The 128,455-nt window shown below is 39.5% G+C and overlaps 1 protein-coding gene across 3 annotated transcripts; it reads left to right on the top strand.

Moving 5' to 3' along the window:
- Positions 1-22,097: 22,097 nt before the first annotated feature.
- AEBP2 (AE binding protein 2) lies at positions 22,098-79,751 on the top strand. 3 transcript variants are annotated; one of them, XM_084518266.1, is made up of 9 exons: positions 22,098-22,886; positions 41,138-41,345; positions 44,494-44,601; positions 52,685-52,871; positions 65,843-65,967; positions 72,076-72,143; positions 75,923-76,036; positions 76,295-76,361; positions 77,646-79,751. In XM_084518266.1, the coding sequence occupies exons 1-8, from the start codon at positions 22,168-22,170 to the stop codon at positions 76,347-76,349; spliced, it is 1,584 nt and encodes a 527-aa protein (XP_084374392.1). In that variant the 5' UTR covers positions 22,098-22,167; the 3' UTR covers positions 76,350-76,361; positions 77,646-79,751. The 3 variants fall into 3 exon arrangements, with proteins under 3 accessions (XP_084374392.1, XP_084374394.1, XP_084374393.1); XM_084518268.1 differs by lacking the exon at positions 75,923-76,036; XM_084518267.1 differs by lacking the exon at positions 76,295-76,361.
- The last annotated feature ends 48,704 nt before the right edge of the window (positions 79,752-128,455 follow it).

Genomic DNA, 128,455 nt, shown 5'->3' with positions numbered 1-128,455 from the left:
GCTTTCTGAAGTTGACGTGCACAACTTGTTACCCAGTTGTTCCAGATGTATCAGTATTCAAATGTTACTTGTGGAGTTAAGTTTTTGGTAGTTTTGGGAGATGTTTCTCCATTCTGCCCTATGCCAAATAAAGTGTTCTTAAGGTCTGCCTCAGACATTAGGTAGCTGCTGTTGTGAAACTGCAACTCTTAATTGTAGCTATGGGTAAGTAACATCACAATGTTTGCTAATTGGTTCATGGCACAGTCTTGCTATGGATGTGTTTATAAACAGTGTTTAGACTGGGTTAGTCTCTGTTGAGGATAAAAGAAAAAGCTATAGGCAAATGGTGCTGTTTCCAGTGGACTGCTATAGAGTATAACAGGACAAAAACAGATGTGATCTCATTAACGTCCTTATTGCCGAAACCAAACCTAAAATAAGGAATTAATTTTTTGTCAAATTCTATCCAGACCCCTGTTCTATGAAACGGGAATACTTCAAAGAATTTCAGACTAAAAATGGAAACACCCTCTTCCTCTTTTGAAGGTGAAATTAGTGTAGTTTAAAAGGGGAAAAAAAAATCCAGACCCTGCGTGTTTAACTTATTAAGTAGAAGAAGAAAAATTTATCTCTGACCTAGAGATTTGGTTGCTGAAAACTTCCAAAAAATACCTGTTCCTCATCTTTCACCTGGTGGTTTTCATAAACTGCAGGGAATTGATTGCAGAACTCTGTTCTGCAATTTTAAATGTACTCCTTCAGGCCAGTGTGTAAAATCTGCTTTTCTCATGCTGAAAAAATGCCTTATCCATACAACAGTTGTCCCTACAGAAGCATAGGGACAACTGAATCCAGCTCACCAGTTTCTTGCTTGAAACTGATAAAAAGTTCAGGTAGTTAATATCTTGAAGACTCAAAACATTATCATGTGAGGCATCCAGTACTTCCAAGTAACTTGCATATGAATATCCCGTTTTCAGGCAATAAAGCCTATTTAGAAGAGAAGATTTTTTCAAAGTACTAGTACCATTACTAGAAATCAAATAGTTAGTAGGTACAAATATATAAGAATTTACTAAAAAAACAAAACAAACAAAAAAAAAACCAACACTGCCATTAGTTGACAAACGTACATTTTAAAGTGATTGCAAATAAATAAAACGTAGAATTCAGCAACTCTCAGCTCATGTCACCTTGTCATGACACAAATTTCTGCTCAGTCTTGACACTTACTGCATGTGTAATGGACTGTCCTGTGTATCGTGCAACTTCCTTCTCAGTAAAATCCAAATTAGCAAGAACAAGGAGGCTGTTTCAGATGTTTTAGCTTTAAAGATAAATTATTGTTTTTTAATATTTTCATGCTTATCAACCTGTTTTAGAAAGAGCCACTAGCGGCTATTGCATTTTCTCAATTTAAGTGCTGTAATGGTCATATCTAGATGGGAAGGAAAAAATAAAAGCTGAACTTTCCAATTAACTTTTTCTGGTGTTTGTGACTTTTGATATTTCATGTTTCATTTCTTGCCTGGAGGCTGTTCCAGAGACTTTACACATGCAGGCACTGGTAACTGCACTAAAGCAAACTTGTGTATTAGTGGGGACTAGCTAAAGTTGTCATTTCTTGAGCTAGGAAATTGCTGGGAAACCTCTGGAACTGTTTGATCTAAAAGCACCTTTAAAAAAAAAAAAAAAAAAAAAAAAGTGTGTTTGCTTAGCCTGTATCAACACTACTATTTTGTAACTATTGTTTCTTGTGCATTATGCTGCAAATAGTAAGTGTTGTAATAAAGACAAAATGTCTGTGTTACATATGAGATACTGATCGTTATTTACAAGACAGGAGTTAATAGAGAATCAGCCTCTCAACCATTTAGCGCACAGTGTTAGATAAGAGGAATCAATTGATTTTCAAATCGCAACATTGGGAAAATTATACTCAGACATATAATTTGGAACTTTTGGCATATGGGGGGATAATGACTGTGAACTCACAACATTTTATTTAGTACTTTTCATCCATGGTCTGAAGGCTGTTCCATTCTGTGTAATCAGCAAAATACAACATAGCTAAGCTTCATTTCATTAACTACACAGAATTTAGGACAAGGGGGAACTGAAGTCGTGACATTTTGGTCATTTTTAACTCATTAAAATCTTGTAGCCCCCATGAAACACAGTAAGGTCATGTTTGTAAAAGGTTTAAAGCTTTGCTTTGAGCCATGCCTGTTTCGGACATCCATTTCAGAGAAGTGCTCTGCATGAATTACCATACATCTTTCCCAGTATGCCTGGTTGCAGGCTAGAATACTTAAGTTATTTCACCTTTGCACAGAATCCTTGCACCATTTTCAAGCAACTAGTTATAGGTAATCTGAGAAGTCTTGGATCTCTTTACAGCTGATAGCTCTAAACTGTTAGGAGGATGGCTATATACATGAGCAAATCCCAGATAAAATAGTAGCAAAAGGAGTAGCAAATCCCAGAGTGCTTAGGAATGCTCCACGCTTTTGGGACAATTCCAAAGCCCTCAAATGCTCTAACTGCATCTTTGTCTTTTTTGCAGCAAACTGACTTTCTAGTCAGTTAATCAGATGGCTGCCTCCAGCAAGAGTAGGGGTATATGCTGGTGGTTTTAAAGGTGCCCAGCAAGCTGGATTTTTGCTTAGAAAAGTGTTGCTAACAATCACTATTACTGCAATAAGAGTCTTTCCCTCTTTTTCCTCCCACACCATCTTCCCTTTTTCTTGCAGTTTTCAGTAGGGAAAGCATCACTGGCTTGTGCCATAAAATTGGTATGACTACCTGCTGGCATTGACTCTAAAGTGGTTGCTGTGAGCTCGTATCCAGTACCTGCGATGGGAAGTGAAGCTGTGCTGCCAGGGGAAGCAGGGGCAGGAAAGCAATGCACACCATCAGCCCGAGGTGGAGAGCACACCTGGAAGGACCCCGCACGATGAACTTAGCCCAGCTGCTGCTGCTGCTGCTTGCCTCTTTTCCCTCTCTGCTCCAGCTTTTGTCCTCATGGCGTGGTTGCCATTGTATGGAAGTTTTAAGGGATGAAAGCAAATGATTGGTGATGGGTGACATGATAGCACTTTAAATGGGAATGCAGATTGGCTCCAATAGTAAGCAATATAGTAACCCCAACAAAGGCAGCGGAGGGTGCACAATAGGCTTAGAAAGATTGCCACAAGCAGAAATGAGTGACAAAAGAAACTGCGACACACGAATACCAACATGTGCTGAAAAGAGTTCTGATGCTAAAATGCCCAGAACTGTCACGAGTCTTGTGTGCTGGGAAACTGGATGACTTGCAAGCTGTCCAGACACAGCGCAGAGTGCAGCGGACCTGCCACCCTGGTGACATGGGGTGTCCCCATCCCTTCGGGATCATTTTCGGGGAATCTGGGTGCGGTGCATGCACAGGAAATCTGGGATTACAAACTTGTCTGAACTTTTCACCGCCAGACATTAACATGCGTACGCCGCAGCCCGTATGTAAATGATGTTATCTGAGCTGTTTTATGCATGTGTTTCCAGGATAAGAAAGGAGATTATTTCATTGTGTGAACTAATAACCTGTGAAGAAAAAATTAGAGCCTTTTTAATGGTAATGCAAGGCTGTATTTTTATTAACCTCCATACTCAATGATCCAGTGTTGTGTGTTTATTGTGTATTTTCAAATATTAAGGGCTTGATACTTTAAACTACATGAAAGAAGTTCCCAATGTGACTCTGCATAAACAGGTTTCTCTGCAGGGCTGTAGCCACATCTCAGAGCCTTTTCTTTTGCCCCATAAAATAGGGTTGCTTTACCAACCATAAAGATGAAGTGGCTTTTAAATGTTATGGTATTGCTGCTGCTTTATCATACACAGTAACCATTAGGAACTGGATAGTCATATTAAACTGGAACTACAGAAAAACAGAAAATATGTTCTCGTCTGAATCTGGAGTCTCATACAATCAAGGCAACAGAGTTCATGTTCATACAGCAGACCTGAGCCCTAAGGGGAGCAGCCCCTTGGTTTCAGGTGGACAGCTTTTATGATTAAAAGTTAAATATACACATACTGCAGACATTATGACGGGAGATCTTCTGTGCAAGAGCCCAACCTCTTGTGGTTACTGCATCTCAGTCGAAATTCAGCGTGTTGCTCATTAATACTATAATTAGGTAAGGGAGGAGGGGAGTAACTCAAATATTTCATGATTTAATATATGCATATCTTTTAAACCAATGTTTCTTTTTATCATAGTTTAAGCATGATATAAACTGTGTTGTTTAGATTTACATATATATTATACTACAGAGCATAAGTTGATAATAATAAGTTGTATGTAACGGAATGTGCATGCAATATGCCAAAGCAAGTTACTGCAGTCGAGTGGAGGTGATGGACTGAGATCATCCAGAGCAATAAAAGAAACTCTCCTTATCTGACTGTAGTAGTATGAAAAAGATCTCCAAGACGTACAAATATAACAAAATTGAAAGACAAGTGGCTTGTGGCTGTTGGTCCAGCAATTAATCCACATGAAACCACATGAAAATAAATTAGGGGGGGTGGGGATTCCTCTGTAAAGTCCCATTTTAAACTGGCTGCTTTGCTGCCTCTTTACACGTAACTTGTGGCTGTGAGGGAAATTGGAAAGTAAATATGGCTGAGGAACATTTGTGTAAGATTAGGAAGTGGGGGCTCAAAGTAGCAAGGAGCAGAGAAACTGTGACTTGAAGTGGGGACAAAAGGATTTTCCTTGGAAGAAACAAGGCAGAAGTAGGTCATCGCTCTCTACAGAGCTGCTACTGTAACACCTTTCAGTGCCTGAGTTACACTTATTATAGAATATATGCCTCTTCATTGTGCCTCTCACACACTAGCACAACCTAAATCAAATAGTTTTCTCAACTTGTCATTCCCAGTTTTATGTGAAAGACATGTCTGTAGACATGAATTGTCATAAGATGCACTACATTTAAAATTAGATCTTTTTCACCTTGCTCTGAAGTGCATTATAATAAAAAATGCCTCCTGTGTTCTCCAGGCTTTAAATAACTGAATCTACTTTTCACCAAGATGAAACAAGTACTTAGCGTTGCCAAACCCATCTAGAAATTCAACTTTGAAGTTAATGGTTCTGATAAATTATCTTGTTGAATGTAATATGAAGCAAAACCACTGCCATTTGTCCTGATACTCCAAGCAAGAAGCAGATTGCTAAGAATTTATAGTGCCACATTTTTGTACCTTATCTTAAGTAGTATAGTAGATTGTTTGGAGTCACTGAACTGCCTAGGAAAAGTAGTGCTGGAAGGTATTTATTTCTTGAATACAATTTAAATGTGGCAATAGGCAAAAATTATTAAGGACACAATGAACATTCATCTCTGAAACAATATTTTTTCAAAGATTCAATACCATCAAGCAATATGTGATTAAAAACTTGTAGCAGGCACTCCATGTATAAGTATACGTTTCACAATAGCTTTCAGTGGAGGGCTTCAGAGACAGACTACTAGAGCTCAGAGAAATCCTGTGAAAGAGAGTCTATTTAGCCCACCCTAACCATGCTTAAATTGCTGCAGGACAAACTAATAAAATGGTTTGTGGAGTCCTATATAATCTACCGCTTTGGTGAGTATGTGAGCAACTGAGCTGGGAACAGACTTCAGGAGAGGGAATCGCTGCCTTTGCTTATTAGAAGACACGTAGCACATCTGCAGGGCAGGTCATTGGGGCATTAAGCTAATTTAGGCTTTAGGTCTCCTGATCCTGCAGCATGTTCCAAGCTTCCTGAGAGAGGGACCCTCTGAACTATTTAAATTCTGAATTACGGGAGGGTCACAGTAAAACTTAGGGTCTCCCCTGTGATACATAGAGTTCCCCACCTGCCTGCAGCCATTCACCATAGGCCGACAATATCAGGATTTGCTATGTGTTTCTCAAAACTGCTCAGTTCCCCAGCTCTTGGGCTTTTTGACATCCTGGCCCAGCTGAGGTCAACAGGAATTTTGCCGTCAGTCCCAGGGAGGCCAGATTTTAGACATGGCTTGTAGGGTTCATCTGAGAGCACACATCTCTGATATTTAAATTAGGTTGCTAGTTCCACAACAGGAAGTGTCAAAGCTAAATTTCTGTTCCATTAGTGATAATCAGCATGAGCATAATGCAAGTTTCCAAATGTTCATGTTTATATTTCCTAGTGCTTCAAATAAACAGTATTGGAACTCAATCAACCTGTGCATAGTCAAAAAAGCCTTACTTTGCCCTTCCTGGTCTACATCATGAAGACCTCAGCCATGCAGTGATCATTTTCAGTCACTTTGGTAAAATAAAAGGTTCACAGTGAATGGAATAGTCTCACAGGTCCCCAAAAGCTGGTGCCTGTGGCAATTACCCAGCAGGGTTCCTAACTGCAGCATGAAAGACATTTCATTTACGTGCAATGGAATTGCCAGAATTGACCAGATAGGATCCCACTGTTGTCAGAGTATGACTCCAAGCAGCTGATAGTGCCACAGAAATCCTCTCAGACTCTTGCCCCAAGGCTTCTGTGCAAACATCAAGGCATAAGGCACACTGGCCTTTAACACCTGAGGTAACAGTAGTGACACTTGTTACACTGACGGCCTTGGATCACAGAATGTGCTGGTCCTTGGATAGGTTTTCTGCAGGTTACTGCTGCTGTCTCCAAGGCATTTTTGTTGCCAGAAAGAGGCAACAGGGAATATGGGAAGGCTAGGTGCTGCCCTGTTATACGAGATAGGTTAATTCGAGGGAAGGGGCAGGGGTACTGAAGGGGAAAGAGGTGTGCAGGAGAATTCCAGTTTTTAATAGATTGCAAGTATTTTCATCTTCAAAAGGCAAGAGTGGGAAAGTTTGCAAAGTCAAATGAGGGGTATTTGACAAGCAGGCACTCCCCTGGCTCTGTTGTCATCATTGCAGACAGGCAATGTGGTTCCTCTGGCACAGAATCGCTGTAGTGAGCTGATGAAGATCTTTTCAATCCCTGGGTTTCCCAGTGCTGTCATGACAACAGCTACTTTCTCGGGCCTGCTGAAACCCCTTTTCACATGCAGTGAATGCCATGCACAGAAAAGTAGGTTGTTCTCATCAATCTCCCTCTCTCTCTGAGATTTGTTTGATTGAGAGTAAGGAGGGACACTGTACTTCTATGGACTTGGCTAATGTTCCATGAACATGACAGAGAGATCATTGATCTTACAGGAGAGGTTTGAAGAGTTATGAACTGGAAACATAACCCTGATAGCTCAGAAGAGAAATACACTAGCTATAATAAATATTTGTCCTTAGTGGCAAATGACAATAAAATTATATTGTAATTGTTACATTAGTTTCAATGACTTTGAGCATAATGTCTGCTGTTGAGTGAATACTGAAGTAACGGAAAAGCTAGCTTTTGGATGTAGATCTGAACTTTTCTGAAATTCAGGTACTCGATTGCTCATGCTCAAACCTACCAAATAACAGCTTCTATATATATACACTAATGTTGTCTGTCTCTAGCTGTTTGACAAACATTCCATGACTTGATTTTTTCTTGTAACATTAGCAGAGTAGGGGGGAGAGAAGAGGACTAGTCCAGCTGCTAAGGCTTTGGGAAATCTAGAGTTTGACACCCTGATCCATGGCAGCATCTTGCCTGAGGCTGATCAGCCTGTGTGATCAGCTCCTCTTAAGGATAACCTCTCTGCCTTAACTTTCTAGCATGCCAAGATCTGGAAATCATGAAACATATGTATTCTCAGTTGCTGGTCACTTTTAATCTCACAGAATTTAGCAGGACCCTGAATTTGTTATACATGTGTCGTGGTTTAACCCGACTGGCAGCTAAACACCACGCAGCCGTTCGCTCACCCTCCCCCCTCCCTCTCTGGGACGGGGGAGAGAAATGGAAAGTGAAGCCCGTGAGTTGAGATAAAGACAGTTTAATAAGACAGGAAAAAAAAAAAATAACAAAATAATAATAACAATAATAATAATGATGATACAATGGTGATAATACGAAAGTAATAATAGTATGTACAAACAAGTGATGCACAATGCAATTGCTCACCACCCGCTGACCGATGCCCAGCCTAACCCCGAGCAGTCCGGCCCCCTCCCCCCGGCTAGCCACCCCTATATATTGTTTAGCATGACGTCAGATGGTATGGAATACCCCTTTGGCTAGTTTGGGTCACCTGTCCTGGGTCTGTCCCCTCCCAGCTCTTACTGCACCCCCCAGCCTGCCCGTTGGCAGGACAGAGCAAAGGCTGAGATGTCCTTGGCTTAGTATAAGCACTGCTCTGCAACAATTAAAGCATCGGGGTGTTATCAGCACTCTTCTCATTCTAAGCCAAAACACAGCATTCCACCAGCTACTAGGAAGAAAATTAATTCTGTGCTAACTGAAACCAGGACATCTAACCACCCCTTATTCCATACCATTTATGTCATGCTCAGGTTACACTCTTTTCCATACATTCTAATTAGTCACCTATAGTAATCATGGTAGTGATAACATACAGTATAATATACTATTTAACATGGTGCAATTCAGTTCATGGGCTATTCTCACCCAGTATTAAATCTCCTTGAGGTACACACCGGACCTCTCCGTTCTTTTGCATCACCCACCAAGTATATCCAGGTCCCTGAGCGAAAACAATTCCACGAATAGGTTTGCCTTTTCCTGAGGCAGGAGTAGCCCAGACTGTTTTACCCAGCATATTTTTTACATGCACTACAGGAACTTTATCCCCATCTACAGTACGTAACAGGTTTGATTGGGCAGGTCCAGCTCGGTTGGTAGATCCCCTAGTATTGACTAACCAGGTGGCCTTTGCCAAATGCGTATCCCAGTTTTTGAACGTCCCAGCGCCCATTGCTTTCAAGGTAGTCTTTAACAGGCCATTGTATCGTTCAACTTTCCCGGAGGCTGGTGCATGATAGGGGATGTGATACACCCATTCAATACCATGTTCTTTGGCCCAAGTGTCTATAAGGTTGTTTCGGAAGTGAGTCCCATTGTCTGATTCTATTCTTTCTGGGGTGCCATGTCGCCATAGGACTTGCTTTTCAAGGCCCAGGATGGTGTTCCGGGCGGTAGCATGAGGCACAGGATATGTTTCCAGCCATCCGGTGGTTGCTTCCACCATTGTAAGTACGTGGCGCTTGCCATTGCGAGTTTGAGGGAGTGTGATGTAATCAATCTGCCAGGCCTCTCCATACTTATATTTCAGCCATCGTCCTCCATACCAAAGAGGCTTTGACCGTTTGGCTTGCTTGATTGCAGCACATGTTTCACAGTCATGAATAACCTGTGCTATAGCGTCCATGGTCAAGTCCACCCCTCGATCACGAGCCCATCTGTATGTTGCATCTCTACCTTGATGGCCTGAGGTGTCATGGGCCCATCGGGCTATAAATAATTCACCTTTATGCTGCCAATCCAGGTCCACCTGAGCCACTTCAATCTTAGCAGCCTGATCCACCTGCTGGTTGTTTTGATGTTCTTCAGTAGCCCGATTCTTGGGCACATGAGCATCTACGTGGCGTACTTTCACAGCCAGGTTCTCTACCCGAGCAGCAATATCTTGCCACAATGCAGCAGCCCAGATAGGTTTGCCCCTACGCTGCCAGTTGTTTTGCTTCCATTGCTGTAACCATCCCCACAGGGCATTTGCTACCATCCATGAATCGGTGTAGAGATAGAGAACTGGCCATTTTTCTCGTTCAGCAATGTCTAAAGCCAGCCGAATGGCTTTCACTTCTGCAAACTGACTCGATTCACCTTCTCCCTCAGCAGCTTCTGCAACTCGTCGCGTAGGACTCCATACAGCAGCCTTCCATCTCCGATGCTTCCCCACAATACGACAGGACCCATCAGTGAACAGGGCATATTTCTTTTCATTCTCTGGCAACTGGTTGTACAGTGGGGCTTCTTCAGCACGACCCACCTCCTCCTCTGATGATATCCCAAAGTATTTGCCTTCTGGCCAGTCCATGATCACTTCCAATATTCCTGGGCGACTGGGGTTTCCTATTCGAGCCCGCTGAGTAATCAGTGCAACCCACTTGCTCCATGTAGCATCAGTTGCATGATGCGTAGAGGGGACCCTTCCCTTGAACATCCAGCCTAGTACCGGTAATCGGGGTGCTAGGAGGAGCTGCGCTTCAGTACCGACCACCTCCGAAGCAGATCGAACTCCTTCATATGCTGCCAATATCTCCTTTTCAGTTGGAGTATAGCGGGCCTCAGATCCTCTGTATCCCCGACTCCAAAACCCCAGAGGCCGACCTCGAGTTTCCCCAGGTTCTTTCTGCCAGAGGCTCCAGGTGGGGCCGTTCTCCCCGGCTGCAGTGTAGAGCACATTCTTTACATCTGGTCCTGTTCGAACTGGCCCAAGGGCTACTGCATGGACTATTTCCTGCTTGATTTGTTCAAAGGCTTGTCGTTGTTCAGGGCCCCATTCAAACTCATTCTTCTTACGAGTTACTTGGTAGAGTGGGTTTACAATCAGACTGTAATTTGGGATGTGCATTCTCCAAAACCCCACAACACCTAGGAAAGTCTGTGTTTCTTTTTTGTTAGTTGGTGGAGACATAGCTGTTATTTTGTTGATCACATCCATTGGGATTTGACGACGTCCATCTTGCCATTTTATTCCTAAAAACTGGATCTCCCGTGCAGGTCCTTTGACTTTATTTTGTTTTATGGCAAAACCGGCTTTCAGAAGGATTTGGACTATTTTCTTCCCTTTCTCGAAAACTTCCTCTGCTGTGTCACCCCACACAATAATGTCATCGATGTACTGCAGGTGTTCAGGAGCTTCCCCCTGCTCTAGTGCAGACTGGATCAGCCCATGGCAAATGGTAGGGCTGTGTTTCCACCCCTGGGGCAGCCTATTCCAAGTATATTGGACTCCCCTCCAAGTGAAGGCAAATTGTGGCCTGCACTCTGCTGCTAGAGGGATGGAGAAAAATGCATTAGCGATATCAATTGTGGCGTACCACTTGGCTGCCTTCGATTCAAGTTCATACTGAAGTTCCAGCATGTCCGGCACTGCAGCACTCAGTGGTGGCGTGACTTCGTTCAGGCCGCGATAGTCCACTGTTAGTCTCCACTCGCCATTAGACTTTCGCACTGGCCATATGGGACTATTGAAAGGTGAATGAGTCTTGCTGATCACTCCTTGGCTCTCCAATTGACGAATTAGCTTATGGATGGGAATCAGGGAGTCTCGGTTGGTGCGATATTGCCGCCGGTGCACAGTTGTGGTAGCAATTGGCACTTGCTGTTCTTCGACCCTCAGCAACCCCACAACAGAGGGGTCCTCTGAGAGACCAGGCAAGGTAGATAATTGTTTAATGCCCTCTGTCTCTAAGGCAGCAATACCAAAAGCCCACCGGAACCCTTTTGGGTCCTTGCAGTATCCTCTTCTAAGATAGTCTATGCCAAGGATACATGGAGCATCCGGACCAGTCACAATGCGGTGCTTTTCCCACTCATTCCCAGTCAGACTCACTTCAGCCTCCAATACAGTCAACTGCTGAGATCCCCCTGTCACTCCACAAATATAGATGGGCTCTGGTCCTTTATAGCTCGATGGCATTATAGTACATTGTGCACCGGTGTCTACTAAAGCCTTATACTTCTGTGCGCGTGATGTGCCAGGCCATCGAATCCACACAGTCCAATAAACTCGATTGTCCCTTTCCTCCCCCTGGCTGGAGGCAGGGCCCCCCTAATCCTGGTCAGAATCTTCCTCGTTTCTGTGTTTGAAGGACTGTCTGCTGGAAGTTGGAGCAGCAAACTTTTCGGAGAATCCCTTTTTCCTGATTGTTTTCTTTTGCAACTCACGTACCCGTGCCTCTAGGATCGCGGTAGATTTTCCATCCCACTTTCTCATGTCCTCTCCATGGTCTCGTAAGTAAAACCACAGGGTGGCACGGGGTGAGTACCCACCATATCGTCTTCCTTGTGTGGGTGAACGCCTACCCCTGACAGCTGAGACACTGCTTTGTACAGGTGCGAATGAGAATAATCTCTCTTCAAGTTGGTGAACCTTTTCAGAAAGTTTCTCCCAAGTGTTCTCCTTTGGTCGGTGGGCACTGGTTGGTTCAGGTGGGGAGGACAATAGATTCTCTTCAAGTTGGTGAACCTTTTCAGAAAGTTTCTCCACAGCTGAGACGCAGGCCTGTAAGGAAGAGGAGAGACTTTCTTCGTACTGCCGGAGTTGTTTAGCCGCTTCACCCACTGTGGGTTCCTCATCCTCTTTCCAGGCCATTATTGCCAATGAGCTGGCATATGATGATGGTGCACTCCGTACAAACTTCCGCCACGTGGGTCGTGTACACTTGACTTCATCTGGATCTGTGGATGTTTGTTTGAGGTCTGGATCCTCATAAATCACTTCCCGTACGGCTAATTCCCTCAGGTACTGGATTCCCTTCTCCATAGTGGTCCACTTGCCTGGTAGACATAAAATATCTTCCTTGAAGGGATACCTTTCCCTCACAGCTGAGAGGAGACGCCTCCAGAGGCTGGTGGGTCGTGCTCCATCTGCAATTGCTTTGTCAATGCCGGCGTCTCGAGCAAGGGATCCCAGCCGCTTGGCTTCCCTGCCGTCTAATTCCACACAATTGGCTCCAGAGTCCCAGCACCGGAGCAGCCAGGTGACAAGCTGCTCACCTATACAGCGACCAAAATCTTTTCGCACATCTCGTAGCTCGTGCTCGTTTAGGCTTCGGGTAGTTACTGTTGCTCTTTCGAAATCCTCATCTTCCTCCTCCTGAATCCTTGACGGCCCAGCGTCGTCATCATCTTCGTCATCTCTATACTTAGTTTTGGCAGAAGCCTTACCTGGATTGGCAGAAGACTCTCTGCGTTCTAAACGACTTGAATTTCTATACCATATTTTCACCTTCTCTACAGGGGCAGCTTGCACTGCTACTGCTCGTTTCTCTGACTTTGTTACAGGGTCTGCCACAGGGGTTGGAATGCCCTCTGCAGGGTCAACTTGCACTGCTACAGCTCGTTTCTCTGACACGGCCACAGGAGCTGGAGCGGCTACAGGAGCTGGAGTTGGAGCTGGAGCAGTTGCAGGAGCTGGGACTGGAGCAGCAGTAGGAGCTGGAGCTGGAGCGGCTTCAGGAGCTGGAGCTGGAGCGGCTTCAGGAACTGGGACTGGAGCAGCTGCAGGAGCTGGAGCTGGAGCAGCTTCAGGAGCTGGGACTGGAGCAGTTGCAGGAGCTGGAGCTGGAGCGGCTGCAGGAGCTGGGACTGGAGCGGCTGCAGGAGCTGGGACTGGAGCGGCTGCAGAATCCACCGTAGGGGTCACAGTGGCCGTTGGATCTGTCACAGGGTTTGGAGTGGCCGCAGGGTCTGTCACTAAGTTGACAGCAGTATCAATGGCAGCTCGATAGGCATGAGCCAGGCCCCAGCACGTTACAATGATTTGTGTTACTTTGGAACTGCCAGAATCATTACACCTTTTTTTCAAGCATTCTGCCAGTTTTTGAGGATTTTGCCATTGTTCTGGGGTGAATTTCCAACACACTGGGGGTGCCAACTGCTCTAGATGCCTGCCCATATCCACCCATACTCCCTGCCACCCACAACTATACTGCCTCCGGGCAGATCTCCGGATGAGCTTCATAAGTAGTTGTTTAACTTTAAGCAGAATCTGAAGTGCATTCATGAGGCAGAACAACAAGACTATGGTATTCTGAGTATTCCAGAAATATTCAATATCTTGGAGAGCTATTGTGACAAGCTCAGGGGATAAGAGGGTGATGAAGGAGGAAGGCAGAGTGACCCAGGAGGATACAGGGGTGGTGAAGGAGAAAGGGAAAGTAAGCAAGTAAGGAAAAATATCCTCCCCTTTCCCCTCCACAGATTGACTCTCTAATGGAGAAAAACAATAGGTATAATTGCTAATAGTTCCCAAGATGCTGTTTCCAAAGTACAGAGTCCACGATGTTACTGAGTATAAATACCAAGTTAGAGTCATGACCAGATATTTTATCGTCTCATAAGCCATTGCTATAACACTTAGTACCATAATGGTCTGAAACCAGGGCCCGGAGAGGAGAAACAACACTACAGAGAGCAAATACGGAAAATAATGTACTATAATACTCAATTTGGAAAACAGGCGCAGCAGAGTTGTGATTAAAGCAATCAGCATCATGACAAGTGACTATTAAGCAGGTCTAATCCTTACACCAATTTTAGTTTAACACACTCTGATCAGATCTGCCGTTATCTCAACCTTTCGGGCCCCACGTTGGGCGCCAAAAAGACTGTCGTGGTTTAACCCGACTGGCAGCTAAACACCACGCAGCCGTTCGCTCACCCTCCCCCCTCCCTCTCTGGGACGGGGGAGAGAAATGGAAAGTGAAGCCCGTGAGTTGAGATAAAGACAGTTTAATAAGACAGGAAAAAAAAAAATAACAAAATAATAATAACAATAATAATAATGATGATACAATGGTGATAATACGAAAGTAATAATAGTATGTACAAACAAGTGATGCACAATGCAATTGCTCACCACCCGCTGACCGATGCCCAGCCTAACCCCGAGCAGTCCGGCCCCCTCCCCCCGGCTAGCCACCCCTATATATTGTTTAGCATGACGTCAGATGGTATGGAATACCCCTTTGGCTAGTTTGGGTCACCTGTCCTGGGTCTGTCCCCTCCCAGCTCTTACTGCACCCCCCAGCCTGCCCGTTGGCAGGACAGAGCAAAGGCTGAGATGTCCTTGGCTTAGTATAAGCACTGCTCTGCAACAATTAAAGCATCGGGGTGTTATCAGCACTCTTCTCATTCTAAGCCAAAACACAGCATTCCACCAGCTACTAGGAAGAAAATTAATTCTGTGCTAACTGAAACCAGGACACGGGAATTCTGAATTCACTTATTAGTCTCTTAGGCTGCATCTAAATCTACCTGCAGAGGCTCACTACTTGGTCCCTGTCATGAACTGAGGTTCAGCCTCTGTAGCTGCCAACTGGGCCTCCCTTCTGCTCTTCAGAAATCCCAGTGCAAAGGATGACTGCTGTGAACATGGTTTTCAACCCTGCAGGGACATGGGACAAAGCTGGGATACATGTTTATGTCTGGGAACACAGAAAAATATTTACTGGTTTTGCAGATTTGATGATGGCTGTGTTTTTGTGTAACTTAGGGATAAAATCTCACTAATACTGAATCACAAAATAGTTGAGGCAGGAAAGCACCTCTAGGGGTCATCTAGTCCAAACCCCCTGCTCAAAGCAGTATCAGCCAGAACAGGTTGCCCAAGACCATGTCCAGAAGTGTTTTGGTTATCTTCAGGAATGGAGATTCCAAAACCTCTCTGGGCAATCTCTCCTCTGTTTGACAATGCTCACAGTGAGAAGTTTTTTTGTTTTGTTTTGTTTTGTTTTATGTTTGAATAGAATTTTCTGTATTTCATTTTATGTCATTGCCTCTTGCCCATCACCACTGAGACTGGCTCTGTCTTCTTTACTTTCCTCATCAGGTATTTATACAACTTGATAAGATCTCCCTCAGCCTTCACTTCTTGGGCTGAACAATCCCAGCTGTCTCAGCCTCTCCTCATTTGACAGATACTCCAGATCCTTAAGCATCTCCAGGACCCCTCGCCTGTCCCACTGCAGTGTGTTCTGGGAAGCCCAGAACTGTGGTCAGAAAGACACGTTTTCATAAGAGTTTGATCTTGAAAAATCATGAGATTCTTTCAGGAAAACAAAACAAAACAAATCAAAACAAAAAAAAAAAAAAAGAGGAAAAAACACTATAACTAGATTTCTGCAAGGGAGTTTTCATTTAAATGTTGTAAACTATGAATGTAAAAAAAAAAAATAAGATCGGTCTATGAAGAACGTATATTGTTGATAGGACCACAAACTGAAGAATGGTAGTTTAAAGTAATCCTAGAAGAACATGGAAAATCTGCTGCATATTTGTACTCCTTCCAAGCTGTGATTTGTATTTAATTAGCATTCAATTCATTATTCATTTCTGTTTGGTTGTAATGGTTACACACCAGTTTTGCAACATGCAAGATCTTGATTATCTTTCTGGTTTTGAAAACAATCTCCATGTGTGCAAAGAAAGACTTGCTCTTGACATCACATCTACATTTTTAGAAAAAAAAATAAATTAAAAAAAAGCTGTTATTTACTGGCCAGCGTGCTTGGGCAGAATCATCCCCTCTGTTGCAACAACCCATCCCTGCTTTTGCTGTAATGATCTGTAGTAACTGACCTACAGAAAATAAATGGAGACAGTGGTGGCAACCCTGTATTTGTGGTTGGGTGCACACCTTCATTTAATGCTGGAACCCAGCTCTGTTTTGCATAAGAATGTAGAAAACACACATTCCCCAAATTAACAGCATGTAAAGACTCTTTAATCTGGAAGCAAATATGTTAATTATCTCTGGTTAAAACTAATCTACATTGCAGCCTTTCGGAATGTTGGTTCTTCTGAGATGCAAGCATTTTGGCTGCCTTTTATTGAAAAAGAAAAAAAAAGTCAAGTAAAAAATGTACAGAAAGAGGTATAGGGTATTTTGGGAGGATAAAGAAATGTCTCTGATAATTTATAGAACCACATTTTTTGAATCATAATGCAAAAATATTGACAATAGTCATGACAAAAAAAATAATCTCTGTTTTCTGTTACAGTATTGCATATATATATATATATTTAATCTCTTCTATGATGTATTTTATTAGCTATGTAAATTTTGGAATGTGGAAAACTTTCTGAATAGTTTCAAAGGAAAGCAACACACATTTTTAGCAAATACTTAAGCAAGTCCCTGGAACTCACAAAAGTTTAGAGACAGGGTGACAGGATTAATACTCAGTTAGGTATACCAGTACAGAAGTATTGCAAGTTACTGTTCCTTTTAAAGCAAATTCTGAATTGGTTCTCAATTCTATCTAAATATGAGTTTACCTTACCTACACAGAATCTATTAAATTATGTGCTTATTTTTTAGTTCTTGCGACAAGCTAAATTTATGTCCATTACACTTCTGTAACAGACATAAATGAACCACATTATGAGGCCTTCTAATTCCTTGAACCCAAAGTTTTAAGGTTTTTCAGTTATAAGAAATATTCCTGCTTTCTTGTTTTGCTTCTTGTTTTCTTTCAGTATTATTTGACAGCAAATTTAATGTCAATTAGCATGTGTTTTAAAGAAGAGATTTAATTAATTTGTAAAATATTTTATTCCTTTCAATTGTATCAGCATACCTATAGAACTTGGGCTTCCTCTTACAGTTTGTGCCTATACACAGCTTAACACACAGATGCTCTGATCTTGCAAGTTGTTACAATAATTCAAATGCAAATATACTTAAGGTTAAGATGTGCTTTTGGATACATTCCAGAATGATAGACTGGGGTTTTCCATTCCTGAACAAACTGTTGGTTCTTTGTATGGCCTTATTTTAATGTACACAGTTTCATTCAACTGAGCTCTCTGGAGCTTTCTGAAGTTTCCTGACTCAACATCCACAGAATGACTTTTTTTTTTTTTTTTTTTTTTTCCCTTCTATTACCACTAAAATCAGTTCCTTGGTCTAGCTCATGGCATGAATGTCACAGGCAGCTGTGCTGGCAGAACAGAAGGGGCAGTGTGTCACCATGACAGCTGCAACAAAACAGGGGCAGGGAAGAGAGGGAAGAGAGGGAAGGGGGACCCTAGCAATACCTAGAATCCAAATTCTAGATATTCAGTTGCCAAAAAAGTGTTGTGCAACACCAGTGTATGTCCCTAGAGAGGCTTCACAGCCCACTGGGAACAAAAGAGGGCCTCCAGCCCAACATACATTCCTGGCTGCTTTCCTTAGGCTGAACCAACCTAAACAGGGCTTGAATTTTCCTATGGTCATGTCCCTGGTTTCAAGCAAACAATATGGGGAAAGATTAAAGGTGGCTTTAAAAAGAAAAGAGTGTGGAAGCTGAGTTTAAAGGGAGAATTAACTGGGTACTGCAGGAGAGGGTGGGGTCAGGATTGCAGAATGAGGCAGTTTCAGTCTGGTCTGAAGGGAAGGGTGAGAAATGCGGGCTGGATGCTTATTTGAAGCAATGGTAGATTGCAGCCTCTTCCTCAGACCTTGAATTTGGATGAAGAAGGGTGGGGCAGAAAGAAGGGAAGGGTGCAGTTTCCAGAAGCTGCTGAGCAGGCAGAATATTGTGAGCAAGGTGAGTCATGAGGTGCAAGCAGCAGGAATTTCCTGCAGAGTGTTTAAGACATGCATGTGGAGGCTGGAGCAGGAGAAGAGAGCTCAGTGACCAAATGCCTTCTACAGAATTTCCCGTGGCACCCTAGCAGGTGCATATCGTTTGTTTTTTTTTTTTTTTTTTTTTTTTTTTTTTTGTATCTTGGGCCTATGGTATTTTTTTTTTCTCCTCTCCTTAAAGGCCTTTCTCGCTATTTTGAAGTGGTCTGATTTGCTTGCATCCCATATCATAGTATTATGAAGCTGATCAACGTTAGGAAAAAAAACTTGAAAAACCTACACTATATGGACCAAATCTTCTGATGATCTCATCTAACTGTCCTTTAAAAAGAATGGCAGAATTGTTGTGACTCAAGAAAAGAAGAAACTACTTTGGAGCGTGCTCGTTATTGATTCTGCTGTCAGTGTGAATTCCCTGCACTCATTTGATCCTGAGGTAAGAGAATAAAATGTGCACTCTTCATTTCTTCTGCCTGCTCTGCTGTGTCTGCAAAGCAATATGAGTCCCTTCCAGAGGTTTGTGTAGGCTGTTTGTTCTAGTGGAGAATGGTTCTATGGTTCTACTTCAACTCTTCGACCATGAACAGTTTAACAGTTTTGCTAGCTTACTGTTTTGTTTTTGTTTTTTTTTTTTTTTTTTTCCCTGTTGTACTTTGTTGCTAGGTACTTCCAAGTACCACAGATTAATATTTCTCAGCAGAACTATCTCTGCTTTAAAGTACTGTCCCGGTTGTATTGATCATGCCAAGTTAGACCGAGCATACCAGAAACCCTTTGTGTGAATGACAGAATAACATTCACACTTGAAGTGAAACTGGACGTATAAGTTACTTTTTCTAAAGGATTTCCTAACACGATGTCTCCTGCTTTAGTCTTTTACCAGACTATTCAAACACAATTCATCTTGACATTTTTTAAGTTCTAGACTCACCTGTTCTGAGACTGACCTCTTCTTTCAAGTCGAGTCAGGGTATGAAAAAGTCAAAAACCTTGAAGAAAAAGGAGATTTGCCTTTATTAAGCTGGATAAATCGTTACAAAGGAATCTCACTAACAAGAGATTTAAGTCATCACTCCTCCTTGTGCTTGATTAAGTCTTTATTACAGTGTTTGAGGACCAAGCCTGGACGCAGAATTTTGTGGTTTTGAAAAACTGAGAGCGGGGCACCAAAGATCATCAGAGTCCTTGATGACTGACCTCTTCGGTGCTGATCTCTTGCTAAGTGATATCCATTAGGCAGGTTCGTACCGTCCTTCCTATTCATTTGTGTCTCGAGGTTTCATTCCCTGACCCTCCTTGAATACACAAATTACCTAATGAGCTGGCGTCTCTACCGCTCTACTTAGGGAAATGGAAAGTGGGCGGTCTGAATCACCCTGTCAGCTTTCGGTACACGAACACAAGGAGCCGTGCGTGCACACATGACCTCAGGGAACCTAGCGAGACTTGAAAAAAGCTTACGGTGACAGGCTTGTGAGCACACGGTGAGATGGAGCTGGACAACGTACGTTAGGGTACACGGAGCTCTTTGAGAGACATTTTTCCTCCTTCCCTTTTTGCTCATATTCTCAAGTTATGAAAGCTGCCTTTTACCTAGCTCCATTTTATCTTTTTGGATTCTCATGATCTGACAGCTCTCCAATTCTGCCCCTTGCTACAGCTGGCACTCAGAGAACTCCAGCACGGGTCAATGGCATAGGAATGACTTCAGTTACTGCTATCTGCTGACTGAATTAAAGGGTTTCATTTGTTTTTTAAACCTTGCTTTTTGTTTGATGAGATTAGTGACAATACCACCCACAGGAGTGCCACACCTTTACAAGCAAAGAGGGAAGTATAGAGCACTTTTTTTTTTTTTTTTTTTTTGGGGGGGGGGGGTGGGTACTGAGAGGCAAAGAGGATGTAGAAGCTCAGGGTTTTGTTTGGTGTCTATTTTGATAGAGCTAGAATAGTGATGCATATACTACATAGATGAAACAGCATTTCATTTTTTTTTTTTAACGCATTCTTACCAATTGCCATTTTCTAGCTGAGGCTTGTTTCTAGAAATCTGGAAAGCGAGCATGACTTTTTTTACTGTTGTTGGTTTCATAAATTTGTGTATGCTTCTCTGCAGGTTAAAAACGTTATTCGTTTGTTTTTGAAAGATTAATTCAATATCGTGTCCCTTTGCTCCAGCGCTGTGGTGTTATTTCACCACTGTGGCATTATATTTTTGGTATTGCTACACTGTGTGTTGCTGATGTTGCTACCAACTACATATGTTGATGGGCTAGGAGCCATCCCCATTTAAGCTACTGCAGGTTTTAGGAGCACCCTTTCCAGATTTGAATCCTATGTGGTTAACTCTTCCTTGAATCTAGGATCTCTGCGGATATGCCAGGTATACCTGCTGTAACTTGAATCAGTGATATTCTTCCTATTACACAGAATGAACAATGTTTTTCTGGAACGAGTTGTGGTTCTGTTTTGTCATTTGTTTTTAAATGAAACTACAACCACTTCGTGATTTTTTTTTTTCTTAAATGTAGCCAACTCTGTAAGCATTGGTTAAAAGTTGACAAATCTATATGTGATATTTTAAATCCACGCAGAATACTGTTTTCTGCTTTCAATTATTTTCGTCATCCCTCCAAAAATGTCGAATTACCTAACTTCATCTCTGTGCTCAGCTTCTACCCACCTTCCTGTTTCACTGAAAATCCCCATCCCATAAACTTTTGCTAATCGCTTCCACGTGACAATTTATCAAATCCTCTCTTGATGTCTATGTAGACAAGACACTTGGAAAGCAGCAATGCCTGGCGTGACCTACGTTTAACGAACTTTGTTCCATTTTATATTAAATGTCTTCATTTTTCAATTTTTTTGTTTTTCCGCCCCGATAGTCTTGTATAGGATTGGCAACCATTCTGTTCATTTATCACTCACTTTACACGTACATAGCTATTTTTTCCTTCAGAGGGCACAATTCCCAACTCAACCAAGTTAACAACCTCCACCTCGGGTTTAAGAGACAAAACCAGCCCCCTCGCTTTTAGCACGTTAAACTCTTTGTGTTTACTTCCACTCAAACCAAGCAGCTTGTGCTCTGCATTCACCTTCGGCCATGCCGCTTTGCCCCGCAGCCACACAGCGTTTCCTCGCAGCAAATGGAGGCTTGAGGCGGCGTCTGGCTCACCCTCCCCGCTCCCTCCCGGCTGCGCAGTGGGACCTCCTCGCTCCTTTTTGCCAGCGCCGCTGAAAAACCCTTTTTCTGCCTCCTTTGTGTCTCGGCCGGGCTCGCCTTCTGATGATTCGCCGGGGCGCTGCCACGGCCCGGCCGCGGGCCCCGTCCCTCCCTGCGGTCACCCCGCGTCCCGTCAGCGCGGCGCCTCGCTCCTTCCCTCCCTCCCTCCCGCCGCCGCCCGCTCCCCTCAGCCCGCAGCTCCCCGCCTCGGGACCCCAGCATCCAGCCCGGGTCCGCCCCGTCCCACACGAGAGCCGTTGGGACCGGCCGTTGGGGCCGTTGGCTCGCCCCGCCCCGCCCGTTGCCGCCCCCTCCCCGCGGTCCCGCCCCTCGCGGCGCCACCGCCCCGCCCTCCGCCCGTTGTTTGTCCCCGGGCGCCTCCCGTAGCGCGTGCGGCGCTGGCGGCGCTGCGGCCCCTCCTCTTTGCGGCTCGCGCCGCCGCCGCGCGATTGTGCGGGTGAGGAGGGCGCGGGGCGGGAGTAAAGGGGGGGAAGAGAGAGAGAGAGAGAGAGAGAGAGAGAGAGAGAGAGAGAGAGAGAGGGGGGGGGGGAGGGCGGGCGGGCGAGCGGGCGAGAGCGCGCGAGGGAGCGAGAGCGCGCGGCCGCGCGCCCGCCCCCGCCGCCGGCCGCGCGCGCGCGCCCGGCCCCGCTCGGCTCTTAGCGACTGGCAGGCGCCATGGCGGCCGCTCGCAGCGACATGGCGGAGCCGGAGGGGCTGCTGCCCGGCCAGGCGGCGGCCGCCGAGGAGGAGGAGGTGGCGGCTGCCGCCGCTGTCGCCGCCGCCGGCAGCGGCTCCTCGTCGTCGCCCTCGTCCTCGTCGTCGTCGGTGGCGGCCGCCGCGGAGCCGGAGCCGCTGCTGCTGCTGAACGGCGAGGCGGAGAGCATGTCGGAGCCCAGCCCGGAGAGCGCCAGCCAGGCCGGGGACGGGGAGGACGAGGACGACGAGGAAGAGGAGGAGGAGGAGGAGGAAGACGAGGAGGAGGAGGAGGAAGAGGAGGAGGAGGAAGGCGGCGAGGAGGAGGCGAGCAGCCTGGTGGGCAGCAGCAGCGGCAGCACGAGCAGCGGCTGCTGCAGCGACGAGACCCGCTCGCTCAGCCCCGGCGGCAGCAGCGAGGCCGACGCCAAGGAGGAGCCCAAGGGCCCCCGGGGCAGCCAGGAGGCCGGGCTGGGCCGCGGCGGCGGCGGAGGCGGCGGCGGCGGCGGCGGGAGCAGCTCCAGCTCCTCCAGCTCCAGCAGCAGCAGCAGCGTGTCCAGCGGCGGCGACGAGGGCTACGGCACCGGCACCGGCGGCGGCAGCGGCAGCAGCAGCTGCAGCGCCACGTCGGGGGGCCGGCGGGGCAGCCTGGAGATGTCGTCGGACGGCGAGCCCCTGAGCCGCATGGACTCGGAGGACAGGTCAGTGCGGGGCCCGCCGGGCCCGGCCAGGCGCCATGGCCTGCGGGGCCTCCCCGCCTCGCAGCGCCGGCCCGGGGGGTGGGGTGGGGGGGGGTGGGGGGGGCCGGACCCTGCCCCGGGAGCGCCCGCCCGCAGCCCCGAGGGGTCCCCGGGGCGATGCTCCCCCCTCCCCGAGCAGCCTCGGTGCTGTTTTGGGGAGCTGCTGTCGGGGGTCCCGCGGGTCGTGCCGTGCGCCCCGCCAGGCCGCCCTGGTGCGGGGAGGGAGGGGAGGCGCTGGGCACGGGTCCTGCCCGCTCCGGGCTCAAATGGGAGCGGGGATCCCTCCTGCCTGGGGCAAAATCCCGCTGCAGCCAACAGGAGAGGGACCGGCCTTTCAGCACTAGGCACGCGCGGGTGATTAGCATGTGCTGCATTAAGCAGGACTTGGTAATTTGAGGCTCAGACTCCTTTTTGGATCAATTCTGAATGAGTAAATTTTAAAGGTTACTCCTTTACTTACCACGTCCTGAAGGTACGTGTCTTTTGCTGCCGTGACTTCGGCTTGATTCTCGTGAGAAGGCACAAGCAGCTTCTCACACATGGCTGAGTTCTGCATTTCAGGTCTCGTTTAGCCCACGAAGTTGAGCATTTCAAGGAACACGACTTAGCTAGTGGCTTTTTTGGGTGCGTGTGATATGGCTTATTTGGCAGACGGGAAACTGAATGAAAAATGGGCGTGGGAATAGAATTTTGTCACTCCCTTTGCTAGTAAGTCCTTTCAAATACTTTAAGAAACTTCAATTTTTTTTTTAAGATATTTCAGTTTAGCATTAAGAAAGTATCAGGCTTCATTGTAGAGTGAGTTAGTACAAACAGTTCTGTTACTTTTCTTGAGAAGGTTTCATTATTAATTGTGAAGAATTACGTATTTTGGCCCAGACACTTTCTTTAAATATGTTAGGTCAAATTCTGAGTAGCTAGAGAAATACCCATGCTGCCGAAGTGTGACATCACTAGATCTAACCTCAAGGGATAAAAACAAACAAACAAAAGCCCCATGAGTCAGTTCCCCAAAACTGTATAATTGCCTGAAAACCATAAGAAAGGGAAAAAAAAAAAAATGGTTCTTCTGGTTTCCACCTGACTTCTGAGGCTTCAGGACTCACAAGTGTTACGTTTTCATTCTTTCAAACTTGTGCAAGATAGGAAGGTGGTGGGTTTTTTTTTTTTTTTTGGAAGCTGAGTTTTTTTTACTTGAAATCCCATAAATATGGATTTCTGGAGAAACAAAAGGTATATAGTTGAATTTTAAGATATATATATATATATATATTTTGTTTTCATCAAATTCGGTGCTAATCTCGACCGTTTTTTAGTCATGTCAATTTATAGGTTAAGGAAAAAACAGAAATTAGTTGCATGGGTTTTCTGGCGGTACAACCCCATTACTTTTTGCTTGTACACTCCAGAGCTAGTGTACGTTTCTTTTTCTGTCATTGTTTTCATGCTTCTCTTGTTATAGTGGCACAATTAAATCTGTGTGTGCACTCTTCGTTGCTCCTTTCCAGTACCATTGGTGCAAATTGAGCTGCTGAGTGAGATTCTTTGTGCCTAGTGGTTTAAGCGAGGGCTGCGTCTTTGGTTTTAATCTTTGCGAAGTTTCATCTTGGAACTTCCATGCTGAAAACAGAGATGCTGAGAGGGAATTGTGTAGTGTAGTTTCACAGCCTGCTTGTTGAGTTGGGTAGGAAACAGAGTGCCATTTATTCCTGGTGATAAAAAATAAAAATGTTTTGCGTACGCTCCTTGCTGCAGTGTGGTAGACTGCATTAATATTTTTGCTATGCATAGTCCAACGAGTCACTTGGCCTACTGATACAAATGATAGCTGCCCCTTATCAGCTGCTGAGAGCATAATGTGTGTCCTTAGGATGATCAACCAGACAAGCAGAGTGTTGGGAAAGGTAGGAAATATGCAGAAAAGCTGGGAACAGTTTGGATGTAGAGGTGGAGATGCAGGTTTATGATAACGTATTAAATTCCTTAAAGGCTTGACCGTTCATTGGTTTGGTCACATCTGCATTGAAGTATAAATTCTGTAAGTACTGGAGAATGATGTTTTATCTGTGAAATGTCTTACATGAATAGTATATTGGACATCGGTCTGTGATCTCTGCTGTCTACCTGTGTCCTGAATGAAGAATCTAACTTTTTGTCTCTGAAGTCCTAAGGAACTTGGTGCCATGTTGTCTCACAGAGTGTGGCACAGCAAGATTACCCAAGGCAGGGAGGAGAGAGGGAGGTTGCGCTAACACGCTTGAATTCACGGTCCCTAGGTTAAGCAAGAGGAAGGTGGCAGAAGGGTGTACTTGGTAAAGGTTTGCCTGGTGTAGGCAGGTTTGGGAGCATTCAGATCATGCCTCTAGGCTTGGGATTTTTTTCTTGTTTCCTCTTTAGAAAATTTGATTAAATAAGAGGGTGTGGTGAGAGCGCCTGAATTCCTTAAGTGATCAAATTCCTCTCTCTCTGCATACAGCCTTTATCATTCTCTTTAATTATCAATGGGTTGTCTGTTTGAATTTGTTTTAGTGGAATGAACTACAAAACAAACTACATCTTAAACTGAACAGGAAAGCTTGCATGTAATCGAGATGTAGCTACTGTTCAGCTACTTCTGATAATAATGTTTTGCAAGTATGTTGACAGTTATCTGCTAATAGAGAATAAATAATTTGGTGCATTACTCTAGGAAATCTGTAAACCTTTGAAAAAATACAAGGTACAAATGGCACAGAATCACAGAATCGAAGGGGTTGGAAGGGACCTCAAAAGATCATCGGGTCCAACCCCCCAATTTTTTTTTACCTGTTAAATACTGATGCCCTAAAATTTGGGGTGAATTTTAACTAGCTTTTCTCATGCACATAGTTGGACTTTGTTGTGTTAAAGCAGGTTTAAACACTCTCTCCCCACCCCCCCAAAAAAAAAAAAAAAAAAAAAAAACACAAACCAAACTGATATCTAAGATAACCAGGTGGCATTTTCAGCTCAGTGGTATCAGTAGGGAGAGTTCAGTGCAATAACTCTGAGACGATTACAAATCAATGAGATACCAGGCCCAGGTTTTTCCTGGGAACCATGCCGTGTTCCCGTTACTGTGCTAAAGTTTGCCTACTATTTTTGAGTGAGCTCAGATCAGCCTGTCTCACTAATAATGGGCTGCATTCAGGTCTAGTTATCCTCCAGATTTACAGTTAGGACTAAGGCTGTTATCAGCATGTGAATGCTGGTAATTTTCTTGTGCCTTTCTTCAACTTCAGATGAGTACTGAAAGGATGGATACATTCCTTTGGAGCAAGCAAATAATCTTTCTACAATGCTAAGAAACTTTTGTTATTCCTTTAAAAGCAAAAATAATGGTTTAGTTGATTATTTAAAAAAAAAAATACGTAGCTGAGCTCATCACTGGGCTGTAAAGCTAGACATAAGTGTATGCAGGGATTTTGGTTTAAATAGCAGATGTGAATGCAGTGAAAGTGTGTTTGCAGCTCAGTTACTGCTGAACTACAATATTTACTTAAAAACACTTAGGTTGCTGAAATTGTTTAAATGTTGTTAGGTTGAAAGCTTATTAGGAAGTGTATTTAAATCTGAAATAATTCTATTATCAGGTTGTTTGATTTAGAGCAGTGGTAGACCTTGCAGTTGTAGTAAGATGTTTAGCAGAAGTTAAAATATCATATGACTTTTTTTTTTTTAACCCTTGTGAATTTGCTGTGTAGTTTGCTTAGAAGTTATCCCTGGTCTTTTGTTCTTACATCATCTTTAGCTTTCTTTAGAAGTTTGTCCTTTGCTCCCTCCTCTGACTGACCAGGTAACCAGGTAAGAGGTACTGAAATTATGTTTCAGCCTCAGGCATGCACGTGCTGTTCTCCTGACCAAGTACATGAGTGCTCACTGAGTAGCTGGTAGGCCAAACCTAACAGGTGGCTGCTTGACCCGTGCAGCAATCTCTTCCTTAGATGCAGTCTTTTTTACAGAACAGCCGATTTCAGCCTCTTCACCTCTATCGTTACTTGCCCCTGAAATCAGTTATTGGGAGGGACTGACGATGTGACAACATAAGCCTCAGCTTTCTAAGAGAACCCAACTAAAACAAACATTCAAGGAAACTTAACTATCTTATCACACAGATGCGTAGAATGCTTCTAGAAATATTCTGTCCCAGTGTAATAGGTGAGCAGCTCTTCGCTCAGACTTGAAAATGCCCATTTCAAGGAAGGTTTTCTTTAATAATAAACATTTTTATGCTTAAGATTTTTGTTCTTCTTTTTATAGCTTAAGATTTTTATTTTCTTCTTTATATAGAATGGAGTAAGGCAGAGTGAAACTAACAGACTGAACAATAAGATGTAGATGAAAAGATGAAGAATCCAGAATCTAGCCTTAGTTTTTTGACCTTGTTTAAAATGAAGATGTAGTCAGCATTCTAATATGTGTGCTGATTTAAAAATTAGTTCTTTAGAGTTCTTATTTGATCTCATTTTTAAACCTTCAAAAGCGAGTAATTTTCAAGGCAGGCTAGGCAGTGACACATGAATTGTAAGAGTGATGTTTATGAAGGCAGAATAGTAAAACTGAAATATAATCAGGAAGGCATATGGTACTAATAGGTATGCTTCATGTATCCATGTGACCAGATTAAAAAGTGCTTCAGGCCTCTCTGCTGCATAGTCTCACTTGTTCCTATCCAGGAAGTGAAGAATCATTCATTAACGCTTATGGCAAGGTGGTTAAGTCATTAAATTTTTGTAGTATGTGTGTAATACTGATGTGTTACAGTAGGCTGCATAGGAGATTCCACAAGATCCCAAAATTCTGCTGAAAATTATATCAGTATTGTCTGCGTTTGTTGTTATTTGCTTTCAAATTGCAGAATAAAAACACTGTTTCTGTAATTGTTATGCTCAGTCCTTTCTGGCACTGAAGAAAATAGCTTTTGATGGGAAGACAAAACAGCCGAGAAACTTTAAACAGCTAGTATCTTTATTACTAGAGTTGTTGCTTGGTATAATTGAGTGGTTAACATGAGGTCTTTTTGCGGACTAGATGAAAGAGCTTGCTGTAATGAACTGTTTGTAGTAATATTTAAATACACTTCATAGAATTTGAGAAATAATTTCCTATTCAGTGTGAGAGATAATTGGTATGACTTTTATGTTGGGTTTGTACATTCACACAGGCCTACGTGCGTTTTGCTTAACTTTGTGACACGGTTAAGTCTGGCAACTCTTGAATGTGAGGTTTTTACTGGTGAGCAACTTTAGGGGATTTCCTAGGCAGAAGTGGAAGGAGCTGCGTTGATTTCCAACGCCCTCCACACCCAACACACACTTTCCAGTTAAGCTGCATATTGCATGCAGCCTGAGCATCTTTGGGAAAAGTGTGATGTGCATTTCTGAAGCTGCTCACAGATCAAAATTCTTGGGTAATGCAGTAAAAATATTCTACTTTTGCTGGTGTTACTCAGATCTGCATATTTTCCAATAGCTTTATATATTTGTTTGTATTAAAACAGAAATAAAACATGCTCAATTAGGGAATAATGGTGGGGGAATGAGCAGTATGAAGAGCTGACGTGGAATGTGGCAGTATGGGAGTAAGTGCAGACCCCAGTGTGTTGTGGTAGTAGTAGTTCCGGCTGTTATTGGGTGAAAAGTGGGGACATAGCTTAGAAGGGAGCAGATAGAGCATTTGAGATTGGAATAGGGGTTTCCAGCAAGGGGAAAAAGTGAGATGCATGCAGAAAACTTTTCTGGTACGATAGGGAGTGAATTATACCTAACAGCCTGAGGAAAAAGTGAGAACTTAACCTAAAAGAAATGAAAAATCAGTGCCTGCTGTAGAGGAGCCAAGTAAATTGCAGGGAAATAGGTGGGAATGTAAATCTATCTACCTTGAGCAGCAGATTTTTTTTCACCATTACCCCTCTTGCTTAAAAAAAAAAAAAAAAAAAAAAGGCTTGCCAAAAAAAAAAAGTGGTAGTTTTAGAAACTTTCTCAAGTTAGAGATTTTTTTTTGTTTTGCTATCCAGCTATGTAATTGGTTCCTCTTTATCATTTTATATGCTTAATGTCCAGAGTTGTTGATATTTAGAAAATGAACATGTTCAGATAAATTTTCCTTATGGAATGTTTATATTTTCTGTTATGCCTGCTATTTATCATTGGTTTTATGATGTATTAAGATGGTGTTCACAATCAGGTTGTGATTCTGCAAAACTAAAAAATAAATCATTGGGGAAAGAAATCTTCAGCCTCTCACTCAAGATGTGGTATGCTTTTTTCCCTTCGTGGTAGTAAAATGCCAAAAAAAAAAAAAAAAGGTAGTCTGGGATTTCGTTTTCTATGTCTGATTTGCTTCTACATGGTTCTCTTTACACTAAAATTTAATTTCTTAACTATCATTTGCTAAACCTCAGTTGATTACTTGTGTAGTTGTACTGGTTACTTTCGTTAATAGAGTATTACTTAAGGCATATGCTAAGATATTCGATAGTGATATAAAACCAAAAAATTTAATTTGATACCATCTTGAAAGTCATGTAGTCATCATGATGCACTATGTAAGGCAGCTATAATCCAAACAAGCTTGTGAAGTATCAGTAAAGTGAACCTAAGTGATCTGGGTTTAGAGGCCTGTAAAAGACAAGATTATTGTCACATATTAGGGGTAGTATCATTTATGAAGTATACTTCAATAAGAATACAAATAAAGGTTTTCCAGTTACTGTTAAGATTAATGTTGTTCCATGTAGCATCTTGTACAAATTAGCAGTTCCCCTGCAAAATTGCAGTGAGGTCCATATTTTGATCATTATAGTTTGTGTTGTAAGTAAGGCTTCAGATATAAAAGATCTTAAGGAAATACTTTCATTACGTAGTAAGCAGAGAATTGTAAACTTTTTTTTTGAAATAAAAATACTTCTGGTGTTTCTTTGGTAGATTTCCTGGGGCTGATTTGCATGCCAAACTGTATATTAGACAAATTTTACAAATTGTTATTTTAGCATCGAGTGGAACAGAATCAGACCATAATTATGACCTCTCTATTATGAACTGAATGAGTTGGAGAAGGAAAACTCCACTGGTTTCTCTGCTTTTGATGCCTGATTAATACTTGAGAAGTAGCAACTCTTCACTGACGTATGAAGTTGCTATTTCATAGAAGGCTGTCCTGTCTGTATTTTTCTGCAGTCAAACAACAGTAACTGAAATTGGAGGAGAGGTTTGCATCTCCTCTGGGACTTGTTCATCTTTTTTTCTGGTTGTCTTCTGCTTATTTTTTAAGTTAGATGTTCAGGAGTGGGGATGGGTATCCTGTGAATGGGACAGTCATGGTAACATATGGTGGAATTTCCTTAACGCTATACCTGAAGGCTTTTATTTCCACTTTGTATTAATCATGGTTCTTAGAATGGAAAGCATGCTAAAAGAAGTGACACTTTCTTTTTAACTACTGATTGCGTTTCAGTGAAGATCTAAAATGATGAAACACTTGTTGCTGTTCCTTAACTTTTGAAGGTGATAATCAGGTTGAAGATGAATTGTTTCCCAGAAATGAAAGTCAGTGTTATTTGTATCTTTAAGGCAGAACCACTTACAGTTTCTTGATTTGTGTAATGCTTTTGCATACGTTTGCTGTTGTATCACAAGGCACACACGTTTAACCTGCTGTAGTTTCTCAGTGCTCTTCTGACACTTTGCATTCCAAATTTCCTTATAATATCATCTGTTCCTCTGTATACTACAGCTTAGATGAAAAACTGGTTTTGTTAAATTAATACATAACCCAAATATTCTAGGGCTGACAATCTAAATAATCAAAGTAGGTGATTAGAGAGAGTGGAAACAGCTCTAGAGAGGTGGTGATTCATAACATGCTTTCTCAGTCGTGTTTTGTTTCCTGTACATGTTTGTTATTTTAAGTTTCTTTGATTTCTCTATCTTGAAGAGCTTTTCTATCTTCTCCCAGTTTTATACCATCAAACTGAAATGTTTGCAGTGTTGCTCCCTTTTCCAAGTATTTACATTTAATCTCGAAATGGGTTTACTCTAAAATTAGCTGTTGCTTCAAAAAACTTCAAACAAATGTTAATATTACCAGTAGTCACACTAAATAAAACTATCTCCCTGACTTCTTGTTTTCCACTATGTAGATTTCTTAGTAATCTACAGATACCTATACAGATACTCAATAAATAGTTTTCCAGATTTGCTTTCAAGATTGATTTATAGCATTATAGAATCATGGAATATCCTGAGTTGGAAGAGACCTACAAGGGACATGGAGTCTGACTTCTGGCTCCACACAGGACTGCCCAAAAACCAGACCCTGTGTCTGACAGCGGTGTCCAAATTCTTTTTGAACTCTGGCAGGGTCAGTGCCATGACCACTGCCCTGGGGAGCCTGTCCCAGTGCCCGACCACACTCTGGGTGCAGAACCTTTCCCTACACCCAGCCTGACCCTCCCCTGTCCCAGCTCCATGCCGTTCCCTTGGGTCCTGTCACTGTCCCCAGAGAGCAGAGCTCAGCGCCTGCCCCTCTGCTCCCCTCATGAGGGAGCTGCAGGCCGCCATGAGGCCTCTCCTCAGCCTGCTCTGTGTGGACTGAACAAACCAAGGGGCTGCAGCCGCTCCTCATATGTCTTCCCCTCCAGACCCTTCACCGTATTTGTAGTCCTCCTTTGGATACTAACAGTTTTAGATCTTTCTTATACTGTTGCACCCAAAACTGCATGCAGGACTCAAGGCCGCAGAATGCTTAAGCCTTGTTCATTTTGAAAAACTTGTGTTAGAATAACTTCATCTGTGTGAACATAGGTTTGAGTTAAAAACAAACAAAAAGCATAAATGACTCAGAAGCACAAGTTCTTAGGTGCTTGAAACATGGTAGTGGACTTTTACTTTATGTAATTTTGGCTTGTTTTCAGCCATATATGCTCATTTCTTATTGCTATATGAATGATCTTACTCTTCTGCAGCCATTTAGTATTCTGCAATCCATTTTTGTTTTGATGATGGTTTATCTCCATATGCTATTTTTTCTTCTGGTAGCTTTTTTTTTGAATTCAAAAACTGATCATTATCAGTCATGAAATGGTTTTGGATGTGTTCTAAGGAGAATCAATAGGAAAGCTCAGAAATGCGGGTAGATTAAGCTATTTCAACTTCAAAAATTCTATTTGGATTACTTGCTGGATAAATGGAGGAAAAAAACACAACAAAAAAACAGCCTCTGGGAACAGCAAACCATCATGACATCTTAATATTGCAGTCAAACTACATTCATTAACATGAGGGGAGCTGTTTTCCTTGTGGAACACAAATGTTTGATTTGGGGAGTTAAATTGATAATCCTGCAAATTTAGTAGTAGAAATATGTGTTACATATGTAGATATATCATAAATTACTGAACTTGCCAAAGGTGGAAAGAGGAACAAAAAAAGATCAGACAAGAGTTAAAGTTCTTCACTCTGTTGCTGGCTCATAGTGGTCGCTCATGTTTTGTGAGCTCTCATTTTTTTCTTTGGATCTGCTTTAATCTCACTCTTAAATTGACATGTTCATTTTGAGAGCATAAAGCAAAGTGAACTGTGTTTTATTAAATACTGGTAATCATTATGTTGATGTTCTGATACTAACACTGTGAAGAGGTTGGTAGTAAAGTTTACTTGATATTCATACAAGTCAGCAGAAGTTAAATATTAATGCAAAGCTTTATTTATTCTTTCTCTGCTTTCATGTCAGAGCTAACTTAGCATTTTCTGGTATTTACAACTGAAATTGTTAGCTCTTTTGAACAATGTTTGTCCTACTTCAGTTTCTAACAGCTTTGCTTTGCAGTTTCTATTGTTGAGCGGAACATAAAGAGGCAAAAGGTAATCATGTGGTGATGCTTGGAGAATATATAGCTGCTCCTATGTTTGGAAGTGATAAGAGATTTATATAAAAAATAATATGCAGATGCAGTACAGATGTATCCTATGAAGGATGGGAGCTCAGGGTTCATCATGTGATCACTTTCATACTTCGAGGATTTATCTTCACCTGTCCATTGATTACATAGGAATTCTATAGGAAATAATAAGTGTAAATCACTTTGAACTTGCTGGCTTCGGAAAGCTGAGAAACTGCTAGGTGGCCTGCAGTTTTTGTGGAACTGGTCTGTTGGTCCAAGCTGTGCCCCAGACTTCTACACCCTGCCTTGAAAAGGGATTTAGAAATGAGGTAACTACTGAAGTGTTTCTTTTCACTCTTGATTTGTCCTGGTGAAATGAAGATTATGTAGTACTCAGGTGTGTCACTATGCGAGTCAGTTTTTTCCTTTCAATTTTTGTTCTGTTTTGAATTGGCATTTGTAACGGAATGATTGCGATTGGTGCTGTTTGTTTTGTGTGGGGATTAGTACCTAATTGTGATTTGGTCTTCCATGTTGTAAAAGCTTTTCTGTAGGAGTTCCAGGTTTTAACCCTTGAAGTTGTTGTAAGAAATACCTGTCATTCACGAATTTTCCATTATTCTAAGTTTCTTGAGTGTTCAGTTCAGTCTTGTAATTTGTCTCATATGAATTGGAACAAAATGACTGAAACTTTGTGCAAATAACAATATACTTCACAAGCTAGTGAAAGCTAAAGAAACTAGCAGGGTATTTTTTATCTTTAAAATAGCCACCTACTTCCAGTGAGGTTCACAGTATTTGGATTCTTGAATGTTAATTATGCTTCTGTCTAGTCAGAGGCAGTATTCTGTGGATTTGATGCTTTATGACTTCATCATTGTGTAGTTCAGAAGAAACTTTTAAAAGATTCATTAGTCACAGTGCATCTTGATGGCTATTCTGCAGTGTTTTTAGCAACACTGCAGTGTGTGTTCCCTGAAGTCTATGTTGGTTTTAAATTTGTTCCATTACAAGATGAGTTTATTTATTATAGGATCTGTCAAGTCATTTCCCTTGGTGGTAGCTGAAATCATCTGGGTCCTCTGCTTACGTACTGAACATCTGGGGACTGGAGGCTGAGCATTCTCAGTGGAGGTACTGTAGCTCTGCAATGAGCTCCTGTTGATCAGGCTGAACTGCTTGTTGACCCTCAAGGGCATGGTATAAGGCCCATCTGTTGGGTCTGAATTTTGCCTGAGGGAAGGTTACTTCAGTTAAGGTCTAGAGGGAGTATGTCTAGCAGACATTAAAAATATAATAGTAAATTGATTGGGCTTTTGTGCATGTGTTTGGTGCCTGGCTCTACTATTTCTTGAAGTGCCCACTGTCTAATGAGGGTTCATGGAAAGTAAAAATGCAATTATGCTGTTCTTGCTGCCTTTTTTTTTTTTTTTTTTTTTTTAAATTGATACTCTTTCTAGACTCCTACTGTCTGTTGTTCTGAAAGATTAACAAAAAAGGGAAAGAAAAAATTTGGGACATTTCATTCATTAAATTCAATGGAAGGGATTACTTGCAGTAGTGAGGAAATCAGTCTCCTTGGTGAGCTAAGCGTGCATCAGGAATGATGTGCAATACACCATTTTCTTGAATGCATTCACAATGCAAATCACAGGCTCGTTACATTTTCATTCATGTTTAACTGTATACAGCAGTTAGTACCCAAATGTGAATGTGGTAAGCGAAGTGGTTGGAAATTTGTGTGTCTTAAGTTGGGAAGAATTTGGAGTGTTTTTTTTTTTTTTTGTTTTGTTTGTTTTTTTTTTTTCTTTCCTCAAAGGGAACAGTTGTACTTACATGACTCCAACAATGGCTTAATTTCACTCAAATTCTTAAAGAAGAATAACAAGCCAGGACTGAAAATGCTTGAAGAACTTTTTGTGTGTGTTCTCTTTATAAGGTAGAAATGGCTGCTAACTTCTACCAAGTTTTTAAGCTGCTATTGCTAAGGCTTTAGTTTCAGGATTGTTCTTAAATGCAGTTTGGACTGGATTTAAGCAGCAAGATGCATTTGGTTCACATACACCATAGACTGTGCAGGTACTAATGTTTTAACATGAAAGTGATGCTTAAGAAAAAACCTTAATACATCCTCGTTATCAAGGTGATTATTTTTAGCTAGAGGTAAAATGTAAAAATAAGACCTCAAACAGCCTTTGAGGTAACGATTCCTCTACTTCAGCTTACATTAATTATGTTGCTTAATGAATGCACTTTAAATGTCAGTTTCATTTCAAAGCTGTTGATCTTAATATAGGAAAAATCGGAGAAGGAGAAAAGGTCCAGCTCTTCTGAGAAGACTGTATTTTCAGTTCTACCTTGCTGCATCTGGAAGGAAGGCATTGTTTGCCAGCGTTTACAGGCTTGGTAAAAATTGGGTAGTGGTTTAGTAGGCATTTTGGATTGGCATTTGGTCCTAAAAATCTCACTTTTTTTTTTTTTTTTTTTTTTACTTCAGGTTGATTCTGATGCTTGGATTAGGATGAAAGTGGGGAATAACAAACTGGAAGACTATGTTGTTGTGCTTGCTGTAACAGTTTTAAATTTTAGTAATTAGTCAGTCTTTTGAATGGTGCTTCTTAAAAACAGCTATTGTGTATGCAGGCTCTCTCCAGCAGTGACTGTTTTTGATGCTCTATTGTTTGGGATGACCTCTGAGTTGAACTCTCTGAAACTCAAATGTCTAATGTTCTTCATCAGGCTATGGTCTATAGATCCATTACAATAGAGCTGGAGCCTGCTTACAGCTTGGGAGCAAACCCAGACCTGTCTGTCACTAGCAATAGGGGAATGCCACAAGCCCTTAAATTCGACTAGTGTCATTCTGCTTTGATAGTGGCAGTCAGGATTTAAACTGATCTCCTGGCGAGGGGAAAAAGGACTGGGGGGCGGGGTGGGTGGCAAGGGAAAGCTTGCTTTAAATTATTTACCTAAAATATGTTTGTTTATATATATATATGTTAATCTCTGGTTTTCCAGAATGTCTCTGCTTTCTTCACTTTTTTTCTGTTCTCTTCTTGATTCATGTTATTAGTTCCTTGTTTGGAGGTGTAGATTTCAGATGGGAAAGCAAGAAGAAAGCAGAGCAGGAGATGTACTTTCCATTATTACCTTCCCTTTTGTTACAGGACTTTTCCCTTTCTTGGGTCGTGCTAAGCAGATAGCGTCAGATTGGATTGGAAATCCCTATTCAGAGATTGAAAGATAAACAGACACTGCCATAGTGGTCCAGCCCTGTTTGGGCTGGGTTGCCATGCTTCACGTTGGGAAAATACTGAAGTGGGCTAGATAAAATGTTGGAACATGTGCATGCATTTTACCCACTTGAGCGTCCTGCTCTTGTGTCCTTTCTGAAGTCCAGAGGAATGACACAGTGGGTAGGTAAATCAGCAGATCTAGCAAAAAGTATTGCAGTGAGTTCTTGACAGACTTCAGCAGCAGCCACCGTTTTGATTATGAAACCTACCATCATTTTTCTCCTTTATCTTGAAATGGCAATTGAAGAGCAGATGACCTTCCAAGTCAAGTGTCTTCTCTGATGCCATATATACTGTGAACTTTTCTGTGAAAAGCTTCCTGATACTTCCTCAGCATATGGCCTGCTAGAGAAAAAGCACATATGCATAAGCTGTATACAACATGTCAGATGTTGCTGGTCGTTAGGTATTTTATGGATTCTCTTCATAGGCTTTACCTCTTTCCCAGGTGTCTCAGAACTCACTGAGAGAGACCCCCTACTTCCCCCCCACACCTCCCCAAAATCTAGGTTTTTAGAGTAAAGCAGTACTATATGGCTGATGACCTGCAATAGGCTGCTTCTGGAGGGGAAAAAAAAAATTGGTTATTTCTTGAAAAGGAATGTATTAGAATAGCAAGTTTCTTGCGTTTTACGGGAACGTGTCAGAAGAACAATCAGAGAATGGCGATCTCTGGTTGTGTGACCCCTGGCCGTTTTGGTTTATAAGCAATTAACCTATTTCTATAGTAGGTTCTGTTACAGCAATATTCATCTGCACTTCCAATGTCTTGGTTAAGCAAGCTAGAAGAAAGGAAGGCGTTCTGTTAAATATTGACCTATTATCACTCATCTGGATTTCAGTTACCTATTTTTAATTTTTTATATCTCTTGAATAGACTATAGAAGCATAGTCCAGTGTAAAACTTCATCCTTTGCTTCCAAGAAATTCTGTACGTTACCTCTTATTTTAAGTGCTGTGGGCAACCTTTTTATTCCAGTTGCTCTAATATTAAATTTTGATCTTAGAGTCATAGAATAATCTAGATTGGAAAAGACCTTCAACATCATCAAGTCCAACTGACAGCCTGACCTACAGAGTCCCGCTGCTAAACCATGTCCATTTGTTGCACATTCACACGTCTCTTAAAAACCTCCAGGGATGCAACGCTAATGTTAGCCTTTAGCAAGCACTTAGGCTATTAGAACTAAACTAAGCAAACATTTAAACCGTTACAACCAGATTGGCTCTTGAAGTGTTACTGGTTTCTCCTGTCATTAATAAACTTACCCATTGTGTTGTTGGCTGGATCATTATTTCTAGTCCCAACTTTTACATATTTTTCTCCAAAAATAAGAATAATTTTCTACAAGTAGGATAGCATATTGAAGGAAAAAAAAAGCCTGAATATCTGCATTTCCTGAGCTGTAAAAACGCAGACCTATGGTTTGGAGGAGGTCAGTGTATGTTGCATTGCGCTTATAATATGAAATAACCTCTCTCATGCTACAAGTTGATCAATGAGTTTTTTTCCTTGCAGCTTAGAAATTAATTGTGCTACATGCCTGTGAACTAGTGAAACCACATATGCAGACATGCACGCACCCATCCTTCACAGAACTTGTACTGGGCTGTGCTTTTTAATTGCTTTCCCACTCAAGACCAAGCTTCAAAAGCAGGGAACCCATGAGAGAACTAATCTGAATAACCAGTCTGAGACTGTCCTTGTGGTTGCCAGCACCATGTTGCAGCTTAGTCTTTTTGCAACAGGCTTGTTTGTGGGGTTTTGGGGAATGGTAGTAATGCTGTCAGTGAAACACGGACTGACAGCTTGGAAGTTTGAGTTCCCGCATGAAACGCTGATTAAAATCTGGTAGGTTAGTACCTTTCAGCTGTGAGAAAGTTAGGACTCTTTATTCCCCTGAAATGATCAGAGAGGGCTATTGTAGGAGCAATGTGTCTGTAGTGCCTTGCCATCCTTCATTAAGCAACTTCCTGTTGGAACCCTTGATCAATGTAATGCTACTTTGTTCAACAGAAGTGGTCGGTCTGGGTTCAAAGCTGCTCCTGAATGCTGATTTTGTGGAAACTCTTTGGGTAACTCTAGAACTCAGGTGTGTGGGAGCTGCATTAAGTTATTTATATAATTTTCTTTTTCATCCCATTGGTAGATTTTGCTTCCATAACTTGATTTTTACTTTCAGAGGTAATTTTTGGCATAGGTATCAGCTGAGGAAGGAATGTCAGTTCCTTGGTGCATCTGTTGTAGTGGGCCTGGCATGGGGGAAAATTGGAATTGAATGCAATGTATTTTTCACTTAAAGCATAACAATTTCATAGAAAGGTACTAATGCCTATTTCAGTAGTTTGCAGTTAGTGGCTGTTAGGTCTGTAACTTCAACTCTGTGTTAGTTGCATTTTTTTTTTTTTGGACGTTTCTGATGATTATAAAACAGTCTTTTGGGGAAAGACAGAAATGTGGAACAGACTCAAAACCATATCTGTAGTCTTCTGTTGGCCACCTTTGCTTTATCACTAGTCACAGATTGTGAACTTACATTATGAAAGGAACCAAGACAACTACTTGTAATGCAGAAGAAAGAAGGTGGGGTGGCTGGGTGTATTCAGGATATGGAAGATGGAGGAGAATAATCATGGGCACATGGTAAAATGCTCTGTAGCAGGAAAGTGCCAGTATGGCTTTCACTTGAGAGAAGGCATGTCTCGTAAATTGTTAGACCTTTTTTGAAAAATAAAAAATTAAGCATGGTATTTGTATAGTATTTAGCAAGTTTATTTTTGATAGATTTCTATTAAAGTCCAAACCTGTTGAAAGGGTCTCTAAAACTTTCTCATTTGGATTAATTTGGAAAACAAAAGCCTAAGAATAACTTTTCAGTTTTAATAATAGAAGGAGATTAATGAGTTGGAAGGCGATTTCTAAGGGTTGTCTGGGTAGTGGTAGTCAGCATTTTCCATAGTGTTACCTTACTGGTAGCTTGCTCTTCTAGATCAAAGTTTGCTCATGAAACTGAATTACTTGGGGTAGTTAAAACTAAATCTTAATGGGAAAGCATTGCAAAGGGAATCTGTTATTTTTTATTTATTTATTTTTTACTAGGGAATGAAATTTGATATTGAGAAATGCAGTGGAATAGCTATGGTGGGTGACAGGAGAGGAAGAACACAAACGAGGAAAACTATGATTTTTGAAATCATCAGAAACATCAGGAAAACTGCTAGCACAGTTTAAAAGAAAAAAGTACAGATGATTTGAGATTGCTAGTCAAGGGTTTTAGAGCAAGGAAACAAACATCCTAATGATATGCTCTAGTTTTGAGTAATGATGCTGTTTTTGTTGCATCCATCTTAAAATACGTAATACAACAGTAATGGGTATGTAAGCAGCAATGGTGTGAGAAATATGGAACAGCACTGATGCATTTAAAAGCAGAATGCTCTAGCACAGAAATCTGTACAAGAGGTAGAAGGAGAAAAAGATGTATGATAAAAGTTAGAAATGAATAGGAAACGATATTCTGTTCATTTAAAGTAACAGCATTAGTTTTTTTTTTTTTGTTTGTTTGTTTTTCCTTGCACTTCACTCAGAAGGATATCTAAAGACACTTACATAAAACACCGCCACATGCTGTGTTAGTAAAAGGGTATATGTCAGGTCAACATAAGTGATTCTCCCTCTGTACTTGGCACAATTAAGACTGTGTCTGGATCACTGTGTCTGTTTTGGGGCTCATCCCAGATACTGACATACTGGATAGTGTTCAGCAGAGGACCTCCAAAACAGATAGAAGGCTGATGCAAATCCTGTACCTGGAGAGGCTGAGAGATTGGGTTTCTTCAGTTTTAGAATAAGAAGGGTAGGCTTATTGCTGTTCTCAGTGATCTGATTAGGACTGCATAGGAAAGGAGAAGGCAGTCATCAACTGTTCAACTAAAAAAGATGGAAGGGCAACAGATGAGAAGTTACAACACTGGAAATTCTGATGAGACACTAGGAAATTTTTCCCTTTCTCCACAATTAGGTTACTCAAACATTGGAAAAGCTGTTCAGAAAGGTAGCAGAAGCTCCAACCTTTGAAAACACCCATAAAAAACTTAACCATTTGAGACTATGAGCAGCCTGATCTCACTTGGTCCTGTTCGAGCAGCGAATTGGACCAACCGACCTCCTGAGGTCCTCTCAAAGACGAGCTGTTCTTTAGTTCTATGACTTTGTGGAAGACAGAAACATGAAGGGTTCTAAAAGGCAACGAGCAAGTTTAGAAGTTTTTTTTTTTTTTAAAGTTATGTCAGTAGTTACTTAATTTTTAATTCTATTTTTTTAATTCTATTATTTTAATTTTATTTTTATTTTTAATATTAATTTTTAAGTTATTTTATCCAGGAACAATATCTGTCTGTCTCTGTGCTGTTTGCCTTAATATGAAAAGAGTACTCCATGCTTTTTTTTCCTGCTGAGATTGAGGGCAGAATAGCTGATAAGAATGACCCTGCAAAGTGTCAAAAGACAAACAAAAACCTCAGTAGTTTAGATTACATGTGTGATAGACATGCTGCTGGGCCTTGGAGTTAAGTGCAGGAGTCTCTTAAACATTCTGTAAAACTTCACTTCTGTATTATTTTGAAGGCTTTAGTGTTAGTTGTGGATGCTGATCTAGATATATGTCTGGTAAAAAAAAAAAAAAAAAAAAAGGTTTAGCAAAAACAATGAACGACTGATGTTGTTTAAAAATAACCGTGTTAACAAACAATTTTCTCACAAGTCAGTGAATGGGAAGAAAGTTTTCCAGCTCTCCCGTTTGTTGACAGTGTCCAGAAGAAGTTACACTATGGAGTGATAGTGGTTATGCCCTGACTGAATATTTTACTGTATTTAAGGTGATGAGCCGTAATAATATGTTTCAAGTCTCCTTTTTATCCTGTCTTAATTAATCTGATGAAAAGCCCTAAAGAGCTACAGTTTTTATATGTTCCATTAATGTGTAACAAATACAAACAGTCTCCTTTTCTTACAGCATAAGCAGCACTATTATGGATGTAGACAGCACAATTTCCAGTGGGCGTTCGACTCCAGTAATGATGAATGGGCAAGGAATTCCTGCCTCCTCTGCAAAGAGCATTGCTTACAACTGTTGTTGGGACCACTGCCATGCTTGCTTCAGCTCCAGCCCGGATTTGGCAGATCACATTCGCTCTATACATGTGGATGGTCAACGAGGAGGGGTTGGTGTTAATTATTTTTCCTCCCTCTTTTTTACTGTTGTTTTATTCTGTGGTGACAGTAGTAAATTTTATGTTTTATGTTATAAAGTATCAGTAGTTTAGCTACTGGCAACTGAGATTGGGCCCTCAGTGGTGTGGCACTAAGCATGCAGCTGCTGTGTTTTCCATAACACGCTTGATTTGGTGTTCTGTGGTTTTGATAGAATGGCGACCTTTAAGAATATAGTATGTTCCTAATGTTTAAATTTATTGGATATTTGATAGATTTGCTAATTTCTCAGCATCCCGAGGATGCTGGTTTTAAGTGCTTATATTTGGAATTCATTTTCTTACAACTTCTAGTGTATGTGCTTCTGCATATTAACTCAGGCAAAGTTATTTCATGATTATTTTTACAAATATAGTTTTATTAGAAATAATATATAAACAGAATATATTACAGGGCAGATGTAAGACTGGTCATCTTGGGAGTACAAAGTCTTACCAAAACAGTTCAGTTTGTAGTACGTACTGACAGCAGGTCTTTGGATGTTACACCTTCAATATAACTGCATCTAGTATTATTTTTTAAATTAAGGTATATATATGAGCATATATCTTTTGGTCTAATATCTGTTCAAGTGGTGCAGTTTGGGTTGGTCTCACAATTTTATGTTATAACACCTCTCCAAATAGCGTAATTTCAAATCTGTACTGAACTCCCTGCTTCCCAACTTCCCAAATTACTTTTAACGCCTGGAATATTTCAAGTAAACTACCTTTATATCAAACACAAGCAGTCTGCTTTCAGTGCTATACATTGCATGTCTTTAACTTCTTGGACAACTAATACCAACTCTTAACCTAACATAATGTTTATTTTCAACTTTTGTCTTGCTGCTTCTTTAAAATGTGAATATGTCAAATGTTAGGTCATTATGTATTATCTTAAGGGTACAAGAGACTTAAATAAGGTGCATATTTGCATCGCATTATGTAGTTTTTTATGTAATTGTGTCACTGCGACAGGTGTGACTCACTGGTTGCATTTAGCTAATGTTATTTGGTATGACTGCACTTCTAGCTTGATATTTAGTGCTTCTTCTTGAAGTCCAAGCTTTAGCTGGAATCATTCAGCTAGTGAGACAGCAGTTTAGTCACTCGTGAGATAGATTTCAGTGATTCTGTTCACAGTTTTATAAAAGTGCTATGTGAATCCTATGTGAGACAATTAAATGGATGAGGTGTATCAGTATCCTGGGGTCTGTCAACGTAGATGCATGACTTTTGTCCCATCCATAACCCCTTTTAATTTCTTAAAAAGTGATTGGAAGATTTTTCCAGATTTTTTGTACTATTTTTCTGCTCATTCACATTATATGGCATGATTTGTGGGTATTTTCATATTGAAAATGTTAAACTGTATTTTGTCTTTCTGAATGAGACAGTTGTTGGAAGCACCAAACAACCGCCTGAGCATTGCCCTCAGTTCACACTTTTATTCCCCGTGGTGGAGTTGGTTTCTTTTTCAAAAAGTTCTTCCACTAGATGCTGTGGAAAGGGACTGATGCTGGCTGTTTGGTTTCATGGATTTGTCTGCCACCTGCTGGCGAGGCGTTTAAGTGTTGTTAGAGAGCATGTGGTTTTGGTAGGATTTCAGGTTATTACTCAACTCAGTGACTATAAATTTTAAGGATAGTAGTTGTAGTATTTGCTTCTTGAGAACTTACAAGCAAGCTTATCACATTGTTTTTATGGTTATAATGCGTTTTTTTCAACTTAATATTGAGATAATGGCTCTAAACCAGCCCAGGAAGCCCAAGCCAGAACAATGAAGAGCCCAGGAGACTAATGAAATAATTTTACTTTTCTGAAATACTTTGCCAGAAATATTTTGGGTTCAGATTTTTAGACAGGTTCACAAGAAGCCTTGCTAGAGTTTCTGGGGGGTTGTTGTAAAACCAAGTGGATGTTTTTTGAGGGGATTGCGTTTCAACTATCTGTTGTTCCCCTTTGAGTGCTGTGCAGTTTGCAGTTGATGGTGGCAATTCTGAGATAGTTATGTAGCTGTTGCGCTGACAGCAATCCCAGACTTCCGTCCTGTGGCTGCAGGGGGATCTTAAAACTGATGAGCAGCAGGCACTAAAACAGCAGTTGGGCCTTATTGGTCAGGAGACCTTGATCAGTCATACAGGCATGCATGGTTTTCAAGCTTTGCTTTAGTAAGTTGAGGTGTCTGTTATATAGAAAGTACATCGCTTGCTTGTCTGGCTGTTCTTTTGTTTTGAAAGTACAGTCTTTCGATAACTCATTTTTTTCTTTCTGAAAGAGAACAAGAAGCTCAAATCCAATTAGTTCCCTGTAGTTCCAAAAGGTATTCTGAAAGTATTTTGGACAACACTATTCCTGGGGACTGTATTCTGCTGCTAAAAATTAGGGCTGTATCCCTTCCTCCTCCCCTCTGCCCTCTGACTTGTTAAAGAAATTCTAACGAAGGCCAAGACCATTGAGCTTTTTTATTCTCTAGATTATAGTCAGACACAATGAGAGGAGAGAGAAAAGCAGCATGAGTAAGTTCTACTCTTTAATGCACTATTGTGCATATGACTGATCTGTATACCGGAATAGCCAAACACCCACAGGTTTTGAATCCTATGAAAAATTTTCCCTTTCTTCATCAGGAAGGGCCTTAACTAGGGGTATCTAGTATTCCATAGTATAAAACTGATATTTAAATAATAGGATTTTAAGACTTTGCCATTCTCAAGGAATTAAATCATTACTTGCTTATGAGCATAAATCATCTTTCTATCTTTGCTATCTGTAAAATGTAAATCTTACCGCTTACAAATTTTCTATCTCAATATCTCTGGTGATACTGATATGCAGTACAAACGCAAACTGTAGCTGGATGTTGTGGCTTTTTGATTGTGTCTATCTGAAGCATCTTCTGGCTTTTCATGCTTGTTTCACTGACCTTTTTTTTTTTTTTAATACTTGTGGTTGCAATTATTTTTGCCTTGGTGAGACAAGTGTGTTGCCAAATAAACGGTGGTTTCAGAATTCTTTGAACTAATTTGTATTGTGGTAATAAGCTTGCTAATCTACTTCTGAAATTTTTTCTTTTTTCTTTGACTTACCTAAACTTACCGTGTTTTTACATTATTAGGTGTTTGTTTGCTTGTGGAAAGGTTGCAAAGTATATAATACACCTTCAACAAGTCAAAGTTGGTTGCAGAGGCATATGCTGACACACAGTGGGGACAAACCTTTCAAGGTAAGGTTCATAGCAAGGTATATAATTATTTATTCTAAGAGCGATCCTATTCATTTTTTCTGATAGAATGTATTAATGGAAAAATGCCATTACAGGAGGATTTCTTAACATATCAAGCTAGCTGAGCTTTGGTCTTTGCCTTGATGGTGCCCAAAGATCCTGTTCTGTTATGAAAACAGATGAAGATACCATTATTTCTTCTCTGTCCGTGTTGCTTTTAATCTATAAATGGTAGGGGAATCTAAAACTAAATAATGATATAGTTTATTTTTGTGTACGTTTTCCTGTTGAGTTGTTTATACACTGTAACAGTGAGATATTTTGCTTCATGCTTTACACTTCGGATGATGCCTAGTGGTGTGCATTCTGTGCTTGAGTAAGAGCTGTTCTTGTTAACAAAATTCAGTTGAAACAGTCAGTGACTATTTATGGTTAACCTCTCTGAGAATAATAAGGAAGTCAGGAATGCAGGACCGATGAGCTGACTGTATTTCCTGCATAGTATTTTCTAACTTTCTCTTTCTTTCTCCCCCTAATCTGTACCTGCAATTCTAGGTATAGTAGTGTTTATCATTCCCATATCCACCAATCCGTTATTAATGAGTTGCTTCATCCTCTTATGGATACAGTTGGGGCAGTTCATAGCTGTCAGTCCTGGATCATTTTATGGTAAGTTCCACCCACACTACTTCAGACTGAAGTTCTCCTTCCATCTAGGATTTAAAAAATGAATAGGGCTTTTTATTAAATGTAGGTAGCATTTTATATCTTCCTCCCCCTCTGCCCCAACCTCACCAAGTTTTAGTCACTACTTCTCTATTACCCTCTCCTCTCTTTCTTCCCACGTAATGTCGTCTGTTTGTTTATTTTAGGGCAGTTTTATTACTAAAAAGTTTTTTTCTATTACAGTGACCTCTTCCAGAAGTTACTGCTTCTGCACAGATTTTAACAGTAGTTATGACAGATAACAAAACTATACTCAAAGCTTAGAGAGTAAAAATAGTTCAATGCAAGTGAAAGCTTTTTTTTTTTTTTTCCCTAGTCTTGTGAAGACTAGACTTTCCAAACTGCTTAATTTAGTCTGAAAACTTCTGACAGAGTGAATGACAGTGGGGGAAACTTGCTATGGAGTTTATTCCTTTGTTCAAAGGAATTAAGTTAACATACTCTTGAAAGCGTAGTGTAAGGATCATAGATCCCTGAAATCTTGCAGATGTGATTGTTCTAGTAACGTAATTTTAACTGCTGATCCCTGAATCGAACTTGAAAATGAGTCATTAGAGGAAACTTGTACCTTATTTCTTCTCATTTTAGAACTAAGTAGTTTAAGTGACAAAGTGTAATAGCAGGTTTCTGTCTTAAAGAAAAGCTTTCTGATAGGTTAGTGTGTAGACTTGCTTGGTGTACATCAAAGAAGGTCGATTTAGAGGCATAGGGTTTAAAAGAGGTGGTCATGCCTCAGGAAATAATAGTATTTCTTGAGTCTTGTGAGCTATCTAGTGAAGTTGGTAAAAGCTGATATCCCATTTTTTTTTTGCTAAACTGGTTACAGCTAGAGCTGTAAGACTTCAAATAGTTAGTTCTGATAAGCATGTGTTAACTAGCTGGTGAAATAGTACATACTTTTCTGTAATTTCTGGTCATGCTATGGGAAAGGATGAAACGCAGGCAACTATTGCAGTAGTTTATCATGGCTCAAAGTCTGTTACTTCATTTTTTTTCCTACTGTTGTTTTCAGTGTTTGTTTGCATTTTATCTTTGTATTTCTCAATCTGTTCCTGGGAGCTTTGAATAGATGATAATTCTGGTCCTGTAACTTCTTTTGTTCCCCTTTCATTTATGCTGAATATAGGCTTCAGAGCCCCCATGATTTAGCCAAGTATGTGATTGTGATAACTTGTTAGTTACCTAGACCCCTTTATTGACTTGATCCTTTTCTTTTTCAAGCTTTTGAAATCTATTGTCTGATACAAAAGCATTTAAGAATGTTGAATATTAGTCTTGATCAGTTCAAGAACAGTTACTGCTTCATTTTATGGCAGCTTTTCTATAAAAACTAAGCACTTTTTGCATTTAGGTGTTGATATAAATCCTAATGGCTCAGATTTTTAGCAAAACCCCAATTTTTCTATTTGGTTGTATTAAAGACCTCTTGTTCTTGATTAGTACAGTGGCTCCTGGCCCCCCCCCCCCCCCCAAAAAAAAAAAAAAATAACAACAAAATATATAAATACGTTCAAGTATAAAAGTAGGAGTCATTGTCACTTCATAGTACTTGCTGAAAATGCCAAGTCATTCAATCATTTGTTAAAAATAAATAAATGTCAGGATTTGTGAAGAATTGACTTGGAAGGCAGTGGAAATGATAGAACTGTATGCTATTTTCTAGAGAACTGTTCAGAATTGTTTTAAGAAAGGCAAAGAATGTTAGCTAGGAAGGTGATGAAGCTCTTGTAAAAGGAAGACTGTTGTAAAGGCAGGAGGAAAACCAAAACTGTTTAATGATGAGTGGAGACTAATGAATATATGGCAAGCTGCTACATGCTTATACCTCTAATGAAAATAAGAGGAAAAAAGTATTTTCTTAAATTGAAAGGCAGCTGGGGACTGTCTCGGGCATAAAGCTGTCTTTTGCAGAACTATTCTGCTGAAGAATATGTCCCTGTCCTGTCTGCCTTTTGTTTGCAAATGAATTCATTTTATGTAGTTGCCCATTCTGGGTTTAATACTCAATTTTTGTGATGCATGTAATGCTGTCCTTTGATTTAAAGGCTGTATCCTACTTTAAATTAGCTTTTCTGCTTTCGTTTTAAAAGGTCTTTGTGGGCTTACCTGCCCTTTCCATGCATGCGTATGAACTACATGACTGCGTGGTTCATTTGTCACTAAGGTGAACCCACTTCTAAATTGCAAAGACATTTGTTTCATATTTTTGTAAATTCCTCGTGTGGTTCCTGTTCTTGTGGTTTAGCACGTCCCCCTTGGTATTACAACACCTGTGACGTAGAAAACGTAAATTTGCTTATGAATACCTATTTTTGAGATATTAGCTCTATGTCTTTATGGGGCAATTTCCTAATAGTGTGTGATCAGATAATTAGGAGACATTTTACATCTGAATAATCTGCTAAACTAAGGCAGAAATGATAAGTTTGACCTTTGGGGCTGAACTTTGGACCTTGGTTCCCCTTTAGTCATCAGATTTCTTTGCTTTTTTTTTATTTCCTCCCCTTTTCTAAAAATTTTTAGTGCTGTTGTCCTTACGTTTTATGTGGAACACATGGATGGATTTTATTTTCTTCTTATTCGAGGCCGTCATCACTAATTTTTGTTGTTCAGAAAACAGTCTTACCTAGGGCACCCATGAATCCCTCCAAAGTAAGTGTGTCAATTAAATGAGACACAGTTACCATTGATGATAGTTCTCAGCCTCTAATCAAGTATTTCTGCAAAGCAGTGTGCTTTTCTAGTCATTCTTTGGATGTGCTATTTCCTAAATCTGTTTCTCTTGTCAAGAGGATCAAAGATTGGTCTTGCAAAATATTTCTGATATGAGAATTTACTGGCCTTCTTTGGGACCACAGTTAAGTATTTTTGGAGTTACACTACTCTTTTTAATACCTGAAGTTCATTGCTTTTGTGCTGCTGGAAGTTCTCTTTGTTTATAACAGTCTGGTTCTAGCCATTCTTCCAGCCTTTTTTGTTGTTACAGGTGTTTTCAGAGCATGTAATTTTTTCTCTGAAGATAATCAGTATGTTCATGTTTGCATATCATTTTATATCCAGAGCTGAGAGAGAGAAAGCCTAGATATTACTTTTTTTTTAATAGTTTTACTGCATAATTTTTGCAGCTTTTTAGAAATGGGTGGAATGCTGGAAGTATCATCATCATGTAGTAGTTGTCCTATCTCAAGTTCAACAACCTAAACTTTCAGGCTTTCAGAACATACAGACAGATAGAACTAGAGGAATAGTCTGCAGAGATAAATAGAAAACTGATGCTGGTAGCTGTCTTTGGCAAGCTGAGAAAGAATTGTCTTAACTTGACTGTTAGAAACAGTTGAATAGTTATTGTGCTGTGACAATCTGCATTTTTTTAGCACTGTTTCTGGTACTCAGAATTTTTTGAAGTGCTACCTGCTGCTGCAGAAGGCATTAAAAGTTAGTTACTTGTAGACGTACCAAAATAATTCTTAGCATGTAGTGTAGATGACCAAGTAGAAGGTGTTAGGCACAATGAAAGGACAAATGGTAGAGTGAGCTCAAATGTGTGGGACCTAATTATAAAAATAGTTGCTTGTAGCAATCCTCTGCAGAGGAGGACTCTGTGAAAATAAAACTGAATATGCAACCAACTGCTTTCAACATGTGGATATGCTCTTAATGTTTAAGATCAGTCATGCAGGGTTTGTTCACATGGGGTAAATGCTTTCAGTAGCAACAACAAATAACAATACATAAATTTATTGTAGGCTTTCATCCTTTGCTTAAAAGGGGAGGAAAAAAAGTAGTAGTAAAAATGGAATTTTGTGTTCATTCTACCACCTGTAACTTCCAGAATTCATTAGGGAGTAATTCATTAAGGGATGACTGCACTTGATATGACTATTAATAGAGGAACATTAGTTGAAATCTAGATGACAAAGCCAAGCAAATTCAGTCCTCATTTGGAATTCATGTCAGTTATTCTTTTGGCAGGACATCTTCTGTCCATTAGAGCATTGCAGATGCAGATAGAAAATGTAGTCATTCTGCCTGAATGCTTAGATGATGAGACAGTAAGGTTTGTCCAGATGTCTAAAATATTATTGTCAGATCTATTGGAAAAAAAATGCACGTTAAATACTCTAAAAAGGGTACTCGATTATTTTGAATTCAATAGAAAAAGTCTGTATTACTAGATAATTTATATCCTGGTTGTTAAAGTCACTGGTCACTATTGCCCATTAATAATGGTGGGTATGGGTACACTGGAGAAATTAAATTTCTTACTTGTTGACTTATTTTCTCTTGAAGTAACATATCCACCAATCCGGACCCAACCTATCATATTGCAAACTGAATGCAAAATTTTGAGATACAGGGTTTTGGGGAAAAAGTAAGAGATTGGTTTAAAGTTGTGCATAATAGTTGAGTCTGATTTATTAGAAGCCCTCTAGATCTGTATAATTATCTGGTGGGAAGCTGATTTGGTGTGACTTACCGTCCAGAGATCCTGAAGTGACAGCCTGAACTGCTCCTTTATCTTTGGAGAGAAGAGACTTTACCCGTTAGTAACGGATTGCTGGATATATTATTTTAGAGAAAAAAAGGAAAAAACAGGTAAGATTTTTCTCCTCTTCTACTATTTTTCTGTCCACTACAAAGGCATTCTGTGTCATCTTTGATATATACATCTATATATCAGCTGTTGATTATTTGATGACATAACAGGTAGTGTCAAAGTACACAATATGTGGATGTGATGGTCTTTGCAAATATTTCATACTGAGCTGCAGACTGTAAGTAGGCTTTCTGGAAAAAGATAATTTTTAGTTGGGGGTTACATATGCTGAGGACTTAATGTTTGGGGCTTTTAAAAGTAAAACTTAAATTACAAGAAGTGGTAGCTTCTGTAGAGAATCTGTATTGGATGTCCGTGACTTTTTTCTCTGTACTAGACAGAAGTCAACTTATGACATTGTGTGTAGTTAGCCATAAAACCGTATTTCTTATCTGACAAGGAATTCCACAAGAGGTCTTAAGAACTTGTGATTTAGAAATGTGGCCAACACAATGTTTATATATTATTTTCAGAAGGTATTGCCTTTTTATACTGTACTTAAGTAATTTGGCATATAGTAATGCATGCACTGTACCAAGACTTCAGGTTGTTTTTTTACTTTTAGCAGGCATTGGCAAGACCGAAATTTTAATCTCTCAGTAAGGTTGAACTTCAGAGTAGTTCTGTGTTCATTTTCCTTTTGTCAGTGTTTGTAGAATCAGAAAGAGCTAGAAGCTTGTCAGTGGCACTTTCATTAAAGTTAAACCTAAGCTTAGATTTAGTTGCTTAGTTTAGTTTCATGAAACTGCTTTTATGAGCAACACAGCTTCAAGAACTACGAAACTGGAGAATAAAAAATTGGTCAAACTAATGCATGCATGTATTTTGTCGCTATCTGTTGATTGTGGGTTTGTTCATCTTTAATACAATGGTGTAAATTTTCATCTTAATATTAATTTGAAGTAATAATATTGCTTTGAGGTTCCTGTACCCTAAATGAGAGCAAGATCTCTTGTTTTATTTTGAATTTAGATGTGGTATGATGTCTTGTTGTAGGCTGTTATGGTGTAAGTGTACAGTATTGTTGTTGTTTAAATTTGGTAAATTGTAGGGCAAAGTAAAAAGTTACAGATAGGTTTTTGGTAGAGATGGGCAGAAATTTAAGATGCTTATTAGTGGAGGAGACAGAGAGGAACGTACAGTTACATTAACATTGCATGTTTTTAGTTACCTTAGTGCTTAAACTTCCCTTAAGCTTGCTAAAAACATTTAAATAAAATTGTCCTCCTATTTTTGTCTTTCACTGTCTTGTGAAAAAATACTTACATTTTTTTTATTCCTATAACAAGTATTATGTCCTTGGAGATTATGGAGGTTTTTCTTCAGGAATATAGCGTTCATGTTTTGTAATGATCAATGAAAACCTTTTGCTGGGATTGAGATAGAAATAAACTTTTCAGTTCTTTTACAGCCCCAGTTTGGAAACAGCAAAGTTGGGTATCAGGGACAAAACACACTGAGTGGTATTCTGCTGCTGTTGTCCTGTCTTTCAACCAAATGTGCAGGCTTGGGACAGATTACTTCGAGCTTGCAAATACTTCAGAGAAAATTTTACATTATGAATATAGTTGCAGCATTACTCACTGCTGAACTCCCATTACAGCTGCCTCGTCAGTTTGCTGTGAAGGGGAGTGCTAGAGAAAAGAGATACAAACAAGAGAGCTAAGAGAAAGGATTGGGGGAAGCAAAACAGATGTGGAAGACGGAAAGCTTTTGAATGGTTTAGAGTGGTGATGGGTTCTTGCTACTGGATAATGAATTCATTTGTCCTACTACTGTTTAATCAGGAGAAGAAAAATCAGTCGTGGATACACAATTCACTGCAGCCCATGATGAAATGCATATCAATTATTTTTTTGTTACCCTTCTAAGCTAAGAGCACAAGAGAAAAACTTTGTGCTTTCCACCCCAACAATATAATTTAAACATTTATTTTATATAAAAATAATTGTAAACATAAACGAAATACTTAAAAAAAAAAAAAAGTCAGTACTTGTTTAGTTGCATGTATCTTGTGATTTCTGTGTTTCTGCTTAGTTATTGGGTCTAGTCTTACTTTTCTGTTTGAAAAAGAGGCCATTTTCTTTGAGTGAGAACTTTCTTAAATACTTCTGAAGGAATTGCACCTTGCAAAAAATAAGTGTGTATATTGTCGTGTTAGTAGGATTTTGAAGATACTGAAGTCACTTCAAGCCAGAAGTGAAGGATATTGACCTTGTATAGCATTTATAGAAAGCATTAAGCTTGGTTAAATTCAGTTTTGGTAGGGATGCTTTTTTATTTGAAAAGTTCACTTCTAATCTCTCGCAAGAAAGGAGATTAGAGAACACTGCTGTTATCTACCACTAGGGAAGACTGTAGAGCTGTTGAGAAATACAGAATAACTATGTAGTGTTTTGAAAAGCAAGGGGATAATGCTGGTCTATAGGGAAAAAATCTTCAGATGTGTTTTTCTGTGAAGAGAGTTTTACTGCATTGTTCAAGATTAACATTGTTCAAGATTAATTTTATGCTATACAATATTGTAGAATATTATATAGCATTTAAAAAGGTGATTGCACCACAGGAAAATTATGAGTTATAAAGTTCAGATGGAAATTTTAGATTATTTTTGTTTCTCTTTAGAATTGCATGGTCTTAAAGAGTTTATCTATCTTTTACTGTGTTGGAGGCTGAGCCAGAAAAGGCAAACTGAAAAATCTATGAGTTTGATAGTGCAGAGTGTACTGATACAGTAACTTTATTTTTTTTCCTCATCAGTGTGTAGTTGGTGGATGCAATGCCAGCTTTGCATCTCAGGGAGGACTTGCCCGTCATGTGCCCACACACTTCAGCCAGCAGAACTCTTCAAAAGTTGCCAGTCAGCCAAAGGCCAAAGAGGAATCTCCATCTAAAGCTGGAATGAATAAAAGAAGAAAGTTAAAGAATAAGAGACGACGATCATTACGTAAGTATGACTAAAATGTCAATGTAATTGACTAAAATGTAAGACTAAAAATGTCTAGTATTTCTAGACATTTTTATATCCACAACAACACACTTTATTAGTGTAATGACAGTTTTATGAGCATAACAGAGGCTTAATATTGAAGATATTTGACTAGCTGTATTCTGAATCTTTCGCTGCACAATTGAGGTTTGTTAATTTGATGTGAACCAATGTTCTGTGAAGTGTGACCTATCAATTTTAAGGTGAATTGTTTCCTCTAGCCAGGATACTGTCAGTGGTAATGATTGCTTATCCACTAATTTTTCTAGTCCATTTAGATCCAGTTGTTTGATTCCTGCATTGTCCTACTGTCAGACTAATAACTATTTCAAATCTGTTCAGACATTCTTACGTACAGAAATTTTTTGAAGAGACAATTGTTAACAACCTTTCTTGTAATTGCTTTGGCTACAACTTTTCAGTACTGAATTGATTAGTTACTAACTTTTAAACTTATTTGTGACAATTACATTTTAGAGTACAGAGATGTAAAAATCCTTTCATGTTTTTCTACTACTAGTAGTTGAAGAAAAAGCTTCACTTTTTTTTTTTTTACTGCTGTGATGTGAGCATCGCAACACTACAGGATTGGAGAGAAGGACAAAATAGTTTTTTTCCCTTTTTTTAAATGAACCACTGTGCCTATTCCATTTCTGTGGACATTACAAGATGTAAATATGTTCATAAAAAAGCAATTGTCTGTCATGGCAGTGTGATTTTAGTGATGGTGCGTTGAACTTGTGTTACTTCACTGGGTCAACAATTGCAGTCTCATTTTGCCAGAACTCTTCTGTGGTAGAACACTAAACTGTATTGATCTTTCTGTTTCTGTGAAGAAATACAGTTACCAACTATTCAAATGATACTGCAGCGATGGGTGTATATACTAGTGGTCTTAAGTGATTACTATGAATAGGTTTATTACTATAAATTGATTTTTCTTATTTTTAAACCTTACCTGTTTTACAAGTGACTGGGAACTAATGAAACAGCGGTCGTTCTTCTGCCTTGTCCATCATTTATCAACAGTCCTGGCTATCGGGGGAGGTCCCAATCGACTGGCGGCTAGCAAACGTGACGCCCATCTACAAGAAGGGCCGGAGGGCAGACCCAGGAAACTACAGGCCTGTCAGTTTGACCTCAGTGCCAGGAAAGCTCATGGAGCAGATCCTCCTGAGAGTCATCATGCAGCACTTGAAGGGGAAGCAGGCGATCAGGCCCAGTCAGCATGGCTTTATGAAAGGCAGGTCATGCCTGACGAACCTGATCTCCTTCTATGACAGAGTGACGCGCTGGGTGGATGAGGGAAAGGCTGTGGATGTGGTCTACCTTGACTTCAGCAAGGCTTTTGACACCGTCTCCCACAGCATTCTCCTCAAGAAACTGGCTGCTCTTGGCTTGGACTGGCGCACGCTTCGTTGGGTTAGAAACTGGCTGGATAGCCGGGCCCAAAGAGTCGTGGTGAATGGAGCCAAGTCCAGTTGGAGGCCAGTCACTAGTGGCGTCCCCCAGGGCTCGGTGCTGGGGCCGGTCCTCTTTAATATCTTCATCGATGATCTGGAGGAGGGCATCGAGTGCACCCTCAGTAAGTTCGCAGATGACACCAAGTTAGGTGCGTGTGTCGATCTGCTTGAGGGTAGGAAAGCTCTGCAGGAGGATCTGGATAGGCTGGACCGATGGGCTGAGGTCAACTGCATGAAGTTTAACAAGGCCAAGTGCCGGGTCCTGCACCTGGGGCGCAATAACCCCAAGCAGAGCTACAGGCTGGGAGAGGAATGGTTGGAAAGCTGCCAGGCAGAGAAGGACCTGGGAGTGATGGTGGACAGTCGGCTGAATATGAGCCAGCAGTGTGCTCAGGTAGCCAAGAAGGCCAACGGCATCCTGGCTTGTATTAGGAACAGCGTGACCAGCAGGGCTAGGGAGGTGATCGTCCCCCTGTACTCAGCTCTGGTGAGGCCGCACCTCGAGTACTGTGTTCAGTTTTGGGCCCCTCGCTACAAGAAGGACATCGAGGTGCTTGAGCGGGTGCAGAGAAGGGCGACGAAGCTGGTGAGGGGCCTGGAGAACAAGTCCTACGAGGAGCGGCTGAGGGAGCTGGGCTTGTTCAGCCTGGAGAAGAGGAGGCTCAGGGGTGACCTTATCGCTCTTTTTAGGTACCTCAAGGGAGGCTGTAGCGAGGTGGGGGTTGGCCTGTTCTCCCACGTGCCTGGTGACAGGACGAGGGGGAATGGGCTTAAGTTGAGCCAGGGGAGTTTTAGGTTAGATGTTAGGAAGAACTTCTTTACAGTAAGGGTTGTTAGACACTGGAACAGGCTGCCCAGGGAAGTGGTGGAGTCACCATCCCTGGAAGTCTTCAAAAGACGCTTAGATGTAGAGCTTAGGGATATGGTTTAGTGGAGGGCTGTTAGCGTTAGGTTGGAGGTTGGACTCGATGACCTTGAGGTCTCTTCCAACCTAGAAATTCTGTGATTCTGTGATTCTGTAAAAGAAGTCTGTCCTGGAAAGTTACAGTATCTCCTAGAATTCACCATAGTTAATTCCTGTGTCTTTTCCTTCTGTACTAAGTGGCAAAAATGCAGTTCAGTGCTGGAACAGCCATTATTAACTTTAGTTATGATGGTGGTTTGTATTCGTTTTTTGAGGAGAAAAGGGGAGGTGAGATAGGAGGGGACACCTGAGTATCTTCAAAGTATACATGAGCAAATTATATTTGTTCAGATATATAAATCTCAAGATTTCTTCTAGTTTTGACACTGATTCACTGTTTAAAGAAGTTATTTATTTCTGTTCTTCTCAGATTCTGTCTTACAAAATATTTCCCTTTAGCAATCTATGTAAATGAGAATGTTCAAGAAGGGAAGGATGATCAATAGAGTTAACTGGCTGCTTTGCATCTTTTAGGTCATCTTAGGTGTAAAGGAAGAGACTTATTTAAAGTAATGTAGGTTCCTAGAAGGCTATCTTGATTTGTTGACTGTTATTCAAACAGAATACAGATGTCTAAGGCTGGTCATTTCAAATTACTTCACTTTAGGAGATTCCCAAGTTGCATCTTAGCTTGTATAATTATATTGATCTCTTTAGGTGACTGATTTAATGCATCCTAATTCAATTTCTTCCCCAGTATATGTAGAAGTATTATTATACATTTGCATTTTATTTGTAATTGATAAACATTATTGACTTACCAGTTTCAAATCAGGGCTTCGTAGTTAAAACTTTGAATTATCTGCTAAGATGTCTCAGTCATAATAGGAATATACTGCAGAATTTGTTCTGCAGATATGCATAGAGTCATCTTCATAGAGTGGTGGGGGAAGCAAATAGAAAGCTCTTGAATGAATCGATGGCAAAAAGAAATATAATTGGTCTTCAGCATTCCAATAATATTTACTCAGCGCTAGAACTTGAATGGTTTGCTGTCTTGATCAGGTGTTGCACAGGAAGAAAAATGACAGCTGCTCAAGCAATTTCTTATCTTTTTGCCTCTTGAGACAAATGTGGTGCTGGCTGTATAGTTTTGCCTTCAGGCAAAAACTCATCGCTAACCGAGTTGGGAACTGACTACTGTAATGTATTTCTCCAGAGGGTATGTGACCCAGAAATGTATCCGAAGTTGACGACATTTTCTGAAAATGCTAAGCATTGGCAGCTTTTCTTGAAAACTTTTTGTGAATTATTGTTGATTTGCTGAACTAGACAAAGGGCTGATATAACTTTGCTCATCTTACTGTTTCTTAACTTAGCTTTACTTTTAGTTAAAGAATGAGGTGTGCAACTGTGTAGATTTTGTGTTTATAAGAAGAAGCAGGGAGTGCAAGAGACCAAAGTAACAGAACGAGAGTATAAAGTATTTTCAGTCTAGAGTACGTAAAGCCATGAATGTAGATTCTATATTTAGATATTTAAAGTGTCCAAAAGGAGAGGTAACTTCTGTACCATTTTATCTGCAAGTAGGGTTACAAGTTATGACAAATAGGTAAAAATCATTGAATGGCTTGGGTTGGAATGGGTGCTGAAGATTATCTAGTTCCAAACCCCTCCCTGCCATGGACAGGAATGCCACCCACTGGATTGGGTTGCCCAGGGGTTGTCCAATCTGGCCTTGAACACCTCCAGGGATGGGGCATCCACAACCGCTCTGGGCAACGTGTTCCAGTGCCTCACCACCGAGTGAAGAGTTTCCTCCTAACCCCTAATCTGAATCTTCCCTCTTCTAGTTTAAAACCATTCCCCTCCTTTCAATCAACCCTTCCCTAAAGTAGAGGGCAGCACCTCCTCCCCTCACATAATGCAGGATGTTATTCAGTAGTGTACAGTGTTTAAATATTTCACAAATCATCATTTAATTAGTTATTTTTATGTCAGGGGACAAACTTTCTACTGAAAAAAACATTGCTAGCATATTCTTTCTACCTCCTCATGGTCTGATTACACACTGATTTTTTTTTTTTTCAACAAGCAAATGGCTTAAATATTTATTGACAGTTAATTGCTAATACATGCTGCAATTGAAGCACACTCATGTATAAAATAAAGGTTTAAACACAGCAAAACAATAAAGTTGCTTCCTCTGTATAGACCTGTGTTTTATATCTGAAGGCTTGAACCTCTCTGGAAGACATTAATGCATAAATAATAATTAAAAAAAAATAAAATACTTTACTGTAGCTTTATATGTGACAAGAACATGTTCTAACTTAAAGTATAAAGACAAATCAGGCAGCTACTTCTTTCTTTCTTTCTTAATATCTTGTTCTTCTTAACCTGTTTTGCCTTTCTTTCTTCCTCTCTGTGAACAATATGTGCTTTTAAGCTTAGAAGTGATAAAAGTATGATAAAAGTATGTTTTACCATACATGCATTTATAGCTTTTTACATTAGTAGTGATATAAAGACTAGCTGATTTGTTGTATAAATTTTGATGTTGCAGAATCATTCAGGATCACAGTAGGTTTCTTTCTCTTCTATATAAACATACTAATTGCCACACATTGTCCCTCTCTACTCATAGGTAGAGAGCCAAATATATTGAAAGTTTCTCACTAAAACAAGTCCTAGCATTGCTATTTTTAAGCTACCTCAAAGTATTTTGTAGAATCTGAGATTTTATTTACAATATTACCTTGCTTCTCCAGTAGAAAAAAAAAGGCATTTTAGTTGCTAACACCTGTATCAATTGAGTTTACTAGAAGGATAAGTGGGATGAGAAAGTCTCCTGTTTATGGAATTTACAGTGGGAATATATTAGTTACACAGGACTTGGCATTTCATTTAATGGGCTACTTATCAAAAGCTTTTCCTTTACGTAAATAATCCGTGTATGTGGAGTTTGTATTAAGAAAGAAGGGAGATGCCTTGCTCCAAAAATAATTTTGAGGGAATAGATTTAAGAGGAGCAAGAAGATACAGGTTGAACACTCAATAAAGAAATAGTAAAGCTATTCATGTGCATTTTATTAATTGTACCCTTTCTTCTGTGTCTGAATGTTATCTGATGGTAAATTCTGGAACAAAATGCTGTATGAAACTTAAAGCAAAAATTGGGGATTGTCCTCCACATATGTATTTATAAGTATTTCACATAAAAATAGTTGTCATATATTTATGTCACATAGTGAGACATACTACTCTGGAGCTGGGTGTAGGGGGACAGATGTTTTAGAGCCAGGGAAACCCCAGGGTAAAAGGCCTGCTATGAGCCAGAAAGCTCCTGGGAGAGAGTCTGATGGGGCTTGAGGGGCCAGCCCCAGTCATGGAAAAGGCAGCCTTAGGAAGGGCTTGTGAGCAGGAGCACTATGACCAGGGCACCCAGACAGGGACGTGGAGGGTGCGGCAGTTTGTGCAGTATTTTGTGTGGAAGGATGTGTGGGAAGAGCTTTACACCTTCCTTGTTGACTGTGCAAGCTCCAGTAACTGTTGCCTAGAGGGAATGGTGGGCACTGGTCTTAGGATAAAGGCTGAATTTCGAGCTGGGGTGTCTGCCACTTCCACCCAGACAGCTGCTGAAGGGGAAGGCGGCATGAAGGCAGCTCTGACTGCAGGAAGCACCTAGACCTTTCTTTTGAGTGTCAAACCTGCCTCTGTTGGTGGTTTTACCCTGCTGGGCAGCTAAACTGCACAACAGCCACTGTCTCACTCCCTCCTTCTCAAAATAAGAGTGGGAGAAGAAAGTATGATGGAAAGAAAAAAGCTTATGGGTTGAGATAAGAATAATAATGATAAGGGCCCCCAGTACAAGAAAGATATGGACCTGTTAGAACTTGTCCAGAGGACAAAGATACACAGAGGGCTGCAGCACCTCTCCTATGAGGAAAGGCTGAAAGAGCTAGGACTGTTCAGCCTGGAGAAGAGAAGGCTCCGGGGAGCCCTCATCACAGCCTTTCAATAGAATTATAGAATATCCTGAGTTGGAAGGGACCCATAAAGATCATAGAGTTCAATTCCTGGCACCGCACAGGTCCACCCAAAAATTCAGACCATGTGATTAAGTGCACAGTCCAAACTCCAACAGGCTTGGTGCAGTGACTACTTCCCTGGGAAGCCTAATTTAGTGTGTGACAACCCTCAGTGAAGAACCTCTTCTTGATGTCTAGCCTAAACCTCACCGGCCTCAGCTTGACACCATTCCTGTGGGTCCTACCACTGGTGACTAAAGAGAATAGATTGGCGCCTGCCCTTCAACTAGCCCTCATGAGGAAGTTGTGGACCGTGATGAGGTCTTCCCTCAGCCTCCTCTTTTCCAGGCTGAACAGGCCAAGTGACCTCAGCTGCTCCTCATATGTCTTCCCCTTTAGGCACTTCACAATCTTTGTTGCCCTCTTCTGGACACTCTCCAACAGTTCGATGTCCTTTTTGTACTGTGGTGAATACTTAAAGGGGTCTTATAAAAAGAATGGAGATGGATTCTTTACTCGTTTAGATAATGATAGGACAAGGGGGAATGGTTTTAAACTGAAAGAGGGCAGATTTAGATTGGGTGTTAGGAAGAAGTTGTTCCTCACTCAGAGCGTGGTGAGGCACTGGAACAGGTTGTCCAGAGAAGCTGTGGATGCCCCATCCCTGAAGGTGTTGAGGGCATCCTGCAGGACCAGGCTGGATGAGGCCATGAGCAACCTGATCTAGTGGGCAGCATTCCTGCCTATGGCAGGGGGGTTGGAACCAGATGGTCTTTAAGGACCCTTCCAACCGGAGCCATTCTATGATTCTGTGATAATGTAAAGGGAAAATGAAGAGATGGGGAAGAGCAAGCAGGCCAAGTGGGAGCAAAGGAGGAATGGGGGAGGGAACAGTCATTCTCTGCTTCTCATAAATGAGTGATGTTTGGCCATGTTCTGGGAAGCAGGGCCTCAATAGGTGTAGCAGTTGTCTGGGAGGACAGATGTCTTCATAAGGAGAGCCTGCCAACCCTCCTTCCCCTTCCTCACCTTTTATTGCTGAGCATGACACCATAAGGCATAGGATATCCCTCTGTTTGGTTTAGGTCAGCTGCCATGGTGATGTCCCTTCCCCACCCCTGGCCTACTGGCTTTGGGGGGGGTTGGAGAGGGTCTTGGTGCTGTGCCAGCACTGCTCAGTGATAGACAAAACACTCGTGTGATACCAATGCTGTTCTAGCTACAGGTGCGGAGCACAGCACAATATGGGCTGCTGCAGTGAAAGTTCTATGCCAGCCAGACCCAGTACACTTGGAAAAGATGCCTCCAGGTGGAGGACTTCCTGCAGTTCGGCCACCTAGTGAGAGGTGGTGAAAAGGAGGTGCAGGAGGTGGTCAGAAGGCTAACAATATCAGGAAAGCTGAGGAGGAGGTAGGTGGTTTCATACATAGTCTGCAATGAGCTCACAGCCAAAAACCTCCCCCTTGAAACATCACAGAAGGGAGTGATACCAAAACCCCAGAGGAGTGGAAGTTTGTTATAGCAAGGACCAGCAGGAGGAAGAGACTTTCCCCATTACTTGAGGTATCCTTGCAGAACTGTTCCACTGCTCTGGGGACTGCAGAGGAAAAATCTGTCATGTCAGGCTTGCCAAACTGGTGAAGAGAGCTTTAAACTAAGGTTGCTCAAGGAGGTGAATCTCAATTGACCCAATGTACTTCTTTGAGGAGTTAGAGGTCAGCAGGGAGAGCACCTGAAGAGCAGCACAGAGAAATTCTAGCCGCTTCACCAGATGAAACAGTCTCATTAGGGACCAAGCTTAAGTGCCTCTACATAAACACACAGCATGAAAAAATAAATAAGGGGAACTGGAAGTTTTAGTTAAATCTTACAGCTATGTTATCATTGGCCTCTGTAAGACGTGGTGGGATGACTGACCTGCTTGGAGTGTTGGGATAGGTGGTTTGGGGCTCTTCAGGAGTGATGGGGAAGGAGAAGACATGGGGTACTCCTATATGTTAGGGAATGCCTTGACTGCAGGATGCTGAGCGGTGGTGATGAAAGGGTTGAATGTCTCTTGGTGAGTCAGGGGAAAGGTAGCAAGGCTGGTGTTATATATAATCTATAATAGACCATCCAACCAGCATGAAGAGCTAGATGAAAGATTATACAAGCACCTAGAAGTCTCCTGATTGCTAACCCTATTTCTCATGGAGAACTTTGGCTTTGTAGATGTTAGATGGAAATAGAGTACAGTAGAGAATAAACAGTCTAGGAGATTGCTGGAGTGTGTGGATAACATCCTCACAGGTGGTGAGTGAGCTGATGAGGGCAGGTGCCCCACTTGACCTGTTGTTTGCGACCAGGGAAGGAGTTATGGGTGGTGTGATGGTTGGAGGCTGCCCTGGGCACAGTGATCATCAAAATGATGGTTTTTGTTCCTTGTTGAGGTAAGGAAGGTGATTAGCAGAACCGTTACTTTTGGTTTCCAGAGGACGGTCAAAGGCACAGGAGCAGACTGTCCCAGTGTGCTGAACGTTGAGCCAGTAGGGGAGAGGAATAGCATGGCTGAACAAAGAGCTTTTTCTGCAGTTTGTGAAGAAAAAGAGTTCAGGAGCTTTGGAAAAGGGGGCAGGCAACTCAGGAGAACTGTAGAGCCATTGTCAAGCTTTGCAGGGAGTAAATTAAAAGGGCTAAAGCCCAAATGGAACTCAATTTGGTTAGCATAGTAAAAGACAATAAAAAATGCTTTTGTAAATACATCAACAGCAAAAGGAGGATTAAGGAGAATCTCCATCCTTTATTGGATGTGAGGGGAAATGTAGTAATGAAAGACGAGGATAATGCTGAGGTACTTAATGCCTTGTTTTGCGTTGGTCTTTATTAGTAAAGCCAGTTGTTCTCAGTGTACATAGCTCTCTGAGTTGGAATACTGACAGGGAACAAGATGAAGCCCTTATAATCCAATGGGAAGCTCTCAGTGCCCTCCTAACATGTTTTGAATGTTCATAAGTCCATGGGGCTGAGCAGGATTCATCCAAGGATACTGAAGGAGCTGACAGGAGTGATCGCCAAGCCACTTTAAATAATTTATCAACAGTCCTGACTAACAGTGAGATCCCTGTTAACTGAACGTTAGCAAATGTGACTCCAATGTACAAGAAGTTTGGAAAAGAAGATCCAGGGAATTACAGGCCTGTCAGTCTGACCTTGATTATGGAGCAGATCATCTTGAGTACCATCCTATGCAAATTGTCAAATATGTGATGACTGGAATGATCAGAAGCAGTCAGTGTGTGTTTCTGAAGGGTAGGTCCTGCCGTACTGACCTGATTTCATTCTATGACAGGATGACCTGCTTAGGAGATGAAGGAAATGTTGTGGATGTCATTTACCTGGATTTCAGTAAAGCGTTTGACACCATCCCACAGTATTCTGGAGAAACTGGCTGCTCATGGCTTGGACAGGTGTGCGGTTTGCTGTGTGAAGAACTGGCTGGAAGGCAGGGCTCAGAGAGTCCTTGTGCATCATGTCAAGCCAGTTGGCAGCCAGCCACCAGTGGCTCAGTTCTTGGGGACAGTTTTGTTCTAATGTTTTTACCAATGATCAGCATGAGGGGTTTGTACACCCTCAGTAAGTTCTCAGACAGTACCATGATAGGTGGGAGTGTCGATCTGCTTGAGGGTAGGACGGCTTTGCAGAGAGGTCTGGATAGATTATATCGATGGGGGCTGAGTTCAGTCACAAGACATTTAGCAGTACAAACTGCCCAGTCCTGAACTTGGGTCATAACAACCCAATGCAGTGTTATAAGCTTGGAGAAGAGTGGGTGGAAAGTTGCTTGGCAGAGAAGGACCTAGGGGTGGTGGTTGATAGCCAGCTGAACATGAGCCAGCAGCGTGCCCAGGTGATGAAGAAGGCTGATGGGATCCTGGCCTGCATTAGAAATAGTGTAGCCGGCAGGACTACAGAAGCGATTGTCCCATTATACTGGTGAGACTACGCCTTGAGTACTGTGTTCAGTATTGGGCCCCTCACTACAAGAATGACGTTGAGTTGCTCAAGGGTGTGTGGAGAAGAGCAACAAAGCTGTTAAAGGAACTAGAAAATAAGGCTTATGAGGAGCAGCTGAGGGAACTAGGGTTATTCAGTCCGAAGGAGGCTTTCTACAACTACCTGAAAGGAGGTTGCAGTGAGAAGGGTGTTGGTGTCTTTTCTCTGGTGCGAGGAGATGGTATTAAGTTGTGCCATTGGAGGTTTAGATTGGACATCAGGTAGAATTTCTTCACAGAGAGGGCAGTCAATCATCAGAACAAGCTGCCCAGGGAAGTGGTGGGATCACCATCTCTGGAGGTATTTGAGACGTGTGGACGTGGCACTAGGTTTAGTGATGGGATTTGGTAGATCAGGTTGATAGTTGGACTTGATTATCTCAAGGGTTTTTTCCAATCTAGATGATTCTATGAATCTCTATATTGTACAAAATATACTACGTCATATAATTTACTATATTACAGTTGCTCGCATCTGATACAACAAACTGCCTAGATCAGCATTTGGATTACTTCAGTAGAGAACTTCAGAATATCACATCAAAGGGAGATAAGGCTTTTTTTTTTTTTTTTTTTTTTTTTTTTTTGTAAGAAGAAAAGAGTAGAAAGGATGTCTCTTGGAAGATGCTGAACTCAGGAAATTTCATGTATCATATTTGTTACTACTCAGTAGTTTATAGTAATAATAAAATGTGAACCCATTTTCTTTGGTCTGTTTGTATATACAAGCTTGTGTTTTTCCCCACAAACTCATCTTTAACTTTGCATTAAGAAAGAAAACTCTTAGTCAATACCCAAAAATGTGACCCATACTCCTTTTTACATGATAGAATAATAGTTTCAATGTAAGAAATGGTTGCATCAATGACCTTCTGTAACATGACAAGTGACCACTTACAGCGAGAAAACATTTCAGAGAGATGATTGCCTGAATGGCATTATCCAACTGAGATACGGTAAGGACAGAACATAATATAGAAATGAATGCTTAACAACAATTAGTCCCTGGAGTGCAGAAAATACTAGTTGAAAGTGGAATTTGTAATTTGTTTTGAAATAAAGGACAGATAATCTTGATGAAAAGGAGTTGTTTTAATTAAGGACAAGAGAATAGCAAATCACTGTTTTTGCAGATTATAGGATGATACAGTTGATAACGTAATTTAACTACTGTTCTTAGTTTTAATTTCAATGTTGTATACTGAATCATTGCTCTCACGTAAAGCTTAAAAATTTTAATGCTTTCATTAATACTTCTACTCATATAGTTCTGCTACAGTAATATATATTTAAAAAAATGTTAGAATGAGATATTTCTAAGCATGTGCAAATACATGCTTAGTAGCAGTTATTTTTTAATTAGATTGTTGTTAGTGTAGAATTAACAGACCTTTACACTCCAAATTGGAGCTCAGTAATTTTTTACTGTTCAGGAAACTCTTATCTATAAAATTATTTACTAGTGCATGCTGTTTATAGACTACTCATAAAATATCAGATGGATGTTGATTGCAGTCTTTATAGATTGAAGTGTGGTTTCTGATGTAGAAGGTGCTTCTTGGATAGGAAATGTTTACTAATAATCAAAGTGTGAAATGAAAACTTTTAGATAGAAATGTCTAGCAGTGTTTTTTAACACGACTATTTATTATTACTCTTCAGAAATAAAGCGTTTTTTGATGAGCTTGTATTTTCTGTATGTTAACAATAATTCTTATTTAATCCTCTGCTTTGTGTTCCACAGCAGTACCGAGCAGTCTTATTTCACTATCAATACAGATAGATCTCTTTGCAGCATCCCAGTTTTCACTGGAAGTAGCTAGTTTTTTTTTTTTTTTTTTTTTTGTTTTGTTTTGTTTTGTTTTTTTTTGTTTTGGATGCAATTATAAATTACATCAGGGTAGATTGTTTTTAACAAATTTCAAAAATAAGGTATACATTTTAATATGTAGAGTATGCTATCATGTTTTGAAGTATTTTAATACTATTTATAAGAAATTACAGCAGTAATACTGAAACTATTGATGATGCTCTAAGGGTGATTTGGCCGGTGAGGTTGTGATGTTTATTGTAACCTTACCAGGCTGTTCTTGCGTTAAAATACAAGTTCTGGCTTTAGTTTCTTTGTACGGGGACTTCTTTAACAGATGGTAGCAATGGATGATCCCAGAAGCACTCAATAAAAAAATGAATTTGTAATTCTGAAAGGTAAAAATGAATAAAATTCACTTGAAGTTTAAAAACTGAACAAGTGTAATTCAGTTTGTCAAAACAGCTATTTCATCTAAAGGGAATATAGTTTGATCAGACTTGGATGGATCACCACTCCACATTTGGAGTCAGTACATACTCCTCATTAAATTAATGTTTACAACTCTTTGACAAGATAGTCCTATTTTTATAATGATAAATAGTTTACTAATGACAATTCAGATTTACTTAGAATGTGCTAGAATGCTTTCAATGTGTTCATCACTAAGAATCTCTCTTTTATTTCTAGCAAGACCTCATGACTTCTTTGATGCACAAACACTGGATGCTATAAGACATCGAGCCATCTGCTTTAACCTCTCAGCACACATAGAAAGTTTAGGAAAAGGCCACAGTGTTGTATTTCATAGTACTGTAAGTATTAAATTATGCATTGTTTGTTACCTGTGTCTCTGAAAAATCTAATGGTGTGTACCTCTTAGTAATGCAGACTTTTAAGTAATAGTGTGTATTTTACAATGTTGATTTTCCCATTTCTATTAGTAAATTAAGTTTTTAAAAGTGGTGTTAGTAGTAGTTCTACGTCACAAATTGAATAGTTTGCAACATTTCTTGTCTGATACGCTTCAGGAAATACCTGACAGCAAGTCTGTTTGGCAGAAATAAATACAGTTAACTCTTCTAAATAAGAATGCAATTCAGATGGCATTTTCATGGTCATGAGTCACAGTGCTTATTTATCACAAGGAGTTCTCTAAAAGTAATTGTATAATTGAATATTTTAAGATGTTGATGTGAAATTTATGTTTACTTCTTTTTCAGCTTAAAAGATGTCATACTTACATAAATATATTGTTGTTCCTTTTATTTATTTATTTGATAAACTTCCACCCAAATGTCAGTGAAGTGCAGGGAGTCAAGTACCAGGTGGGGAAATGTTCTTCAGTACTATTTCCATATCCTTTTTTTTTTTTTTTTTTTTTTTGTTAATTTCACCTACCTGTGAATGGGATTGACATTAGTGTTCATTTAGAAAAGTTCAAAAATAGGGAAACAGGTTCTGAATTGGGATAGAGGGATCAGAATTTCAGAAACCTTAATACTTCGTGTTTTCTTACTAAACTGAGAGAGATAGCATATAAGACATAGAGACTCTTCTTTAAGAAGAAAACAATTAAAGGATGGGACAAAACAAGGGTCTTTGTAAATTGCCAGACTAGTGTAAGATTAACTGCAGTCCAAGGAAGGAATGCTGTGACTGCTCTCTTCTCAGCTATGGCTTAATCTTAACCAGTGATTCAAACTATTGAACTGTCATTCTCTTTCCATAAACAATTTTATGTGCATGAAACTTAGTTTCCTCCCATTCTACAAGACTGATGATTGTTAGAGATCTCTGTAGACTGTTAGACATTTTTCCGAAAACATTACTGCTGAACTCCTGTGCATTGAGCACCAGCTGCAAATGGAGATTTAAAAGTGCCTTATTTTGTTGTTATTGAATTTAGATCTTATTTTCGTTTCCCTGGCAAACGCAGAATTTAAAATTCTTCGAGAAAAGCAGATTGTCTTTCAATTCACAGCTTGATTTAATCTGAAAGGTTATACAGAGAGACGGTTCAGTTGTGGAAGCTCACCTCTGTCTGTTGTAATAATTCATAAGGAGATGGAATTAGAGGGAAGAATGTGCTCTAGAAGTGCTTTGAATTAGCTTGGAGGAAGCAGTGCAGACCCTTTTAGTTCATCCATGCTTGTGCCACTCAGGATGGTGGGGGGTTGATTAGATCTGAAGACTAGAAATTACTTACGCCTCAGCTATGGGAGAATTTGTTTCAGTGGCAGAACTGCTTTAAGATTCTGGCCATACAGTGCACTTTGCTACCCCATTAAGGTGCTGCTACACTTGTGTGGAGCTGTGCTGACATTAGCTTTGCAGATGAAACCGCCTAAAATTTGCTTTAAAATTTAAAAAAAAAAAAAAAAAAAAAAAAAAAGCAGCAGTCTTATGGATGTACATTATTGTACTGAGCTAAAGGTAACCTCAGATGCTAACAGATTTTACATAATTTATAAGCATTAGGAGATTACATTTGAATGCTCACTGGTTAAATAATGTCGTATGGTTTGTGTGGTCTACCTTTAGATGAAGAAAAATGTAGTTAGCAGGGGCATTAATTTGAAAGGTGAAAAAGGTGAAGATCGCTGAAAACTGAGGTAATTGGTGTAAGTTTATTTTTTTAATGCAGCATAAGTATGTCAGCATAATGCAGTATTTTACAAGATGGATATACTGAAAATTTTCTAATGTAAACAATTTCTATGCAGTCACTGTACATAAATCAACTTTTTTTTTTGAACCCATTCTTTATAGACATGGAGAATTGTAAAACAGTCATAAAATTGTTTTGCAGACATGTTTTTGCTATCTACAGTTCACCTATGACTTCATTCTGATTTTATTTTTATGATGAGCTTTTTTATTGGTATCAAATTCTTGCTATATTGATTCTCTGCACTGTCATGTGGAAAACGTCAAGCCATTTCTATTTAACCTGAAGAGCAGGTATAAACCTGTTAAAGAATGTACCTTATAGGTTACTACGTCTTTTTTTTTTTTTTTTTTTAATGGATAGGATTAATTCTCTAAAATACTTTCAGAGATTTTAGTTCAGTAATCACATGCATTGATATTATTTACATACATTCTGACATCTTAACATTTTGAAACACAGAGAATGAATAAAGATGCAAGAGGGTGAAATTTGTTTCTTTTTCCAGAAGAGGTCAGCAGAACTCCACTTCTCATTTGAGACAACTTTGCAGGTTTCCTCTATAGAGATAAATTCAAAATAAAATTTCTTTTCCTTCCAGGGACAGTGCATGAAATTTAGATAATATAGTAATATATCAAGTAAAACTGTATTGTGCATCTACTGGCTATGTTTTTTAATGTAAAACTTAAGTGGACTTGAAATTACTACTTTGTAGAGAACTTCATAAAAAACTTCAGAGCAAGAAGAGCAGTTACTGCAGACAAGCTAGGTATCTTCCATTTCAGTTGTAACTTTCACAGACCTGATTGCAACAGTAATTATTTTTGTCAAAATAGTGATTCTTTTCTTCAGTTGGCCATTTTTGTCTACATCATAGCTGCATTTCTGACTCTAGCCTGCCTAGGAAATGGTAAAATTCTCATTACACTAATTATAGTTAAAGCAGTATATTTCATATCTTAAAAAACAAACACAACTTTAAACTTGACGATTTTAAAATACATTGTGGAAGAAGCAATGATAGTTCTATATAAATATTTCTGTTGTCTCCTAACAGCAAACATACTACTTTAATATTAAACAACACCAGAGTATTTAGCAAGGATAAGATAATCTGATAATAGGGAGAAACAGTCTGCAAAATTCACATTGGATGCAAGTGTGTCTGTGAAAGCATCTCTAGCTCTAATTGTCATAGTTTGTGTTGTGTATGATTAGCTCTTTTGTTCTGAAAAACTACATTTTTTTTAATTCCCTACAGTTAAAAGTTACTTTTCCCTCACATTAAGCTTCTTTGTGTGTAATGTTGTTACTTCAGTCCCTTTTAGGCCTCTTTTGGGGGGGGGGATGGGAGGGAGAATGCAGAGAGTAAGTTTTTACAAACATCTCTTTTTTTCAATCTGGTGATGGCAGTACTGAACAGTCCTGGGTTTCCTGAGTTTTGTACTGTTTATTTCTGAAAATGAGAAATTGTTAATGTCAGAGCTGTCAGTTTATCCATACTATTTGTTGTTCTTGGTGTTAGAGAACAAAGATGAGTGCAGATCCTGGGTGGTTTGCACAGGTTCTCTGTGAGGTTCTGGAATCACCATGTGTTACACTGTAAATCCCAGTAGATGCAGGAATCCCATCTTTAATTAGTAATTAGGTATAATATATATGTGGGGCTTGTTATTCTGGTTGGTTTCCTGGCTCATATTCTTAAAGTTTTACATAGGATGAAGAGTGGTTTGTGGAGAATATTTCTTCTCTCTGACTGGGATATCGCTGGTTTACTATGTCCAAATAATATTTCACAAAGTCACCTGTGAACTTTTTAATGCGATGCTTGTATTACATGAGAGAACATCTGCCTCTCCTTAAAACCTGAAAGTTAATATGCAAATGAACTTGACAGTACAGAAAAATGTATGGTTTTGAATGGAAAAGCTGGTGAGCTTTGTTTGCCCTGTAAAGTGAGCTATAATGTTATTATTTGATTCCAGGCTCAGGTGCTCCAATCTAAAGCAAAGAAACTGAGTTTGCAGAATAAGAATCTGAGTTCTGGGCAAAGGTTTAAACTTAAAGTTGGAAGGGACTGGAGAACTGCTCTCTAAATCTTTATTTCAAAAAAAGAGGTCAGGGTTTTCATCCCTGTTCCAGACTTAGCAAAACGATGTATTGAGTTATGGATATGGCTTGAGACTTGTGAGGAAAAATAGTAGCAATAGTCCAAATAGCTAAATATAAGAACCTGATAATATTTTTAATGGAAAAGTTGATTAAATTTTGTCTAATTGGCAAAGATTACTGGAAAAATGATTTTTACTAACATTTATCTACCGTATCCTATTATTACAGGCTCGTAGCATGGTTTGAGTTGGGAATTGAAAGATTATCTAATTCCAACCCCCCTGCCATGGGCAGGGAGACCTCCCACTAGACCAGCTTGCTCAAAGCCCCATCCAGCCTGGCCTGGAACACTTTCAAGAATGGGGCATCCACAGCTTCTCTGGGCAACTTGTGACAGTGCCTCACCACGCTTTGAGTGAAGAATTTCTTCCTTATATCTAATCTAAACCTACCCTCTTTTAGTTTAAAGCCATTACTCCATGCCCTATTACTGTACTCCCTAATAAAGAGTCCCTTGTCAGGGACTCTTCTGAATTCACGTAACTCAGTGCCTCAACACTTCTCTCAGTTCATATCTGCTAGTATATTTATACCTTCAGATACCTCAAATGTATCTGTATTAATAATCTTGCTGTTAAATCCATGGGTACTTCTCTCTGGGCTTTATTTTTGTTGAGAAGATTGCTGCATAGTTGTAACAATACAGCTGGAAACAAATTTGTGAATTCCTTAAAATGTCATGACTACCTTTAACTTACCACAAGAGACTAAGTTTAATTTACCATGATACTCAGTTGTGGAGAATTACTTTGGTTGATGCAGTTTATGGACTTCAGTACTTTATGTTCCATATGCTACATTTTTGTTAAGATTTTTTTCACGAAGAACATTTGCCATCCTGCCATATTTCTATGCTTTAAAAGCTCTATAATGACTTTTATTTCTTTTTTGAGGTTATCTGCAGTGTTTGTATGTATAAACTTTGAAAGATTTAATAAATCTGCCTAGCAGAGCAAAAAGTAGGACTGATGTTTGAAGCAAATCAGAAAATCTGTGTGCCTAAACTGTATGGAGTATAGTGACATGTTGGAAAGGAGGAGCCAGGGGCAGATCAGTAGAAGCGGAAGCTTTTTGTGGAAGAAAAGTGTCTTTTTCTTGTTTTCCTGAATACCATAATATTTTGGGTTTATCTTTCAAATGACGTTTTTTGATGAGTATATTTACACCTGAGTGAACAGATTCATTTTTTAATACTCTGTATATTTCTAACATTAAATTTTGACTAAAGATTGGTGTTAAGCTTCAGGGTCATACCCCTGAAAACATTGTTCTCTGTGAGAGCACTTTATATGCTTCTCTACTGTGAACTAGTATACGAAACTGTAAGAAAGGAGTTGTAATTTCTTAGTTGGAACTTTACCAGGGGAATGTGTATGTTCTGCTTAAATATTGTGGATTGTCAACAGGTCTTTGAGATGTCATTTGTACTCATCATTCATATAACAGTAGTAGTAACATACACTCTACAGTATTAAGGTCCCTGTTATGTATGCGTTAGACAATTTCTGTGAGCCTGTGAATTCTTCCAAGGAGCCTTTGCTTCATTCAGTGCTTGGCTTAGACGTTGAAAGGGAATGAATAAAGGTTACCTAGGAAGTTGTATATACGATGGTTTCCAGATGTCAAAGCATTTATGAGAGAATATTTCCTTATGTCATACTAGAATTAAAATATAAGCTGCATTAATTTCTGATTCTCTGTAGACATTTTGTGAAACAATATGAATATATTCATAAAGGGCATTTGTGAACCTCATCTAAGAACGTGTACGCCTCAATTTTTAGGCTGCTACTCCAGAAGCTTTGAACCGTTTTAAAGCTGACTGTGTATGCATGTTTTTTTTTTACAGCACCACTTAGTAAGCAAATACTAAACCAAAATTTTAATGAAAACACCAAACCATGCTAAGAACTGCTTTAATAGTGACATGTGCATTCTACCTATGTATAGAATTAATGAAGCTGTTAAGAAGTAAAACAGTTTGCATTTTCTGAATGCCAGTTGAACATGAATACTTAATTTGAGCAAGAAAAAGAGTGGATTAGATTTTAATTATGATTTATGTAACTATTATCAGGTAATAGCTAAAAGAAAAGAAGATTCTGGAAAAATAAAACTCTTGCTTCATTGGACACCAGAGGACATGTAAGTATATTGTTAGTGATATGATAGGATTTAAACGGGGAAAGAGTGACAGTGGGGTAAATGAACTGTTACTAAATTGTTATGCCTTTTTTATGTACTTCATGTCTTTTGTTTGTTTGTTTTAAGTAATTTGGAAGTTTAAAAAATAAGCAACTGTGTTGTACTTTTAATTGACTTCAGTTTAGCTAACAAATCTTTAGATTCTGATACCAGTTCATGTAAACTTTAAGCTGTATTTTTTTAATGCATTTGCCACTATGGGTATAAATAACAAAATCTTCTAATTATTGAATGGGGGAATTCAGATTGGTTTTGCCAGCCACATACGTACATTGGAAAGTTTATCACTGAGACAGCTTTTTTTCCCATTGATTTGTCATGATCATCAAATATTTTTAGGCACTGAAAAATTTCTAATTATTGGTCTAATGGTAGAACTGCAAGAATCTTTGCATAGGTGCTACAATTTAACAGTGAAATAACTGTAGTTGGTCATTCAGAGTGTCCATCTCATATTACTGCTTCCTTGGGTTTTCCCACTGAAGTTTGGAGTTTCCTTTCCACCATGTTTGTTTGCTTTTTCTCTTGTTTTTATCCACGTTCTGCCCTTTTCCAAGTAAGTTGCCTCTTAATACAGAACATGAGTGTTGCCCTCAGATAGTCTTGGGATATATGGAGTAGTAACAGAAATACTTAAAAAAAAAAAAAAAAAAAAAAAAAAAAATAATTTTTCTACTTCATTGAAATAGCTGAGATCTACTTTCCTTCTCCTGACAAAGGAAAGAATTTATATGTAAATATTATGATCTTTACTATATGAAACAATAGAACAAATACTTGCTTTCCACTATGCTCTAGGAGAGCAGTAGGCAGAGTAGTTTTAGGAGAGGCAGTATGAGAAGTAGTTCTAGCAAGTGTTGCATGATCCATGTTTTCCACAATTTTAAAGATAATTACTTTTTCTTTTAAAGGTAAGTATAATAGTTTATTATTGGGTCCACATGTCTGCACACAGGTAAAGTTATTGAGATACTAAGATTGCATTAAGATAATAGCTGCATAATTAGGTGGGATGCGCAGGTTTAGAGGTTCATTCTTAAAAGTAAAGTTGTTCTTACCAGGAAAATATCTCTAACTTGGTAGGACTCATTAGATAAGGATTTCTAAGTTTCAGATGAAATAGTCTTAGTTTTTGCAATTAGAATTTAGAACAAAGGAATCTTGTTAGATTCAGTGCTCCCTTTTAAGTGATTGAGTGGGAAGGTGATGCAGAGCCTTAGTGTAATAAACTCTATCTTTTGCTTTGCTGAAGTGGTTTAAATTACTCAGTTTTCTAGTGTCCCAAATTAGTCATGTGCAGTCGTGTGAACTCAGCAATGCGATTCAATTATAACTTTAATCCCTAGAAGAATAGGGTTGCTGTTAAGTTACCTGCAGCCTTGTTTGGCATTTTGTTGCAATTTTAAACTGTGGCTTTTTCATCTCTCTGCAGCACTTACAGACTACAAGTTTCAGTTAAACTTGGGAAAGAATAACTGAAATATTGTAGTAAAAAATGTCATTCTTTGCTGCCTTTTAGGTCAGCTTGGTAATACTGTTTGTATGTCATCTGTTTGTCTTACGAAAGGAATGTACTCACGCTTTAGAAAAGTTGAATACGTTCATGATCATTATTTTCCATCGTGCTGATCTGTTCATCAGCCTTGCAGATGGAGCCAGCAATAATGATTTCACCTTTTCATATGTGAGTCATTTTGAAACTGTTAAATTGCTCAAGGTTTTCTGTATATTAAGTATTTTTTCAGGAAAAGTAAATAGTCTTAACCAATTTCCTATTTTACTCCTTTATCACTTGGATTTTTTTCAGATCAGGGATTTATCCTGACTTTTTTTTTCCCCTTTTCAATTTTTTTTGGGGGGGGCAGTAGTTATTTTACCGAGTTTCAGTGTTTATATTTCCAATGATCTTTAGCAAGGTGGGGATTGGGCTTTTCTTCCAAGCACCAACAGATAAAACAAGGTGAAATGGCCTCAAGTTGCACCAGATGTTCAGGTCAGATATTAGGAGAAACTTCTTTTCTGAAATGGTTTTGCAGCTTTGGAGTAGGCTGCTTGGGGAAGTGGTTGAGTCACCATGCCTGGAGGTCTTCTAGAAACTGGTAGATGTAGAATTTAGTAGCATGGTTTAGTGGTGGACTTCAGTACTAGGTTGGATTGTAGAGGTCTTTTTCAGCCTGAATGATTCTATGATTCCGTGTGAAAAGCTTTACTTCTTCTTTTTTTTTTTTTTTTTTTTTTTATCATTTTGTATCTTCAGCATACAGTTTCTAATTAAATTGTTTTCCTAATGTTTCTTTTTATAAAAAGTTGATATCCACTTTTTATAAAAAGTTTTATTATGTTTTTTTCATCTTACCCGAGCCATATTAAATCTGAATAGAGACATTGCATCCTGTTTTTTTTTCCACCTTCATTTGAAAGGGGGAAATAGCATCACAGGAAAAACTCTTTTTCCTTCTGTGATAGAAGTTCTTTTAACCAAAAAATTGAAGTTGAATTGCAATTAACTTTCAGTGCTAAAAAAGACAATTTCCAGAAGTCTGTAAAACTGCATTTATATTTGGTTGGACAAACGCGCGCGCGCGCACACACACACACACACACACACACAGACACACACACACACACAGACACACACACACACACACACACACACCCAAACTGTTTAGATAGTTTTAGATGTTGTTGTTCTCAAGTTGAAACTTGTTTCAGAATATTAAGGTTCTTAATTACAACCTTTTTCCCCAGCCTGAAATATTTTTTTTGCCCATGGGTAATAAAAATAAAGGAAAAATACTCATTTGTTTTTATTTTTATTTTAGAGATGGGAATTTTTAGAGATGGGAATTTTTTTTTTTATAAGGCACTCATGATCTCCTTAAGCCCAGTGTCTCTCAACAACCTGACAACCTCAGTAGGGCCTTAAAAACTTAATTTGCGTTCCATAAAAGAAGGCGTAATGCAATAAACAGCTCAGAAGCAGACAGGTTTGGTTTCAAAGATGTAAAGAACAAACTGTAGATCAATGGGTGAGTTAACCTCCAGCCTTCTTCCAGCGGTTTCATTGCAAGTGCCACTGAGGCAACGTGTAAAGACTTTTCCTTTAATGTGTAAAGACCGAGTTTTATTTTGTCTCACAATAAAAACTGTTACATAGCCAAAATACTTTACGATGATTGCCTGAATTTCCTCAGAAGAGAATTGAAAAATTAACATCAGCTAAGTAGGAGCATTTTTACACTGAAAGCTTTGACCTTGGAGGAAGCAAGATAGTGTGACTTGAAATTCAGTAGCTGAAGTTCTTGCCGTTCCTTTCCTTTTCTATTCTTTGACAGCATCAGATCATTTGAAAACACTTTATTTTACTAGGTATGAAAGATATGTTTAGTTCCTGATACCATTTCCAAATTAAACCATTAAAATGAAGGTTGTAGTTTTACTGCAATACTGTTATCATTGTGTATGTTTGTTTTAATATTCTTCTGAATTAATCTAAATTCTGTTTAGCATCTTTTTCATGCTGAGAATTTGAAAGACTTTGAGGTATAATGTGTAAAGATTGTCTGTCTCTTCCTCGCTCCAGTGAAGGTGTTTTTTATCCAGTGAAATGTGGTGATTACATTTAGAAACTTCATATGTACTAGTTTACCGCATAATTTTATGGTAAGAAAAACAATTGATCTTTTTTGAATATTTTTATTTTATTTATTTATTCATAGTCTGCCTGATGTGTGGGTAAATGAAAGTGAGCGACATCAGTTAAAAACTAAAGTAGTTCATTTATCAAAACTACCAAAAGATACTGCCTTGCTTCTGGACCCAAACATATACAGGTAATGTCCTAATTTTGAAATTTTCTTTACTTAAGTATAGTCTTAAGCCTCACTTAACTTTTTGACGTTGGGAAATCAGGATTGTTAATGTATTACACACCAGAACAGGGAGCCTTAATCCTGTCAGCGTCCAGTAGTTAAGTTCTGAGGTCTTAAGTTGTTTCAGAATTAACTTCTTGAACTGAACTCTAGTTACTGAGAAACGGGGAATGTGTGTATTTACCAAGTGTATTTTACTTTTTTGTGCTTGGTGTACAGAAATTCTAGTAAAGGAGGTACATACAGTGGAATCCTGAAAGATCACTTCTGTTAAGATCACATACTGGTTTGTATACCAATTTTTTTAAAGTCCAAAATTATCTTTACATAATTTATACTCAGCTGTAATACATGCAGTATTACCTTGAAATCTGTACTTGTGTACAAGTACTGTTATTTTTTTAATACAAAATTCTTTGGAGGGGGACAGTACATATCACATGTCTTTAAGCTACATTCACATTTGTGTTTTTAGGACTTGATTGGCTTCTAATCCATCTTGTTTCTAATAATTTCCTGATTTTCCCCCCTCTGTATTAATGTGTTCACATAATTGTCAGTACCCACAGTTGTATGTGTGTACAGTTTTTAAAGGTAATCTGAAATGCTTAATTCACTCTTAAGTTTTTGAAGATGCAAAGATATGTGTTTATAGGCTTATTTAAAAATGCATGAAAATGGCTGGGGAGGGAGGAACAAAAAAGCCTCAACCAAAGTTCATTGTTTCTGTGTTTGTTAACATCCAATGAACTAGTGTCTAAAGGAGTACCTAGAATGCTAATCTGAGGTTTTGATATGCAATAAGCCTTTCAGTTCACCTTTAATATTCAGTGTATTTCACTAATCAAATTAATGAAAGCTTGGTTTACAATATGAAAATAAATCATCATGCGTGCTATCTTTTAAAATGTAAGTATTTAAAATACTTACTTTAGTGTATGAATTATTATTGTTAATCGTAAATCATACAAACGTTACGAGCAAATTGGATTGTGTATTATAAAACCACCTAACACAGTGACTGTTTTATAACCTAATCTGGGTGTTAATCGCCTTTATATTGATTACCATTGTAGAACTTGCTATATTGGTTTGATTTGAAAAGAAAAAAAATAACCTTTAAAAATAAAAATGATCTTTGGGATGAAGTCCATTGGGAAAAATGAACAACCCTTTCTCCCTCTTTTGAATAAAATTAACGTCCCTACACATAATCTTTTACTAGATTTTTTATCAGTATAGATCAGTATGTGATTAAAAAGAGCTTTGGGACTGACTGGGGGAGATCAAAGCTATAAAACTGAAGACCAAAATTTTTCACAGAGGAAAAAGTGGCTAGGAGAATTCAATCACAGTTATTAATGTCATGATAAAATGCTGATACTAGTAGAAAGTTTGAAATCATCACCTGAAATATATGCTAATTCGGGATCATATAGAATGGCTTTTAGTTATAATCAAAATAAATGAAAATAGATTGTATATAGTCATGATTTCATAATATACTCAAGCAGACTTGGATTTACAACTCAGGGTCTTTTTGTAAAAGCTGTTCTATCTTCTTTTCCAGAACAATGCCCCAGAAGAGGTTGAAGAGGTAAAAAACCAAGCAACTGGGGACACCTGCAGTCTTAGTCACTGACAATGGATTTAGAAATAAAGTTGCACATTAGTCAAATCCCATCCTTTTTTCTTTTTTTTTAGATAAATATTTATGCTTAGTGTAAACATTCTGTGAATGAAGTTGATGCTTCCGTGGAATATATTAATATATTACTGTATATCCACATTTTCATGGAATGGTACAGTGGGAGACTGAGCAAACACTCTTCTGGCAACTTAGTGGAACAACTAAAAGGCTTTGCATGCTTGCTTCCTTAAGCTGCTTTTTTCTTTAGTGAATACAGTAGTTTATATTTGATGAAAAGAATAAGTAACCATCATCATTTACTCACAATTCCCAGGAGAACTGTTAACAAGCTATCAGGCTTCTTGTCAATATTAACAAAATATGATATGCCAGACAATAAAACAGCTAGCAAGGGATTATCCTGTTACCCTTTCAGTATGGTGAATAGTAATCATTTGTCATTTGTAACCTCGTGTCCTTTCTCAGATCCATAAGATATGTTTAATTATAATGTTTAAAAAAAAAATGTTGATGGAATGCTTGTCTTTTCCAATCAACTACAAATACACATAGTACGGTTTAAAGATGTTAAGAGTGTTGCAGTATGTCTGATCCCCTTTTCAGGAGTAGTATAGTATGTTAATGAGATCTTCTCTTATGTGATCTGTATCAATGGACGGTTTTTGAAAAACCTCTACTTAGCAGTTAGTGTTACTGGTGTTTTATTTTACTTTTTTTTTTTTGTCCCTGTAGAACCCCCATTCACTTGTAAAGTATACTTTTTTATTTGGCCTAATTTTTTCTAGATGTAAAGAAAATGGTATTTTTTAAAAAAAAATCTAGAAAATCAATCCTTTATGCACCAAAGTTGGCTTTGAAAAGGAAAATAAAATCATTTTCTTGCTTAATAAGCAAGAAGCCATGGATTTTTTTAACTGACAAATAGAGATGTGTCTAACCTGTTAGTCTTTGTATGGAGACAAAAATGTTGCATATAGATAATAGGACATTGCTTGTAAATATTTCAGCAGATTTGTAATATATTTTTATATTATGAAATGTACTGTAGATGTTTTTCTAGAGGCATGAAAGTTAAAATGTATATATTATGGTAGAAATAATATTGAAGGATATTGTAATTCACTAGTGCTGCCAGAAGAATTGTTTAAAAAAGCACCTTCCTTAACAATAAAAAAAAAACTTCTTTTACATACCTAAGGGACTATATACTACTGTTAATATCTGTTGTAAGAACAAAAATGCATTGAACATCCTTCCCAGAAATCTTAGAGGGATGAATAGTACCCATAATTAATTCATGGCGCTCCTTTCTAATAGTGAACAAGAAGTTAGTTTTTTCCTTGCTATTGGAAGGAACTAATATGTAAAATTTGTATGGATATATGCAGTCAAACTGCAGAGTTAGTCCTCCTTATTGGGGAGGAATTTACTACAGTGAAACTAATAACCAGCAGTTTTTACACTAAATTTTTATTAAATAGAATAAAAGTTAGAAGTAACCCTTTGGTTGCAAAAGTGAGCATATCCTAATATAATACAAATGCGTTCTGCATTGGTACTGACACGAGAGTCTTGCTTAGCACCAGTGGGTTAAAAATGTTACTTATATACATGAAAAAGTCTTATCAAGCAAAATAAAGTGCAGATTAAAAGCACCACTAATATAAGATGTTCTGGAATGGTTGTTTAATAAGGGTATTATTCATAAAATCTGTAGTGATGTGACTTTATTTTTGGAAAAAAAATGCAGTGTTTTGTTTTTATTTTTATTTTTATTTTTATTTTTTTTGCTTGAGCACTTCACCTACTGCTTTTTCTGTACCTATAAAGTAATCCGCAATCTTCGTTTCTTTTATGAATTTGTTATAAAATTGCCAAATAGAAGTGTTTCAGATATAGTTTGTATTTGTATTTTTTTAATTTTATTGCTTCATGAGTTTCTTGTAAGTCATTTATAATTGACAGATGATTGTAGACCTTGCCTGAGTATTTTTTCTAATAAAACAAAGCAAACAAACCTCACAAGCTTCAAAATTGTAAGATTTCAATGAAGTTTTCAAAGGTAAATGTAAGCATGTCACTGTCTCTTATTTTGTCCCTAAGTGGTGAAACACACTTACGTATTTAATTACTTACTTGATGTTTTCATAATACAACTTCTCTCTTGGAGGGAAAAAAAATTAAAGGTTTAAAATCGAAACACCTGGGAACAAATAGATATGCTGGGATTAATTAACCTTGTCATAGTAATCAAAAGGTAAGTGGATTTCTGGCAATTTTAACTTGAATTCATCCAAGTGAATTAATAAAACCATTTTAAACATGTTTAAAAATTATTTATATTGTACAAATTATGTATGTACTTGATGATGTTTTGTTTCAACTGGCAGTCACTTTTCTCTAGAAGTCTGCTTTTGCTTCAGACCTTTCTGCTTTTTTGCTTTGCCTCTGAATTCCAGCTTTGATATAGTACCAGACAGATGGAACTATCACAGCATGCCAGGAGAGATTTATTAGTTCTGAAAAAAAAAAAAAAAAATCTCTTCTTACTGTTTTTCTTGAAAAGCGTTAATGAACTTGCTTTTTTTCCTTCCACGTTTTGAGTAGTTCTAGATACTTTATCTCTGGATATAACAGCCAGAGGCTTTCTTCTGTCTTTTTCAGCAACTTTCCTTTTGGAATACATTTTCCAATTACCTAGAGAATGCATTTTCTCCCAGTTGGATTATTTATTTGCTTATAGAGAAATGCCACCCAGACAAACCTATAGTTATTTTACCCTTCGTCACAGTCTGTTTCCAGCCAGATACAATAAGTGTATAAGTATTTCCATTTATATAGTTTTGGTCAGAGGTTCTGCATTCTTTAACATAGTACAGAAGGTGAACTAAAGAAAATTACTAATTTTACAGTTGAAGTTAAGTCATGGCAAACTATGCTGGAGCGTGTACCATGAGGCTTAAGGGAACCAGACAAGTTCAGACTGGAAAAGAGAAGGCTCTGGGGGAACCTGACAGTGGTATTCCAGTAGCTAAGGAGTTACCAAGAAGGTGGTGCTAGAACTGCACAGCAGGGGTATGAGTCAGTGGTCACAATTTGAAATAGATCTTTTTTCAGTATGAGGAAGGTTGAGCATTAGAACATGTTGCTTCCAAAGATCATGAAGTCTCTGTTCTTGGAGGTTTTCAAGTTCCAAGCAAAACCTTGAGCAACTTGGTCAGGATTCAGTATTGTTAGTGTTGTGCTGAGTAGGAGATTAGATTAGATGCTTTCCAAAGGTACCTCTCAACATGAATAATTCTGTGCTTTGATACAGAAATAAGCTTTCTCTTCCAGCCTACATTCTCAGGCTGGCATGGCAGGCATCAGCTATGTTTAGATCATGTTAGCAAACAGTTCATATGTTCATAGATCATGGTTGGAGTTAAAGTTGTTTGATCTGGAAATTCATCAGCTGTGGCAGTAACTTGGATCAGAGGCATTAGTCTTCATTTGTTTTGGCATGCTATATGCTTGAACTACACTGGCACAGTTTTAAAGCAGATGCTGGTGCTTGGTGATGTGGGGCAAAAAATGACATGGGATGAAATGTTTACTCGTTCACTGTTGGTTGACACCAGCAAGGATTTTCAGAAATCACATCTGAGTTTGTGGATGTCTTAGGTCATCCTGTTTCTGAGACATCTTTAAGGACCAAGTGCCAAACCCAGCTCTCTGAATATCACAGTTTCAAGGAGCTGAAGTGCACTCAAATAGCTATACCCAAAATTGCCAGTCCTTTTGGAATACGTTGGCTTGACTATCAGAGTTTTCTGAAGATGAATAATGGGATTTTGAGTGAATTTTGGGAATGAAGAACTACTCTACTGCTTAAGTGGATGAAAATTCTTGTTTGGAAACAATGTATTGAGAGCAGCCTGGAGGAGGACTTGAGGGTGTTGATTGATGAGAAGCCCAACGTGAACCAATAATCTATGCCTGCAGCCCAGAAAGCCAACCATATCCTAGGCGGCATCAAAAGTGTGGCCAGCAGGTCAAGGGAGGTGATTCTCCCTCTATTCTGCTCTTGCTGTACTCCACCTAGAACAGTGCCTTAGGTCTGGGCCTCCCAGCACAAGAAGGATGTGGACCTGTTAGAGTGAGACCAGAGAAAGACCATGAGAATGATCAAAGTGCTGGAGCACCTCTCTTATGAAGACAGGCTGGGGGAGTTTGGGTTATCAAGAGAAGGCTGGAGAGACCTCATAGCCTTCCAGTACCTTTAGGTACTGGAAGGGAGCCTTCAGGAAAGCAGCAGAGGGACTCTCTCAGGGAGTGTAGTGATAGGACAAGGAGTAATGGCTTTAAACTGAAGGAGGGTAGATTTAGATTAGATACAGGGAAGATTTTTTTTCGGTGAGGGTGGTGAGCTACTTGAACAAATTGCCTAGAGAAGCTGTGGTTGCCCCATCCCTGGAAGTGTTGAAGGCCAGGCTGGATGGGGCTTTGGGCAGTCTGGTGTAGTGGGAGGAACCCCTGCCCATGGCAGGGGTTGAAACCAGATGGTCTTTAAACCATTCCGTAATTCTGTGAATACTTCCTAGCATTTGGGCATAGCGTACAGCCATTTGATTGATATTAGATCTCATTCTATCTACTAAATCACTTTCAAAACTGGGGCAGAAACGCATCGGCTGCATCTAAGTAGTTCCTCTGAAGTTACTGTGATTTTTCATGTTTTGGCTCAATTGCAGTATGCAAAATAATTGCAACACTTGGTGTATTTTTCTTGACTTAAGTATACACCATAAAGTGATGATGTAAGTAGTTTGCAATTTAAATTACTAATTACATCTGGACTAACTTATTTGTGGACAAATAGATTATTTATGTTTAACTCTGCATTGTTTTTAATAAAAAGAATGTAAGTGGTTGATTCTGTACCTTACAGATTTTACATGCATCATGTGGATTGTTTGTTGTAGAAAACCAGTCTTATTTCATACTTCAATCTGAAATTGATTTATCCTCACTTAATGCATTCCTGCCTTGACATTTTTCACTGGTTTATGAACCTGATCACAAGTATTTCTCTTTTCACATTAATGTATGACAAATGTAAGAGGAAAAAAAAAGTCTCATTGGGAACATTTGCTTTGAAAAAAGCAGTGAGCTGTATCTATGGTTTCTTTCAGTCGTTTTCTGTAAGTCGTTCAGTGGGTGTTCTGTGAATGGCCCCTGTATGCACATGGCTGTGAAAGTAAAATATGCAGTTTGATCCCTAAAACTATCTATTCTGAACAAAACATTTCAGCAGTGGAAGATGGTCTTAACATCATACAGATTTTCTTGGTCAAGTAGAGGTGCCCTTCGGTCCATTAGTTATGGTATTTACTTATTCCAAGCTAATACTCTTCAGTAGATTATGTTACTTCAACTTTTAGTAAAAATTTTTTGAATTAGAAAATTTCCTTATTGGAAAAAATTAAAACCACACACCTGCACTATTCTGTTTTGCTTGAGCAATATGATGGAAAAATGTTTTAAAGTCGTTTGGAATATCTTCATGCCTTTTCAGTTGGGACCCTTTTTTCTAAAACCTGCTTGCAAATACATAAACTGTATTGAGACTAAAGTCATATTAAATAAAGCTGCAGTCTTCTAGTGCTTATAATGAGATGAATCAGAGTTCACAGGTATAAATACAGGAGTTGACTCTCCCAAAGTATATTAATGAGAAGAATCATTACAGTGCCAAAGGGTTTCACTATTGTAATTGCCATTATAATATTTTTTCTAATATATAATAAACTAAAATTTAACCAACAGTGAAATCTTTTACTCTGAAAGATAAGGATTCTATTTCAACTATCTGTTCTGTTAATTTCCATGAATATAGTTGAAAAAAATAAAGGTGACTGATCTAGATATGCAGTCAAATCTCAGGATATCTTCTGGTGATGAGGGTGGAAGGGTGTGTGGGGAAAAAGGGATTAATGGTTTCTGTTTAAAGCAGAACATTGGATCGAGGAAATAGCAGCTCAGAATTTCCTCTTTCTAGATGGAGATGATTATAGACCACTGTTACTACCAGTATTCTTTGGCTTTTTGATCAGAATTGACAGTATGGAGAACTTGCTTTTGTTCAAATACAAATACAAATACAAATTCTCCCCAGACTGTATGTCTAGGTGCCTTAGTTTTTATACTGCTACAATAATCTACAAAGTATGTATGTTTGGGTTTTGACCTAATTTTATCAAGATCATATGTAATCAGTGCTTTTTTTTTTCTTTTTCTTTTTTTTTTTCTTTTTTTCATTTTAATGAAACGTGTAGTTGGGATGCTGTTATCTGCCTATCTTAATGTTTTATAATCTTTAAATTTTAACTAACTTGCTTATGTTTTCTATCCTATCTTTTGAATAAATTACATGGCCTGAGGTACTTTCTGTGCTAGTCCATTTGCAATGTATTGTGGTCCACCTCTATACTTGTAGTACTGTGTACTAAGGTAAAGTTCTGTGTGTATCCATAATACTTGCATGCCCTAACTTTTCAAAACTGGTCTTGTAACCTTATCTTAAAGTACTTTTATCTCTTAATTTCCTAAATGACTTTGAAGTATATACTAATTCTAGTAATAATAACATTTTACAATCATTTTCAGGGTTGACAATGAACTGGGAGGTATCTGTTGATATCCACAAGGTTTATTGTATTGAGCTTTCCTATTAGAGCTAACAGTAACTCAGACCGGTGGTTGATGTCGTCTTTCATGCAGACTTGGAACAAGAGGGGATGAAGGAGACACTGCTTGTGAGTTAGGTATGTGTAGGCTGAGTGTTAGGAATACTGGGTTCAATTCTAGGCAAGAAATAATTATGAACTAGATTTCCAAGTACAGGAATTCTGGAAGTTTTTGTGAAAACTGTTTTAATTGCAAAAAATGATGGGTTATGGTACATTGGAGGTCTACAAATCCTTGCCTCATAACATTATACATGACAGTGTAAGTTAACAGCTGGTTACTTGAGGGGAACCCAAAAGGTAAGAACAGAAAAGAGAATGTACGTTTTCAAATCGACTGGGCAAGTCCAATTGCAAGTTAGTAAAAAGACCATACTCAGAAATTATTTAAAACAAAGCAAAAAATAAATAAAAAAGGTGAGTTTGCACATGAGTGGGAGGTCCTTATCCTCTTCTCAGGTCTGGAATGTAATGCTCCCACAGATGGCAAAAAAAAACAAAGAATGAGTAGTTGTCTTGTTTGGTGACTGGAATTTGGCATTCTTGGTGATAGCCATAGGAAAAGAGCTGATTTTTAGAGGGTGAACTCCCCAGATTAATGCTTTGCAAATTGACATGACTTGTCCATTCCACAGTGTCAGGTATGTCCATCTGCTACCGTTCAGTGTATGTTAGTTCACCAAGAAAAATTCTATAATATACCAGCCAGCTTCATCTATGATGTTTTCAAGAAATTTTCCTCCTAAACTAATTTTGCTTCAAGTATGTCACAGCTGAATTTGTTACATTTGCCAAAGGGAGGGGACATGACATGACATGGGACCACCCACTCTTGCAGTTATTTGTGAAGATTAACCTGCTCTGATTGACGCTGTGTTACTGTATTAGGGGGACAGGTGAACTTGATTGAAAATGTCACTCTAAAAATGTCACAACACGTTTGTGAGAACAGTTGATTTCAAGAATATCCAGCAAAAGACTTGAAAGATATTGTACCCTTTCCCAACAGTTGTCTCCAATTATAGCCATTTCAGATCATCAGCTATCAGATCACTGCTGGATAACACCATGGTGTATTTTTATTGCTGCATTTCTGGGGGAGTGGGTTGCTTCAGCTTTAGTGAGTTAATGAAAATGATGCTACCTAAAGCCAGATGCTACGCTGGTCTAACCACAGACTGTGTAAATGTAATCTCTTCCTGACAACTTTTGACTTAGAACAAAGTCCCAAATAGACTTATGAAACAGTTGAGTACTAGTAATGCACAATTACAAAGTCAAAAGCTAATTCTGTAACAGATTCATAGAATGGTTTGAGTTAGGAAATTAAAGATCACCTAGTTCCAGCCCTGCTGCTGTGAGCAGGAACACCTTCCACTAGATATGATTGACCAAATCGCTGTCCAACTTAATGCCACTGATGAAGCTTAGAGACCCCATCTGTCAGAATATCGTTACTCCATGTTTTTTTGACTTGTTTTATCTGTGTTATATCTAAGTTCGCATAGTTCAGTGAGATTTGTACAAGCATACTGTCTCTGCCCAGAGGCTCACTGACTTCAGGAGGACTTCATTACAGATACTTGCCTTGTCTACCTCAGTTCGAATCCATTGTCTGAAACAGATTGTGAAATTGGGGAATGGGACAGGATGTTGCTTATGGTTCATTTAAGCCAAAATGTACAATGTGAGCCGCTTAAACGCGTCTAGGGAGTGAAATATATATTTGAATTTACATAATGTCAAGACCAAAAGATTAGTAAATATGTTGTTTTGGAGTAAAGCATTGGAATGTGGGATTAAAGGCTGCCTTTCAGCAATCAAGGCATGTTAAATGGTTTTATCTTTAAACAACAGTTTGCAGCTTTTACTTTCAAGTGACTATGAAGCAGGGACTTGGACCCTGCTTGCTTTTTCTTTCTTCATGTCATAAATAATCTCTCCTAGAGCATGGAAAATATGTCAATTACACTTAAAGCAGTGTTTATTGCACAGCAGATGTGTGCATACAGCAACTGTATTGGAAAGCCAAAGTATTTAATTAGCAGTTGCTTACAGCTGGATTTTTTTAAACAAGTGGGAAGGTGGGGAAACATAAAAGGATGTCAGGAGACATTCTGCTGACAGTGCGCAAGTTCATGTGTAATTACTTATTAAAAACCTTACTCCCTCTGTACTCAGAGCCATCATGTGATACTACTTCCTATTCATTATGTATGAGCGTCATGTCCTCACTGACCAAGATACATGTGCTGTCTGACACAAATCACATTTGATTGGATTGTATGTTTTTTTTTTTTTTTTTTTTTTTTTTTAAGGAAGGTAATAGGTATGAAGATTTTTAATAGACGTGTGCTCATCTGTTAGTTTCATTGTAGCTGTTCCCTCCATGGTTGTTGAGAGAAAGTGGTTGATTTGAAGGCTGGACACTTTCTACGTTACAGTCATCTGGATTTACTTCCTCACATGTTGCATACGTTCTCAGGTGGTAAGGTAGAGTGCCACCTACATTACAGTGTACTGTGGGGTCAAATCTATGGTGCACACCAGAGTACCCCAACGGATCAAATCTGTGGTGACAGCAATTTTTTTTAAAATGTTTTACTTCTTGTCGACTGGTTAGTAATAGCTTTCAAAATAAACATATTAGCATAAAAGCTGAATGTATTCTGTAAAAACATCAAAGAGATGGTTTTGGGATGGAAGGTGGCCTCTTAAATAGTTCTTTTTAATTTTTCTTCAGAAATGAATTATTATGGAGGAAAGTACAAAAGAAAAGTTTTATATTGATTAATGCCTCATGTGGGCAATCTGCTACAAGTTTTACAGACTGCACAATGCGGTTTCTGATGTATTTATCTCCATGGAGTCATGTCCGTCCCCCCAAACTAATATACTTACTAATTTTATTCTTAGAATGTATTTCATACTTTAGTAACCATAGTATGCATCTCAACGGGAGCCGACTTAAGAGGTAGAAAATAGAAAGATATTTTAAGCTGAAAGGTAAGTGTATTTCAAGGCATTCGACCACACACTGCATTTTATGGAAAGTATAAATGATGTCTGTCCCAGTCCCACTGTTTCCCCAGATCCTAAGACCCCACTCGCAGTATCTGATTGTATGTTGTATGCACAGTATGCAACATTAGATGTTGTTTTAGGTAGAAGTTTAATTTTGTAGCAATCTATAACCAAAAGGTGGCAGCAATCCACCATGTTAAGACTATCCATAAATGAAATATATCACTCAGTAGTGATATGACTTCAAGTGTTTACTTGCTTTTTCTAAAGTGGTCTCTTTATGTGTAATTTGTTGCCTTTGTTGATATAGGATGGAATTATGTATTGCTGTAACAGATCTCCTGTAATACTGTACGGTCTATGTCTCAATATTGAAAAGGAGAGTAGAGGCTTAGAGGCTGCAGAGGAGAATAGAATTGACTAAATAAGTGAAAATACATTAAAGACATAATTATTTTATTATCCAAGTGTTCAAAGAACTGAGCATCCTCAAATTTTCTAAAATGAGGCTGACTAATCATGGTGCTTGGTCAGTTCTTTTTGCTATTTACTTTTTTTTTTTTTTTTTTTTTTTTTTTTAACTCCCCCAGTGATACCCAAGACTACTTTTGACCTCCTGATTATTTTATTGAAGGTGCAGGACAGAAGAATGTTTATAGAGTTCTGTATCTATTGCTGAAGTTGGTCAGGTCAGGCTTTTTCCCACTTAAGTGAAAATCTGGCACCTTCAGCATGGGTTTGGAGGGAAAAAAAAAAAAAAAAAAGTAAAAAAAAATCCTGCCAATTGCAAGACTTTTCATACAAGTATTCACCTCAGGGGAATGGATAATGGGGCTGCTAAAATTGGAATCATAGTTTCTTTTATATCTGGATTGTCCTGTTGGCAGGGTAGGATTTTTGTTTGTAAAATGGGTAAGCCCGTACAAGACAGGATTAAAACAAACTTTCTGAACTCATAGCTGCAGTGGAAGTTTTTACTAGTTAGAGGCACTGAATTAATAACAGCAAGATGTATCAAACCTTCTGCTAAGCTGGTGTTTATAGAATTTCTCTGAATAAAATGCTTTTTCCAAGAAGCGGGATTACAGCTGGTTTGCTTTCTAATGTATTTCCTCAGTGGTGTGAGGTCTCTAATGACATTTGATGCGCCAAAACTTCGCTGTGCATCTACTGGTTTGCAACCACTTACGTAACCGTTATCCTCTAGTAGATGAAAGGTGATGCAACATATTACCTTTCTTACTGGGAATGGAACTTACTTTGCAAGATAATGCAGTAAGTATTGCAAAGTCCTTATTGCTCCTGATTAAAGCCTGAATTTTTAAACTGGCATCTCAGAAATTATCTTCTATAGTCACACATAGAAGAATAACATAGCAATGGCTGGGCCATGCTCCCTGCCTACACTAGGAATTAATGCCAGTGAGGAACTGTAGTACCTGAGTCTTACCTTATACCAAGTCATTTTTTTATTATGGCCCCTTTTACTTCCTTTAGCAGTTGTCTGGACAATTGGCCAGCCTATGACCCTCTCTGCAGCTTTCCAGGGATTGTGATAGTATTGTCTTCAAGTTTCTGATGTGCTGTACTTGTGGTTGTAGTCTCAGGCTCTTTGCAATTTCAGGTGGAGATCAGTACCTTTTGCACACTTAGGTCATGCTTTCCAATTTCTACTCACAACTATGAAGGCTAAAAATATGTGAGTAGCTTATCATCAGATGAGTCTGACAAGCCGGTGACCTGAGGACTTAGACTTAAATCTCACTCTTGCTATGGCAAGGATTTGCAAGGAGAAGGTGGTAAGATGCAAGTTTCTTACCCAGCCTCTTTTCTGTGTTTCTGCATATCCAGTTCTATATTTGATGGTGAGTAAACCTCCATTCATTTTCTTTTTGGCAAACAGCTATGCAATAATTCGTTGAGCCAAATCAACATTGCTTTTCAATTTGGTAGCCATCCAAAATGGATGCAAATTGCTGCCAAAGCAACAGTATAGGCTTTATGTACTTGTTCTGCCATTATTTGAAAGGCAATGGATGATTAACTGTGAAGAAGACTAGAAATTATAATGGGATAGTGGTGGAAGAGTCACAGTTGAAAATAGGATTTGGATGCTTTGGGGGATTTTTATGCTCCTCTGGTTTAAAGCTAATTTTTTGTTTGTTTGTTTGTTTCTGTTTGTGAAAGGGATGTTTTCTTATGATCCAGCTGTTTTTCAGTTTTCACATATTAGCAAGGTGCTTATCAGGAGGTATGGAAAAATCAGATAATTTTTGGTTGGAATTTATGAGATAAGGCCTTTTTTCATATTCTTACATGTTGTTGTATGTAAATGTTTTGCATTTTACAAAATGTAAAAGCATACGATACGTTTACTCTCTGGTTTCTTTCCATGTCCCCAGCAGAAGTGGCATAGTGGCATCACCAAATAATCTTCAGATTTAAAAACTTATGTTTTTATAACTCAGGTAACTATTTATTGCATATGCCTGAATTAGCTCATAAGTCTAAGTACACAAGCAGTTGTTGAACACTTGCATGTGCATCACAAAATCTGATGTTATTTCATAAAAGTGGTGGTTTAGGTCAAAATCGTGTGTTTTCATGGTCCTTGACTATGTGTTTTGTACGATGCACTGCAGACCTTGTAGATTTTACTGTTATTTCCACAGCTAAAAGGAGCACTGCAGTTACTGTTTTATTTTTTTCTTTTAAAAAACAAATCTGTTTGGTCAATCTGTGATGTATACATAGACAGTAATTTGGCAATTGGTGATTAATATAGCTTTGCGATGTGTCACTAGATATTGGCTGCTTATTTAGGAGAAATTCAAGCTTTCACGGAGCTTTTAGGAAACCTCTGTCTGAAGCTTCAAGTCAGTTATTGATGTACCTTTTTTGTGCATTGTCCCCATTTGTTTTCAATTATGGATGACTTTTTCCAAAGCTGATTTTGTTCCAAGGAGTGCCTAAGCATGAGGTCAGTTAGGAGAAATGATTGCTTGGGCAGGTTTTATCTTTCCAGTGGTTAATTTATCACTTCTGTAAATAAAAGATAATCTGGGCTCTGCATTCTTTTTATATTTCATTGTTAAAACCCCGACATGCCAAAGAGTAGAGATGGGCAAGATATTTTACAGTCCTATATAGCACAAAATCATCAAGTGATAATCCCAAGTTTATTCCAGATGGATGAGGTGAATTCCATTTTGTATCCACCACAATTAGAGTTTACGAAACAGCCAACTCAATACACAAGCTGCCATCTGCACTTCATCATAGTTTCTTATATATTAAGGGACAAAATTCTAGTTCTCAGTCTTAAAGATGTGTGTTTTGAGTGATCATACATTTTAAATATAAAAATCCAAAAGTCAATGTGTCATTACATTCTTGTGTGCACTTTCTTCCTCTTTCCCACTTTGAAGATCAGTTATCTTCAATCTGGGAGCTCATTTTTTTTTTTTTTTTTTTTTTTTTCCTTCTCTGTTACTACCTTACCACAAAAGAGCACAAAAGAGACTGCTGATTTTCATGGAAAAGTGGCACCCACAGGGAAGGAACAAATGGTTTGCAGGCAAAAAATGTCCTTTCTTACCTTCCAAGATGACTTTCATTAGAATTCCGGTACTAAAGCATCATCCATATGCAGAGGGTTTTCAGGACAAATCTTGAGGGGAAAAATAGAGTTTAAAATATAACAAAAATTAATACGTTCCCTACATTGTTCTCTGTCACTTTCTTCTTCACAGTATGCTGTAACTCAGCATCTTTACTCTAAATCCTTCTGTGTGACTCACCACAGCTGCAGCCCTCCACATTTCACTATGCTCCCTTTCTCTTTGGCTCTGCTGAGCTGCAGCTTCGAAAGACACCAGTCACAGCAAAGGATTTGGAGTCAGGAGCTGGTTTCAAGCTGGTCCAACTCTGGGTTTTGTTTCTGTTTGGTTTAGTAAATTTGTTGGCAATGGTTGCTTACCCTTTCCCTTTTTTGACCATTCTAGGAGCATCTCACCTGAGCACAGGACTTGCATCCTGGTAAGAAAGGTGACTCAGATGTGGCAAAAGGGTTCTGTGATTAGCGTGCGTGCACATTGTAGTCAGAGCTAAGATGCAGAAGGTGAATGGTATGTGGAGGTGGTCTCACTAGCTAAACAGCTATAGAGGCAGAAGTTCTGCAATATTCTAGGCCACAAGTCTGCAGGATGGACTCTGAACTCAAGCTCTCATTTGAGGTTCCAAGCTACAACCATAGCCAAATTTGATTGTATTTATGTCCAAATGATGACTGAGCAGAAGACTGAAGATTGGTCCTGAAATCAACATCACAAAGTAAAAACAAAGGGAAGAGTAAATGAATATGCCCTCTTACAACCTTCTTTCTATCAATTGCTGCTTAAAACATCAATTCTGCTGCTTAACAGTGGATATAAAAACATGTTTTCAAGCATCCAAAGTTATTTGCTGTTGTTTCATTCTGGCACAAGTCCATATACTATAAAAGAAAATCAGAAAAGATCACTACTGCTTTTTAACTGTGTTACCAAAAAGGAGCCACACTTAACCAGTGTTGACATACAACCAAGATGTGATATAGTGGGTATTTCTGTGAGAAATTTCTTTAATGATGCACAACTGAATTGAGAAATTTGTCTTGGAAATAAATCGGAATTCAACATTTTGATACTGTTCAGGTGCCCTACATCTGATAACATTGATTAGCATACACAGTTCTTCTTCCTAACTTTCTACAATATTTTGATGAAGGAAAACCAGTTTATCCTAAGTATCTCAAAAAGAGGGCAGTTTGTTTACTGCTTCAAACCAGTTTTATTAAATAGTGTCTAGAGAAACTAGAGACAGAGGAATAAAATGCATCTTTTGTTACATGAGATCAGCTATGTTAAATGTTCAAGTTAATCTAATACTAAATGAAGAAAAGTAAACTGTAATGATCTGAATGCTTTGTGATAAATTACTCGAATGGTAGTCTCTAAAGATGGAACTCTTTTCCTAGCACATCTGGATCTGGAAGAGTGAATTTGCCTAAAATCTTACAGTGTATATCAGTGTAAGTATTCACTTGTAGTCACTTTTCTGATGCCAGGGGGGGTTTCTTCAGTTAGATGGAAGGATGTCAAACCAGACTGAACAGTCACTGGGATAAATATGCCTTTGTGCTTACATTGGGAGGTGAGTATAACTCTTATTGGTGTCATGTACTGGTAAAAATTCTGAGCAGACAAGTTCTTGTTTTCTCAGGGTAAAGACAGCTTATAATTAAAATGAATTAAACCATACAGTATTTGATGTCTGAGAGTCCCTATGCCTTCAATCTTTCAAAAAAAGAAAAAGTTCTTTTAGGGTAGGGGGAGAAACAGAAAGGGGCTGAAGCATGAAACTGTATGTGGATTTTAGCTATTATAAAGAAATCTCTCATCACTGAGGGGGAAAAGTGCTCAGAAACCATACTGAAATGGCAACCCTTATTTTCCCGTTAATGCCTCAACCCACTTCTCATTTCCCCTATTTGTCAGTTACCTTCATATGAACTTCTGGGTTCTGGAATGATCAGCCTTTTTGCTACATTCCTGATTTGTTTTAATACTGTTAGATAAATGACCCCAAATGACTCCAGTCTTCTGGACCTGTTCACTAATATTAGCAAAGTTCCATGAGAAATGCAGGGGCTGATGCATTAACTGAGTCTTTAGTAAACACAAGTTATCGGAAAATCCTGTTTTAGCAGCAGAGAGTACAGAGTGTCTAGGACTGATGCTTGAGTTAGCTGTACTAGTGTTTCTAAATTAACAAAGTATTCACAGTGTTAGTACTATTCTATCAAGCAGCTGCCTTTGAGATGATTACATGAAAGGAAAAATTAATAAATTTTCTTCAGTGCAGGCTTTGTTTTCCAGCCCTGAGGCAGTGATAGATTAACTAGTCTTATTCTGAAATGTGTTTGTGTGAATGAAAGACAGTAGGCTGTAATGCATAAGTAAGGGTAGGTACTAACTGTACAGTTAGTAATGATCAGCAGACTGTGGTTGGTTATAATGTAGTGATACATTACAAGGCATTGGGAAATGCATCTGCCTGCAGTACAAGACCAAACCATGAGGTAAAATAGGGTTCGAACACAGGCTGTAAAATAGATAGTAAGGAATCTACACTTATGCATACTGTCAATTTCATGAAAGATATCTCTCTCCCTCTGAAGGATATTTGGCTCCTTGTTTGCGCTGAAAGCATCTACACAAACATAACACAAATTTTCTTTGTGTCTAGGTTCTTAAAAGGTGATACAACACTTAGTGCCCAGGCTGTAGGTCAGAAGGCCCCAAGTTTCATTATCTGTCATTGTGTGAATTAATTTGTGTACCAAAGTCAGCCTAGTTGTTCAGCTATACTGGCTATTGTATTTTGATTCTTCTGATGAGTAAATGGTATTAAGAACCCCTGCCGAGTTTCAAACTATTACCAAAGGTTTGTTGTCTTTATTGGTATTTCATATTAGCCTATTTTCATGTTATATGTTTGGATATATCATCAAAGTTTTTCAGATTTTAACACTTCAACAATTTGTGTGCTTGATCCCGCTTCCTGTTCCTGAAGGAGCCTGAGTTGGATTGGGTGTTTTTTCCCCCTTTCAAGATTCACTGGTTTTGAAAGTACAGCTTCAGTCTTCACTGTAACCAGAATTTTGGTGCTTAGCTGAGCCTAGTTAGTAACACATTCTTCTGCTTACCTTATCTGCATACCAGATGGTGGAGTTGTCTTCATAGTGTATCTGCATGATCAGTGTAGGTACAGAGCGTCTATTAGACTGCATGTCCTTAATAGGAGTTCTTTACAGGATACCATCAAACAACTTGATTTGCCCTGCTGTTTACTTCTGTATGCCCTGTCCTTCAATCTGGTTTCTTCTTGAGTGCACATGTTTAAAAAACCTGAGGATTCAGCAAAAGTTATTGTCTCCTTTCAAGTGCTTTTTCTCTTGTCTAGTCTGAAGAAAAGAAATTGCTGCAGGAAGTGTAAGTCGTTTGTGAACATGCAGTTGCAATCATGCTTGCATACAACTCATACATTCACATTTTGTGCAGCTGACTTTATGGTGAAAAAAAAAAAAAAACACAACTAAACAAACAAACAAAAAACAAACACAAACAAGCCGATCATTCTACTGTAGGCACAATGGGTACTCTTACATACAGGATACTGTATAAAACATAAAATATGGGATAGAGATTTCACTTTGTCTTTAAGTAATAAACTGAAATGAGGATAGTGTTTTCAGGTAGATGGGCTCTGTCATTTCCACAGTATATATATTTTATTCATATATATAAATAAATAAAATGTATAGATATTGTTTATTGTTTATTTATATATATATAGTATATATATTGTTATTTATATATAATATATAATATTAATAACCTATATATTAATATATTTATTAATATATTAATACAATAATATATATTCATATTATATCATGTATATATAATATTATATCCATTATTTAAATTGACAGTTGTGTGCTTTACAATACTACCAGGATTTCTGAAACAGAGCCTTCTGAAGCAGAAATCCTTAAACCTGCTAGCAAGTAAAGCTGTGGGTCTCAAGACTTATTTTGCTATAAAAGGTTGTTAATAGAATAGACAACAGGGTAATCTATATATTCTGTATATATGCTACAAAAATTGCTAAATGTCTGTGTATTCTATGTACAGAACATATGCACTCCACTTATCAGCATCTCTTCATCATTTTGGTTTATATAATTATGCTACATATGTCATAGTGTAGATACTTAGGAAAATTGAAGAGAAATTTAAAATCTCATGTATAGTTAAAACTACACTCTGCAGGAGGGTCAGCTGTGCTGCAAAGGAAAAGCAAGTCATGTATGTTTGACTTTATATTCGTCATTTATATTTTAAGGGGTTTGGATTTTGTATATTTTGTTGTTGTGTTTTGTTTTAAGACTAGATTTTAATGTAAGCATCCTAAAAACTGCAGGGGATGTTGGGATGTCTGTCCTTAGGTATGATTAAAGAAAGAGGGTGATGTGGTTTTCTCAGAAATGGTAGTCAAGGGGTGCCTAATTCTTGGTGAAGTCTCTTGCAAGAAAACCTCATTTACTTTGTTTTTACTTTCTTCAGATGTCTGATTATTTGATTTAGTACAACTATAGGATGTACTTGTATGTCAGACTGCCCAACCCAATCCTTGGTGTTACACTGGTTAGAGTCCATGTTTTCCTCAGTTTCTCTATATTAAGTGTAAGAGTGTAAAACTGTATGAGGAGGAGCAAGATTAATGATTTTTAATTCAGGAAGTGGTATGATGTAATGCCTTGAAAAGAAAGTGCATATTTTGATTGGTGGAATACCACAAATGAACCCCAACCCAATGACTGTGAAGGAAAAGTCCTGATCTTTCTATATTTATGTGATCAGAAACCCCAAAAACCAAATTCTGTGCAGCTTCATTGACTATTTATGCAAGCTGTTGAACGATCTAACTTCATTAATTTCAGCTGATATGCTTGTAACCTGTTTTTTTTGGATACTTGGACAGCAGCCGGACAAGTTTTCTCATACACACCTGAAAAGTGATCTGGTACAAGACCTTTGCACTGGCAAGCATCTCTTGAACACAACAATCTTTGGAGGTTATGTAAGTAGGGAAAGCAAAATAGTACACATTTTGAAGGGGAGGGTGGAAGTGAGGTCCATCAGGATTATCTCTGTGGCAGATAATACAATTAAGCAGGTGAAAACAATCTTCAGTGGTCAAGGTTCCCTTCAATATGGTATTACAGGTGAAAAATGTAGTTAGCAGTCTCATTGTATATAGTCTCACATGAGTTCATATAAAAGAAGTTGTTTGTAACCCTGAGGGCTGTTATCGTAAATCCCACGTAATTTGCAAAGTCAAGCTCTGAACATTACTCAGACAAAATAGGAAAAACAGATTTAAACTTAATCCGATGTGTGGAATGCCTGAGGTTCCATTTTGTTTTACAATGTTACAGGCTATTTTTATCTATATACTCTGTCAGTGGGAAATAAGCATATAGCTGTACAATATTAGATGCACTTCAGATAAGATTCATAATGAAAACTAAAAGAAGATTGTTACTGGTCTTGTTCCTAAAATGATGTATGATTAATCGGGAATCCGTTCAGAATAAATAAAATAAATAAATAGATAGATAAATAAATAAATATATAGGTGAGGCAGTAGTGGAGAACTGGCTATTTAGGACTGCTTGGTTTTGGGAATGGTGTGTATTACAGTTTCCAGCAAGAATTGCATGCAACCACAGGCAAGCTTTTTAGGTGCAAATGTTTCTGTATGCAACTTGATACAATTTACACTGTCACATTGCAGTTGTATGTTATATTGTAGGGAGAATTACAAGCCCTTGTTAAAATAACAGTGATGAGGACATGCAAAAGCACTACCTGCAGCCTGAGGATAACGTTAAAGAATGGAATCATTGCATAAAGGTTTTGCACTTCCCCTCAACAACAGCATTTTTTTTTTTTCTGGAAAGTGTGTGTCAGCAGGAGGAAGAAGGGGTCTCATGAAATTTTAACTTTCTTATATGGAGAATGCCAGGTGTTCAACACTTGGCAAATCTGGAGTCATTGTGGTTCCACAGTGTGGGGCAGGAGACATTCCCTGCTGGTATAACTGTAGGCTTGGATGTCGGGGGGGAAGGAGGGAGAGTGGAGAGGGGTGGCAAGTTTTATTTTAAATGACTGCTTTCATTCTGCTTCCTTGTTCTTGAACACTTAACTTTCTTTTACTCTTGGTTGTATTCTGTTTCTTTTTCCTATCTTTTTGGGGACGTTATTCAGTTTTCACTAGCATGATTTAGTGTTTTCCACCCTCATAAAAGAGGCAGGTTTACGAATTAGACCACCCAAGTGTGGACTATTATGTCAAATAGGATGGTGCGGGAGGTCTGGACTTGCTGATTTTATTTATTTATTTATAGCTTTGGAGGTGAGTATAGTTCCCAGGAGATTGCCAAAGCTCTGTGGAATGGGGAGTTTATTTCAATTCACCTCCAGCTAATGGATGCAAGCCCAAGAGCTTTAGTTGCTTGTGATCCAACTGTGACTCCAGTTGTTTTTCTTTCGGTCTAGGAATTTTTTTATTTTTTTATTTTTTTGGTAAAGCAGCTCTATGACAATGGTACCTCTGTTTCATTCTAACAGGACGTGCCAGAAATTCCATTCTTCAGATGTACAAAAGAGGCTTTTCAAGAAAAACATTTTTTCAAGTGCAAGTCAGTGTGGATCTTCTGGTAGATGTGCATAAGCCCCAGCTATATCTGTATTGTAGTCTTCTGAATAGCGGCATCTTCTCAAAAGCATGTTTCTCTGCTTCTGTTCAGGATCTATGACTTTTAGTGAGGTTGGCTACTAGTATTCTCCACAGCAAGATGGAAGCTGGAGTCTCTCATCTGCTACTTTTTGTTTCATTAAACACACACACACACATTCTGTACTCTTTTTCTAATCTTCCATTGCTCCAAAAAAACAGAGGATAACAGAATGAGATACTGCATGTACTAGTGTCTGGTAGTGCCTGGTAGGGTATAAACCCACACAATTTGCACTCTATTTATTGTGCAAAAGTTGCCATAGTCTTAGTCACAGGAGATATCCTTCCTGTCTCAGAAAAGGAAATATTCCCTGAAAGCAGTTAATCTGTTTAGTTTCTAACCTGCATCCAAAAATTGTGCTGTAATGCTCAAAGAAAACATCTGGTAGCAATAAAATTTCACCGAGACTCATGCAAATTTGGAAGAGAAGCATCAACCAGACCACTACGTTCTCCTATGTACCACCTCCCAGGCTAATCAGTAGTTTGTACCCTAATTCTCTACTGGAAGAAAAGGGTCTTATATTCCTGTTTGTGCTACTATAGCTTCTAGAGAAAATGCAAATATTTGTAATAAATAAATAATAATGCTACAATAAACAAAGTCTCCAACTGTGGCTACAATAGTCACCTAGGGAGCAATTTAAGCATCTAAATATAGGCACCTAGTATGTTTTCTAAACTGTAGGGTACTTGCTCAGAGCTGGCAGAGATAATTCAGTCTTTGGGCAACATTCTCCTTCTCTAGCAATAGCTGCAGAGCAGGTGGGTCATGTTAGGATGTCTAGAATTTCTTAAGACATGAGTTTAGTCACCCAAAGTACTCCCCTGATAACACTGGGGATTAAAAAGGAAAAAGACAGACAGTTGTTAGAGGAGCACTCATGTAGGTCTTATTAATTTGATGAATGAGTTGCTTCCCTCATGAACCTGAAAGCAGTACTGAAAGTGTTGCCTCTCCACTGCCAGTTATTGGTCCTCACGAGGGCACAGAGCAATGTATTTTGCCTATAATTTTTACATACCATTTCCCAAGAGAAGAATAGCTAGCTACTTATCCTTTCTTTCTTTTCTCTGTTCCTTATATATTAGTCTCTTTCCAAAGGCAATAGATGTAGTATGGAGTGTTGGAAAAGCCCTTCAAGATCATGCCAAAGCTGATCTGGAAATATTATGTTAATCTTTATGTGGGAAGGAGTGTAGCCAGTTATATGCTACTACCTTTTCTTCCATGCTCTGGTGGATCTGGGACATTTTCCCTCTGTTTTTTAAAAAGTCTATCCTCAAAACTGGTTATTTTGTGTCAGAGAGATTCCAAGGAGGATATTGATTTAAGTGTATGTGTGTGTATATATATGAGTGTATATATATAAATGTATATATATGAATCTACAATAAATCCATGCTTGTTCAGTTGTGTGAGGGAGTTGCACAACTTTTTATTTCCCATCAAAACAGTAACAACAAAAATATCAGCTGATAATAGTGATAAGCTGGTATAGCTGATAATCACATCACAACAATTAGCTATAGTACTAGTATTAGATGTGGCTCTAAAAATCTGGTCAATCTGGTCTTTTCTTATCATAGAATCATAGAATATCCCAAGTTGGAAGGGACCCATAAGGATCATTGAGTCCAACTCCACCTATCCTCCTAGTCCATTTCTTCCTTCATGATCAGCGAAGTTGAGTAGAGCTCAGACTTTTTTATTTTATTTTTTCCCTCTGAAATCTATCATTAATAAAAATAAAGGACAAGCTGATAGTCTTTGTGGCACCTCAGCACTGCTGATGTTCAAAAAAGAGTTGGCTTTTGTAACCATAACGTTATCTCCCACCATGGGAATGGGCTCCCACCGTGCTAATGGGCATGTGACTTGCAACAGGATCTGCACTGAATTCTCATTAAAGGAGGAATAACTTACCTTATGTGGCAGTTGGAAATGTTTCTGCTGTGGAAACCAGGAGTTGCCTCTGCTTTCAGACTTTCAGGTACTGTGAAGTTCAATAGAAAGACTTCTAGAACAGTCATGTTGCAGCCTTAGTGCCCTTCTTGTGTGGGAAGGTGGGACGAATGTTTGCCACATGAGGGACCGAGGTTTTCAAGAGATCTCAGCCTTCCCCCATCAGAGGGACAGATATCACTGGTGAGATCTATGCTGACTGAACTGTCCCAGTGTGATTACTGATAAGCTACGTGACCTTGCTTTACTATGCAAACACTTTGGGTATCATGAAGTAAAATGTAGTGTTTTTTTTTTGTTTTTTTTTTTTTTTTTTTTTTTTAATTATTTTTAAAAGTATTTTTATTCCACAGTACTGGAGTTCAGAGACAATAGTATCTTCTATGGGGTCTATGGGATTTACTGATTTTGTTGCTACTGGCTTGCAAAGCTGATGTTACCCTATTCTCAGATATTTCTGGGATCACTGTCTTACCATTAAGCATAGGCATCAGCTGAGTTAGAAATTAGTAACACCTGAATACACAGAAATCAGAAAAGCGATGAAATGGAAGAAAATGTCAAGGGCACAATCCTTCTTATTCTAGGATGTAAGCCAGTTTCAATGGGGGCCTGTTCAGTGAGTGAGCTGTTTGCAGGATCAAGCCCTAAGCTGTACAAGAGCATGTACAAAGCCTTCAAGAGGCACTGATTTTAGGCTGTTCACTTCCAGAGCAGCAACGTGTCGTGTGATTGCACTTCTGCCACAGATGCAAGTGTGTATTACAAGGGAAAAACTGCCAGCAGTACTTAGGGCAAGTACCTAGGCCTACAGTGTGTGAGGCAGAACAAACACCCCCTTTTTCCAAGCAAAACATATCATTCAGTTTAAACCTTTTTTGTATAAACTATCCTTTTTCTTCAAATAATCTTTTATTCAGGAGCTCATGGCAGCAATGGTTGCTGGAGACATTATGGCTATAGAGTGCACAGGCTGTAACCTAACAGCAGTGAGCTCTTCATGGCCTGGGGGAGCAACCGAGGTGGTAAGCGAGAAGCTCTGCTAAGAGGGTGGGAACCCTGCAGCTGGCTCAGGGTCCTGCCACACCACTGGTATTACCTGGGTGTTGCTCAGGGCTGCATGGTGCTGTCAGCACTGCCTGCAGCAACCCTTTGCTGACCTCAGTGTGCTGAGTGAGATGTCTGCAGGCCACACCTCGGCCTGAGTAACGCACTTCTGCTTTCAGCCACCAGAATTTGACCTAGGTTGACATTGCTCATTTCAACTCCCTCTGGCTCCAGGGTTCCAAATACACAACCCTGCAAGGGCTCATTTGTTAAGGTCCTGAGAACTCGAATCCTTTAGTGATTGTAGAGTAACACAAAGTTTTGGAGTAGAGCTTCTTGCCTCATGACAAACCAGTGCTGTGTTAACTCTGTTTCTATGCAGCTTCAAGGATGTCTCACAGATTCATTTTATATGCTGGGCAATTAGTCTCATCATGTCAAGTTCAGGGAATCATAGAAACTCATGTCTTAGTGGGATCAAACCCTTGTTTTCTGACTTGTACTGAGGGAAAATCAGAGCTATAATTTAGACCAGAGGGGATGACAGTTGTTTTTGAGTGGTCTCTCTATTGGCTTGAGCTCTAGATCAGATCCTTTTGGATCCTACATATGTTGCACCTGGTGTGTATGTATGTGCCAGTAAGACCCTTCGGACAGAAGTGAATTTCACCCTGGCTGAAACTATGTATGTGTATTCTCTGGCAATAAAACCTGCAGTTAATCAAGTTTTTTCCTCACCCTGTGGTTACAATGGGTGGATGTTTGGCAGCAGGCTGTTTTACACACCCCTGAAATTCAGCCCTAACCCTGTAAATTAATGAGAGCTTACAGCATTTTGGAATTTTTGTTATTGTCTAGCTGGACAAGTTGACTTTTCTTGGACTCGTAATTGATTATAATATTTAATGTGCAGATGACTTAAGTCTGCTTAAAAAAAAAAAAAAAAAGATGTTTTGAATTACCTATTATCTTGTGCAAAGTAAAATTATTTGTCCAACCTCATTGTTGCCTTAGAGACTTGTTGCAAACAGCGGATATAAGTATGAGTTTAATATGAGGAATGTCCAAAGGACAAGTATGTGAGTACTGAAAACAGAAAATTGCAGCAACATCATTGCAATGTCTGTCAAAGAGCAGGAGACTATTTGCAATATTTTCATTTCATTGTATAATGTTTACAGGCCTCTGGAACCTAGACCAGCACCTGACATTTGAATTTCTTCCTGAAAGCCATTAAGAGCTTCAGTCAATGTTTAATCCGTTTCTATCCCTCTGAGCCACTAGATCATCTTCTTTGAAAGCAGAAGAGATCTGCTTACTTTAGGTGACATGGGGAAAAAAGTTTTGTTCTTAGTATTTGGGAATTGGAATCCCAAATTCTAGAGTCCTGTTTAATTTTTTATTTGTGATCACAGATTCTGTAGAATTTACCTGATGTAAAGGCTTCTGCATTTGTCACGATTCTCGTATCCATATGTAAAATAGAAAGGTCGTAGTTCATGTTAAGCTTCCTTTTATAAAACAAAGGTGCTTACAGTAGTTGTCTACTGAGTTTTAGATGTTTATGAAAACGTAAGTAGCATTTGTTATATAGGCTTATAATCCAGTTATTCAAATATCTGTGAATAAAAAGCATTGCAAATAGGATGTGAATGGAAACAGCAATAATGCAACTTAGGATCCCTGGCCTTTAATAAATCTTGTCGTGCTGGAGCTTTTATATTCATGCATTTCTCTACGCATATGTCCCAATACCTTCCAGAAAGAAATCACAACAGAAGATGGAATCTGTTTAAGTGTCGCTTTCGGTATTTAATTTCTTTCTCTTGCATACATTTATATGCAGTGAAAAAGAACATGTAGCCAGCAAGGTTTAAGTTTTCTAAAACACTTAGAAATAATGAGCTTCAGTTTGTATGGGAGAGGATTGCCTAGTGGCAACAGAAATGATGATAGTTAACTTATATTTAAATCTTAGACTTTTTTTTTTTTTTTTAAGAGATTACTAGTGTACCAAAAAGTTGTTGGTGGTATTTCAGATCTGTAGCTTGGATACAACCTAAACTTTTGTTTATTTGACTCTGTACGTAGAAGAAGTGTTTAGACAACTGTCTCAGACATATGGTCTGATTTTTTGGGTGGCCCTTTGGGGACCCAGCAGTTGGACTCAATGATCCTTGTGGGCCCCTTCCAACTCAGATATTCCAAAATTCTATGATCTATATTCTTCTGGCTTCCATGATTAAAGTGGTTGTAGCAGCTGTTATTCTCCAGCTAATGAGATCCTTGAAGTTTTCAATCCAATCTAATTCTGAAAGCTTTGAAGAGGAGGAGGAGCCCTGACTGATCCAGAGGGTATTTTTGAAGCACAGCTAAAACCCTGTTGGATCCAGCAAAAGAAGGGCTGCAGGAAGCTCATCAGTAAGTAAAGAAGAAGCAGAGTGCCCTTTCCAAGAACAGTTAGGGATAATCCGCATGCCAGCATCCTTTCCAATGAATTTCCCTTGAATAAACTAAATGTCTCTCACCTGGCAGGCAGGGGATTGGGAAACCCTCTTGGGCATGTTGTAGGGTGGCTGTGCAACGGGGGGCAGAGCACCCCACTAGGTACTGACCTGCTCTAGTACTAAATGTAACACGTCCACTCACTCAAAAGTACCTACTTGGAGTGTTAGAATTAAGAGAAAGTCTTTAAAGTTGTAGAAACAAGGAGTCAAGAACTTTGCAGCCTAATTTTATGTACTTTGCCTTGTTTCTTGTGCCTCTTTCCATTACAGGTGCAGGCTATGTTTCATGAATGTCATGAAACATCATGCATGTTTCTGGCCTTCAGTGGGGGAGGAAATCGATAGTTTGATTTGTATCTCAAGATAAGTAATTGATACCCATGGAATAATTTCAGATGCTATCGTATTTTCTGGTTTATGAGCTTAAAGCCTGTCCAGAAGTAATTCACATGATAAATAGTTGGTGCTAAACAACAGAAGTACAGATTGGACTTTCCTCATAAGCAATTTTATTTCCTGTTTAGTTTGTGTGCCTCTTTTGGGGATAGAGATCTGGTTATTGTTATATGACATGCTAAACCTTCAAATAAAGGTTTTCCGTGTTGTCATGGCATCCAGTCAGTAGCCAGGAAATAAAAGCAAGTATAATCAAGTCCTAAAGAGACAGGAAGATTTAATGTCTGTCCTGTCTTGTTTGAAGTGCAGGTTTGCTTTTTATTGCATCAGTGTCATTGCAAAATACTGAACTTCTATTAGCACACAGAAATTTGCGTTTTCAAACCAGATTTTGTCTCCCCTCCACAAATTGCTTATTCCTTGCATGTAAGCACAGGGGGACTTTACAAGAGGTCTGATTTTGCTTAGCTCTGAATTCAATAGGGACTTTTCACATGTTGGATGTACTTCTAGTATAATCAGTGACAAGGCTTGGCATCAGTACAGAGAAAACACTTTAAAATGCTTCTTAGTGCATGAAGGGTTTCAGATGAGTTGATGTGGAACTTCTTCACCGCAAATAGAATATCAACACAGATTTTGCTGCACATGGCATAGTGACCAGTCCACCAGCATCCTGATCCTGTGCCTATGTAGCTCTCATAAACACTTTTATAGGCAACTTTGTTAAGAGTTGCTCCACGGATCTCTGGTTACTCTTTTTAAGTGCTCCACAGTAATGCTCCTGTTCAGTGTTTTTTCACTAAAACATCTTTAAGGCAGATTGCCCAGAGACATCTCATCTGAACATCATCACAGAATCACAGAATTATCTATGTTGAAAGAGACCTCCAAGATCACATAGTCCAACCTCTGACCTAACATTAACAAGTCCTCCACTAAACCATATCACTAAGCTTTACATCTAAACGCCTTTTAAAGACTTCCAGGGGTGGGGGCTGAACCACTTCCCTGGGCAGCCTATTCTAATGCCAATGTCACATCTAGTACTTCCCTGGAACTTACTAAGAAATGTCTTAAGTTTATATTACAGTCATTATAGGACAGTGTGTGTGTGTGTGTTTAAAAAAAAAAAAAAAAAAAAAAAAAAGCATAAGTATTGCAAGATAAAAGCAAGAGCAAAAGAAAATGCTTTACAGCAGTTGACACACTTATTTCAATGAAGTGTCTATGCTGTTATTCTCAGGAACACTTCTTGTAGATGAACATGATGTTTCACAGTTTCACATGTAGGACTTGTGCATCTATATCCTACTTCTTCACCAGAATAAAGGCACCTTACTATTTCTTCCCAATACCATGCCAATGCACCATTAGTGTTAATTAGCATGACAATTTTCAGAACGTGATGCATGAAATCTGGGAATGCAGGTAGGATGCAGCATGTTTCAACATCAGGGTAGTGTGGGCTTCCTTTTTGATACAGCTCTGTAGTGGGAGATATATCTGTCATGCAACTTTCTGACAGTGAAGTGGGCTTCTGCTTCATGTGGCTTAATGTATGCAACTTCTTTTGTTGGATCAAAGGAGATGTGCACACAGGGAATATCCATGGTGCACAGGTAAGATTCAAAGCACTAGATAACTCTCAAAATTCTTGCTCTCAAATGTATTTCTAATAGGTTGTGTGGATTATTGTTTGGTTTTATGAATACCATTACATTCAGCACTTTTGTGATAGCAAGATAGAATTCAGTGAGTCATTGTACAAAAACAGAGCTTTCATTTTGAGTTGACGTAATTTAACCAAATGCATATCTGCTGTACTGGATAGAGAGAAAGAGGAAGATCGGCAGACATATGTCTGTTCTGACATGTCTCCTGGTGTTTCCCAGGTATGATATATTCATATAAGGTATTCCTTTTGAAAATCTTTGGCATTTGCACATTTTTATTTTTGTATAAGCAGTAGCATATTACCAAAAAACAAACACACAAACTCAAAATAAAAAACACAGAACAAACCCCAAAACCCAATACAATAAGTTACGTGAGACAGAATTTTCTATGCATGTGTGCTCTCTTTCTTGAGAAAAAGAGAAATAAGGAAAAAAAGACCACCTGGTAAGAACACTCATAAAAACACTAAATTTAAGCATCTCTGGATGCATGTGGTCATGGATAATAGCAAGTAAAACTCATTTAAATGCTATAGATGTCTCTGTATGTGTGTAAGTAAAAAACAGTGACATTCAAGTTGGAAAAACTTCATGAATTCTACTGCAGTGTTAATTTGTCTTGATCTGTTAATTTTTGTGCTGTATGGCTTGTGATACACAGTTGAAACCATAATAAAGGGTACGTCATAACAAGAAAAGAAATTAAAAAGCACCATGCTGTTATGAACGTTTAAATTTGTCCAACACACAGTGATGCTGTTTTTTTGTCTTACTTTGAATCTGAACTGCAAAGTGTTGATAGGAGGAAAAAATAAGTCTTACTGATCTACCTCCCAAAGGACATTGGCAAACCACATTAAGCACAGAGAATGAGAGATGGAAGAGCAAGCACAACACAGCATGGACAATATGTGAGGGAGAAGGCACTGGACAGCAGAATATGAGTTTCATGTTCAAAACCAAGGACTGAAATTGGAGAATTGATTGGACTGGAGCAGAGATGATTGTGTCTACCATGCATTATTTAATGAATTGTAGGATAGCATCCTTCAGGAAAACTGCTAATGGCTGGCATTTCTGAAACACTGTCCCTGTGTTCCCTGAAGTGATTTAATGCCATCTCTATCTCAGGCAAGCTGTTGGATATATATTGTCTATAAATGTGTCTGTCTTTACTGCATCTCTATGAATGCAGAATGTCTGAATGGATTGCAATGAGCACTTGCATCTGGTACAAATCCATAAATGAAAAAGAGAGAGAGAAATATGAATGGATCAAATAGTTAGCTAATGCAGTAAAAAAAAAAAAAAAAGTTTATTTGCTACAGGGAAGAAGAGAGCAATGAACTGCATATTTTGCACGGTTGCTTAGTTTGCTGTTCACAGAAAAATTGCATGGTTACCCAACCAAATGCCACATCAGATGAATTATCTGTGATCTACATGACATCTCCTTCAGTGAAGCACATGTGCATGACTCAGTCACATGGGCTAGTTCTCACATAGATGTGTTTATTCTTGGACTAGCTACAAGAAGCAAAGCACTGATGTTTACCACCGCAAGAATTTAAAGCTGTGCAACTCCTACTACCCCTCACCTCAAAATTTTATGTATAAGTTACTTAATCACTGTATTCTATCTTCTTTCCTCTACTCCTCTCCATTCCTCTGCCTCTTGTTTTTTTCTATAATCTACTCTACTGGAATCTCAGTTTGGCTAACAGGTTATAAAATACTTATTGTGTGCTTAGATGTGCTATCTATATATATTGACCTTTTCATCTATTCCTTTCATTCCCTGATTTCCCAAGTCCCTCTAGCCTCTAGCCTGATGCCTTGATTTCTAATGTGTTTCATTGCCCATCAGGCATAGGGAGTAGTATCACTCCTTCTTTTACAGAAATAATCAGTCCCCATCCCCAAATATATTTAAGTCTGTTTCATCTTGGAGAGGTTGAGGGATATCAGGGAGTGTGAGCGGGAGATAGACTTGTGGAGTAACTCCCTGCAGGGCCTCATGGAGAGGTATCGAGGTGAGACACCCCAAATGGGGGTGGACCCCCTGCCCTGTCGCTGTCGGGCAGAGGGAGGGGATCTGGGAGTTGAGGAGGAATGGAAACAGGTCCCTGCTCGACATCCCAGATGATGCCCTCCCCTTCCGGCCCCACCTTCCCAGGTGCCCTTACGCAACAGATTTGAGGCCCTGGAGCTTGACAGACCGGTGGGTGAGGAAGAGGTAGCAAGTGTTCCTAGGAGGATGCCTAGGGTGAGGAGGTCGACTCCACGCCTCAGGACTACCTCCATCAAGAAAGACAGGAGGGTTATTGTTGTGGGAGACTCTCTTCTTAGGGGAACAGAGGGCCCTATTTGTTGGCCTGACCCTACCCATAGGGAAGTCTGCTGCCTCCCTGGGGCCAGGGTCAGTGACGTTGCCAGGAAGCTTCCCAACCTGGTACGCCCCTCTGATTATTATCCTCTTTTTATAGTCCAGGCAGGTAGTGACGACATTGAAGAGAGAAGCCTGAAGGCTATCAAACGAGACTTTAGGGGGCTGCGACAGTTAGTGGATGGAGTGGGAGTGCAGGTGGTGTTTTCATCCATCCCTACGGTGGCAGGGAGGGGTACAGAGAGGACATGGAAAGCCCACCTGTTAAACACGTGGCTCAGGGGCTGGTGCCAATGCAGAAATCTTGTTTTTTTTCGACCATGGGACACTTTACTCAGCACCCAGCCTGATGGCTGCAGATGGGTCCCTATCTTTTAGGGGAAAAAGGATCCTGGGCCAGGAGCTGGCAGAGCTCATTGAGAGGGCTTTAAACTAGGTAAGAAGGGGGATGGGGCTGAAGCAAGGATTGTTGGAGCTGTGCCAGGGGGAACAATAGCAAGGCCGGGGGATAAGGTAATGGCCCAGCTGAAGTGCATCTACACCAATGCACGCAGCATGGGTAACAAACAGGAGGAGCTGGAAGCCATTGTGCAGCAGGCAGGCTACGACTTGGTTGCCATCACAGAGATGTGGTGGGACCAGTCTCATGACTGGAGTGCTGCAATGCCTGGCTATAAGCTCTTCAGAGGGGACAGGCAGCACAGAAGGGGTGGTGGTGTGGCTCTCTATATTAGAGAATCTTTTGATGTTGTGGAACTCGAGGCTGGGAATGATAAGGTTGAGTCCCTGTGGGTTAGGGTTGGCGGGAAGGCCAACAAAGCTAGCATCCTGGTCAGGGTCTGTTATAGGCCGCCGAACCAGGATGAGGAAATGGATGAGGAGTTCTACAGGCAGCTGACAGAAATTGCAAAATCGTCGGCGATTGTTCTCGTGGGGGACTTCAACTTCCCAGACATATCCTGGAAACACAACACACCCCAGAGAAAGCAATCTAGGAGGTTTCTGGAGAACATGGAAGATAGCTTCCTGATGCAGCTAGTTAGTGAGCCTACCCGGGGAGGTGCCCAACTAGACCTGCTGTTCACAAACAGAGAAGGACTGGTGGGAGATGTGGTGGTCAGAAGCTGTCTTGGGCAGAGTGACCATAAAATGGTGGAGTTCTCTATTCTTGGCGAGGCCAGGAAGGGGACTAGTAAAACTGCTATATTGGACTTCTGTAGGGCTGACTTTGAGCTGCTCAGGACACTGGTTGGCCAAGTCCCTTGGGAGGCAGTTCTGAAGGGCAGAGGAGTCCTGGAAGGCTGGGGAGTCTTCAAGAAGGAAATCTTAATGGCACAGGAGTGATCCGTCCCCATGTGCCCAAAGATGAGTCGGCGTGGAAGAAGACCAGCCTGGCTCAACAGTGAGTTGCAGCTTGAGCTTAGGAGAAAAAAGAGGGTTTATAATCTTTGGAAAAAAGGGCGGGCTACTGAGGAGGACTGTGAGGATGTTGTGAGGCTGTGCAGGGACAAAATTAGAAAGGCCAAAGCTCATCTGGAGCTCAATCTGGCTACTGCCGTTAAAGATAACAAAAAATGTTTTTATAAATACATCAACACAAAAAGGAGGACTAAGGAGAATCTCCATCCTTTACTGGATGCGGGGGGAAACTTTGTTACAAGAGATGAGGAAAAGGCGGAGGTGCTTAATGCCTTCTTCACCTCAGTCTTTAGCGGCAATACCGGTTGTTCTCTGGATACCCAGTACCCTGAGCTGGTGGAAGGGGATGGGGAGCAGGATATGGCCCTCACTATTCATGAAGAACTGGTTGGTGACCTGGTATGGCACTTGGATGTGCACAAGTCAATGGGGCCGGATGGGATCCACCCAAGGGTACTGAGAGAACTGGCAGAGGAGCTGGCCAAGCCACTATCCATCATTTATCAGCAGTCCTGGCTATTGGGGGAGGTCCCAGTTGACTGGCGGCTAGCAAACGTGATGCCCATCTACAAGAAGGGCCGGAGGGCAGACCCGGGAAACTACAGGCCTGTCAGATTGACCTCAGAGCCAGGGAAGCTCATGGAGCAGATCCTCTTGAGAGTCATCACGCAGCACTTGCAGGGCAAGCAGGCGATCAGGCCCAGTCAGCATGGGTTTATGAAAGGCAGATCCTGCTTGACGAACCTGATCTCCTTCTATGACAAAGTGACGCGCTTGGTGGATGAGGGAAAGGCTGTGGATGTGCTCTACCTTGACTTCAGCAAGGCTTTTGACACCATTTCCCACAATGTTCTCCTCAAGAAACTGGCTGCTCATGGCTTGGACTGGCGTACACTTTGTTGGGTTAAAAACTGGCTGGATAGCTGGGCCCAAAGAGTCGTGGTGAATGGATTTAAATCCAGTTGGAGGCCAGTCACTAGTGGCATTCCCCAGGGCTTGGTGCTGGGGCCGGTCCTCTTTAATATCTTCATCGATGATCTGGATGAGGGCATCGAGTGCACCCTCAGTAAGTTTGCAGATGACACCAAGCTATGCACGTGTGTTGATCTGCTTGAGGGTAGGAAGGCTCTGCAGGAGGATCTGGATAGGCTGCACTGATGGGCTGAGGTCAACTGCATGAAGTTTTACAAGGCCAAGTGCCGGGTCCTCCACCTGGGGTGCAATAACCCCAAGCAGAGCTACAGGCTGGGAGATGAGTGGTTGGAGAGCTGCCAGGCAGAGAAGGACCTGGGAGTGATGGTTGATAGTCAGCTGAATATGAGCCAGCAGTGTGCTCAGGTAGCCAAGAAGGCCAACAGCATCCTGGCTTGCATAAGAAACAGTGTGACCAGCAGGGCTAGGGAGGTGATCGTCCCCCTGTACTCGGCTCTGGTGAGGCTGCACCTCGAGTACTGTGTTCAGTTTTGGGCCCCTTGCTACAAGAAGGACATGGAGATGCTTGAGCGGGTCCAGAGAAGGGTGACAAAGCTGGTGAGGGGCCTGGAGAACAAGTCCTACGAGGAGCGGCTGAGGGAGCTGGGCTTGTTCAGCCTGGAGAAAAGGAGGCTCAGGGGTGACCTTATTGCTCTTTACAGATACCTTAAAGGAGGCTGTAGCGAGGTGGGGGTTGGTCTATTCTCCCACATGCCTGTTGACAGGATGAGGGGGAATGGGCTTAAGTTGCGCCAGGGGAGTTTTAGGTTAGATGTTAGGAAGAACTTCTTAACCGAAAGGGTTGTTAGACATTGGAACAGGCTGCCCAGGGAAGTGGTGGAGTCACCATCCCTGGAAGTCTTTAAAAGACGTTTAGATGTAGAACTTAGGGATATGGTTTAGTGGGGACTGCTAGCGTTAGGTCAGAGGTTGGACTTGATGATCTTGAGGTCTCTTCCAACCTAGAAATTCTGTGATTCTGTGATCTTCAGAAATATATCAGATATATCTTGTCTGTAATTTTTTCCTTTTTAGGGGGTTGGGAGGACTTTTTTTTTCCTTCAAAATCATCCAGCTCATTTGGAGTGATATATATTTCTTCAAGGTTGTGCTGGGGATCTCAGCTTGTTCCTGAATGAACAGTGCACTTTCTATTGCTGGCTGCTTCTCCCACCTGCTGGAGGGATGCTGGTGGTTAAGTCTTCTCTCCCAGCCTTGAGCATCTTCAGGTATAAACCTAAGGCATTCATTCCATAGCTGCCCTTTCCTTTCCATTGCCAGTAACCACACTTCTCCTGGGTCTCTGATTCTGCCCCTTCTTCCAGACTTATAATAATCAACATATGTGTCTATGCTCCATATAGCTGATAGAAGGGGCAGTAAAGAAAAATGTGTTGGAACATGGGATTACAATATTTGACTTTTCCTGATGTACTTTAGCAAGCATTACTCTGACTTTCTGATGGGCATAGAAACACTAGAGTGAAAGCAGGTTTTGATCCTTTTGAGTCACCACCAAACAACTTTCACCTGTCCCTTTTGTTTTCTGTCTTAACAAAGAATCATGTTAAGTGAATGCAGTGTGAAACTGAGGAAGCAGAGGAAGTTCCTGACTTTCTTGCACCCTCCAAGCATGCTGCAGTGGCTCTTCTGAAAACAACTATCAACAATTAAACTTTGTTTAAAATGATGAAGTATTACACCTCTCCCACAATTCAATATTCTAATGAAAAAAATAGGTAAAGTGTGTTCAGAGTTATCTATCTGTTTTGTGGTACTGGCCTGACATGTAAGGTGAAAATGCCTAATAGAAGTTCCCCCCACCCCCCCAAACAATGACTTCATGACTTCACAGTAAATTTCTGCTAGGTTTCTTAACTGTATTTTGCCCTGTAGAGTAGTCTCAGATTTTTTTTTTTCCTCCAGACGTGAACTGCCAACTCTGACGCATGTGAGCTGGAGCTACCTGACTCACTTCAAACTTCGATGATCCTGAATCAAGAGACATCTTACATCAGCAGTAGTTGTTAAGTGCTGCTAAGGGGCTACTTAAACTGCCAACTCATAAATCAAGTTATTTTTGGTATAGCTCTCTGAATGGTTTAGTTTCTAATTAAGTGAATTCAAGCAAATCCTTTATATTCTTTAGCTGAGAGTGTGGTGGTGATGCACAGATTAGACACAGCAAATCCAGATTAGCAGCATGCAGATGGTAAAATTTGGGTGTAGAACAAATAATGGGTAGACTCCAGTATCACAGCAATAGATGAGGCTGTGCACTCCTGGCAGAAAAAAAAAATAGTAAAAAAAAATCACTTTTTCTAAATCAGTAAACATTTACTGCAACATTCTAAAATAAATCATGAGGCAAGAGGAGTGATAATGCAAAGATAACAATATAAAAAGGAATAAAGCAGGCTGTCATTGAGGAACTGGACCCTCTGATGCTTGGTTTGCTGAGATTGGACCATACCAGCAATGGAGCTGAGAATTTTGCACCTCTGTGCAGCAGCACCTGGAAAAACTTTAGTTAGCAATGGTGTGATCATGTAAGAAGAAATAATCAAAAAATCTGTACAAACCAGGATCAAAGACATGACCGTGGCAATGGAGAAAGGAACAGAATTGTAGGTCAATCTACAGTCCAACCATGGCTGATTTTGGCAAATCACTTTTTTTTTTTTTTTTTTTTTTATTATTATTTTTTTTTTCTCTCCTGGGCCACATACAAGCAAAGAGAAATACCGGTCTCTCTCAGGTAGGTTTTGGGAGATTTTTGAACCTGGTACCATTTACAGAAGCTGGTTGGTAGCTGCTCCAATCTGCTGAAAGTGAACCTATGCAATACATCTCACTCCCTCTTCTCCCTTCTTTCCTCAGCAGTTTGAATAGGCACAGCATGATTCACAGGTAGAGGTGCTCCTGGGTGATAACCATGCTTCTGGTCCTTTTCTTGGTCTGCATATCCCAGAATCTAAAAACTACAGCTTCTGGAGGAAGTGCCATGGCCTTCCTGTTGTTTCACCACAGAAAAATACCTGGTTATGGAAGAAACCAGATAAATCCTTAAAAGAAGGTATGTTTGGAAAGCAAGAAAGGATTAATGAAATATATATATATTTTTTTAAACTATAGACTGGAAAGCTCTAGGGATCTTAATAGCCTTTTAGAAAACAACAAGTGGACCTGAGTGCTCATCCCCACTGAGTGCAGAGGCTTGGTTCAGCATCCTTGGGCCTGGCAGCTGGCCTGACGCAAGGGCTGTGCTGGTGGTCTGGGCCAGTGCTCAGGAAAACAGACATTTCTTGAAAATAAGATTTGCCTCACCTTTGCCAATGTGTTTTAGCTGCTGAAAGCCCCTGACCCAGCCGTACCCAGTTTCTTGGTAGACAGTAATTCAGATCAACAGCAGTAATTTAATTGCCTGTAGGTCCAGCAAAGGAGACTTGTTAAATATTGTCCTGAGTGATTCTCTTAAGGTTAGCTCTATTCTAAGCACATGAACTCCTAGCACAACTGTGGCATCAGAATTAACAGATGTCTAACATCAATGAGTTTTTAACTAAAGCTGGGGTATCTCAATCCACTGCAGAGGTTAAAATACAGTGAAAGTTATAATTATGATGACATTCATAAAACCAACAGGCAATTACAATTGCACACAGATGAAAACCCTTGTCCGGCATGATGTTTTTAGCACATGAGCACTGCATATAAGCTAGTTAAGTGAGTAAGAACTGCTCTCTTTTAGCAACTTCTGAATGCTCCAGACACTTCCAAAAACAGATCTTAGCTTCCAACATCACTTTTGTGCTCTGAAAATGTTATGTGCTTCTGAAAAGAGCTTCTGGAAAAGCAGAAAAAGACAGAGTCACACGTGAGCATTGTGCAATCTACCTGAAGATGCAAAAGCTCAAAGTTCTCTGTCATCGCAAGTCAGACATATTCTGAGAAAAAAAAAAAATAAATATACCAGATATGTTAATTTATCATAAGAGTTACAGGGTATAAAATGACTATTCCATATAAATATATATATTTATAAAACCCTTCCCAATTTTGTTAATTGAAAAGCACTAACATATAATTTGTAGGTATTTTAAAATTCTACAGGTAATAGTAGGAAAGATCAATGAATACATTATATTATCTGTATACTGTTTTGCTTTGCAAATCACGTGGAAGAGGTAAGAGTGATTCTACTTTTGGAAAAGAAGTGCAAACTATGAAAAGAAAGGTAGGATTTGAGCTTTTTTTTTTTTCTGCTTTTTTTTTTTTTTTTTTTCTTTAAGTTGTAGAGTCAAATGGATTTCAAAGAAATGACTTGGAGTGCAGGCACCTTATATGTTTGAGCTGTCTGTCAAATTACCCCTCAGTTTGTTCTTACAAGCTGTTGCTGTGAAGCAAAGTTACTTGCTAGGTTTCATAACCTTATGAGTTTGTAGTTATAATAATTGACTGTGAAAGATAAGCTAGGAGGAAGTACATAAACAGAAAAGATATTGAGGCTGAAACTTCTGGTGATAGGAAGATGCTATAGTACCTCCAAATACCTCCAGAAAATCCTTCCCAGGAAGTCTGCACAATTTGGAATATTTGCCAAGGGTAAACAAGAAAAGGTATAGATGCAAAAAAAAGATAAAAACAATGAGAATCAATGTATTCATATTGTCCTATGTGTACTATTTACCCAGGACACTGACAAAGGAAGTAGTAGAGTCAAAAATTGTGAAAAGAAACCCCTAAAAAATTGCAGGAAAACCACAGCTGAAGGGCATGTAATTGTAAAAATTGGTAGATATATATATGACGGCAAGATAAATGATAAAATTGCTGACTTGGATGAAGCACGAGACCAGGAAAAGTCTGTGGATAAATGAAAAATTGTCACTGCCACCTACATACTAAAGAAAACCATAGCAAATAGTAATGTGGTGTTATGCAACTTTCCTGCAACAGACGTTATCAATGAAAGATATGAAGGTAAAGCCAGTCTCAGCCTGGAAGACTATAACTTGCTCAGATTTCCTCTGCAAGAATCCCTGTACAGGCATCAAAAAGGCCATCAAGTGGAAAGGAAGAAGAAACACAGTCGTGTGCTTGCAGGTTTTATTTAGAAGCTTTCACCATGATCCACTAAGGAACATTGTGAAGTGTGATAATAAGCCAAGAAAAACAATTATAGCGCAAAGGTCTGATGCTATTTTTAATTATCAACTTGAACAATGGATCCATTGTAGGTGTTAGCATCTAACTTGAATACTTTCTCTCATCGAAGTGAATAGCATTGTTATTGACTTCATTACGAGAAAATTTGCAGATACACACACCAACTCATTACAGATTTGGATAACAATATATTAGAATAATTACATGTATACTATGTAGCTCTTTGGTTTGTTAGTTCAGCCAAGAACAAGTAAACACAAGAAAACCATCCAAAAAAGAGGGAGTTGGTCATCATTTATGGAGGAAGAAAAAAAGAAAAAAGCCCTACAAATAAATTTAATGAGAAATATGATTCTGGGTTCTACTTTAGAAGACAAAGAAAAAACTGACTCAATTTACATAACTTGGCAATCATGTCCACATAAAAACAACATCAGAAGCTGGCTAAGACAGGGTTGCGTTTGGCAGCTTAAGATTTGTTTTTGGGAAATCTGCAGTTTGAAGTGAATCACTGCATCTTCACTTTCCATTTTTTAATAACTGTTTTCAAAAGTTGTAGGTCTTCTAAAAGTGCAGAAAGAGATCTAAATACTTTTGAAATGCTACAATAAATCCCTATGAAATACAGGGATTCAGCAACTGTCAACAACCCCTCAGGTTTGAAGAAGCTATTAAGAGAAGTGATTGGAAAAATTTGTGCCCTGTGCTGAGAAAGAGTGTCTACTTGAGTATTTTAGCAACTGAGTAATTGCCAATTTATGCAGAAGAGATCAAGAAACCTAGAACTACTCCAGGGGAAAATTCAGAAAGGGGGAATATGTCCTGCTACTCTGGAGGACCTCAGAAAAAAGGCTCAGTACTGACAAACGTGGTGGATTCTGATTCATGAATAGTAACATATAACACACTGTAAAGTCAGTGAACATATAGTTATCTAAATCTACAGTGATGCTTAGTGTATTTAAAAAAAATACAAAAACTCTAATGAGAACTAATTTATATCCCACTTTTTTTTTTGATATCTTAGGAAAGTTAAATGTGTAAGTAGAAACTTTCTCTCCAGGGTTTAAAAAAATATCTATCATATTCATCAATGTCAATGAACCTCTCAGTGCTACGCCCAAGTTAGACATGGATAAAATTTTGTCTGCTGCAAAAATTGTTGTATTGAGGAAGGAGAAATTTTTTAAACAAACAGCCTGATGCTTTGTTTGTTTGTCAGTGAGGTAGCAGTTCTCTTCAGTCATGGCTGTTAAGGGCAGCCTCATTTGTCTGCACTTATACGTGTGTCAGTGCTGGGTTTTGGGATATAGAGTCATAATTAAAGAAGGATTATTTTTGCCTTTTTTTTTTTTTTTTTTTTTTTTTAAGGAGATGGAAGGTTTATCACAGGCAAAGGCTCATTTCTTGCTGAAAGGAATAAGCTCTTTTTTAGGTTCCTTGGCTTGATGTCCAAGAGATAGGGTGCTCCTTTCTTTCTATTGTACTAAATCAATCTTAATATCAGTGCCAGTGCTCTGGGATTATTTTTGTTATTCAATTTGTCTTCCTTTATGTCTAATTTTTTTTCTATATAGGTAGAGTCATTTGAACTCAACTAGTTGCCTTAATTCTGAAACAATATATGCAAATTCATGACTTGATTTATGGTGGCATAGCCAAGTTAACTTTTCTGGAGGAATTTAGGGAAGTGTAAATAACTGTTTTTTTCATACGTAAGGGATGGGACATGATCTTTTGCCAAGGTGTGGCCTCTTCTAAGAGATAAATGTAGAAGATGCAGATAGGCTGACAAAGCTGAAACCATATGTTTGCAGTTTATAGATTATACAGACCATAATAGAGAAAAACTGAACAATACCAAATATTTGGAAAACTGAGCCAGTTGTGAAAGTTGCATTGGGGAGATTATTATTATGTTTCTTAGGAAATCTGTCATTAAACCTAGACCAAGAAGAATAAGTAATACTAAATTTATATCTTGCACTTTATTTAAGTTTCTGGAAATGCCTAAGGAAAAATAAAAACAAAACAAACAAACAAAACAAATGAACAAAAAAACCTCAGCACAGCAAGGTAGTGGTGAACTGGGTCAGAAAGGCTGTGATAGCACTGCATTGGTTGTGAGTGCCTGGATAAGTGACCTCAGGCTGGGCTCCTCTGCTCGTGGTCCAAATACCTCAGAAAAAGAATTACTTTTCTCCCATTTAGGGTTGCTCTTTTCTCCCTTCATTTTGCCAGATTCTTCCTTCCCTGCAGCTCAGCTTCCAGAAAAGAGCACTGAGATTTTGCAGCAAGAACTTCACGGGACCTTGCACTGAGTATTGTGTTTCCATCTACTATGTCTTCCTCTATGCTGTTCATCATGTTAATAAGCTTGGCTGAACTGCCATCTTCTCTCATTCCTCAGCTACAATGGTTACTGTTAGTCCACAAGGACAGCATTGCCCATTGATTCCAAAGAAACTCTTCAGCTTCAAAGGATGCATTAAATCTTCTCACACAACTCGGTTTCTCCAACATCAGCTATCTGACAGAGTGGAGAAAAACCTCAAACTTCAGCAGAACAACATCCAGTCCCAGCTGTAATATTCTCGTTTTCTCCTGGCCTCTACGGACAAGTTTAAAATTTTCCAGGATTTAAAGAAGTACATGGCAGAAGTCTTAGGCATTCTCTGGAAGGCTCTCCAAGAAAAACAGCAAAACTTTTGGAAATATTGCACTTGTCAACACAAGCAGTTTAGCCATGCCCATCTGGCATACACCTGTATAGACCTTGACTATATCCAAAAAAAGCAGACGAAAGACATCAAGCTCCTGTGAAAGCTTTTAACATGTTTTTTTGCTTCTGTGCCTGACTGCAGTGCTGGAAGGAACTGAGTAGAAGATCCAACCTTAATGAATTCTGTGGGGGAGAAGATGTCCTTGATGCATTTTGCATGAAAGTATTTGCCCTGCAGTTTTTTAATGGTAGTAATGGATTATGTAGTATAACTTTTGTTAGAAAATCTACCTATATAACTCATTAAAGATTAATAGACTGGCTGCATCTCCAAAGAAGTCATCTGACATATACATCTCTAGGTTACACTAAACACAGCTGCCACTCCAGCGTATGCAATGACAGCTTCTATGACTACATGGATGCCATCATGATTTTAGCTTTCTGAAATCCTCTGAATGATCTATGTAACAGCTGAGGACATCTGTCTGAGATTGTCTTCATCAGTAGTGTATGTGATGCGTTCCACATCATAACATGCTCTCAGGCAAATTCTGTGGGGCTTGTGTGTCATCATTCCTTTTAAAACAAACAAATAAACAACAACAAAGTCTGTGACAGCAAACATATTTTACTGTGGTGCTATTCTGTTACCAGCCACTAAGACTTACAAGTGTAACATGGTAATGTTAACCAGAAAAGTCACCTTGTGCCTTGGATGGGGCATCCTGTAGGTCGTAGGTTTGCTGGACACTAGAAGCATTTTGCACTTTTTTTTTTTTTTTTTTTTTTTCATTCTAATGTCCTTGGGCTCTGAGGAAGACTTTGGCATGAAATTTTGTCACTTAATAGATCTTAGCTTTCATAAATGTATTATGTCAGATACATCTACAGAGATAATGCAAAAAACCCTTTTGTCTTTTTCTTTTTGAAAAAGGATTCTTTTCAGAGGAGAAGACTAGTCGTCATTATTTGGACCTGGTGACTGAGGTGCTCTTAAAGTTCAGAGGTATGTAGTTTTTATTCCTTATGCTTTTCCAATTTCAAAGAAACAAAGGGAGTGGAGACATGTATTTGACCTCTGGTGTTTGACACCATTTACCATTTCAAATTTTGAATGATGACTTCAGCCATGTTTCCTGCATTTCATCTTGTTATGGTTTATGGACCTGAAAGATGTAAGGAGTGTGCTTTCCAGTTCTGATGCAATCAGTTAGCATCCTTCAGTGACTCAGGTCTGTAGAGGGAAAACTCGCCTAAATTACCTTCTAATTCAGGGTCTCTGATCCACTTGGGAAGCTTGCTTATGTATACATACATTTCAGAGCACAGAACTCCATGACTGGTATACAATTTTAATCTCCCTTCCTCATAGAATAATTAATCACACAGGCAGATGATACCACAATAATGCAAGAAATTAATAAACAAATTCTTTTAGGACAATTACTGTCTTTGTTAGGATCTCTTACTTCTGCATTCTACCCCAAGACATTTCAGTACTTATGCACATTTAATTAGTAGGAATTTTTGAGAGATTCTTGAAGATTTAATCATTAAGGATTTCTTGAATAAACAGGATTCCCCAGAACACAGCTAGTTAGAACCAGAGGAGTTGTGAACCCTTCATGTTGTCTGGGAGATGGTTTCCTTCTCTTCTGGACTCCATGACTGATGTACAGATTTAATTCTGGGAATCCTAAGAAAATAAGTCTCAGATTGCTTTGTTATAAAACAGATATTACTGGTATTTTGCTCTGCTAACAATTACAAATTAATCCGTCACTTCATGTTGTCTACCAGATATTGTCTTTCAGAACAACAACAAAACTTTTATGCTGGTCTCTTATCTGTTTTTATAGAAATTAGATTTTTGCTTGTCTGAAGGTCCAGTAAGAGACCTGTCCTACTTTAGAGAAAATTAAATTGATTCTCTTTCAGTACAGTTTATTTCAAAATCCAATTTTTTCTTTCCACCTGAGCGTTTCAGAATTAGTTTTCTCTGCAGACCTTGATAGTAATGAGTTCTTTGCTCCTTCTGAAACATTTTTTTTTTTTTTTTTTTTTTTTAATATTTCCAGTAAAGTCCACTACTTTGTAATATCATGCAAAATATCTTGCCACCTTCTTAGTGCTCTTCTAGAGTTTCTTGCCATGGCTGTGCAAATCTTCATACAGAAAAAGCATAGGATAAAGGTAAGAAATGCTAATTTTCTTTCCTTCATCTCAGGTTAACTGGCTAGGGAGTCAGTAAGCTCAAAGACAGGAAGAGAATGTTCAAGTAATATACTGGGTTGAGTTAAAATTATTCATGCCATTATTACTTGATTTCAATCTTTTGTATGTGTAAGATCAGTGGAATTCAAAGGAAAAAAAAGAATATTTCTGTTCTTGGAAAGGTATTTGATGAAGTGTTGGAATATTATGTGACATATTACATATGAAGAAAGATGATCTATAGTAAGATGGTTGCACAAGTTCAGAAAGTTGCTGCTAGGTGTTTAATAAGTTGGAAATAAGTGCCCAGTGAATTTTCATGCAGGGTCTACTTGGTGAAGGGTTTCTGTACTTCATAACGTACTCATTTCAATTATTGTTACTGAGATAATGGAACCTCTAGTCTCATCTTATTCAGCGACATGATTTAAAGAACCTAATTTTATGTAATTCTAGAAGGTTTGCAGAAAGGGACAATATATGGTCAATTCATAAAAAGTATGCTTTTTAAGATAAGTGGAATTGTAGCAGAAGATGGACAAAAATTTGGTTATCTGAAAAGGATAAAGTAAATGGGATCCATCAACGACTAAATTCAAAGAAAAGATTGGGCAAGTTACTTGGACTTGGAAAATCTTTGGGACAGATACTGTTTTTATTGTTCTTTGTACTGGCTGGTAAAATGTGATCGTATTACAGGAGCTCTTTCATGCTGCCATATTACAACTAAAATAATAGTAGAAAGAGTAGAAAAGAGCTATAGCGATAACACTGTAGATAAGAGAATCTAGTGGTGATGTAATGACAGTGGAAATGTCAAATAGATAAATATTAAAACTTATTTACTGTAAGCAATGCAAGTCTACTGTTTAGGTTATGAAACAAATGATTTGCTATGTGAAGACAGAAAGTTATGTCTTCTGTGTTGGTGGGATTTGAGTAGGTTGGTTGCTTCAGAAGACTTTTTTAATTCTCCTAGTGCTCAGGAGTAAATTGAAGGGGTTGATGTGTCAGTCAAATGAAAATCTGGAAGAATCCTACAGCTGCAATATCCACAGGGTATCATAGATGAAAATATACCTACCATTCTGTTAGTCTGAGATGTTTACTTAGATCTTCTAGTGACTTGCGCCACTTCATACATGACTAATTTCCCAAGTATGCATCTTGTGCTGAAAGGCAATAATTACTGTGTATGGAATATCCCCTGTAAATGCAAGGTGGTTTTGCACTTTAAAATAAAATAAAAAATATTCCTGTACTGCACATAAAACTGCTACTGTAGATGGTTCTAGCATTCAGAAGAAAAAGAGAAAAAGTAGGTGGCAATACCTACCAATTTAATGTTCTGATCCTCCCCCCCCCCCCATCAAAAAAATAACCCGTTTCTAGATTTAGGCAGATCCAGAAAACCTGGATACAGGTGATTTTTCAAAGCACTCATGCTCTGTGCACATCCAAATTGTTCCCTCTACAGGCTACTCTGTCTATGTTTTAGTCTTCAGTTCATAAGAGCATTTTATCTCCTTTTTTTCTTCCATTAGTAGCCTTAGAAGTAATCCTTTTACCCACTGTTCATCATAGTAGGTGTAGCTGCAAAGGACTTTGACATTCTAAAAAGTAGCAATGACAGTGTTTGGAAGCTAAATAGCAGAGCTGGTGAGATAATGGAGCTTTCAGTACAGATGATAGAGATGATTCTCTTCTTTCCACCCTCCAAACCCACAACTTTAACAGGAGTTATTTCTGATGTGTCAGCAAAGATGACTCCTTGGGGATACCCTGGTCACAGGCTCTGGACAGGAGTGCTATGTTGTCTGTGCAGAATCTTGACGAGTTTGCCCAGGATTGGAGATGTGGGGAGCAGCAGAAACAAGATGGTAGGTTGTGATCAGTGTTTTCTTTTCTTTGGCTCCCATTGGGCCCAGTTAGGTTTTTAGTACTTTCCTCAGAGGAATGAGACTTCTGTAAGGTTCCCCTCTATGCCCAGCTCTCAGGCCACGGCTCTGGCCTGGAATTAGTGGTTTGTCTACCCTGCTTGCATGCTGAAGTTGTTACAGCTGTGAGCAATTGCAATTGGCCCTGGTAGCCAGAGCAGTGCTGTTCTTCACAGCTGAAATGAACAGAGATCCTTTAAAAAACTTGAGAGAGATCTCTGAGGTCAGCTCTGGGTAGTTGTTTGTTCTGACTGTGAAAATAACTTGATTGTAAAAAAACATTTATGACACTTTCAACTCTGTCAGTCAGTGTATGTTGTCAAGATTATTTTGAAAGATAGAGGATAGAACAGGGATAGAAACATGCTTATTTTTTAAACAAGTTGAGATTACAGCAAGCGTTTCCAGTTTCACAAATCAAAGGAGCCTGGGATTTGCGTCTTTGGAGACCCTAAAGGCCGGCTCTGTCAGCCAGAAATAAAACTTGCTAGATAAGACAACATAGCTGTATTCTGAATCCTTGTCCCATGGTGACATGATCCTGCTGTGCTGAACTGTATTAGATCTGTGCCATCAATTGCTCCCCCTGGGGAGCAGCGTGACCTGTGACCTGTCCAAGCAGTTCTCCTCTCTGACAAAAGCATCTGCTCGTGACTACAGTGATAAAGTTGTTCACACAATCTGTTTACAATGGCATGTTGCAGTTCTGGCTGCACTTCAGTGTCATGTCATTGATTTTATTTTGAAATGACTACTTAACTTTCTCCAGTGTCCCTCATCCCTTTCTTCCTGCCTTCAGAGAGTTGATGTACAAAGTATTTTAGTCTTTGGCCAGGGTAGCCTTGACCGGTCCCTTTTTCTAGGAGAGGAAGGAAGAGAAGAAAAAACAACTGTTGATTCTGGCTTTTCTGGCTTTATAAGTGTAAACACTACTGTGCTGCAAAATAAGAAATGAAGCAAGCAGATTAGATATATAACTTTGAAATGTGCAAAGGTAATTGAGTTTTTTTTTTTTTTTTTTTTTTTTTTTTTTTTTTTAACATGATTTGATTAAAGATTCCTTTTGACCAAATTTGGAGACATTCGGGTAAAGGCTTTTGAAGAATGCTTTTCTGCTCCAGCTTTCAGTGAAATTCATCCAAACATACGAAATGGAAAGGTTGTTGATACAATTTCTTTGGAAGCTGTGTGTTGTATTTTCTCCACATTCAGGCTGTTTCCTTAAAACTTGTTTTCTGCTTATTGCTCTTCTCACTAAACCTGAATCCAAAGCAACAACAAAAAACTGTCTGGGTCTGTTTTAAATTCTCTTCTGTGGCTCCCAAAAAGACACTCTGCCAAGATTTTCAATGAGCATTTTATGTCTGGACAGCTGTAGCGGTAAGCTGAGGCAGGGAAGTGCTATTACAGAACTGTTCAGGAGCCTTTTGTGGTCTCAGTAATTGTGGAAATTGGTCCCAGTTTGATTGTGCCAAGCTCCACAGTCCCTCAACTAACTGCAGGATTTCCTTCCAAGCTTAATATCAAATGTAAGCAACTATTCCTCAAGCTCCCCCTAATCTATTGCCACTTTGGCTCAAATGTTTGTCAGCTCCTTTTCTTTTCATTAGTGGTAACACCATCCTGTTCCATTATACCTTTTTCTGCCTTTTTCTGGAAGATCCTGCAGCTGCAACAAGCTCGGCCTTTTTCTTTTCATTTTGCTATTCTTGTAAGCCTCTTGTGAGACATCACAAATATTAGTGCTAAAAGGTTCTAATCTAGTACAGTGGTGGACTTCATTCTTTGTATCTCATCCAAGTTGTATTCTGTGCTGCCAAGACAAGTCTTTGAAGCAAATCCTGAATCTTACCAATCTCTCCATCTAACCTTTTATTCTAGAGACAGTATGCTGTGTTTTGTGACCGTATTTTGTGTGTATCCTTGACTTCATGACTAATTGCATACCATAATAAACTTTATTACTAAAATAGTTTTGACAGTCTTCCACAAGAATATTACTTCTCCATTATGCTTCCCTTTAACATAAGAAATAAAATACTAGATATAACTGATCTAAGAGTCTCTGAATTTGCTTTTTCTTGCTGCTTCCCTATTTTTTTTTTTTTTAATGATTTCACTTGTTTTAGAGACTGGCAATATTTGGAGATTCTGTAAAATTCCTCATTAGTAAAGGAATCCCTGTCTCTTTATGGATCTGCTTTTGCTTTGTCATTAGTATCGTATCCCCTGTCTGGCCTACATTTATATTCCTGTCTTCATTTATTTATTTTTATTTTTTCAGGCCAGGCTTGCCTGAAACTGATGTAATTGCACACACACATTTTTTGGAGGAATTAGGTTTCCCAGAGAGACTGATAGAGAAGGTTTTTCCACCAGTTTTCCATGAAGAAATCTGTTCCTGGGGAGGGCTGGTACTGTCTTACGTATTGCTTTAAATAGTCACCGCATCATCATGCCTGTGATTCACTTTGTTGATGTGGAAGATGTAAAAGATAGATCTTCACTGTCAAGTCTGCTCATTTGCGGTGATTTCATCAATGTTTTCAAAAACTCTCTGGGCACTGTTCTACTGAGCTTAATGTTCTCTGTTGCTTTCTTGAAATCTTTTTCATGGGACGAATACTGCATATACGGACTATTCCTTTCTCTTCCTATAATTCCTGACCTTTGGCCATATTGTTCTCCTATCAAATGCATCATCAGTTTTCACTCATTTTGAAACGCTTTCACGTTTGCGGTGACTGGGTTCTCTCCAGACAGGGAAAAATGTTCCCATGTTCCCACATATTTCATTGGTATTTCAGATGAATAGTTTGGTAACCTGAGTGCTTCTGTTTCATTTTGTTATTTGCATTTTTAAATCTTGCTTTCTGATTCCTTTAGTCAGCAAAACCATGATCATTCTTCCCCCATTCATTGCCTTCCTGAGAAAAGAGTTGGCAACAAGTAGAAGAAAAAGAACTGCAAAGAACTGCTAGCCATGCCTCTGGTCTGTCAGGGCCTTGCAAGGATGGTAGGGCTACCCTTTGTGTCTGCCTGTGCTTTAAGCAATCAGGACTGCTACGGTCAACATGAGCCTCCACAGCTTTGCTGATGACTGAAGTCAGTTTCAATTTACAGTGTAATTTGTACAGATAAGTGTTCTACAAATCACACTTTCTACGCTTAACAAGTAATGTTAATAATTACAGTTATTTACATTCACAGTAGCATGATGATTGATGTTATCACCTTGTCTTTAACATATTTGCCAAATGCTGCTGCTCATCAGTGTGCTTTGTGTTGCATATGTGCTTTCTTTTAAAGATTTTAATAATCTGAAATCAAATAAAATAGATTATGAGACTTTAAGTGTTCATAATGATGAACATATAGTGATTCATGATAACGAGTCACAGTCTAACAAAAACAGTATCTTGATAGGGGATCTCTTTTAAGCATTCTTGGCTGGTGTTACAGTCTTCAGGATAGGATTTAGAGGTGGCAGATAAAGTAGTTTCCAATACATTCCAGAAGGGACTAGAGCAACAAAATATGGATTTGTTTTCTGCCAACATCTTAAAATCTAAATCCTTGTATTTTCCATCAACACATGCTGAAATAGAAGTTGTTAACAATAAGGCAGTAGAGTTTGAAGTGCTGTTAGTAGAAGGACAAAGAGGTTTTGTTAGAGCACAAATAAACCTAATACACATACTCCAGAGAGCAGAAATGACTTTGTGCTTTTCACAACCAAAAAATATGGCCAGTATAATTGATTCTATCACAGATACTATCTGCCACACCAAGAAAGTCACTTACTTACCTTGAGAGGTATCTAGGTGATGGATTTTGCAAAGCTGTAAGCTATTTACACTGATTGTATTAGTGCCAAAGTACAGATTATTGTGCCTAATCATCCATGTTAAAAATTGCTAATCAAGTGCCACTTTTCTCACCTGTAAAAGCATGATTATGTGTTCTTTCTCAGAGGCTTTTCATCTCATTTAACTTCGGAGAGTAACCTGCGTGGGAGAAAGTCTGTGTCTTGGTGTGTTTATGGCATCTAACCAAATGGAGTCATAACCTTTGTAGGGGGTCTCTAAATAGCTGTCACTTTACAAACAAGAGTAAAAATATGCTGTGTTTTCCTTTTTCCTACACATTCCAAGGCTCCTAAGAGCATCTTGCTGAGGCGATCGGCTCTGGGGCAGACGCGTTCTGCAGCAGAGCGGGGTACCGGGACAAGCAGGGATTTTTTTCCGGCACCGAGGCCACTAGAGGCAGCCAAGGGAGCCGCCAGGGCCCGGCAGCCCTCGCGAGGAAGTCTGATGAGGCGTAGGCGGAGCCGGCAGCGCCCCCTCCCCGGCCATTCAAAAGCCACTCCTGGGGAGCACGGTGACCAGGACGGGCAAACAGGGCGGGGCGTGGCAGTTCACGCAGGGAGGGCAGTGCGATCCCCCCGTCCATAAGAACAACTCCTCTAATGGCTGTCTACCACTAGATAGGCCACAATGGTCTACATTAGGCAGAGAGCTCTCTCTAGAAAGTCTGTAACCACCCAGACTGACTGCCCTCTCAATAGTGCGGCAGTTCGGGTCTCTGGATGCAGGGAATGCCTGAGCCTGTTGCTGCCCTCTGAGGGAGGCAGAGACACCGTGCGTGTGAGGTGTGAGCAGGTGGATGACCTGGTCCACCTGGTGGCAGGGCTCAAGGAGCAGATGGAGAGGTTGAAGGTCATCAGGGAATGTGAGCAGGAGATAGACTGGTGGAGCAACTCCCTTCAGGGCCTGAAGGAGAGGTACTGGGGTGAGACACCCCAAATGGGGGTGGACCCCCTGCCCTGTCGCTGTTGGGCTGAGTGAGGGGACCTGGGAGTTGAGGAGGAATGGAGACAGGTCCCTGCTTGACCTCGCAGGCAACCCCCCCTACTGGCCCCACCTTCCCAGGTGCTCTTACACAACAGATTTGATACCCTGGAGCTTGAGAGACTGGTGGGTGAGGATGAGGTAGAAAGTACACTCAGGAGGATGCCTAGGGTGAGGAAGTGGACTCCACGCCTCAAGACTGCCTCCACCAAGACAGATAGAAAGGTAATTGTTGTAGGCGCCTCCCTTCTCAGGTGGTGGGAAAAGAATGAGTTTGAGGGTCTGGGCAGTAGTCTGAACCCGGGAAGCAACCCTGTGAAGTGTGTTAAGATTAGAGGAAGTACAGAGCATAGGGATCAGGGCCAGGCAGAGCACTGCATCACAACCAGTGCCACAAAAAAAAAAGAATGGAGAGTCTTAGTGATTGGAGAGTTCTTGCTCTGAGCCCCCATTTGTCGCCCAGGTAACCTTTCCAGAGAGGTGTGCTGTCTTCCTGGGGCATGTGTCAGAGGCATTAGGAAGGCTCTGCCACAGCTCATTAAACTGGAGGATTACTATCCTCATGTTGTCATTCAGGTTGGATCCCGGGAAGCTGCAACTAGAAAAATGAGGAATATTAAAAAGGACTTTGCATCCCTGGGAAGGTTGTTGAAGGGATCAGGGGTGCAGGTAGTGTTCTCCTCTGTCCTCCCTCTGGGTGACTGAGACCCAGGAAGAAGGAGGAGAACGAGACGGATGAACAACTGGCTGAGGGGGTGGTGTCTGGGCGAAGGATTTGGGTATTTTGATCTTGGGCAGCCCTTTGAGAAGCCTGGTATGTGGGCTGCTGACTGACTTCAGCTCAGCAAGTGGGGTACAAGTGTATTGGGGAGCAAGCTTGGTGGAAGAAATAAGGCAAAAAGCAGGATTGCAACCCTGGACTTCTGGAGAGCCAACTTTGACCTCTTCCAGGACCTGCTTGGGACTATCTCATGTGCTACGTTGCTAGAAAGCAAGGGTGCATGTGAGAGCTGGGCAACATTTAAACAGCACTTCTTCCAAGCTGTTTTTTTTTTTTTTTTTTTTTTTTTGTTTTAAGTGTGTAAACAGTAAAAGGAAGACTAAGGATAATGTGGGGCCCTTGCTGAACGAGGTGGGTATCCTGGTAATGGGTGACGCTGAGGAGGTAGACATACTGAATGCTTTCTTTGCTTCGGTCTTTGCTTCACGGACTCCCCCGCTGGGACTCCTTGACCCTGCAGGGAACAGAAGAGTCTGGGAAGTGGAGATCTCCCCCCTTGTTGACAGGGGCATGGTTCAG

This window comes from Aythya ferina, assembly GCF_964211825.1.
Source record: "Aythya ferina genome assembly, chromosome: 1".
In the NCBI taxonomy this organism is placed as follows: domain Eukaryota; kingdom Metazoa; phylum Chordata; class Aves; order Anseriformes; family Anatidae; genus Aythya; species Aythya ferina.
The sequence above is the reverse complement of the archived record's forward strand: the minus strand, read 5'-3'. Positions and strand labels throughout refer to the sequence as shown.

Bases quoted from the DNA above. Each gene is read 5' to 3' on its own strand.
- AEBP2 (XM_084518266.1), top strand. From the start codon at position 22,168: ATGGCGGCCGCTCGCAGCGACATGGCGGAGCCGGAGGGGCTGCTGCCC. The intron at 41,346-44,493 runs GTTGGTGTTAAT...TTACATTATTAG, and splicing joins TGGATGGTCAACGAGGAGGG to GTGTTTGTTTGCTTGTGGAA. The intron at 44,602-52,684 runs GTAAGGTTCATA...TTTCCTCATCAG, and splicing joins GTGGGGACAAACCTTTCAAG to TGTGTAGTTGGTGGATGCAA.